This window comes from Drosophila subpulchrella, chromosome 2R (assembly GCF_014743375.2).
Source record: "Drosophila subpulchrella strain 33 F10 #4 breed RU33 chromosome 2R, RU_Dsub_v1.1 Primary Assembly, whole genome shotgun sequence".
NCBI classification, from domain to species: Eukaryota; Metazoa; Arthropoda; class Insecta; order Diptera; family Drosophilidae; genus Drosophila; species Drosophila subpulchrella.
The window spans coordinates 9,601,656-9,745,834 of NC_050611.1; the positions used below are offsets into that span (position 1 = coordinate 9,601,656).

At 36.9% G+C, this 144,179-nt stretch overlaps 4 protein-coding genes and 1 long non-coding RNA gene across 27 annotated transcripts in view; 3 read left to right on the top strand and 2 right to left on the bottom strand.

The window, feature by feature from the left end:
• Positions 1-447: 447 nt before the first annotated feature.
• Positions 448-60,632, bottom strand: LOC119552007 (broad-complex core protein isoforms 1/2/3/4/5). 4 transcript variants are annotated; one of them, XM_037861738.1, is made up of 11 exons: positions 59,960-60,631; positions 55,572-55,841; positions 55,346-55,510; positions 6,616-7,629; positions 6,297-6,435; positions 5,651-6,193; positions 4,897-5,091; positions 4,453-4,842; positions 3,464-3,566; positions 3,208-3,391; positions 448-2,485 (listed from the first exon to the last, which is right to left on the bottom strand). In XM_037861738.1, exons 2-11 carry the CDS (start codon positions 55,719-55,721, stop codon positions 2,165-2,167), a joined length of 3,204 nt encoding a protein of 1,067 aa, XP_037717666.1. In that variant the 5' UTR covers positions 55,722-55,841; positions 59,960-60,631; the 3' UTR covers positions 448-2,164. The 4 variants fall into 4 exon arrangements, with proteins under 4 accessions (XP_037717666.1, XP_037717664.1, XP_037717665.1 ...); XM_037861736.1 differs by having other exon boundaries at positions 4,453-5,091; positions 55,572-55,838; positions 59,960-60,632; XM_037861737.1 differs by having other exon boundaries at positions 448-2,470; positions 4,453-5,091; positions 59,960-60,632.
• Positions 60,633-67,624: 6,992 nt separating this feature from the next.
• Positions 67,625-69,414, top strand: LOC119550227 (angiopoietin-1-like). The gene is made up of 2 exons (XM_037858794.1): positions 67,625-69,104; positions 69,165-69,414. The coding sequence occupies exons 1-2, from the start codon at positions 68,038-68,040 to the stop codon at positions 69,304-69,306; spliced, it is 1,209 nt and encodes a 402-aa protein (XP_037714722.1). The 5' UTR covers positions 67,625-68,037; the 3' UTR covers positions 69,307-69,414.
• LOC119550229 lies at positions 68,977-77,006 on the bottom strand. The gene is made up of 3 exons (XR_005219443.1): positions 76,870-77,006; positions 69,163-69,302; positions 68,977-69,086 (listed from the first exon to the last, which is right to left on the bottom strand). It is a non-coding gene; the product is annotated as an uncharacterized LOC119550229 (long non-coding RNA).
• LOC119550228 (angiopoietin-1-like) lies at positions 70,897-72,033 on the top strand. Its single transcript, XM_037858795.1, has 2 exons — positions 70,897-71,749; positions 71,816-72,033. The coding sequence occupies exons 1-2, from the start codon at positions 71,034-71,036 to the stop codon at positions 71,955-71,957; spliced, it is 858 nt and encodes a 285-aa protein (XP_037714723.1). The 5' UTR covers positions 70,897-71,033; the 3' UTR covers positions 71,958-72,033.
• A 9,363-nt stretch (positions 77,007-86,369) lies between the features above and the next one.
• Positions 86,370-144,179, top strand: part of LOC119549274 (longitudinals lacking protein, isoforms F/I/K/T) — a 64,131-nt gene continuing 6,321 nt past the window's right edge. Inside the window, exons 1-7 of one of the 20 annotated variants that reach the window (XM_037857189.1) lie at positions 86,370-86,744; positions 97,144-97,591; positions 97,655-98,057; positions 98,248-98,976; positions 99,043-99,123; positions 122,095-122,451; positions 122,913-124,711. In XM_037857189.1, the coding sequence (XP_037713117.1) occupies positions 97,418-97,591; positions 97,655-98,057; positions 98,248-98,976; positions 99,043-99,123; positions 122,095-122,451; positions 122,913-124,138 (2,970 nt within the window). In that variant the 5' untranslated portion in view covers positions 86,370-86,744; positions 97,144-97,417 and the 3' untranslated portion in view covers positions 124,139-124,711. Of the gene's footprint in view, positions 86,745-88,342; positions 88,690-96,031; positions 96,222-97,143; positions 97,592-97,654; positions 98,058-98,247; positions 98,977-99,042; positions 99,124-104,800; positions 104,991-105,095; positions 105,608-106,317; positions 107,477-107,592; positions 108,390-109,309; positions 110,109-110,977; positions 112,018-116,172; positions 116,387-116,547; positions 120,652-121,221; positions 121,608-122,094; positions 122,452-122,912; positions 124,712-126,484; positions 129,621-130,028; positions 130,134-130,259; positions 132,239-134,474; positions 139,231-140,094; positions 141,501-141,696; positions 142,786-143,613; positions 144,009-144,179 lie in introns of those variants that run through there. The other 19 variants (XM_037857190.1, XM_037857186.1, XM_037857201.1 and 16 more) reach the window with 19 other exon arrangements.

Sequence of the window (144,179 nt, forward strand, 5' to 3'; positions counted from 1 at the left end):
GACAATTTTAACAAGGTTATAATGATATTTTTTGTTTTATTGTTGATTTAACTCTTGTAGATGCTACTTCGTATGCTTTTATTAATTTACAATGATATACAGTTTTGCTATAAAACATTAAAATGAATCCAACTAAAGATAATAGGAATAGAATTAAATTATGTTGAGTTTAAGGTAAGCATATTGCATTCAGTTCTACGGGTCTATAACGCTAAAATAAATTAATTTGCAACATTTGATTTTTGTAATTTTCAGATACCTGTTCCCCTAAGTCAACTAACAACTAAAGAAACTATTCAAATGTATTTACAAAGATTTCCAGGTGTTCTCCGCACACGTATAATTAGAATGAAACCAAAAATTGTTGAAGTTACTTCAGATGGGTGTTTACAGTATCCGTTTCTTCGATTCCTAAATATTTAGATACGCTAGTGGAAGCTATTATACATTTTTAAATTTATAATTCCAAATTTTAATATAATTTGTTTCTCCTTGTAGATTTTATTTCCGATTTTCGTTACAGATACAATTAGGTCTACTTCCTTTTGTGGGGTGAGGGGTGCAACCAAAGTCGCTTGAATAAGGGGTTCTTTAAAGAAGGAAAGGTTTATTATTACTATACTAAGACGTTTTACAGTTCACTTAGAGGTGTTTTTTGTATCCATATATATACGTGTGTATTTATTGGTTGATTTCTCTTACAAGCTTGCTATAAATCTTTGTTTTGAATGCGATTTCGAAAGGACATTATTTAGATTTAGAGCTTAACATTAACAACATTTGCAGTTTGATTCGGTAATTTCGGCTGCTTCTGTTTTTCTCTTTCTGGTTCTATCAAAAATACATTCCATGTGTTGTTTCCTTGCAATTACTTCATTACTATGTATTACAATGTATTGGCTATACTCTTAATTCAGTTGAAATCAAATTAATATTGGTTGATTCAGGGCGCCTCCAGTTAAATTCAAATAACTCTGGTTTTTTCCATCTTATCTGATCTGTTTTGTTTGCTGTTGTCATTACAAGCTAATGAGTTTAATTTCTAGGACCTTGATAATTTGGTTTAATTCTACATTAAGGTATTCTCCCCTTCGTTCTCTCCGTTCAAACAATATATGTTTATAAAGCATTTGATTCATGTATGGGTTGTGTGTTGTATGCGTGTGTTCACTATAGTTCTGGGCTTGGATTTCTACAGTTTTAGGCGCACTTTCAGTCTCACACTAAGCGAAAATTATAACAAAAACGCAGAAGGGGGGCACTATTAGTTCCTATTAGTTCAAGGTTCTCAGAAATGGTCACGAGTCCAATAAAATATATACGCGTGTCCATGTCCATTGATAACAAAGTGCTCTTAAAACCGCGAGCCCAAAACGAATCCATTTATCTTTCGAGTCTAGGCAAATCTAAAATTCATTTTTCTCTTACGATCTAAGTATGTGTTGTTTATCTTCTACTCTCTCTGCTTCAACTTACTTGGCTAGAACAAAGGACTTTTGCAAACCTAATACCTAATATAACTATGTTCCGTATAATGTAGATAAAGCATATTTCGTTATATATTTACATTTTATACACATCTCGGTTGTGTAATTAATGTCCATCTAGTTCAAAAGGGTTTTTTCTTTTTTGTTTTTACGTTTTTTTTTTTTTTTTGTGATTGCTTTGTCCTACACCCTTGGGAATTTTTTGTCTGCGGGTCATTTATAAATGTGGTATATCTTTCTAACTGACTGACTGACTACTGCTGTTTGGACAATAGCAAATGAAACTGCCGCAGCTTGCGCTTCCAGTGCTTGCAATTAAATCTAAACTTGATGTCCTCGGGCCTGGCCACTCCGGCGATTGTTTCCAAGCCATGTTGTGGCTGATCCTGCTCCTCCTGCTCTCAACGCTTTTGCTTGTTGGCTTTCTTGCGCTTGCTGGTGCCGCCGCTGACTGACGCCGACGAGCCACTGGCCGCCACCGGCGGTGGTGGTGGGGCACTAGACGGTCCGCTGACCAGCGCCGATATGCTGGCAAAGGGTGTGCTACTGGCCGCCGTGCTGCCACTAGAGCTGGCTCCTCCTCCTCCTCCAACTCCTACTCCTACTCCTGCTCCACCACCTCCTGTTCCTCCACCTCCGCCGGTGCTGCCCATTATTGCCGCAGCATGCAGTGATTCTCAACTACGCTCCGGCGTCCCGTGGTGCTGATAGATCTGCTGAAGCTGCTGCTGTTGCTGCTGCTGCTGCTGGCTGTGCACCACCTGACTGCTCGATGTGACCACATCCTGCTGCATGTGCTGCGGATGGTGGCCCGGATGGGGCGACTGCTGCTGCTGCTGTTGCTGTTGCTGTTGCATGTGTACTACGTGCTGCTGCATGTGCTGGGGCGTCGGCGGCCCCTGCTGCGGCGTACTGTGATGCTGCGGCGTGCTGTGGTGCTGCGGCGTTGGCGGATGCGGCGACGGGCTGTACGGGAACTGTTGCTGTAACATATGCAACTTTGCATAAATAAATTGATTATCTCGGTTAGTCAAAGCTGGCATTTGTGTAATGTTTGCGTGGGGGATTGAAAATGAAGTGTTTGGGTGGGGAATATAAACTCGATGGCGCAGTGGTTAATTGCATTAGCATCCTTTCGCTCTGAGGTTTTATAAACAACCCAAATGAAGGAGATTAAATAAGTTATTAATTAATTTATCGTACATAACTGATGAATTTAAATTGATTATAAATTTTAAATCATCTTTAAACCTTAAAACAGTATTTGTGGAATATTCAAACGGAAATAATCTTTTAATTTATAAAATAATATATTTTTACTATGCAACAATTTATTTATTTTGTTGAGAACCACATTTGAATAAAAGCTGTCTTTAAATATTTTTTTCGTGTACTACTTAACAAAAAAAAATTGCAGATATTAGCATAAACATATCATTGACCTAGGTGTTCGGTTATATGTGTAGTGGTTCCGTTTATAAAATTAAAAAAATATTAAATATGAATAAAATCTTTGACAATTATTTAACAAAAAATAGGTTTCCGAATATATACATTTTTAGTTACCTCCAAAAAAAACTTAAAATCATATAATTTAAGCAAGATAAACTGGATTTAGGCTCAGTTTAAATCTTAGTGCCTTTTGGAGACTTAAAGTTCTGAGTTGGTGGACTGGTTTAAAGCCGGCTTTTAGCTTCTCAACCGACACGTGGCTACGTACCGAATTCTCCTGACTGTGCTCGATAATCTCAATGCTGCCAGTGGTGTTGCCCGAGGTGTTGAGCAGCGCCACGCCACTCGTGTTGGCCACCACGTCGTATTTGCCCCGCTTGAAGCGGCCGTAGAGCGAGCTGTAGGGCAGGTTATAGTGAATGGCCGCCTGGTTGATGGACATTTGGCCAACGCTGTGGGGGATATACGTCGGAAATGGTGATTAGCGACTTAATTGACGCCACTAGTTCGTCGCACACACTCACCGCACTGAGTTCAGGGCCTCGTTCATGGCATCCTCGGACCAGGGCGTTGGATTCGAACGCGACAGCTCAATGCCCTCCCGTTTGCAGCGTCCGTAAAGTGTTCCTTTGAGGCGTTTGATGGAGTGGAAGAGTGGGATTAGTCACAGCAAAATCAGATCAGAAAGGGGAAAGAGGGAAAAGGGAACGGGACGAAGACAAGAGCACTTTTTTCAGAAGCTAAAGTGGCTAGGGGAAGTTCGAAAGTACTTTTTGAAGATTATTTTTCAGGTACAAAGGGGTTGAGCGTCTTTAAATTTGTTTCTGAACAAACAGATCATATAAAAGTAACAATAGTTCTTTATCCTATAAAATATTTGTTATGAAGTTTTTCAAGTACCAAGTATTTGAAGGAAATTTCAAAATATTTTATGAGATTGCTTTTCGGGTATAAAAGGTTCAAGGGTTTGTAGATTTATTTCAGAAGGAAAATATCAAAAAGAAGAAAACCCTAGTTGTCCATTATGTACGATATTTATTAATGTATTTTTCCAATACCGGGTACCTTCAAGGAATTTTAGGTATAAAAGGATTAAGGGTCTTTAAATTTATTTCTGAATAAATAGATCATACGAAAATAACAATATTTTATTTATCAATTCATTCAAATATCCGGCGCTCGGAATCTAAAAATATTTTGTGAGATTGAATTTTAGTTATAAAAGGATTGATGGTCATTCCATTTATTTCAGAAAGAATAGATGATGTAAAAGAAGCACTATTAATTAATTATGTAGGGTATTTATAAAAGTATTTTCCGAGTACCAAGTATTAAGAGATGTTTGAGAAAGAAAGGTTATTCATGAACGAAATATAAATTGGGCCCTTTGGAACTTCTGCTTTTTCCTATTATTATGTATTAGCTTTTCCCCCAATTTTCTCCTAACCATCTTTCGAGAATCGAAGTCAAAGCACCAAAACTCGATCTCCAACTGGATTCTCAGACAACTCACCTGTGGGTATGCCAAACTCAGCGCTGGCCTTCTGCACCGAAGTATTACCCGCCCGTATCGCCTCCAAGGCACGCTCCAGATCCTCGGGCGTCCATGTGGTTGGGGCGGCATTGAACGGCGCCGCAAGGCGGATGCCCTCGCGCCGGGCAATCTTGTAGAGCGTCGAGGAGGGGATGCCGAAGGCCTTTGATGCTTTGTTCGCGGATATCTGACCCGAACGTAGCGCCTCCAAGGCATTCTGCAGGGCATCCTCGTTCCACGACTTGGTGCCGCCCTCCTTCTTGGGCGTTTCGATGCCCAAACGATGAGCACGTTGCCACAGGGTGGTCGATGGGATGCCATAAATGGCGGACGCTTTCGTCAGGCTCATGTTTTGGTTCTTTAATGCATCTAAAGCTGAATTCATATCATCTTGTGTCCAAGCTTTGGGACCATTAAACTGACCTTTCTCGCCAGAGCCAGAGCCAGCCCCACCACTCATGCCCCCACCACCACCAGCACCTCCCGGCCCCGGGCCGCAAACGCTGCCACCCATACCGTGCTGCTGATCCAAATTCGTATAGTGCGGCTCCTTCTGATCGTGCGGCGAGCCATTGGCGATCATCATCGAATCCTCGCTCGTGTCCGAGTTGTACATGTCTGCAAATGGGCAAGAAATGGGTTATAAGTATATCTTCCTTTAATTAATCAATATAATTATAATAAAACTATGGGGTGCAAGTTTTTATAAAGGTTTATGAAGTTACAGAGTCATAGTTAATTTATATAGATATATTAATGGAACCCTAAACTAGTATAAAGGATTCAGATTTAGCTAGGTTCATTTTCTCATTCTAATAGTAAACTAAAGATAGGTTTTAAGCATAGAGGAGTTTTTATAATTTATAACCTACTTTCATTTTATATTGTCACAGGATTCTAGGTTTCGAAAAACATTAACAATTCGATTAATATGTTTTACTCAGTATGTTTAATATGATGAATAGGAGATTGATAAATTTAGACTGATCCAAAGTTATACAATGCCACTAAGGGTCTTTGAAAAAATAAAAGGATAGAATCAATCCATTTCTTATACGACATATGCGTCGTACTAAGTACGAATAAAGAAATCAAGTTACATAAAGCAAATCGAATATTCTTTGTTTTAAAACTTAAGTACTCCCTGATAATCCCAATTTTCTGGCCCACAACTCACCCATATGCCCCGAGGACATCATGTTGACAATCTCTGGCGTTATTATCATGCCCGGCTCGTGTTTAATCTGACTCGGATCAATCTCCATGACTGTGGCACCGCCGATATCGGCATGCGTCACATGTCCCCCATGCTGGCCATGCACACCAGCTGCTGCTGCTGCGGCTGCCTGTTGTTGCTGCTGGTGGTGTTGCTGCTGCTGTTGCTGCTGCAACTGACTCTGGGCCAACAGCTGCTGTGCATGGAGATGTTGATGTTGCTGCTGTTGTTGCTGCTGCTGTTGCTGCTGATGCTGTTGGTGTTGCTGCTGCTGCTGCTGTTGCTGGTGGGCCTGGTGATGGGCATGTTGCTGCTGGCTAAGTGCATGCTGCTGGGCAGCCGCCAGGTGCTTTGCCTCGATCACCTCGCTTTTGATGTGCTGCACCAGATTCGAGTTGCTCTCATCGCCGGTATGGTGATGCGATATCGAGTGCATGGGGGACTGATCGAGCCGATGGATCTGCTGAGCCAGATGATTGTCTATATCGAGCGGTTCGGTGGGATCTGTTTCGGGGAAAATAAAAAATATAAAACCATGTTAGTTTAGGGGCTTTAAAGGTATATGTACCGCGTATACCCGCTGGCTACACTACCGATAATAACTCACTTGATAGATCGCGCGTGTCCGTGCTGGGGTTGCAGGACAGATCGACGTGCTCCGTAACGGTGACTGGGGTGGCAGATGGTGCTGGTGGCTCGGGTGTGAAGTCCAGGAATCCCATGGGCACGCCCAACAGGCCGCCGTTCTGCAGGCAATCCAGGTTTTATTGGGGGTTGGGAGAGAGAGATAGGAATGTCAGGTTAGCAAAAATCATGTTCATTATACCCGTGGAGATACGATCTTCAATCAATCGATCTCTTGGCTAACTGAGAGAAAGCTGAGAGTGCTAACTTTAAACCAAAAACAAACTAGCTAACCAACTTACCATGCCCATGCCTAAACTAGTCATATTTTTTGTATCTTTTCCGTCGCGCGCTACTACAATTTGTGTGACGATGGCTTGGCCGGTGGAGGTCACGCCGCTCACGCCCGCTGCATTGTTCGAGCCGCTGGATGAATTGGACGCCGGCGAGGCCACCGACTGCTCGGTCTTGCAGATCTTATTCGGCTTACTCTCGTGGTCGTGGTCGTGACTGTGCTCGTGATCGTGATCGTGCTCGTGATCGTGGCCGTGACCGTGTCCTCCGTGCTGATGTCCTCCGTGGCCGTGTTCGTGCTCGTGATCGTGGTCGTGATCCTCGACGTCGGAATCGTCGCCAGTTGCCGACACTGGTATATAATTGCCGTCGGCCGTCTGCTGAAGGCTCACAATAGAGTTGGGATTCTGGCCCTGGATCAGGATGGTCTGCGGGTGGTGCTGGTGGTGGTGCGCCGGCTGCGGTTGCTGCTGCTGCGATGAGCTGCTACTTGAGCCACCACCAGAGCTTCCTGCTCCTCCTCCGCCCGGTGGCAGATCCGGAGATTTGGAGCGCTTTAGTCGAGACTTGCGCGGCGTGGGCTGCAAACCGGATGTTGGCGTCTGTGGAGCCTGCTGTCCGCCGGCTGAACTTCCGCTGCTGCCGCTGGCCGAGGAGCTAAGCAATTGCCCGGACAGGGATACACTTCCGCTGGCCACTCCGTGTTGCGTCAGCAGGGCAGCGTGGATTTGTTGCTGCTGCTGCTGTTGCTGCTGGGCATGCACCTGCTGCTGCTGTTGCTGCTGCTGATGCTGCTCCTGTGCCTGCTGTTGCTGGTGGTGTTGCTGCTGCTGCTGCTGTTCCAAGGAGGGCGATGGAGCTCCCGGAACTATGGTGGCGTTTACGATATTACCAACGACCGCCTGCTGAATGTTCTCAGAAACTGTGATCGTTGCTGTGGCCGCGTCGTTCAGGTCATCCGCATTCTCGGCGGTTTCGCAGAGACCTTTGATCTTTAGCTGCTCGGCGGTGCGCAAGAGGCCCTGTAAGAAAAAGTAGGGGAAAACGCAATTAGTCATAAGTTCAACACTATGGTTGGGAACATTTTCTGTATAGTTTCCATTTACAAATCGACTGTTCTTATGTCCTTGGCCCAAAAACAATAAATAAACCGATTTTATTATTAAATTTGCAAGTGTATAAAAGCTTTTTAGTGATTTCATTACATTGTTGATAATTATAAAGTATTAATACTAACTTCTTAGAGCATCAAATTATTTTGTAACATATCAAAATTGGTGTTTAAAACCTTGTAATATGTATGTATTTATTTTTCCATTGGTTTGGCATATTTTTTAATCAGTTCAACATTTTTGGTTCTAGAATTTATTACTATAACTGCAATGTTTATCCCTATTCTAAATTTTTAAAGTCCAAGTATTAAATGACTTTATTTTTAAAATTTTTCCTAATGCTGGTAAAATTATTTTTGGAGAAGAATCGACTATAATATCCCAACGAAAAACTAAGCCAAAAAAAATCAGAATGGGAAGAAAATAGTTTAGATGTGGAATTTAAAATGTTGAGGTACACATTGGGGTTTAGCTTTCCGTGGTCCTTATATTTTACAAATTTTGCTACCTGTTTCAAACTGTTTCCTGTTGCTAGTTATTTTGTAAGCCATAATAAGAAGAATTCCAACTCGACCCTTCTAAAAATCTTATTTTAACTGATATTATTATATCATAGTAAATCATCATTACCGAATATAATCTTTATGCGACTGAAGTAGTCATGTTTTAAAGTAATTCTTATAACAGCTCTTTTAAAAACCTTTGTTCCATAACCAATTCAAATTTGGGTTTTATACAGCTCATATGATATGGGTAGTATTTTTTTGCCGCGTGTTTCAAGGATATAATCGTATGCATCACCTCAGCTTTTTTATTCCCAAGGCTGAACAGAGTCTGTGTGTGTGCGTTTCTCTGGGCAATTTACACACATTGAATATGGAATGCGGTGATTTGATTGAAAAATAGCCTATATCGGATAGTTGAAAGAGTTCCAAAGTGCCGCGCCCATTCCGACAGAGAGACGGTCGCCCGGGGGAATACATAACAGAGCTTAGGTGATGGAAATTTGTTTCCATTTCTATTTTTTTTTCTACGTTTTGGGATGTTGGTTGGGGGGGTTGAGATGGAAATGGAGGTGGTGTCTCGTGTTTGTCCATGGAGCGCTGTGACAGTCATTACGGCGTCGCTTGTCTTGGCATGGTTGGTCACCAGTGTCCACAGCAGCAGCAGTGTCCGTTGCCCAACCCGTCCAACAACAAGAACAACACTTTCGCCATCGCCAACGACAACGCCCACACACCCAAAAACCCAAAACCCTATATCACCCACTGCCACCCTCATTTCCAAACCCCCTACTACCCCCCCTCACTTTCCAAACCAAATCCGCTGCAGTTGGCAGTCGCCGCAGCAATTGGACAGACAAATATTTACTTCAGAAGTTTTTCTTTTAAGCAGTGCGCAAAAGCCCCTCCCCTGCACTTCCTTACCCATCCTACCATTTTTATACATACATATATATATTTTTTTTCCATGCCTCGCATTTTAAATTAAAAATACGGAAAAAACACTACGGCTCACGCACACTCCGGCAGCGAAGAAAAAATTCTTATTACCGCCTTTTGCAAAGAGGTTGGAGTGAGGTAGGTAGGTAGGTTGAAGCTGGGGAGGATTTGGGAGGATGGTGGATGGTGGATGGCGGATGGATGGGTGTGGGTTCGGGTATGGGGGGCGGCTCCGGTGGCCCGAGGTCTCCTGGCGAAACAGAAAAGAAATTAAGGCAAAAATTGAGTAGGTTGAAATTTGTGTACCCGTTCTTTCGGTTCGCTCAAGCCGCAAAGAAATGCTGCCCAACCCGTCGACGTCGTCGTCGTCCAGTTTGTGTGTTTTTTTTTTTAAAAAGACGAAAAAATCTTTTCTTCTTCGACAGCAGAAAAAAAAGAAATCACAAAGAGATGGGTTGGTTTGGTGGTGGTGGTACTGGAGGAGATAAAGAATCCTTCGAATAAATGAAAGAATTTTTTCTTCTTTTTTTTTGCGAGCTGTAGATGCAAATGGCAGGCGCCGGAAACGGAACTACAGGCCAAGAGGATGGGGTGCAGCGGAAAGGAAAGGATGCATGATTGCTCGGCTATATATGAGGGGGGGTTGGGTCCAGGCGGCTGTGGTCGCTCTGCTCATCAACGCCAAGAAGACTCGAACCTCTACCCCCCCTATATTTATTTATTTAAAAAGAAAAAAAGTACATAACAAAATTTACGCAACTTTTTTCTTGAACCTTTTCTTCTACTTTTTTTTTGCTTTCTCTTCAGCGCACTTTATTAAAAACAACAAGTACAAAAGAAAAGGGCTGAAGAAATTAAGAAGGAGCGCAAAGAGAGTTCGGGCACAGAAAATTTAAATAAATTGCGGAAAAAAAGGGTTGGAAGGTGAGCCAAGAAACCGAAGACGACCCAGACCCAGACCCAATCCCAATCCCAAAGACCAATCCGCTGGCCACCTCCTTGGCCCCATTTTTTTCTCTCTGTGTGCAGAATTTTCCTTGTTTTTAATTACGACAACGACAGAGCACAGAGCTCTCTAATGGCCGTGAGGGCACACCCGGACTTTGGACTACGGACTACGGACCTCGGACTTCTCCGGACTGTCCGGGTCTTATGTAAAGCAATACACACCCATACACATACCCATGAAAAACCCTGGAAAAAAGGCTGCGTGGCAAAGAAGTCTTGGCAAGCAAGTTGAAGAAAAAATTGGCATTGGGCAGGTATATATATGTATGTATGTATCCAAGAGTTGCTATACCCCCCAAAAACAAAAAAAAATCGAAATCCTGAAAAAAAATCAAAGGAGAAGAGCAAAGAAAAATCACTGCCCCATCGCCTGGTTTTGATAATCTCCCACTGCAAATTCCAATTAAAAACTCTTCATGTGCTAAAGTCAAATCAAAGAGAGAGAGCTCCGAGAAAAAGGGAAGTTTTGCTTGGCTATATCTCTGCTATTCCTATTGAAATTCTAACGCAATTAGTGCATGAAAATAAAGCGCCAATGCTGCGTATGAGTGATATATAGCTTAAATGGCACAATGGCTAGTTGAGTTCGGTTCGCTTGAGCTCAGCAGCTCCCTGGAGTAAGAAAAAACTGGAGACCAGGACCAGTGGCTCATAATTGAAAAGCGAGACCGGCTGACAACCAGAGTAACAAGCACGTGAACTGCAAAAAAACACACACAAAAAAACAGTGCTTCAAATGGTTAGTGAACAAGAATCGCACAGGAAGGTAAGGTGGTTGGTTGGGTGGATGGGGGTGAAATGCAAAAACCTTGATCAAAGAAGCCAAATCTGTCTAAACCATAAATGGAGCACGTTCGAAGGGGCATCGATGCGGCCATGAATGCAAAGGAGAAGACACTTTCTGGTCGTTAATTAATAGCAGGATATTAAGATGTCCCCCTTTTCCCATTGAGAAGTTCACAAAGGAGTAATTTCACATTCTTTTAAGTTGAATACGGATGTATGTCTTGAATTAACTAGCACTAAAAAACACTCTTATGCAAATATAAATGAAATTATTACATCAAATAATATTATGTATGAATTGAAACGTTATCTACATTTACATATAATCATTAAATTGAAATAAATTGATTTTATTACATTAAATAATATTTTGTGTGCATTGTAACGTTTCCTACATTTAATTCTCATTACAATTTTGTGTAAGAAACTTAAGAACTTAATTTAAATATATAGAGAAATATATATCTTGCACATTCTAAGTCCTAAATTCTAAAGCTGTATATTTTTCAAGGTTTATTTAAATGACCGCTAAGTATTTAATAACAAGATAATAAAAATATACATGAAAAGTATTTTTATTTACTATTTAAATATTTAAAATGACAATTAATGAATGGGAGTATTATTATTTGTTATTAACATTTTTGGTTTGTTAAATAGTAATCATCATTTAGCTGGCTATTATTCCATTAAACAACCTTTGCATTTATACATAATTTCCTGTTCATATTTATCTAGTTCTACATTTTTTCCACCAAAAAAAGGAACCTTTTTGAAAGGTATTCCATTTACCCCCTTATATTCCTCAAACAATCTAGGAGTGCCTAAGCCCTTCCTGTCATTCGACATCAAGTACAGTACCCAACCAATGATCCTAGCTACAAACCCAAGCTGTGGAAAAATCGATAATTACTAATGTAACTAAATACAATTAAAAGCACAACCAAAAAAAAAAAAGAGATTACACATACACATAGAAAGGAGAAAATCGCGGGCATTTTCATGCAGAGACAAATGAGCGGAAGGAAGGGCAACAACAGCAGAGGCTGACAAAAAAAAATCGGGAAAAATGCGCTTACTTACAGCCCAGTTGGCAAATGGGCAACCCAGGATGCTACCCCCATCCCATACCATCCTATAGTATTTTTTTTTCCACACCCCATGGACCGCTTTCCCGGGTTTCCCGCCGACTATCAAAGACAATGGCGGGCCCATTCAAGGGTTTAAAATTTCACCATTTGCATTTTTTCTCCCTGGACTCCCAACACAGCCCTTTCCACATCCCATTTTGCTGTTCAGTAATTTCATTTCATTTACCATTTTTTTTATTTTTTTTATCATCCTTATCTTAGACTTGATTATTTCTTTTCTACATTTTCTTTATGGTCGCATGCATTTGTCATTGAAGTTTGGGTGGGTCGAATTCACAGCTTGATTAAATGCCCATTGAAGATGAATGAGAAATTACAAGGCGAAAAGGCATCAATATTGTAACTGAAACTGAAGTACATGTCACAATTTGTCTATATCCCCGATATTCCCGATGATATCCGCCCACCGCCCACGAGGGTTGAAGTTTTTCTTTCCAACGGAGAGAAGCAAAATAATTGCATGCAAATGAGCCACTGACGTGCGGCATGAAAATCTACATAATCTCACAGATGGTGGTGCTACATAGAGAAATCTCATCCATGGATTCAGATTTTAACACGCTTCCAATGAAGTCTTCGCTGCCCACAACAATGTAAAAGATAAAGTCATTAAAGACAGAATTATGGTTCTTAAATAATCAGGTATTTGAAAATTGGTTTAAAAAGTTTGGTTCTTGAAAAAAAAAATATTCAAAATGTTTACAGAAATATTGTATATATTGTCTTATCAACTTATGGGGATATAATAAATTTATTTAAAAAGTCGTGACAACCTCCTTTTTAGTTTAAAATTTTTAAAAAATTATTTCTATCTTTAGATCTTTTTTTTCTAGGTTATCATGACTTCTAAAATAAATCCACTTATTAGTCGAAATTTAAGTACATGTCGTAGGGACAATAGCATTTTTTTATTCACTTTGAAATCTTTTTAAAGGATGTTTTATGTCTTAAATAATATTTTGTTTTAAACACCCAGTCATTAAATTTATTTATGAAAGTAGCAATAAAACCAAAACTCCCCCTTGTTAATTTTCTTAACCCATGGTTAACCCTTTCTTGTTTTCTTTTCCATCAAAAATAAACACATAATAAATTCAGTGAACCACAAATCAATTTCTAATCTTAGGACCCCCACTGATTACTCTTTTGGCATTTTAATTTAAACACAGCTGAAAGATTAAAAAAAAACAGTGGGCACTCACTAACAAGTAATTTCTGATTGAGAGTCGTGGTATCGAATTGCCAATTTCTACACCGTTCAATATTTACCTGTAACGAGACAGAAGAAAAGAGAAAATTTGCAAATTAGTTAAAATGCATAATTAAGTTGGCAAAAATTTTAAATTTATATATAGTAGCAGGTGAATTAGCAAAATTGAGAAATTAATAATATTTTTGAGAATACCCCCTTGAAAAAAGAGGTGAATCGAGGGGGAATTTCAGACGATGAAGAAGTCAAGGAAGGGGAAACTTTTCGAAAGCGGAACCAAACCAGTTGCTCCGATGGTTGAGTTTTGCTTGATCATCAATAAGAAAACAAAATGGAGTCGAACCATCGCAACGTTAACAACACCAACTAATTGCCCAGTTAGCGATAGATACAAAGATACAAAGATACATAAGTATTTATTTACAACACTATGAACTATTGAGTACAAGCAATTATAGAAAATTGTTGTTGAAAAAATATACCACGATTAAAATAAAATATATATACTAAAACGATTTCTAAACTATATTTTAAGAGTCTCAGTTGTCTTTTTGAGAAATCGCTTAGTCTCATTAAAATACAAACTCAACTAGAATTGAGTTCACTTTTTTTACTTTGATTGCGAAGAACTTCATTCAGAGAAAATCCAGCAGATGGGGTAAAAGCAAATTGGTAAGCAAGTAAATTACAAAATTGCTGATTGAGATACACGTACCAATCCAAAGGTGTTCAAAAGAGACGGAAGACCAAAAAAAATATATGTATATATACTTTTAAAGAAAAGAAAAAGCAACAAAATCAAATATTCGCTAGCTGCAAAAGTTTATTGAACTTTTTTCGACGATTCGCTGGGCTCTTATTATGGCTCCATTATATTGTTGTTGCCCGACTTGGGTAAGGTGTACGCCAAAGTTATAAAACCGGCACACAACAACAACAATAAGCAACGCATATTAATGAGTTTTGCATGCGACGCGACTTTTGGTTTTCACTCAATGGTGTGTGTGCGCGTGCAAAAGGTATTTTCATAGCCAATTAACAAAGGTAAAAAATAAGACCTATGTACACATTATATAACCAATATTACATAGTATTTGTTTCATCTTTTGTAATTAGTCCCCATTTTTAAAAATGTTTTTTAAAGAAAACTGAGAAATTATTATTAAAATTATAATAGACCATCTCCGATCGAGTTTACCCACTAAATATATTCGATTTATATGTGATATACAGGTCACCAAAAACGAAAAGAAAAATTCCCTTCATAAATAAATTATATATTTATAAATATCTCTCATTAACTCATATAACTTATAAATGAGTTATTGATCAAGGGAATTTTTCTTTTCGTTTTTGGTGATCTGTAATATAACATATAAATCGAATATTTTTAGTGGGTAACTCATTTGTTAATGTTAAGAAATATTGTAATGTATTATCTTTAAAATTGGGTTCAGGTAATGTTAAAAACAGTATGAAATTTAAAATAAATAAATTTATTAAAAATATTATTTAAAACGAAGTATAATTGGGTAATCTCGGTAATATGAAACTACAGATCTGGAACACACTTTTTTGGAACATTTATATTTAATGGGATATTCCAAAAAGTTTCCTAAATTTCATAGTAAAACCCAGCAGTAGAAGTAGAGTATCTTTCAGGAAAGATAAGACAAAGCTAAAAGAGGAAAAATCAAGTCACTAGACGACCTTCAATCATAAAAAGAAAAGCAGAGGAAACCTTGAAAAGCGCCATAAAAATCAAATAAAACAAATGCGAGTGAAAAGGGGGGAAAATGCAATTTTAGGTTTTAACCCCTCTCGCAGACAAACACACACACACGCACACACACATACGCTCCGCGTAATAAAAAGCGTGAAAATGTATGAATGAACTTCTAGCCCTCTCTTTCTTTCCCCCCAACCCCACATCACTCCATCTCACTCGCGCCCAATGTGTGTGCTTAACTTTTGATATTGAAATGGAGGAACAAGGCAGCAAAAAGGAGAGGAAAAACAAAATAAACAAAAAAAAAACATAAATTGATAGACTCAGAACGAAAAGGGGGAAAAGCAAAGTAAATGCTAAATTTCACGAGCAAAACAAAGGAGCAAAGTAACAAAAAATAATCATAAAAATACTTAACACACACACACACAACCAGTCGAGGGCATAGAAGAAAAGATGAAGAAGGCAAATAAAGGAAAACAAAAAATAAGAAACACAAAAAACAAGAAACACAAAAAACAAAAAAAAAAGTAAAAGTTGAATTTTTCCAAAGAAACTGCAGAGCAAAACAGAGAATTACGCGAAAAATAATAATAATAAAAATACCAAAGCGAAAAGGAGAGACGCAAAGGCAGACACAAAACAAATAACGTGTGGGAGAGTAGAGTCAGTAAAATACATATATATATATATATATGATGAGGATGGTTGGGGAGGGGCTCTATAAGGGGGGGGACTCTATAGGATGGGGCGTAAGGTACGCGTCAGACAAACAGACGCAGCAGCAGCATTTTTATAGCCCTGTCTACGCGAAAAAAGAGAAAAAAACAAAAGGCAAGGAGATGGAAAATATAGAAAAACGTGGCACAATAAGACGCCGTCGTCGTCGTCTCAGACGGAAAAAGCTGGAAAAGCAGCCAAGTGGGGAGCAGGAAGTAGGGCCCTCAAGAAAAGGACCAAAAGAGGGGTTCCCCGAGCTTGAATAACATGTGAGCCAGCTCAAAGGGAATCTTGAGAGTGAAAACCGAATACACTTGCTTCTATAATTGACTACTAAATATAACATTTTATACAACAGACTTACAAAAAAGTCCATAATTCTAATAGTTTCATGTTTTTAGATCTTAAAAACATAATTATCCTATGAAGTATATAGGATTTTCATCTTATTCTTAACACAATTTCAGTATTTCTAGTACATATATCCTTCTCATTCATAAAAGTAAGTCAATCCTTCAGTACCTTATAAGTTACTTATGTATTATGTAAAATATATTCTTACCAGAATTCTAATTTACTATTTACTATAATACCTAAACCTTTAGAAAGTGTATTAAAATAAGATGCACAATTGCCGCTGGCTTACCAAACACACTCAGTCCTTAACCAGAGAATCAAAGGAAAGAGACCGCCATAGGGGTGGTGAAAGAGAGGGTTGTGTGGCATGCGAAAGAGACAGCACTAAGCATGTTAAGCAGCTGTTAAACGGACACCCAGCAGCTGCTACCATATGCACTTGTACTTTTGTATCCCCGTTGTGTGTGGGATACCCTTAAAAATCAGGTGGAATAACGGAACAACTCTCGACTGCAGCCCCAAAAATAACCTTGCATACATATATCGGTTTTATATTTGTGTACCACAAAGTAAACGATGGGGATATGTTGGGGATACCTTTGTTGGATGTAAAATTGGCAGACAGGAAGCGAAAAATCGAGGACAGATCAAGCAATCTTAACAGCTGGCAGTGAAACGAGTTTAAGTAATGGTAAATGAAATTCAATATATTTAATCTTTCTTACAGATTTAAAATCGGAAATACGAAATACTTTTTACTATAAGTTAGTATATGAAAGTAATATAGGACCATGTGGTATTTTTTGATTTCCAAATTATTTATCAACACTTTTTCCCATGTCCATTGAACCCACACTCAATTCGTAACCCCAATTGCAAAATGTAGAATTATCCAGATACAAATCGGCAAACTGCAAACAATAGCTTAAGCATAATGAGAGGACCAGCAGACAGCCATCCAAACAGGAAGTGTCGGTCAGAAAAAGGCATATTTATTGGCTTGGATAGAGGGGAAATAAGGCTTGCAGCTGAAATTGAAAACTTATAAAATCGAATCGAAGCGGACCTAAACTGAAATTGAACTCGTACTCGTACTCATTGGAAGGGGAAAAGGGCAATAAGCAGCAGCCATCTGGGATGGGGATTGAATGGTGGATGGGGATGGGATCGAGGATTTCGGATTGCGATGTCAGATAGGTTCCACCTTCTGGCTGACTCACACACACACACAGTGTACCCCGCATATACGGATATACCGGTGAGGCCAAAATACAAATACAAATCGTGAGGCTTAATATGCATGGCTGGATAAATTGCTGGCTGCCCCGAGTCGTCGCCAACGTTGCTTTTGCTGATTGAAGGCATTCGTCGTCGTCGCCGAGAGCTCAGCTCAGCTGAACTCTGGAAAAAAAAAGCCGGGGAAGGAACACCAGTGGGTTGCTGGGCGGTAGGGATCCAAAGGGGGGTCCCTTATTGAACACAACATGCCATTGGGGCGGCCTCAGACGACGGAGGAGACCACGACGATGACGATGACGACGACGACGACGACGCTGGCAGTCAGTCACTCAGCGAGTCTGCTTGATTGGACTTGGACGGACCTCGAAACGTGCCGATTCCCAGCTTGGATATATGCAGCCTAGGGTGGTCCGCCATTCAGAGAAATATTCCACAAAAAAAACATAGCTTTACTAAGAAAAAATATATGCCCTTTAAGAAAATACTAGCTAGCTGATAAAGTAATGCCTATAAAATACTATAAAAAATTGTGGTGCCAAGAAACTCTTCTTTTATTATAACCTATATAACCTATCATATCATATTGTTCAAAAACTGAAGGCACTAAACAGGGAAAACTAAAAAAAAACTGGTTTCAGAATATATAACTCATACGCATGAGCATCTTTATTACAAGCCCTATAAAATAGATAAGATTTCTAACCATTTTGTCAAGGAAATCATCAAACATGCTTTAAAGTTTTAATTGTAAGCCAAAGTACCACTAGCACGTTACATATTTAAATTTAAAGAACCCAACTGAATACTAGCAGTAAAAAAAAATTTTTTTTATTGTGGTGATAATGCTTATTTTTAAGGAATTTAAAACAAAAGATATATAGATTCCTAAAATAAAAATTAAAAATTATGTAACCTCTAAAAAAGGTACATGTACAATTTTTTTATTTGTTATATATTTTAAGGTCCACCCTAGAGCAAAAACATATATTTATATGTACATATGCTACAGCGGGCCAGAGTTTTGTTTGTGGCTTCTCTCGGGCAAAGGTTTCGCCAGCCCTTACACACACACACTCAAACACAACCTTACACCCAACACACACTGGCACACCACACACTCGCTGTGAAAATACACGGTTAATTTGCCATTTTTATGGTTTCATGCCTTTGGCCTGGACAGTCTAAACAGAAACAGAACAACATACCATGCATATGTATGTACACATTCGTATATAATCCCACAACTCAGTTCAAAGAAATTTCATAAAGCAAACTTAATACAGATTATGCATACACACAACGTAATACAAACATATATAGGAAGATATTTAACATATATATCCCGTCGGTCGACTGGTTATGCACAAATCAAAAACTTTGCCTTCTTCAGACGCAGAAAAAAAAAGAAATTACCAAAAATTTCAATTTCAAAACCCAAAGCCCAAGCTCATACTCAAACTCAAGTTCTCCCCTGGGCAGTAAGGGACGTCTGTATATCTCTATATCGTATGTACATACATATGTATGCAAAACTTGGGGAAAAAACTTGGGATGACGAAAGCCAAAAGAAGAAGCTTCAGCACTCCACGCAAAAATCATCATCATTTATGCAGATTTCAAGGCAGTGATAGCGACAGTTTTTCAGAGTGTGTGCGGCCTTTTTTTGGTTGAGCGGGGGATACATGCGATTTGTCTCCTAACTATGTAGGTATGTTTTTGTAAGGGGAACCCAGCTACAAAATACATATATATCTAGGAATATATTTGCTCTGGACCATACAGTACGTAGTTTTTAAACCCAAAACAGTGTAAGTAAAAGCTCAAAAACAAGGAATAAACATATGATATTGTAGATAACGTAACATTAATTTGCTTAGAAAATTATTCCAAATATTATTACTCCTTTTAGAATATAATAAGTTGTTATGATATTATTTATTATTATGAAAAATCTTTTTTTTTTCATTTGAAAATTTCGGTAATATAACAACTTTTTGGTTTCAAAATTAACCCAAGTGTTATTACCACTATTATAATGTATAAAAACTTCAACTTTTTATTATAATATGGTTGAATATACTGAAAATCTTTTTTAAAACTTTGAAATTAGTTTTATATTTTCCAAGCGCACTGTATCTCAACTTAGATATGCATAAAATGTAAAAAATAAATAACTGGACGCTATCAGGGCCAGAAAAAAACTTCCACTTCAAACCCCGATCTCACCCCCTCAACCACCTACCACCGCCCCTTTTTTTTTAGCTTTTTGCAATGCAAATTCGTATTTTTTTATAGCAAAAGCACATGCATAAATACATAAACAAACCCAGACATACATATCAATTTAAAGCCCTCTTTCGGCAAAAACTTTCTTCCTCTGGTGTTTTTTTGAAAGTAAAATAAAAATAAAAGTGATTGGAACTTTTTCCGAGTGATTTTACAAAAGCGATAACACCAGCCAAGCCAATGAAATATTTATGCATAAATGATGTGAACACATATATACAACATATAATATGTAGAGGAAACAAAGATATGAGGGTCTTTTCTTTTAGACCGCCGATATCTTTTGCTGGCAACTTATTCGCTTATCGTTTTCGCAGAGTTTCTCACAAGACAGCTGCAATTTGAGACCCTAGGAAAAAAAAAAACCAAATAGGAAACATGGGAACAAACCAACTACTAAACGAAATCAAACCAAACCGAACCAACGAAAAAAAAAATCTAAAGTGGCGAGCGAACCCTATAATCGAAATCGATTTCGCAATGAGGTATATGTATATATATATAAAAGAAGCGACACCTACAAAGGGGCCATCACCCCACCTCCCAAGACCGTTGAAATGGCACCCGACCAAAGACGATTTGCCAAATTTGCTAAACTTACAAACTGATGGCTATGTCGTGATGGGTATTCTGCTTTTTTTTCGGTACAAATTTACTATATATATATATATATATATGTGTGTGCGAACTGTTGTGTGTGTTTGCATGTCTTTGTAAGTAAATTATGTTAATTGTATTCTTTGACTGTCACCGTATCAAACAGCCAGGCAGGCCAGCAAACTCGAGCCCAACAGTCCCAGCTCCATTCCGAATCCGAATCGGAATCGGAGTCCCAATCCCAGACACATTCGTTTATAATACGGAAAAAAAAACAATGTAATCAGCCAAAGTATTGGCAAACCGAAATTTAAATACACTTGGGGAAGTACAGCCATTTAATCCAGTAATTTGTAACTGCCAGGGGAGTTAAGAACCCAAATTAAGAGACAGGAAATCTTAAGTCACTAAAATAAATGCAAAGTTAAGTTGGACCTTTTTAGTTGCCATATCAAAAAAACTAATTTGGTTCGTTTTTGTTGGAATCTTTTTACAGATTATTTTGAAATATTCTATATGATGATTATTAACTGAATGCAAATTTTGTATTCATATTTTATAGATATTTAATACATTTTGTATTCATATTTTATAGATATTTAATACAGTTTTTACTTATATTTTACAGATATTTAAAACATTTTAAAGATGTTTTATAAAATAAGTTTAACATATTTTTTAATTGAAGGTCATGCTTGGTTATAATTATTTCTATAACACAACGATAATAACAGATCTGTTATTTTTTATATTTAATTTTTTACTTAAAAGAACAATTTCTGTCAATTGATATAACAAATATAAATGTTTAATTTTGTTTTGATGAAAACCTTTTTACTTAAAGGGTAATCGAATGAAATTGAGATATACATAAGCATATGCTCTTTTGTACATACAAATACCCTTGTATACTTGTGGGTACCCCAAATATTAGGTTATGTACTGAACAAATATATCTTTATCTGTATCGGACCGAGCTGAATGTGTGCACATGCGGATCGAAATAAAACAAATTGAAATTCATTTCGTGTGCGAAATGCCGCACAGAGGGCCGCAGAGGGGTTAAGGCGAGAGAGCAGGAGCAAAAATCATCCACTTGGGCCATTTGGCTCACCAAATCATTTTCAGTGCCCACAAGAGTTATATTTATAAAAAAAAAAAACCAAAAACCAAAAAAGAAAAACACGCAGACATCCGTTTTCGAAAATCATTTTTCAAGTTCTTCGTCGTCGATACCAAAATATGATATCCCACTTGTGCAAGATTTTTCAATAGAGCTCTAACAAGCCGAGCGGAAGCATTTTGTGTGAGAAACAAAGGCAAAAAAAATACAAAAAAAAAAAAAACAGATGGAAAAAAAATAAAAACGTGCGAACCAAACTTACAAACGAGAAAATGCCGGCTCAAGTCGGACATGAGCTGAGAAACTTAATTTTTGGCTGAGTGACTGGCTGGTGAGACAAGAAACTGGTTTCCAATTGCCGGTAGGAAAACCGGGAGGAAAAGGGGCAGTTGGGGGGGAAGACGGTACGCATGACTTCAGCAGCAAACCACAAAAAAATACGAGAGAAAAAAAAAACAAGGAACACATACTTTGACGCGCCGTTTTCCCAGCTGTTTGTTGACCTCAAAGAGCCAAAGCCAAAGCTCGAAGCTCCAAGCTAAAGCCAAAGACGGGCCAAGTCATGGTTATGGCCAGGCCAAGTCGGACCGGGCCATAAAAGAAGAGCAGGCCGAGCAGCCGAGTTAATAATAGACAGCCAAGTAAGTAAGTAAACCCAAGACGACGAAAGAGACGCCGGCAGCAAGACGACCAGAACGATACTGGTTCTTCAAAGGGGCCAAAAGAGATGGGAAAGAGACGGGTGGTTCTGGGCCGAAAGAGAGCGAAGCTGAGTGTTGGCCTACACGAGGTTCCCTGGGCGGAAGGAAAAGGAACCATACGTCGGCGTTGGAAATATAATACTTCTGGTCTCCATCAAAATTAATATTAAATAAAAAAATATAATATCTAATTTATCATTTCTTAATATATGAATCCCCCCAAAACTATCTCGTACGCAATTTCTCAACATTTTGGAACATACCAAAGAACAAGAAACCCATCGCAATGGTAATATATTTTAGTCTAATTAGGTAATGATTTAAAACACAAACAAACATGATCTACCATATAAATCTAATCTATCTAATTTATCATTTCTTAATATATGAAATCAAATCCCACAAAAAATATTTCGTATTCAAATTCTCAACATTTTGGAACACACCAAAAAACAAGAAACCCATTTTGTATGAATCGCAATGATAATATTTCTTATCTAATTAGGTAATGATTTAAAAAACACAAACAAATATGATCTATCGAATCTATCTAAGTTATCGTTTCTTAATATATGAAATCAAATCCCCCCAAAAATATGTCGTAAGCAAATTCTCAACATTTTGGAACATACCAAAGAAAAAGAAACCCATTTTGTATGGATCCCAATGATATATCACCTTCTTATCTAATTAAGTAATGATTAAAAAACACAAACAAATATGATCTACCATATAAAAGGAGGATACTCCCTAAAAATGTAACCAAGTAAGTTCAATTTAACACACGTCAAAGGAATGCTTACTGTTTGTTTTTTTATTGAATATTTTTGAATTTTTATTTTAAAATGGGGGTTTTTGTTGAATCATTAAGAGTCCATAGAACATTCTAGAAAAAGTTTAAGGCTTGTTTCAAACAAGTTGTGATAAGAAAAAATTACCGTTAAATTTAAAATTGTATGGGGATTTTTCGAAGTTAAGTTCGGGTTCTTTATTTGAACTTTCAAAATAGAAACTAACTTGCAGAGATTTCAAAACTTTTATTTCACTTTAATATCTTTTTAAATACAAAATTTAATTTCTTTAATAATTTTGGTTGAATTATTATAGATAACTCTAAAAAAAGCTTAAGATCAAATAAGTTGTGATAAGAAAAAACTACCGAAAAATTGAAAACTGAATGGGAATTTTCAGATCTTAAGTTAAGGTTATAATATTAGATCCAGTACAATTCTTTATTTGAACTTTTAAAATAGAATCTAAATTACAGAGAGCCCAAAAGTATTATTTTACCGAAAAGGGTTTCTAAATTTAAAATGTAATACCTTTTTATTTGCCTGTATATGAAGAGATTTAAATTTTAAACCGAGTTTCAGATGGTATTATTATGCTAACCGCACTTGTACTTCCCAAAAGCCGGCGAACCGGCAAAGTAAAACCATCTTATAACATTTGTTGTTGAATTCTTTGGGCCACAATTGAGTAATCAAGCGTAAAGTAGGAGTGAATGAACACATAAGAGGGCAAAAAGCAAAGGATTTCCCCCCAAGAAGATGCAAAAAATAAAAATAAAACAAAATAAGCACAAGAAAATGAAGAAAACGAGCTAGGGAAACCCGGATAAACACACACACACACAGCAGTAGCAAGTGTCAAAAACGAGATGAAAAGCGCCAAAGTGACGACACAAAAACCTATAAAGACCAAGAAACGACACAAAAGCAGCAACAAAATATAAGACAAATCTTCAAGGACGTATGCCAAGGTAAACAGACACACATATGTAAGCCAAAGAAGGAGAAGAAGACAGTGGGGGGGGGCGAAGAGAGCGAGGCACAACAAAAAAATAAGTAAAAGTAGAAGAAGCAAGACGGCAAAAGAAAACGCGACCTGTTTGATGGCAATACACACACACACACACACAGCGAGAAAAGGAGATGTGAAAAGCAAGTGTAGGAAAAACTCGTTTCCAAAACGTTAAGGGTGGGGGGAAAACCCCCCAACAATCAGGAATAACTCGAGTAACAAAATGTAGGTAAGTTTTATACCATCGTCCGTTTCTTCGCCTGCTTCGTTTTCTTTTTTATAAAAAGGAGTGTGTGTAAGTGTGTGTGTGTGGGGGGGTGGGGAACATAAAATTTAATCAAAAGGCAAACGTTTGAAAATGTGCCAAAGAAGGAGTAAAAGGAGAAGGAGCAGAAGAAGGAGACGACGTGCGCGTAATGTGGAGTAAAAGCCAGTTTGATAACGGTCTATTTAGACTCTCCCTCACTCCCTCTCTTTCCTTAGCCCTCTCTTTATAACCCCTCATGTGTGTGTGTGCAATGTCTAGCCTAGATTTACGAACATAAATTATGCAAGAAATGGAGCAGACAGCGAAAAGGAGAAGAAAAAGGAAGAGCCGCCAGTGGAAAAAGGAAGAACCAAGCAGACTGACAAAGTCAAAGACAAGGTCAAGGTCTCTATTTCGCTCACTCCTCTCTACCTCTCTTCTTCTTTTTCGTCCTACTCTTTGAGAGATAATAATAATAAAAATAATACTAATAACAAGGAGCAGAGGGCCACCAAATAAGAAAACGTGTTCCATTAAACAGGTTCTTCCTTGGCCAAATCTAATGGTCTCCGGTTGCCCCGAAAGGGAAAATTTTTACCTGCTTTGCTACCTGTTGCAGTCCAAGAAATACGAAAAAAAAAACTGAAAGTCACTTCAAGGGGAACACAAAAGACTCTGACCCTAACTATCCAAAACTCAACCCTCATATACACCTGCACATAAGCAGATTGTAAAGTCAATGAGCTCAATTTATTTTGAGTCACCCCATGGTATTTATGGCCATAAGTAGGTGATGTAACCATAAAGGTATCCCAAAGAAACCATTAAAAAATAGGGATAATTGCTAAACCGAAATACCTGTCCATCTAAAAACTAAGAATAGGAGAGAGTTGCACTTAAATTTTAATCAGAAATAAAGATTTATTACAAGATCATAATACCAATAGGGATTTTCCTTAGAGGGATTTAAAAAATATGTATGAATCATAAATAATTGGTTGTTACTATCACTATGATGTGATTAATACATTATAATATTATCCATATGTAAGCACTATATAAAATCATAATTTTTTGAAAAAGACTTTTCTATACTACATAGCTAACCTCATATGGATGGATAATTTCTATATTTTCAAAAAAAAAACTCCCTTCTCCAAGAAACCACAAAAAACGCAATTCTTAATTGTCATGGGAGCGTAACACAAAACGTTCTCTTTCTAATTCACTTCCCGCTTTTTAAGGTTTTCGGTTCGGTTTGAAATTTTGGTTTCTTTTTTTTTTTGGTAATTAATTCTACGCACTTGCGCAACAATGTCGCCGCGTTCGCTATAATTTCTAGCCGAGTCCACGCACTGGATTTTCAAGGTCTAATGAGTTTGTTGCCACCAAGCGAGAAGCCATTGGCTATAATGAGCCTGGCCGAAGAAAAATTATAATCATCATTGAAATAAATGATTAAATTGCTATGCCAACAGTGCGTTTCATGAATATTAGGTGAAATATATGGTTCTTGAAAAGGGTAAGGTGAGAAAACTAATGATTATAAGGGAACCCATTTTGAAATCTGGAAAAAAACTTTTGATGAATTTTAGTATTAGTTTTACAAAAACTAATAGTTCACCAAAAACTTAGATAAAGTTGACATACTATGTTTATAAAGAAACCCCCCAAACATATTTTCTACTAATTTTCCATTATTAATTATTATTAATGCTCCTATACTTTCGTGAAGCACTGTAAACATAATCTTTCTTGGTTCATTATTATAATTGTAGTCGCTGTTTAGGCCTATAGCTTGGAACAATCAACTTCTTGACGATCTTTAACACATGGGGAGGGTGAAGAAGGAGGTTTCCCATCCGGTTAAACTTAAGTTCAAGGCCTTTGATAAAATTTCAAAGAAACTCGGCTTTAGTATTTGGCAAGTTTCTGCCGAGATTGATTTTCTGTTTGTCGTTTTTATATTTTTTTTTTCTTTTTGCAAGCTCTGTGTGATTAATTAGTGTTAATTACAATGTCGTCCAGGCGATCGTTTCGTAAGGCTTGCTTAAAACCTTATACAACCTTCCCCATCCGAGGCGAACGAAATCAACGAAAATCACAAATTGTAAAACGATTACATAAGCTTTTAATATGAATGAATTGGGACTGACTGAGGAGTCAGAGTCTGAGCTTCGTTTCGGTTTTTATTTCAGTCTTATTTTATACTTTCATTGGTTTATGGCTGCGGGATGAGCTCATTTTTGTATTGAGGCAAGACCGAAAAAAAATATGAATATTGAAATATAATATAGGGGCAAGTTCGCTTGGGGTGTCATCATTAAGTTTTCTTGGTCTACAAAGTTCTTTGAACTGAATTGCTTAATGGTTTGATGGCCAAGAGGAAAAGGTTTCGAAATTTGGTGGTGGAAAAGAGCAATGGGAGAATGAATAGAAATCGAAACATACTAAAAGGTTTATATATAACAAGATTGTTATAATGATGAGACTAAAGATTATACTTATTAAGAATCCTCTTGAGTTAGACCCACTTTTCCCTGTGTAATTAGCTTTCTAAAGATTTGAAATGGCTGAATCAATCACTTCAACTAGACAACAAAGTGGCCAACATATTGAACTGAAAGATCCAGTGGCATTAAGAGAGCAGCACATCTGTGGCAGAAGTGGCAAATGTGGCAGCAGCAGCAGCCAGTGCAGTTGTAGACCCCATTGAGAAATAGAATGTGAACACATAACAAGTGCGTGCGGGGCTAAACACACTCGAGGATATATATCTGCACTCGATTTCTTAATTGAATTTGGTCTAAAGGCACTAAGCCAGCCAAAACCGAAGCACGAACAAGACAAGACAAGACAAAAACGCATTAGGGGAGATGATGCTGGCGACTTTGCGCTAATAAGTTTATTATAAAATAATAATTACAAACCGAACTGAGACGGAGGGAAGTAAATAACGAGAAAGTCGCTTTTGCTGCTGCTGCTACTGCTGCTGCACGCTGATTAGCTTTGTGGCCACCGCCGTTTTGAGCCCCTGGATGCTGCATCTATATCTGTATATCTCTGTATATCTGTATATCCAATATATCCATGGCTATTGCTGCACCCGTGGATGGATGCTGATTAGGCATCAGTAGCAGTAGCAGCAGTAGTGGCAGCAAAGCGAAACCGAAATCAAACCAAGCACGTACACCAAAGTGTTAATTGCAAATGTACCAAGAAGTAACGTTGGGGTTGAAGCGGTCTTGCAGTGAAGTTGCAGAGGTGCCAATACATCGGGTATGTGGCGCATGGTACGCTGTTGCCAAATACAGTGAATGATCCCTTGGACGGACAGTCAGTGGTCATCCAGAGATTTGTTTTTACAATATTTGCAATTTACAATATTAAAATTGGGTACGAAAAAAAACCTTTAATCGAAAAAAGGTTTCGTCTGCGAAAAATGTTGTCCGTAAAAAGTTTGTCCGCGTTGATATTGCTTTGCGTGATTCCAATATTAGTTTTCGGATATTCTATTTAATCATCTAAGTTACAACATTGTCATAGTTTGGAAATATGAAGCAATTTCTGAAAAGAGTTCTGTACGCCTAAGACAATTGTCCGTTCAAGGGTTCTGTCCGCTCAAGAGATCTGTCCGCTAAAGAGAATTGTCCGCTAAAGGAATCAGTCCGCTTAAGGGTTCTGTCCGCTCAACAGATCTGTCCGCTCAAGAGAATTTTCCGTCCAAGTGATATGTCCTCTTAAGTTAATTGTCTGACAGAACAAACAATATTGGATCTCAGGGGTCACAAGCGCATGCGCAACTTGAGCTCTCCACAGTTAATGAGGAAACAACTAGGGTGGCTCTGTGACTCTTTTACATAAATCGATGATCGGCAATTGGATTATGGTGGAGGATTGTTGGTCACAGGGGACCCCAATTGGGCGCTGGGGGCGGGAGGTGGTCAGTGGGGGGCCACAAAAAGAGAGAGTGCCACACGCAGGCACAAAACAGAGGCGTCAACGAACCGGTTTGCAAAGGGTCGTCGTCGCGGCGAAGTCGCATACGCGTCAGCAATAATTAATCAATCAATAATTGAGGCAGCCCAGGCACAGAGACACACACACACTCGGACTTAAGCACACACACAGTGAGCAAGACACTCGCATACACTGACAGAAAGACAAATCCAGACATCGAGTGAGAGAAACGTTCAACTAATGACAGGGCATACAAAATGGCCGACACATAAGCCCATTAAGTCCGAACAAACATACATCCGGTGACCATCCAACGAGCAAGTGTTCAAAGGGAGGGGTCAGTCTATAGGCTAGGCTATAATATAACCTTTCTTTATCGTACAGTACATATACAAGTAGACCCCTGCAGAACCTTTCGAAATCGACCATAATCAATCCACAAGTCTCTGGCTATCCACTGCCGAATATAAAACCAATCAACTTACTTTCTTTGCTATCTTCTTTCGGTGCTGTAACTTTTGCTTTTCTTGAACACTGTTATTTCAGTATTTTTTGAAATATGGTATTTTTTGTTTTAGAATTCTTATAGAATTATACTCCTTTTATTGGTTAAATATTGTTTGTTGTTGTTTTCTTTTATGTATATAGTATTTTGGGGTAGGATTTGGATATTTGTGCCCTCTTTTTATACTTTCTTTTGGTTGGTATTTTTTCCAAAGATAGTATTTTTCTATTGCCACACTTTTTACTCGTATTTCGCGAGGTTTTGAAATTTTCTTTTTTTTTATTATTTGAAAATCGAAAACGGAACCCACATGTTTAGGCGGCGAAGACGAGACAAGACGAGCGAAACGAAGAGAAAACAAAAGCGTAGCGCACTGGTAAGGTAACGTTGCGACTGTGCATAAAAATCGAACTGAACTGAAACCAAAGAAGAGCAAGAAAAAAAATTCCAAAACCCAAGTTTTGACGCTGCTGCCGTCGCTGTCGCCGCCGCCGCTGCCGCTGCTGCTGCTGCTGTAGTTGTTGTATTTACTATAGTTGTTGTTGCTTTTGGCCCGCTTTACCTGTAGACCGCTCTGCTGAATATCCAGAGAAGACCGACAGACCGACCGACCAACCGAATACCGAAGACTTTCAACGTCGTTCGGTTTCTTTTCTGCGCTGCGCTGACGTCGACGTCGTGTGGTTAACGCCGCCGGCGGAGCGGCAACAACAACCAGAACGACAGCAGCAACAGCAACAACGACAGCAACAACAACAACAGCGGCTCAGCTTAGCGTGGCCCGTTCAGCTTGGCTTGACACACCGGCGCACAGGTGCGAGCGGGATAGCCGAATGCCGCCGCCGACGATCCTCTTTTCATTTAAGCACATGTATTAGTGTGATTTGTGCACAGGTAAGTGGATATAAACTGTATCTGTGTGAGCAGCAGTCCCTTAGGTAAGAAAAGAAAATGTGTCCAACTTCAGCGAACAGGTAGACCGCCGTCGCTCACATGCCGGTTGTTGTTGTTGCTGCTGCTGCTGGTGTTGCTGCTGTTAAATGCCGCTCATGTTGCCGCTGTAGTCTCATGTTGCTGCTGTTATTGTCGAATCTTCTGCTCAAGCTTCTGTTAGAGATGTTGCTGCTGTCAATGGGGCTAATGTTGCTGATGTACCCCTTTATATTGCTGGTGTTATTGTTGTTTAAGTTGCATGTGTTGCTACTGTTCATATTGATTCTATTGATGGTCTTTAAGGTGTTTTTACATATATATTGCTATTGGTAATGATGTTGCTGCTTCGGTTTTAATATCCATTATGTTGCTGCTAATTTTACTATTATTGCTGCTCTCAATGGGGCTAATGTTGCTGATGTACCCCTTCATATTGCTGCTGTTATTGTTGTTTAAGTTGCTTATGTTGCTACTGTTCATCTTGATTCTATTGATGGTCTTTGAGGTGTTTTTACATATATTGCTGTTGTAATTGTTTCTGTTTTTACTATTCCTTATGTTGCTGCTAATTTTACTATTATTGCTGCTGTCAAGTAGGCTAATGTTGCTGTTATGGTTTATCATGTTTCTGTCAGTACTGCTGTTGTATTTGTTGTTAATGTTGCTACTGTACATCTTGATTTATTAATGAATTTTTGGGTGTTTTTAACAATATTGTTGCTGTAATTATTGTTCATGTTGCTAATAGTACTGCTGGTGCTATTGTTGTTTAAGTTGGTACTGTTGATCTTGATTCCACTGATGCATTTTTGTATGTTGCTGCTGTTATTGCTGCATTTTATATTGTTGATGCTTATAGTGTTGATATTGCTTATGTCGCTGATCATTTTGCAAATGTTGCTGCTGTCAATGGGGCTATGGTTGCCGTTGTACCTCTTCATATTGAAGCTGTCTTTGATAATTCTAATACCGTAGTTTTTCTTAATAATGTTGCTGCTGCTAACACTGATAATGTTGCTGTTGTTACTGCTTATTTTAGACTATTTACCATTGTAGTTTCTTATATTACTTTTGTTTTAGCTTAATTTGTTGCTGTTGCTAATGTTATTGTTGCTATTTTTCCATATTTGTTGCTGTTGTTTGCCCTATAGTTGCTGCTGTTGCTGCTACCCTATCCCTATGTTGTTGTTGCTGCTACCTCTGCTGATTTTGCCGGCGGCAGAAGCGACCGAGCGGCGTCGGCGACTTCGTTTTTGCGGCTTAAATGCGCACACATCAGCACACAAACACACTTCGAGCGGAATACTACTACTACTCACACAGACAACTAAGCGAAAAGTCAGCGCATTAGGGTGCCTCACCTTATGGGAAATAAATTGACTTCTGGATAATACTCCACTCAAATAACAATGGAAAGTGTGGCAGCCATAAGCCGGGTTCACAATCCGTGTTAATGAAGTCAAAAGGAAATCCCTAAGAAATCCGAACATTCTTTTCAGAACTGAAGAGGATTAAGGATCTCGTGTGGGCCGAAATATTTCTTAATGATCATGAAATCAGAATTATAATAATTTTCCAAAAATATGCTCATACTACGTTGATTTTAGTGCTCATAAGGTGCATAACTATGATCTTAAATTAAATTTTAAGCTTTACCTACTAAGTAGGTTTTAAGAACATTTCAGTATATTACATAAGCCATATCCATATTTTGGTGACCCCAACCATTTGTTTTTCTTTTTTGGTATTTACATCATGGTTGCACCGACTTTTTGGATTATTAAACTGCAGGGTTTACGATTTTTGGTTAATAAGATGTGTAAAACGTTCAAAAACTTAGCAAAATAAGAAAAAAAAAAAAACTATTTTGGGGTCACCAATAACCAAGGAATCCTAATTATTCACCTTGAATCACCCTACTGCCCCTGCCCGCATACAGGTAACGTGAGGAAATAAAAACGAGCAGGCGTTTATGCATATGGAACGCAGACACATAAGCAGCAAGAAAGCATACGTCATACAGTGAAATTGTATGTGGAAAAATACGCGGCGACAGCAATAACAACAAACAATAACGAATGGCGATTTTTGCGCGTGAGTAATTTGTTGACTATGAGTGTTGTGTTGTATGTGGTATGTGGTGTTTTGAAAAGATGTGTGAGGAGGGGGGATATGGCATTTGTCCAGTTTTGTCTCTTGTGAGGCTTCTGCTGCAGGTATCCCACACGCACACACACTTGCATTGCCAAACACAGATACAAATCCAAGCCATACAGATACAAAAAAAAGATACTTTTGTATGGTGGTAATTATCGGTTTTCGATGCCATATGGCACAGACAGGGGGGAAAAAACGAAGAATACGAATCGAAACCGAAATCGAGCCGTGTGTAATGGCCCTTAATTTTTGCATTTTCTGTGCCGGTGTTATATTCCACCCAATGTTGCTAACTAGACACAATTTTAACCCGCCACGGATCGTTTCGAAACCCCCTCGAATATGTATCTATATGCGATTGTCTGTAGTTCTTTTTTTTTTGGCATCATGGATACTAACTCAATTAGCACATCGTGTAAACGTGATGTGGGAACAACCGGGCAAAAGTCTCCCAGAGGCGCCTGCTCTTGAGACCTTGCCACAGTTTTTGGGATTTCGGTTTCTTTTTTTGGTTGGTTAGTCGGCGGCTGACAAACAAACAGAACCAAGTACACATGTTCGGGAGCTAAAATGCAATCGCCCGGTTCCAGGAAAACGCCAAACTGATCATGCAAACAACAAATATCAAGTCACCGCAGACAAACACACTCACACACACACACACACTAAGGAAAATCCACCAAAAACAACTTTGGGGCAAGGGTTGGGGATACGACACGCCCATGAAGTGAATGCCTCGGATGTAGTCCAGCGTTCAACAGGTAAATCTCCACTGTACATATACTTATATACCTATATCTCCCATATAGGTTTGTACATCTGTGGTTTTTTGGGAGTGTATCGCAGACCTCAGCGGAGTTCGAGTGTCCAGCTGCTTTCGTTTTTATTTTTTACGTCTGCGATTTTTATTTTTGACACGATTTTCGGGTTTTATCAATGGAGATTTGGCAAATACTCTTCCCGAAATTGAACTAAATAAAAGTAAAACTTTTTCACGTTGAGTATCTAATCAATACAAATTATTAACACGTTTCCTAGACGGAAATTTGATTTATATCTCTTATAATTAGAGATCTGCTATCTTTCATATAGCTAGAAACTGTATATCTCTCATTAAGCGGGCATAGGGAATAGCTCTGCTTGTTCTCCGCCGCCACACAAACAGTGTACAAGGGATATCGGAATGCAGTTATCGATAACTCCGTTAAGACATATATTATCGATTAAACATCGTTAATATTTTGAGTGATTTTAAATCTATAGTTTGAAATAGATCTAGAGATCTAGAAATATGCAGAATTAAACAATATATCTAAGTTTAGACAAATTGGACTTGGCTTTTTTCCAAACCAAGAAATCTCTTAAGCTGGTTCGTTGAAAAAGTACCCCAAAATTAGAGTATTCCCACATCGACCTGAACTCAATTGAGAAACAATATCTCCGCTCGTTTGCTGCATTGTGATTCAGCTTGCATTTTTGCGCATTTATCGAAAATATTTGCTCTGGCTCAGCAGCTTGGCTCATATTGGATTCAATTTTAGTCGTATCCGCTGCTGGCCATCGATGAGTGAAACTTACAGTTCATTTGTTGGCTTTACTTTTATATTTTTTTGGTGTATTTTTGTATTTTTCGAATATTTGCTGGGCATTACATTGTCACGACTTGGCTTACCTGCAAAGAGAAAGATAGAGAGAGAAAATTGAGGTCATTAGTAAAAGGTTTTTCAGGTCTCGGGCTTACGAACTGCTTATGGCTAATTAGTGCAAATGTTTATAGATTTTAAATGAGTTTACAGTCCGAGCGAGAAGTAAATTTATTTAATTTCAACAGCACAGCCACTCAAAGGGAAAACCTTTGATGGGCATGCCAGGCAGTCGATAGCAAAAATCAAATAAACCCCCATAGCTATAATTTCACCCTCACAAAAGATATGGGGGGGGGGGGAAAAAAAACCATACCATAGAGAGAAACTAATTCTGAGTAAGAAATCCTGAAGCCTCAAAAGCAATTTTTAATTACAACAGAACAGAAAATTTATGTGCGAACTTGGCGCAGGGAAAAAAACGCTGAAAGAAAGCTGGGGAAAATTGAAGGAGAAGGAATACCTAGGGTGTTGTTCAGGACCTCTCGCCAGTCGATATGGGGAAAGGAAAAAATCTGTGCAAAGGAAATCGACATGCAGATTAAAAGGAAGTTGCACAAACCAAATGGACAGGCCAAAGGGCGTGGTGGTGCGATGCTGGTTGTAGATTGCGTAGAGAAGAGCCAAGCAAAGGCAGAAAAAATTCGATTATCTGCGAGAGGAAAACTGTAATTAAATCTATGGGGTTTTCCACACAGGACGCCAAAGGAAATGTGAGTTTGGGTAGGGGGCAGGGGGAAGGTGGAGAAAGTAGGAGAGTAGCAGAAAAAATGCAACGAAATCACGTAAAGCAAACTAATACCGCAACAAGGCGTGCAGATTGCACTGGAAGAACAAGAAATGCCAGGAATGGGTGGGTGGATGGTCCCATCCTATAAGGAGGGCTCCGAAAAATGGGCGGTGGGTGGCGGAAGGATACAGCTGAGCCTGCGCAGGAATTGCTTGGTCCTTGGGCTGGGGTTTTTGGGTCTTAGTCCGGGGCAGTGGTCTTTAGTGGCAGGGATTAACAGCGGAGCCAAATGGCATGAGCTTAGGCTCTCGGACGACCATTGAAACCATGATGATGGCACTGCCACACACACACACAACCTTTAAAATACAAAAAAAAAATGGAAAAAAGAACTGGGAACGCAAAGAAGAGGCTTCATTAGCATAGAGGATAGAGAGCCCGAGAGTGCGAAAAGAAAGCAGGCGACGGGGGAAATATCCAGGCGGAAATGCGAGTTCCAGACTTTAAGTTACCGTCAAAGATTAGAAAAGTTTCCTAGTTAAATAATATTGAGGTTTAAAAATACCCAGGATTTTTAAGAACAAGGATAGTAGTTAACCGGAGGTTGGTAAATACTTAAAGCTAACTACATGTTTCACCCATTTTATTTAAAAAGAAGAAAAGATGGTAAGGGATAATATATATATATATAATGCTAGGGTTAGCAAATACTGAAAGCTAACTACCTGTTTCACCCATTTTATTTACAAAGAAGATAAGATGGTAAGGGATAATAATTAACCTATAGATAACCATAAGTTATTGACCAGTCAAATTGAACTTTCACCCTATACATCCAGATTGTTTTATCGATATATTGTCGCTTGCCCACTCTACGTTTTTTTTCGACATGTCATATGTATGACTCCTCTCTACTAGCTGCAATATTGTCAGGGTATGGGTTTGGAAGAAAAAACAAAGCAATGTCGAAGTAGAGCGTTGCATGTGCGGCTTATGTACCCCAAACCCTGCTGGAACCCACCATGCCTCCTTGCAAAAACTCCTTCCATCCAATTGCCGCCTGGCTACAGTTGCGGCAAATGAACAAACGCCAAGAAGAATGCTCCTCACGCCGCTCCTGCTGCCTTCTAGTCCTGATGCTGGCATGCTGCAGGAAAAAAAAGGACATTGTGGAACTAGCAGGAAAAAAAAGCCGGAAAAGACAGGGAAAGGAGGGGTACAAGGAGGTTAAAGCATAGTGTATGCTCTGGGGGACGCAAGATGCCACTAACTCAAACTCAAAACTCGAGGCACCAAAACCTCACGAAAAAAAGCCACCTGAGCAACCGGCAACAACTTGCAGATACACAGAGAACTATTTGGACTATGCTTCATTTGATCAGTTGGTCACACTTAAAGTGGTGTGTGACCTTGCTAAATTCAGACATATATTTATGGCGCATGGATTTAAACTTAACCTTATTTAGTTTCTTTGTATAATTGGTCCTTATTAATGCAGTTAAACCTACAAACACAGTACAATCTGTATAAATGAAAAAGAGACTATTTTACTTAAATAAAAAAAGTTTAAAATAATTTTAAATTTCTTAAAAACCATTCAATTGATGTGATTAGAAACAACATTAATATTCATAGTCTCTACACAATTATAAAACCCAAATGACTGTTTTTTTTAGTGCAGGTGGAATGACGTGAGCTACGGTGGTTAGTTAGGGTGGTGCTGGGACAGAAATGAAGAGGAGTCCTGACGGGGACAGGACAGCACACCGAACGGGAAGGATTGGATTGGGGAGTTCCAGGCAGGACGCGCAGTTTGACTGCCGGAAATGAACATTGGAGTTGGGCCCTGGCTCTGTTTCGGTTTCTGGCTCGGATCAGGGGGATCTGGGAGCTGGGATCCTGGGTGGTTTCACTGGGACGACTCTACAACTACTACGGCGACGACGACGACGACGGAGCACAAAAGAAATTAATTTCATTTTTTTTCGCCCGCTCACTCTCTTTTTCGCCTTTCTTTCATTCTTTCCATTTCTATTGGTCTTCGTTTCGTTTTTTTTGTTTTGTGTTCTTCTTGTTGTGTTTGTCCTTGTTGCTTTGGCAATGTTTTGTTTTACCCTCAAGTTTGCTGCAACAAAAATTGCAAAGGAAAAATTTCTGCTAAACCAAACATTGATTGTCAGCTGGTGTGTGTGTAAAGATGAGCAACGACTGCACTGGGAAAAACGTATTCATTGACTTTAAAAGTTGTTCTTTTGAATACTTAAAATTCAGGCCTTCAATATAGGAAGTTATTTTCAGTTTTACAAAGGTCTGCAAGATGGCCCATGACTAATATCAAGAAGGTGTCTAAAAGTATGTTACGATTTTTTCTTCAAAGATTCTTGAAATAATTTCGTTTTTTTTTTCTTATAACAATATTTAAAATGGTTTTACACCACTTAAAACAAGTGACGCAAAAGTCTAATAGCTAGAAATTAATAAAATATGGTTTTGGTGATTATTAAGTATAAAAGTTCTCAAAAATCAGTATATTCCTCTTATGCCAATTATACTTGATTTTCTATTGTGAGATCAGAAATAGAAATACAAAATCCATTGTATTGATGACCAATTTCGTTTGAATTTTTCCTCTGTGCTGGGGAATAGAATGCAAGCTGGCCCAGCTGCCGCTTGTGCTGATGATGATGATGGCATTTCCCCAACTAAGGCCCAGAATAGTTAGCTTAGGGAGCGGGAAAATTGCACTTTGCATGCTGCCACTGCTGCGGGATACAAAAAAAAAAAAAAAAAAACTGGAAAAAATGGGAAAAACTAAAACAAAAAGCGGCGAAGGAGCAGCCGGAGAATGCTGCGGCGCGGAAGTAAATGAAGATTCGCTTGGGCTATAAACTGTCTCCACACACAGATACAAAGAAACATCCATATACACAGGGACACAGGGCAGCATTTGAGTTACGGAAATGAAATGTCAGGGGGGGATAGAAAAGGGAGTAAAAAAAAAAAAAAATAGGGAAAAAGGAAGACCAGCCCTGGGAGCCTGGAGAATTGTCCCTTATGGGGCCCCATGTTTGTGAATGATGTTGGCTTAAATGCCAGGGTCCAGCCTAGACTTTTTCCCTCTGTCTTCCCTGGTTTCCCCAATTTTTTTTTTAGTTTTTGGTTTCTTCCTCTAGTTGAGCTTCGTTTCCGTGGTGGACTTTTGCCTGCGTGAACTTCCGGTTACGTGCTTGGGCTTTCTACACACACACACATATATTTATACCTAGATACACCTCTATATTTCAGGTGTCCATATGTGCATATATCTTTCTTTCCTTCTTTCTTTTTTTTCTTCTGTCTCTATTTTTTGCAATTTACTAACTACTTTTACGCGCTCAGCTCTTGGCCAAAAACCACAGCATTTTCTCTCACCTTCCCCGTTTTTCCTTGCTTAGTTTACAAAATTACAACAGCAGCAGCAGCAACAACAACACGAAAGCTGCCTTGCATTTTAATTAAAAATTCTTCAAAATTCGCTTTGTGCTTGCTTCGTGAATTTTCCCCCATCCCCTTTCTCCTGCTTCATTTCTCTTTGGGTCTGTACATTTCTTCAGTTTTTTTTTTTTAGCTGCTACCAATAATAATACGCTTGTTGTTGGCCATTTTGGTGCTTCTGATGCTGCATGCCACCCAAAAGTAGACCACATATTTTTAATTTGACTGCAGCACAAGGATAAACGAGAAAATGTTGCGGTGGGAGCGAAAAAACCTGGATGTATCAAATGGTCAGACGCTCCTGAAACCTTGCATAATACTGAAAAATGTACGGCAGAAGCTGCAGGGTTTCCTAAAACAGTTTTCTGTTTATTAAAGTTAAGTCCCGTCTTTAGGGCTTATTAGAATATTTAATTGGTTTTAAAATTTTGGTAGGAAAAATAGCCTATGTTAACTTGTAAAATATTATTAAGATAATATATTGTGATAGAATAGTGCAATAGGAACAATGTCCTTAAGACAGAAAACTAAAATCCACTATTTTTTATTTTATATAGATTCTGTCCTTGAGCTAATCGCTTAATTTTATCATTTACATTTACTAGAGAGATTTTAAATACAAATCAAGATTATAATGTACCATAGGCACATTTTCAAAATTTTGAAATGTATGGCTTTATCTGAAGGGTAGATCCAAAGGGGGACTCTATTTAAGCGCCTTGATCATTTGCTTTTATCTTAGGTTAAAGGTTTATTAGTGTATTTCTGGCTGATTTTCTTGATATCCTTGTATATAGTACAGATTGATAGTCTTTCCTGGATTTCAGAGTTGGTAGTACATAGATACGTAAAGTTTTATTTCTAAACATCTGCAGGATTTCCCTATTCGACTGCCTTGTACAATAATAAATTAAATTCAAAATGTAAAAGCCCAATTTTTTGTCTTTTCTATAATATAGTACAATATATTAACACTGTTCAAAATTAATAGCTCTTGGCTTAACATTTTCCGGTAAGGAAGTAAAATGCTACAAAAGGAAGGAAAGTTAGCAAATAAAGTTGGAGTTAAATATAAAAATATATCTTAAAGAGGAAGATAAAAGATTTAGCTTTCTAACAAATCAATTTATAAACCTAAGCCTAAATATATGTTATTTCACACCTACAAAAATATAGAAAAGATGTTAAATTCATAAATTTAACTCAGGAACCTAACTTTAAAGCAAAATCATCTTTTTCCCGCCAGGGGAATGCCAGCTTAAAGAGTTTCCCTCCAATTTCCACACTTTAATAACTTGCAGTAAAAATGCGAGACGAGAAGAAAAGTTAGCATAGGTGAAGAAAGAAGACGTGAAAAGGGGAAAAAAAATCGCAGCTGTCAAGGAGTTGGTGTTTGGGGTAGTATTATCAAAATACATAATAAAAGCGGGGGAATAACGGCGGAAAGCAGACGGCGGAAAAACATATGAGAGCTTGCACGAGGTGCTCCAAAGTAAAGAAGACGAAGCAGCGGAACAGGCAAAAGAAGCAAGAGAGTAAAAGAAGTAACGGGACTCAGCAGCTGACTGACGAAAATAGTACGCGACGATAGAAAATCGCTCGTGTGTGTGTGTGTGTAGGGGGCGGAGGATAATAAAAGGGGGGAAAAGCAAAGAGATGAAGATGGCGGGATGCGGATAGAAGGAAACAGAAATCAGCCGCTTAAGGCAAAGCGGCCGGCATTTTTATTATTATTTTATGTTATGTTATGTGGCCTTGGTTCGCTTTTTCCGCTTTTTGTGTTTTTTTCCCTGCTTTTTTTTGCCTCTTTCACACTTTACTTTTATTTACATTGTGCGCAACGTCGCTATTTTATTACTCGGTCACATGAGGAGTTCTCCGCCGTCGTCTTTTCTTTTCTTCTCCTTCCCCTCTTTCCTCCTCTTTCTGTGCTTTCTATCTGACGGAATGTGAGTGTGTGTGTGTGAGTTTTTGATTTTCGCTCTTTTCGTGGCTTTTATTTTGATTCAACTACTTTGAAAACATTGCCGCAGGTCCAAGAAAAAACGCTTTCGTTTTTGTTTTTCACAATTTATGATTTTTATTCCAGCAAACATTTTCATTGCCTACTTTCAGGCGTTTAGAAGGGCGAATCCTTTTTCCTTCCATCTTTCTAAAACTAGGCGTGTTCGAAATGCAAATGAAGTGTCCTTTTTGAAAAAAACTACCACGCCCCCACATGCTGAAAAAACCAGGTAAGATTGATGGAAAAAAAACAGGAAAATGGACAAACGGCTCAAAGGATCACAGTACTTTACAACAAACTAAACGATTTAAAGGTTGTTTTAAGCCCCTTTTTTGTCTATATCCTATTTATCTTTGTTTATATCATAATAACTCTTATTTTTTTTAGGAAAAGGAATAGGAATATAAATACTACTCAGAGGTGGTGATTTGCAAAAGCTTAAAGACTTAACACCTTTTCCATTTTTCAAAGTAGTGCCTTTATATATTCAAATTTTTAGATATGTTACTAATTTGTTGTGTGACAAAATCTCGTTTAGAAGATTAAAATCCAACCAAATAGTACACAGAGAGAAATATCCAAGAACATTGTTCTTGAATTGAGAACATTCGATCTTAAAAATCGTGTCAGTACATTTTGGTATCAATGTTCTCAATATTAGAATGAAATGGTGAGAAGAGAAAAGTTAAATTGAGTTTACTTAACAACTTTTAAGTTTACACTACGGACTGAAATAATAGTTTATTTGTTGAGATATACAATCCACATACATAAATACCGCCAATATAACTTGATTCGAGCAAAATAAAAACCTTTTCAACTTAAAAATGTCGTTATATTTTTAAGAACATTTTCAACTCAGATGAGAACGTCAGAACTTTCTCTGTGTAGGCTTTAATCTTGCAAAGATCTGAGAAACTTAACTTTGAAACTCAAACAAAACTTTATAGATCAAGCGACAGATTTCTTGACAGGTTTTCAAATAAATGGACCCTAAAAATGACTATAAAAATGTATTACTCTCCGGATTAATTTAGATCTTTGTCCTCAACTATCAGTTATTGGTTTTAAATTTTATTGCATGCCCAAAGCTGAGGATTTTGTTCGATTCAAGGACCTCGCTCGATAAAGGGACCGAATTTTTTTAGGGGGTGGTCTCTTCTACATATATAACTGGATGGAACAAATTGGGAAGGAGGCTTGTCCAATGAAGCACGGCGAAAATGGGACGGTCGGCAAAAAAAAAAAACAAAAACAACAGCAAAACTTAAACCTTTTCTTTATATTATATGCCCCTAGACCGTCGGTCCACACAAACAAACAACTATATACCATTCCGAGACAACAACAATTGTAATCTATATCTTTTCAGTATAATAACAACAACAAGCCCAGTTTAAACGTGGCGAATGAAAAAAAAAATACTTCTATCGAGAAAGGGACGAAGACGAAGAGGTTCGGCAAAAAAAAAAAAAAGAAATATATACACTTTTGGGGAGGGAAAGGCATCACGAAATCACTGGGTGTGCCCGGTGGTTCGGTGTTCGAGGTGTGGGATTAGTTGAGAAATAAAAACCCGAAGCCAAGCCAAAAAAAAAAAGGAAAAACTGCTGATGAGTTGGAAACGTACCCGAAAAAAAATCGGTTACTTAGTAGTTGTGTGGGCGGCACTGGGCGAATATTTTTCTCCTTGCGGATTTTTCTGTTGTTTTGTTTCTTTCCTTCTTTTTTTGGGTGTGCTTCGAAAAAAATTTGAAAAAAAAGAGAAATTAAAACAAGGGACTTTTCCATTTGGCACCAATGAGAAGGAGAGTTCTTCCGTTTCCTTCTCCTGGGTGTTTTTTTTTAGTATTCACTTCTGCCAAGCAAGCTGCTGACTTTTATGTAATTATATAGCATTGTTCAATGAATGCTATAGGTGAGGGAAAATGGTAAAAAGTGGGGGCAGTGATTGGTGGTGATTCCCAGTGTATTTGGTAAAGAAAAAATAAATGCAATCGTTTGAAATTTGAATTCCAAGTGGGAATTGTATAATGCATGGGATATACATATAGTATTGTGGTGTTTGTAGGGGGAGACAGAGAAAGAATGGGCTAAATCGTCAACAAAGAAAATCAGAGGAAGTTTTTTGCAACATCCGATTGTCGGAAGGACACTTTAGATCTCAATGAAATTTAACACTTTTTTATTGCTTAGTTGTGTTTTTGAATTTGGTAAGTATACACCATATATAACATACAAGATATTTATTACAATGATAAAAAATATTCACTTAAGTATACGAGAAACCCATTAAAATGTATTGACGCTTATGTTTCTCTAAAAAAAATATTCTCTAAAGACTTAAAGGCATTCCTTTTCCATATTCCACAAACCAAATAAAAATTCCTTTCATTGGTAAATAAATTTCGAGTTTTCTTCACTTTCCACGCAGTTTTTCCCAGAAAAGATACATTTTCCACAGAGAGGAGGAAAAAAAAATGCAAACCATACCTGGAGGCAACATTTCGCTGAACTTTAAGCTGCTTGCCTTTGCCATAATTTCAGCTTAGAAGTTTATTTATTTCTATTATCTGATTTAACTGGAGGATTGCCCCGTGGCGAATCTTTTTCGGATATTTTTTCGCTGACCTGCCGCTGACTGTGATTGATGTTGTTGCTGTCGCACCGCCGCTCGCCAATCCGATCGATTAAAAAACGGGGTGGGGGGGACTTCTTTCGAGAAAAAAAAAAAGAAAAGCCATGGAGAAAGGAACCCAGTAGCACCCTTAAAAAAATGGTAAAGCAATGCCAACCAAGAACGCAACAAATAAAAGGAAAGCAATGAAATGAAAATGCCTGTCCAGTTGTTTTACATTTTCTTGTGATTTTCTTGAGTAAATTTTCGCCTTTTTCCACCGGGGGGTTGGTCGTCAATCCACCCGCTTTTCTTTTTTTTAACACCCACCCTCTCTCTCTGCCAGCGACTCATTTAAGCACTAAAAAGAAATTAAGAAGTAGCAAATGAATGCAGGGAAAAAATGTAAAAAACTTCCAGCAAGAAATGGGGAAAAAGCGAGTGGAATGGGGCAAAAAGAATACAAAAAAAAAAGGAAACAAATTGAAAAATATAAAAATCACAGCACGGAAATACCCTGATTACGCTATCTGTAACTGTGTGAGTGTGGCGCAACGAGAGGGGGGGCGGAGCAATAAGCCGCCTTACACCACCCCCTTCTTTACCCACTGCTATACCCCTTACTTACCCCCTACTATACCCCTTCATATCCCCTTCTTCTGCACCACCAGCACCATCCAACTACAGAAACAACAACCAGAGCCGCTCAATAGGCTTGTGATAAGCAAAAGCGATGCTTGAGCGAGTCTCAGCCTCCTACCTTCTCCCTTCTCCCCACCAAAAAGTACACCCACACCCAAAACCCCACATAGCAACGACTCGGACCCGACTTACACTCGAAAAATAGGTATATTATCTAGGTTAGTATCCCCAAAGTTTTGAGTACTCATAAAATAATAATGAAGAGTTATCTTTCTTAAAAAAAAATATTTCTCATAACTATGGTACCCATTATCATGATATATTCCATCCAGTAAGCAAGTCATGTCATGTACTCTTTCAAGTATTGATTATCATATTTATAAGTATATTCAAAACTATTTTAGCTTTCATATTTTATTCAATGGCTATGGTTCAAAGAGTAAAAACATATTACCTATGTACTTGTTTTAATTTGAAGATCCAGTTCCAATACATTAACTAAAGTTGGTACATGGACATTTTTAAGGTAAATGACATTATAATAAACCTAAGCTAACAGAAATTCGTATACTTTTTAATAAATACAAAGAAAGCGCCAGAGAAACGCAAGAAGCATAATTCCTATTTAAGTTTACGAGTTGTACGCCCATAATATCTTTATTAATAAGCATAGAGATCTTAAAGTGGTAAAGATAAAGCTCATATATTAACCTATAAGAATATGGGGTAACTCAAGGCACAGGATTTTCATAAAGTTCTTTAGGATTATTGGGATTTTTAGATATGAAAAGTATTTCAGAAGATATATGGTAATATCCATAGTGGTTTCAGTTTATTTGCAGTGCATGGAAAGGAGAGAAGGGAGCAGGGCTCAATGGTTGGGCCGCTGTTTGGACTTGATAACCCGCCATTGTATACAAGTGAGGCCAAGTCGGCGCATAATCGTCGCCGTCGTCGACGGTTGGGCCCTCAACCGATTCCTTCCTCATGGAAAGTCACGGGATGGGAACGGATAGGGGGTTATAGGGGGTTACATAGGGTAGGGTTGGGTTGGGTTGGATAGGGGCTTTTGGGGTCATAGTTTGCCAGGCCTGCTGGCTCTTCTCTTTTTTTCCCCGAGTGCACATCTGCTCATCCGACTCCGCCCAGAGTCGTCACAACTTGCACTTGCTTGGACTTTATCATTTCAAAGGCCTTTGTTCTTATATCATTCCCATCATGGTCATCGAGTTTTTTGTTCTTAAACTCTTTGCGATCATTTCCCCCCGTGATTGGCTTCTCTATAAACGTATATGTACTACATATATATAGAAAAGGTGCATAGTTTTGTTTTAACCACTTGGCGAACTTTGGCGCTGCTTGATGTGTGAACTTTTCTTTTTGCCGGACTGCAATCGATGGGAGCTGCTCATCGAGGCAACTTCGAGTAGTTTACTCGAGTGGAAATGTGTACTCCAAGTTCAGCAAACAACATCAAAGCAGAGCTATGCTGCAAAAACCTTGATTTCTTTTCTACGAGTAGGTTTAATTGCCGCCGAGTTTAGCAGGGAAGATGAAAAAAAAAACTAGACCTAGGGATCTTATTTCCATTATAAAGCACTTTAATTACAAAATAAAGTGGGATGATCATTTAAAAAATTGTTCTTAAAATGAAATTCCTTGAGAATGAAATCATGATCTCTATGGGTACAATAAATTTTTTTGAAATATCTCTTAGAACTCATTTTTTTTAAATCTATACTGAGTAAAGATATTCTATAAAGTACAATCAGAACTTTTTGTTGAATGAAAATATGAAAATGAAAGTGGGATTATACATTTTTTGAAATATCTCTTAGAACTCGTTTTTAAAAATGTGTATTGACCAAAGATATTCTATAAAGTACAATCAGAACTTTTTGTTGAATGAAAATGGGTATTATACATTTTTTTTAAATATTTCTTAGAACTCGTTTTTAAAAATGTATATTGACCAAAGATATTCTATAAAGTACAATCAGAACTTTTTGTTAAATGAAAATCAATAATTATTATTAATAAATTATATTTATGTTAATGTCATTTTAAAATTTTATAATCATATTATATCTTATTATAACATATTAATTATAAAATAAAATGCATTCTTTCTTTAAAAATATACATTAAATTCTACAATTTAGGTTCCTCACCAACTGAAAGCTTTGAGTACCTATTCTGGTAGACTAAAATTTCCAAAATGGATTTCAGTTTTAAAATATTTAAGTTTGCTGAATTGAGAATATTGGGAGTGATTGAACAAAATTCACAGAAAACATAGAAAAAGGATTTTTCTGTAATCACAGAATTCATAGAAATTCACAGAAAATATAGAAAAAGGATTTTTCTGTAATCTGTTTTAATAAAGTACTTTGTATTTGGTTTCATTTCTAAGGAATTTTCTTTTTTTTTGATTCAGCACACAGCTTCCCATTTCTGTAAATTTTCAAAGGTAACAATTTGTTTGCATATTTTATACTTATTTTCAAAAATGAATAATTGGATTTCCTGAGAATTCGTGGGTCGGTCCAATAACTTTGGGTCCTAATTGGTTATCGATAAGGGGGGACCCTTGGAAATAAAGTTAGACCAGGCAAAAGTCCATTTTGGGTGCGCCCAAGTGAAGGAATCCGTCGAAATTTCTACAAAAGTTATTTTTCCTTTCTTTATTTCTTGTTTTTGTAAGCTTTTGTTTCGTTATGTCTCAGTTTTGCCGTTATTCTGATGGTCGCTAATTGCGAGCGTATGTGTGGGTGTGTGTGTGCGTGCGAGGGTGTGTTTTTCATGCATTGTTGTATTAGTGAGCTTGGGGGGGAGGGGGTTAGGTATATCTAATTAATGGCATTATTTTATGTGGCCTAGCCCTAAAAAATACGAATATTCGAGTACAGGGGGGCAAAAAAAAACGCCCAAAAAGCAGGCAACGAAATTAAAAAGGTTAATTTATTTTTTTTTACCTTGATCGTAGGAGGAACGACTGTTTAATTATTCCAGAGGACCAAGCCTAGTAGATTTTTCGTTTTTTGTTTTTCTTTAGATTTAAAGTTGACAAATTGTAGTAGACGGCGTGACGGAATTAATTTCATACAAAAAACGGTATGTTTTACCCAAAATCAAATTAGAAAAAATTATAGATATTATCGTGTTAATTAATTAACTAATTAATGACAACAAAATGTAGTATATTTTTTTGATGTAGGACGCAATCGTTGCGATAAGTAGAAAGATTATGTGTGTTTGATGTTATATTCTCCTTTTTTTTATAATGTTTATCAACACGTGGCTTCTATTTGTTGTTGTTATTTCTTGTTTTATTTGTTGTTATTTGGCTAAAAAAGGAAACTGAAATCAATGAGAGAGGAGTAAACAAATAGAGCGCGAGAGCAAACACACGCGAATAAGGCGACCAAAGGCGAATGCACAAAAGAAAATCTTGTATTAAAATTTATAATCATAAATGCGAAAAACGCACATTGTTCGTTTGTTTGTTTGTGTGTTTGTGTGAGGGAATGCCATTTTACTACGTAATGCAAAACGTAAAGCTTTTTCGTATTCTTCTTTCTTTTTTTTTGTGAATTTTTTATGCAGCCGGCAGTTTGCAAAGAGAGAGAGAGTGATAGAGAGCGGGAGAGCGCGCGCGAGAGCAGGCTACACAAACTAACGGGATCAGGTGGGGAGAGAGTGAGAGAGAGACCGAGTTTTATTTTCAGCACATGTGAGTTTTTTTTTTAACTTTTGGTTTTAATTTGGCACTGGTTATAAAATGTTTTTTCAGAGGATTTCCTTTATTGTGCCCTAGGCTTTTCTTTTCTTTCGAGAGTTTTTCAAGAATATTTTCTGCTCGCTGTATTTTCGGTTATCGCGTTTTCAAGAACGTTTTAATTCCCCGATTGTCCGAGAGATCGAAAGCGCGAGACCCACCGACTACAAATACAAATGTTGTCTGATGGCTGGCGACGCAGCGCTTGGCAGAATTGACCGTCGTCGTCGCCGCTGCCGCCGCTGCAGAGAAGAAAGAAGCAGAAGAAAAGTAGAAGCAGGAGGAATATAAAAAAAAACATACAAAATAAAGCAGAAAAAAAAAAGTATCAGCAGCAGCAACAGCAACAACAACACAAGAAATCTCACTCAGATCTATCTCTCTCTCTCGCTCGCTCCCTCTCCGTTTGCATTACATACACATGTGCGACAGAACGATGAACGATGATGATGAACCGAATTACAAATAAAAAGAATGATGCCAAAAGACGACGACAACGCCAGCGATTAGCAAAAGCAAAAGCAAAGGAGCAAAAGCACTCGCACACACACACCTACCCACCCACACACACACACATATATAGCATACATAGCGGTGGCGAAAAAAAATCGGTCGCAATCGGAAAAAAATGCAAAGGCAGCGACAGCGGCGACGGCGGCGGCAGAACTCTCTCTGCTCTGCACATAAAAAAAAAGAAATAAGAGAAGACGAAAAAATAAAACATAAGCAAGCTCACACACACACACAAGCTCAGAAAAGTGCTCAAGCAGGCTGGAAAAAAATGAGAAGAAACTTTGAGCCTGAGCGCCAACTGACAACAACAACAAAGTCAAAAAAAAACTGCGGGCAAGAAAGCCGAGGAAAAAATTGCGGCACATCACGCGCACAGTGGGCGAAACCATGTTTGGCACAGCACAAAAATATTTGTTTTCTAAATGACCAAAACTTTATAAGAATGGTTGGTTTGTATAGAAACAAAAATACCAAATCACATGAAAATCAAACATTTTTCAAATGTCCACCAATTTTTGTTTTCTTCTTGTTAATACTATACTGCATTTATTTTAAGGTTTGTTTTATACAGTTTTAGTTTTTTGACCAAAATGTTTTAATAAACCTAAACCTAAAAAATGTACAAAAGCAGTTAACAATTTAGATATTTATATACCTTGGAACTTTTGTGCCTCACATGTGGAATCACCAGTGACTGCGGGTTGCACTTGCAAAAAAAAATCTCACTGAAAACAATTTGCATTATTGATGAGGAGAACACATTTCTTAACCAACTTGTTTGGGAAAGAAGAGAAAAAAAAGGAGGAAGTTGAAAAGAAAAAATTAAAAAAAAAAAACGAATGAGTGCAAATGATACATAGCGCAGCCCACAGTACATAGCACCCTTAGAAAAATGACCAGCACACTGACCATCTACAGAAGACCCCACCTCCCAAAAAAAAAAAAATACACCCAACACAGAAACCGACTCAAACTCAGACTTCCGACTCGCGACGCCCATTAACTGGAGATGAATTCCCATTCTCAGGACCCCATGATTTGTGTTTGGGTGTCGCGTAGACATTTCTCCCCATCTTCCCCAAGAACACCAAACTAGTAGCAAAAACAATGGGAACAGATGAGCAAGGAATAAAAAAAAAACAGAATTGTTCAGCAATTGATGGAAGAACGAACATGGTTGTTGTTGCTGTATTTTAGAATAGCCATAAGCGAGAACAAGCAACATGGATGTAAAAATGGGTGTGGACATTGCGCGGATGAATTGGAAATTCGAACTGGGTCCAATGCCGTCCTAATTGGAAGCCCTTTCTAGACCACGGTCAACCAAAGCCATCGCAAAGTCGGGAAATTGCACTCTTCTTTTAATACTTTATCTTTCCTAAGACTTGCATACGAAAGTAAGATTCATCCATTCGTCTTCGAAAATAAACCATCAATAGTTTATCAATAAATTTAATTTGTATTGTATTGCTATTGACTTTTTTTTAAATTTGAAAACAATTTGTCTCCTATTTTAATGTCTGACTAGCCCCAAATATATAATATCTTATAATAAAAAAATAGTTTTATCTTATTTACATATCATTTAAAAAATGAAATCGAGTCCCATCAAGTTATGAAGATTTGTAGGTCTTTGATAACTATTTTCAAAATCAGTTACTAAATCTCTCAACTCATCCCACTGTGCGGCAAAAACAATGCACGTTTCGTGAGCCGCAGAAAAAATTGCGCTCTCTGGCCGAAGCAACAACAACAACAACAACAAGGAGCTCCAAAAGCGAGAGGAGTGCGAGTAAGAAGAAGAGCGCCGAAGACAAGAAGCAGGACGAAAAGTTGAACAGGGAAAAAAATCCTGATGGAACTGGACAGACGCAGCGTCGTCCGCTAAAGGGGGTGGGCCATCGAGGGGGGTCACGGAGCTCTGGGGGGTTGACGCTACGACTTGGACTGAGAATGAAAGTGTATGGGGCAGTCTCCTTGTGTGCGAGTGTGTGTGTGTGTGAGCAGCGGCCATTGTTGGGGGCACTCACACAGACACACACACACCCATAAAGGCGGGCAAAAAAATTTTTTCTTTGCGCTTCACTCAATTTCGATTTTTTTTTTCTTTTGGTCCGTTTCCTTCGAAAAGTTCAAAGTTGCAAGCGCGCTCTCGCTCTTTCACTCAGCATAAAAAAAAAGTAATTCTGTTTGCAAGAAAGAACGAAAGAAAAAATCGGAAAAAATGCAAGCCAAGTGGTTCAGACAGAGGGAGAGGGAAAGGGAAAGGGAAAGAGAGAGAGAGACCCAGCGAATGCGAGTGCGGGTGGTGTTGGGCCACCCCATTAACTGATGTCCACCTTATTCCCCGTCTCTGTCTTGTAGTTGTCCGTGTGTTTGTGTCCGTTTCAGCTGCTCACATAGTTGGCTAAAGATAAAGGTGAAGGAGCGAGGGAGAAGGAGAGGAGTACACAGTGAGGAAAAAAAAGAGGTGGATTTGAGATGCACCTTATTCGTATTTAGAAATGTTTAGTTCTGGTAAAATCTATAATGAATTTTTTGATTAATTTTTCTTTTTTTAATTAAAGAGCTTATTCGTTTTTCTTATTGTTGCGTAGTTAAATAACCATATTTTGTATGTTGATTGTACATTGCATTTATGATAATAATATATAAAAAATGCAATGCAGCTGTGGGTTTCGAACTCGGCCTTCTAAGCTATTTCCTATTCTGAAAATCCGATTTTCTAATTGTAGCATTGATTAATAACCATATTTTGTAAGGTGATTGTACATTGCATTTTTTTAAAAATTGCATTGCAGCTGTGGGTCACGAACTCAGCCTTCTAAACTTTTTTCCGTTTCTGAAAACTTTCTTTAATGAAATTTGAGTATAGACAAATTGAATTAAATATTTTTCCCGTGTAACACACATGCAATGAGGCCAAAAGTGGGGAAGGCGGCGAGTGTGTGGGAGTGAGAGGCACGACGCATTGGGAAGACCCTCAAGTGTTGGCATGCAAAAAAACAAAAAAAAAATGCAGAAAAAAAAACAACAAAAAATACATAGCAATAAATATAACCAAAGCACATGGCGTGGCAGACACATGCATTTAAAAGTGGCGGCAGTGGGGGGTTAAGGGGTTTCTGAAGGGGGTTAAGGGGGCTAGGAGGGGCTAAGGCAACTGGCAACACTAAATCATCTGTGCATGTGTGCGTGTGCTGGCTGACCACGTTTGCTAAAAGCATTAAAGCAGCGCCAGCATTAATTAACGCTTAGCGAAAATCGAATCTGAGCTTAACCCCAAAAAGAAGAGAGGAAAATAAACCAAGAAAAAAAAGTATGGCAACGCTGGGGTCAACCGGCGTGTGGGAGCGAGCGAGATAGCCAGCATAGGAGCGTAAGAAACCGTTTTCTTCCTTTTTTTTGGGGTGAACCTTATTCACATCATGGGATTCGCACAACTAATTGTTTTTAAATGTTCCTGCAGAGCAATTATAAAAACCACAAACATTATCTAGGCATTACTGCATTTTTAGTGTGATCCAGGAAACAATTAAACCATTTCAAAGTCAAAAGTCAAACTAGGCCTTTTAATATATTTAAAAATAAACCTATTTTAATGAAATATAAAAACAAAATCAAGTGAATAATGTCTAGTAAGTAATTAGTTAATTTAAAAAAAATTAGAGTTTAGGAATTACAACTTCCTAAAACTTAAGCAGCCTACAATTAAACTTTTTACTAGCATGCTAATTTCCTTTAAATTAGAGTTTTTGTTTAAAGAAAAATCATAACAAAATCCTTTGGTACAACATTTTTATTTAAAAAATTAATTTTCATTGGTAGTTGCCTGTAGAAAGGTCCCATTAATATTTTAGCTAATTAAGCTGACTTTGTAATTCATTTTGGTAGTTAAAAAAGTTTGCCCAAGAACTCATATTCTTGGCCAGTCGCAACAACAATGAGTAAGTTTGGCAAAACAAAATTGTTTTATTTTTTTTCCTCCCCCCGTTTGGGAACACTCTACTTGCAGATTGTCCAAAAAGTACGAAAAGTTTTGGTTTCCCCCACATTTCCACTACGATTTTCCCTTCCCTTCTTGCCCATTGCCAAACTGAAGTCCATACAACAACATTTTTCAAGGCGAAATGGACGCGCCAAAAAAAAGGGGGCACCACACACACACTCACAGAGAAAGAAACTCGAGAGCAAAAAAAATGATATCCCCAAAAACACACACACACACATAGAGAATACGCACCAAGACGAAAGCTTCAGCAGCCCCAAGCACACACACAGTCAAACAGAAGTTGCGGTTGAAACATACAAAAGTACAAGGGCAAATACAATAACAACAAGAAGTAGCGGCGAATATAAAAATGGGCGAAAAAAACGAACGTAATACATACATAAAGTGAAGGAGAAGGAGAAGGAGGTGGAGGAAACTCCAAGAACATGTGCAGAAACAACGGCGACAAACGAAAGAGATACAAGCTGTAGTTGTAGTTGTAGTTGTAAAAGTCCCCACCGAAAAAAAAAGAAAAGTAAAAGAAAATAGAGGCGCAAAAAAATTCAGCAACTTGTGGAGGTTAAGGGGGGGGGGGGGGGCGGTTGTACAGATGGCCGGCAAAACTTTTGCAGCGAAAATATAAAAATGGAGCGCACGTCTGTGACAAAAACAACAAAAGTAAAAAAAAGTGGGTTGAAGAAGGGGGAGGTGGAGGTGGAGGGGGGAAAGAGAGCATGAATGGGAAGTCGACGTCTGCCAGTCGCCGCAAGAAGAAGAAGAAGCAGCGGCGGAAGGAGGACTTTTTATGTGTGTGTGTGTGAGTGGGAGAGAGAGAGCGGGTGGAAATGGACCACCGTTTGAGCTTATTTTTTTATTCATTTTTGCTGCCCCCCTTTTTAGCTTGAGTAATTTTTTATTTCTCAGCAGTGGCGGCGACTTGAGTGCGAAGCAAGTTGAGCGCTCAAGCAAACAACTCTGCTTGTCACACTGGCCGCCACTGTAATGCGGTTGCTGTCCCCGCTTAAGCGGTTGCTGTTTAAATAAGTTAATGTTAACACTTAACAGCGAAGCGGATTTCCGCTGTTGCAATTAACATGACACTTTTTTTAACATTTTGAATATTTAATTATATTAATTCCTTTTCTATTCCTTTCTAGATTTTTTAGTTTTTAATTCGTTCTCGATATTCTACATTAAAAAAAAGTATCAAGCAAACAAAATTTATTTGTGACTTGAAAACTAACCAAATATGCCTAAAACAAACAAATACGGTTGTAAATAATTTATTTTTTGTAATTGTTATCTTTGCACAAATAGTTATATTTTGATTTTAGTACTTGCTAATATATTAATTTTTTTATTAAAAAAAAGTTGTACTATAAAAAATCAATTATTATTAGAAAACACCATATGTCAACATTATTAAAAACTAATGTGAACCACTTCTTTATTTTGACATTATTTTTATTTATTTTATTTTAAATAAATATAAATATGGAATTATTGAGCATACAGTGATCCAGTAAATTCTTTGATTCTACAGTACCTTATAAAGGATCTTTTCTGGAAATAAAACTTGCTTTACTTAAAAAAATGAGCGAATTCTTTAGAAATCACCGGTGTACGCAACATTGCTACTTTTCAAAACATAATATTTCTAAAACGAATCCTAGAAAAGCTTTTCAAACTATAATTTTTCATTAAGATAAGGGAATATATATTAAGCACATATTAATCATATTTTTCACTGAAATAAAGTTAAGTTCAGTCCAATTTTAAAACAAATTTGCATTCCCAAATCGGTCAATCAATACTAATTTCCTTTTAAAAGAATAAATAACGTATAAGGACACCAAATGCTTTCGCTCACCGATCCAATTAGTTTCAGAATTGATTAGCCTAATTTAATTTTCCCACAGCCCTTTTGACCTGTCGACTTATTATGGCCAGAAATCGATATATTTGCAAAGCTCCGGTGCACAGGGCATGCAAATCAATATTAATTACCAGTTGCGGCAAAACAACTAACCTGAGGGCATTCCATATCGATGGGAAAACCAGCGACATTTCCCCGATAAATGCTCGGTGGTATAGTTTCTCTATAATATAGTGGAGAGTCTATGTGCCCTGGAGCAACATCGTCGGCAACAAGAATTAATGAAGCACACAAATGACAATTACAATGGGGCGTTGTCGTCGATTGCAAAAGCAACAATGCGAGGCATGTTGGTGCACCGGGAGAAAAGTATAGTTATTGAAAATCAATAATATATTAAATTATAAAATATCTAGGCTCAAGCTTTATTCAAGAAAGATTTCACTGTTTCAATATTACATACATTTTTACATTTCGATTTTGCAATAACGCCCGGTCTATAAACAAAGTGGGCGTTATTTCACTGGGCGTTATTGCATGCACCCCATCTTTAACAGTTTTTGTTTCTAAATTTTTAAGGAAAAAGATTGCCGAAAATGTTCTCAACTTTTTAAAAATATACTAAATATATTATATGATCTGTTAATTAAAAATGTTAGACAAATAAAGTACTTAAATATCATACTATCTAAATAATTTATTAAAATGTTATTTAGGTTATAAAACCTTTTACATTTTTGTAAATTGATAGGTTTTTAAATATAAAAATTTACTAGACAATAATGTTTTAAAAATTTGATTAAAGAAGGACAACAGTTGGTTGCAATTTCAGTTTGTTACTGAAGATATACGAACAATTGTTTGCAGTGTAGAAGCCTGGTTTCGGTGGGTGGCATTCAGATAAATATGGGAGAAAAAGGGTGACGTTGGGGAAAAGGGGTTTTCAGAGCTGGGGGAGCTGTGCCCAGATAACAACGACCCTGAAAGTAATTGTACTCGTACCGCTCTATACGCCTCTATATTTGTGCGTTCAATTTAAAAAAAGAACCACTTTTGTGGTTTGGCTAGCTCTATGTTTTGTTTGTTTGGCAAACCGATTAGGAGGTGGTAATTGTGGGTGCAGTGTATTTCATAAGTGATGGCCTGTGGAATTTAAGCGATTTGACATTCTAGATCAATCTAGTCCAGTCTAGTCTACAAATTTAACTTTAAGTGCTTAACCATAGGTTACTTTGTCTTTCAAATAATCTATTCTTGGTCTGGAATGGAAAACGTATATATTTAAGAGCCTATTAAATAAACCTAGCTATATATTTGTTATTATTACATTAATTTTCGAACAACAATATACAATAACAATTCAATACAACAACAATTCTAATAAACATAAAATCAGAAACAAAAAGGGTTAAAGCATATGTCAATAGGCGTCAAGCCTGATAAAATAATAATTTTATTGCTTATATTTTATTTTATTTCGGTTTCATTTGACAAAAAAGAGAAATATACGAGTAATTAGATAAGCAAGATCCTAAAAATAGTTTTCCACAATGATATCTTATCCACAGAACGAAACAATTCACATGTGGTACTTTTCTATTGTGAAGATTGTATAAATTTAGTCGGGTAAATAAAAAAACTATTTATACAGCCCCTTAATAAATGACGATATTCTATAAAAGGCCTTATAAAAATGTATGTAAAAGTAATCGGATATGAAAAGATATCTTAACCGCAAAACGGAAACATAAACATGGGCGGTTTTTAGAAAAGAATTATGAGTGTTTATTAACTTTGTTGTTGAATATTCTAAATATAGAAATACTGTTTGCTCCTATTACAGAAATTAAGATGAAATAAAGTATTGTATTATAAAAATTTGGTATATTATAAGTTCCTATTTTTTTATTTTAAATTTTGTTCTACTATATCTTATTTAAGTCCCTATACCATTAAAATCGGTTCTTTGTTGATTATCCTCATCATTTAACTAAGTATTACTAAATATAGTTACCTATTTTATTTATTTTTATTTTTATTTTGTTCTACTATATCACAATTAAATTTAAATTGTTTTGATATAAGCCTAAGTAGGCACATACTTTCTTAACACGCCTCACAAAAATGGTTCTTGTTTTCATATTGTACGTCATCTTAACCGAAAATCCCGAAATCAGTGGGTAGGTTAAACCACAATGGGGCACTTTACTATATCTGGCTATTTAAATTTACATTATAAAAGTCTCCCAAGTCTATCACAGCCGAGGATCCCTAATTCCGCAGTTAAATTTAAAAATAATCTTTAGTATTTGTTCTGTATATTAAGAACTGCTCTTTCCCAATAATCCCCATATTACAACTAAAGATTATTACTTGCTAAATGAACACCTAGCATCGACTCACCTGTAATTCCGATTCGGTGACGTCGATTTCCCCACGATAAACAAAATCAATGATGGTTTTCAGGTCGGTGAAGATGATGTCGGCGGGCAGGATGATGGTGGGATGTTTGCAAGGGTTCTCGAGGAGTAGTTTTTGGAAATACGTCGAGCAGGCGGACAAGACAACCTAAAAAAAAAAAACAAAATGAGTTTATTATGAAAAGATGGAATACTTTATAGATACTCACCTTGTGCGCCTTGAGGGATCCGTGTTCGCAGGATAGGGTTACGTCCACAAAGGACAGATCCTCGCGCAGCTGCTGGAACACTGACGTCATCGTATTCTGATAGTTATTCCAGCGCAGGCTGAAATACTGATGTCCTCGTACCGCTGCCATTTTAATGGTTTTTTTTTCCTTTCTTTCAGAAAGCTTCCCTGTTGAATTCCTGTTGTTGGCTTTTGTTTATGGTTTCTGGCGTGCTCAACACGTTGGGTATCCTTTATATCCTATATCCTGCTGGAAAAGAGAGTAAAGATTCAGTTTAATATGGTTTATTTAGAGCTGTTTTATGGGGAAAATCAATCAATACAATAAGGATAGCTGGCTGGATAGCTGACTGCATCCTCCGAATTGAGTTCTTGGCGAATTGCCGTTCCCGATGCAACTGAATCACCACCAACCACATGTTGAAGATGCTATAAAAAGGAGTCGCAGTCAGTTGGTCCATTGTGTTTGAGAGCTTTACAACGAGTTTCAGGGAATAACTTGGAATGTGGGTGGGGGCAGGGGGTCGGCGGGAGTGGGGTGGAGGAGGACAAACTATGCCGAAGACAGGTAGGAGAATTTAAGCTAGGTAAGTCCTGGTCGAACAGCTGATATCCTGTAGTATTAGGTTATCAGTTTTCTTATAGTCAACATTCCTAAGTACTTCCTTCTTATACTACATATTCCTTTTACAACCCAACAACTAATCTATATTTCAACAATCTATATTTTTGATAAGGGAACCCTTGTAACTGGAGACTTAACATTTATAATTATTTTAAACTGTCTTATAGAATCAAATTTTAATTGGAAAAGTCATAATAATATCATGATAATAATTATAATACTCTTAAGATTATAATACTAAAAGTTGGATACCATTAAAAGGGTTTTAACAGAAGTCTTAAGAGTATTATAATCATTATTATGATTTTATTATGATTTTTCTATTTAATATTTGATTATTGAGTCTGAAAGCCCTGAGAATAACTACCAACGGAAGATACTTTTATCTTAGCTTTTTAGAAAGCTTATCCTTAAAAGATCCATTTGACAATCCCTGTATTACAGATTTTAAACCTTAAATATATGTTTATTATAAATTACCACTATTATTAAATATATTTGGACTTGATAACAATGAGTTTTTATTTTTTACTGGATTCCCAAAGGGTTACTCATTATAAACTAAATTACTTTGTACCCACTTACTATAATTCTGCTGACTACATTTATTTTGTCTCCCAGATCATTTATCTCTACCTAAAGTTTAACCCGCGACAACCCATCGAATGGCAACTATTTTTACTTTATTTAGTGCTGGTCATGTCGCGTGGTTTTTAGCACTGCTGGAATGGTTTTGTTTTGCACATTTTCATGTAAAATGCAGGGCCAGACCCAAAGGAAGAAAACTGAAACTGAAACCAGTTTTTAGTGTAACTTTTTTTTAATGCCCTTGTAAGGGGTATAATATTGTGTTGATAAATTTGTAACGAATTAAAAAAGAGTTTTTAGACCTTCATATATTTCTATTAACTTATTAATTGGATTTAGCAATATTAGATTAAGATAAATAGGAGTCGAAGTTCGATAGAAACAAAACATAGAAACATCTATTTTAAAGAGGATTTGATATGTTTTTTAGAAAAACTGTCAAAATTATCAAAATTTAATCGAGATACATAAAGTTCTAATAAAATCGAACACCTATCCTAAAAATTATATTCGAACCACCTCCCCAAATGACTATTACATTTTTCTTATAAAAGATAGGGTATCCCAACTTCTGCTTTCCGAATAAAACTTCCTTTCTCGTTTTCAATGGCACGTATTGGTGCCTGCAAGTTGTTTTTGCTAGTTGGGGGCATTGTCAAAAAAAAAGGAATAGGTATAAAAAAAGAATAATAGGAATGCTGAAAGGATGAGGATGCTCGAAGAGGCAACTTGCCGTGCAAATAGAATGGGAGGCAATGCAGCGATGAAGAGTAGGAGGAGGAGGAGGAGGTGGGGGATGTGAAACCAACTTTTGCTTGCAATTTTCAATGAGGAGGTTAAAATGCAACCACAATTTTATGCCAAACAATAAGGGAGAATTTCATGGGATCTTTTATTACAAAGTCAAAACTACAGTGGAACTTCGATTTTAAATAAGGTTATGTTTACTTTATGCAATTTAAGAAAGAAATAATTAAAAGATAACTTTATTAAATTAAAAAAAAAATGTAGTTTGGTCTACAACAAATATTTATATTTTTTTATTTATTTTAAATTAATTTTTATTAGAAAATCTTAAATTAATAATTTAATTTGGGTTTTTAATGTTGTTACTCTCACTTATTTTGATTAATATTAGGGCCCACTGTATTTTCATTTAATTTTGTGAAGAAAATTCGCAATCAAAACAAAACGGCGGCAAGAAAAAAGGTGTGAAGGGAAAGAGGAAGAATAGGTGTTGCCACCCACTCACAAATCTGGCGCCTCTCCCGCTCTCTCCCTCTCTTTTTTATTGCTCCCAGAGAGGCTTATCATTAATCGCGCATTATGCGGTTCGTTCCCGTTGTTACGATTCTTCTTCTTTCTTTACTAGACCAATCCATGTTTTTTTTCTGCTATTGTTCGCCCCACTGTTGCTATCTCTTTCTTGCACACACATGCATCGGTTTTGCCGCCTTTTCCTTTTTGGAATCCGTTCTTTTGCATTCCCCTCTTTTCTTTTCTCTTCCCTTCCGCATGTGCATGTTTATTTGGCAAATGGATAATCTGTGTTCGTAGTCGTAGTTTTTATGTGTTTGTGCAATGGCTTTATCACTTTTTCTAGCTCTTTAATATTTATTTTCTGTACTTTATGATTATACACCGATTTAACGTATTAATTTTTATTTTATTTCATTTAATTGTATTTTATTTAGGGGAAAAACCCTATTAGTTATACCTTTTTTTTAATTTACTCAAAATATTTTTATCATAGATACGTTAGAAATACATAGTATTAACAGGTACCTGAAATAGTCACTATTTTAGAGTGTATTATTATACCCAATTTTCTATCTAAAAGTCATACAACAGATTAACATGGGGTATCTGTCATAGATATCGTGACAAAACTTCTATAAAAAAAAGTGAAATAAATGGTCAGGAAAATTTGTCAATTACTACAATGTTGCTTACTTGCTGATTTTTGCGATTAATTTTATAATTGAATTGGAAAAATATAATTGCAAGAGCATTTTAAAATTTCCCTATTATAACCACCTTGATGTAGATAAAAAAAAAATTTGTTAAGTTATGGAATTAACATACAAAACATTCGTATGAATTTAATGAAAACTTTCCAAAAACGCCTATCCAAAAAAAAATTTTCTAAAGTTTATTTAATAATTTCAACAACATAACAAATTAAAAAGTATTTATGTATCTGTTACAGTAATTTAAAGTTTTTGTTAAATTTAAATAAATAAAAAATTAATCTATTATAAAATATTTGCAAATATTTCGATTTTAACACTTTTTTGTTTAGTACTAAGTCGACGAAATAGAATAGTTTAAATAATATTTTTTACAATTACAGTAGCTACGTAGGTCAGTAAATGAAAAAAGTTGTTAAGTTTTTGTTAAATTTATATAAATAAAAAAAAATTTATTTTAAAATATTTGCTATTATTTGTATCTTAACACATTTTTGTTTAGTACTAATTCGACTAAACAGTTTGGTTTAAATAATATTGTTTAATAAATAATAAAATAAAAATAAATAAGTTGTTTTAGGGACAGTTCTTAAAATAAAGTTTCGCTCTTGTGTAGCCCACTGTACTTAGTTTGTCAATTATTTAACCCTTTTGGACCCATTGTCCACGGGGAAGGCAACTTCGTTTTCGTTGCTTCTCTTCTTTGCTTTTGCATGGTGTGCATGCGAGTGAGCGAGATAGCTGTAGTTGCGGGGGAGAGGAGGGAGGGGCAGCAACGAAGAAGAAGAAGGGGGAGGCAAGGGCGCAAGACAAATGACAGCGCGCTGCGAAATGAGTGAGTGGGTGAAGGAGAGGCGAAAAGAAAATGGATTTTAAACATTTTTGTTTTGATTATTATTGTTCTTGTTCGTCGCAAAACTTTGCAAAGCAAACGGGGCGAAGAGCGGGAAAGGGACAGGCGAGCGGAGAGGGAGAGAGCACGAGAGAGAGAGGGAGCGGGATGTAATGCAAATGTAATGCTGAACAATTGCATTTGCCAATTGAAACCAATTGAAAGGTTTGCAGTATTCCCCCCCCCCCCCCCCCCCCCCATTCTTCTTTCTTTTTTTATTGCACTCTGCAAACAACAAATATGTTCGCCTCTTATTTTTAGTTTAGTTTTGTGGGGCTGCTCTGTCTCTTTACCTTTTCGCTATTTATATTTGATTTTCGCTGCTGCTGCAATTTGCCGCCTGCCTTTTTGCATAATAATAGAGGAAATACGTCAAAGAGTTCCCGTTACGTTGCGTTTGGTTGTTTTTGTTGTTGCTGCTTCTTTTTTTTTTTGTACTGCATGCGTATTTACCGCCAGTTTTGTGTTGTTTTTGCTGCTGCTTCTCTTGTTTTTCTTCTCTTTTTTTCGCTTGTTCACCTCTTTTTCGTTTTTCTTTTTCTTTATTTTTTTTTATTAAATTTTGGTTCGCTTTTATTTTTATTTTCCACTGCGCCTTTTGCTTCTACGCTCGCTCACGCACACACGCGCGCACGCACCGCACGTACACACACACACACGCATTGCGATTGGTTTTTCATAATTCGCAAAGGCAGAAAACTAAAAATTTGTGATTCTATTTGATTTTCTAGGGGCTGGCACGCTGCTACATATTTTTAACCATTTGGCTGACCATTTCCATTGGCGCCGCACTTTGACCGCCTCATAATGCGTCAATAATTTGGCTTGCTTATTAACCAACCGCGCTTTTCCGCACTCTTTTTCGCGCACGCACCGAATTTCGCTGGCAAAACGGAATTTAAAATAATAATTATTTTTTCAGCTCGTCGTTCATCGCAGTGCTCGTGTTCGCCATTTTCGTGTGGCGCTGCCGGATCGCCGAAAGGTGCTCAAAGGTAGGAAAAGGTGTTAGAAGTTGGCAAGTTGCTTGCTTTATAATTAATACTGCTTTATTATTTGATTCAGAACTAGTTTATATTCTTTGTTTATTTTCTTTCATGGTAAAATCTTTATTTTTTTGTTATTTCTCTAAAGAGTGCAACTAGGTGGCATCCTCTTATCGGCCGTTCTTTGCCTAGCCACTTGCTCTAGCTAGTTGTCCCGCTCGCTCTGCTGCCATTTCATATATTGATTTTTTTCGCTGTGGACTTTGCTTTGGGCGCGAAAACAATCGCAATTTGAAAAATAAAAAAAAGATAAGCATAAAATTGTTAGATGTTGAAACTGACAATATTATAATCAATAATCGTTATTTTTGTTTTTATGTTCAAGACAAAAAAAATTTTTAAAAACAAATAAATTTTAAAAATAAATGATTAAAAAATAAATGCTTAATCAATAGGCCATTTAACTAAATATAAGACATATTTTTTACTTACTGTTCTGAATATAACTTTATAGTTTTGAAACCTAATATATATATTAATTTCACTAAAATTATTTGTATATATATTATATTTTAAATCTTATGACAGTTTTTAGTTAAACGATATTAATTGTAAAATATATCATCTCTGTATTAAAAATAAATGATTAAAAAATAAATGCATAATCAATAAGTCATTTAACTAAAAATAAGACATATTTTTTACTTACTGTTCTGAAAATAACTTTATAGTTCTGAAACCTATAAGATAAAATTAATTGTATTTTTATTATGGACAAAATCTTATGACAGTTTCTAGATAAACAATATTAATTGCAAAATATATCATCTCTATTATAAATAATAACAATTTTTAAAGGTGCTTAAAATATATATTTAAAAAACAAAATATCACCCAGAGTTGCCACCTAGTTAGACAGCAATCCAAGCAAAAGCTAGCTGTTATGTAACTACCGATAGTCCCCTACCCGTCTATCGATATTTTGGCGGCATATTTTTGCAAATTCAAATTTGTCAGCCCATTGAAACTCGATCATTACATTACATTTAGACAAGAAATTAGAAACCCGTTTAATGCTCGTGTGCTTGCAAGTCATGATTGCTACGATGCCGAAAATATTTATGTATTTATAATGAGCAAATAAATATTCGCAACGAACTACGCGGCGAAATTTGCATAATGAAGGCGAAACCATTCAAATGAGTTGCACTTTTTCCGCTGCCTCAATTTGTATAAATATGTGCGAGTGGGTGGGAGTCGCCTAGCCCCATAAAAAACCATAAAAAACGAAGCTAGCATACAAAACGACTGATTTGCAGCGCAGAAATATACAAATATATATAAAGTGTACACAGGGATTTGCATTTTGGATGCGTGGAGCCGCGGGTAAAAGCTAATAGCTAATGGAGAACTTACGTGCCAATTGACATTCATGAGTCCCAAGGTCGAATACATTAAAATAATTGCATGTTCTGGCTCCACAGGCAATAGAATAGCAAAAAAAAAACAAAAAAAAAATAACATAATTGTAGCATGATCAAGTCGGTAATTAATTGCCCTGGTTTTCCAACTTTCCAGCGCGGAAAAATCGATCGAATGTGGGGTTACAAAAGTGGGGTTGGAAGTGGAAATCCAGCGAGGTCGTTCCAGTAATTGCCGTGTGTGTTCGCCTATGTATTTACCCACCGAAAAATACACCTCTTGCTATGCTATGCACATGTATAAGTACACTGAAAAAAACGTAAAAAAAATGTGGATAGAAAATACGATGATAGATATATGTATAGATATAGATATAGGTATAGATATATATATAGATATATGGATAGATGATATAGAATACGATGATAGTCTTTTTATTAGATGGTAGATATATAGATATAGATATAGATATATAGATAGATGATATAGAATACGATGACAGTCTTTATATTAGATGATAGTTATATATATTTAGATATTGATATATAGATAGATGATATAGAATACGATGATAGTCGTTATATTAGATGATAGATATATAGACATAGATATAGATATAGATATTTAGATAGATGATATAGAATACGATAGCCTTTATATTAGATGATTGATATATAGATATAGATATAGATATATAGATAGATAATATAGAATACGATGATAGTCTTTATATTAAATGATAGATATATAGGTATAGATATAGATATAGATATACAGATAGATGATATAGAATACGATGATAGTCTTTTTATTATAGTCAGTATATTTACTTAAAACATTTTAGGACATTAAAAAATAATATATCTTAAAAATTATCTTTTTATGTATATTTAATCAATTAAAACTAGTAAAAACAGTGAAAAATATCAAAACTGAGTATGAAATCTTTGGAATTTCCACGGTTATTTCTTATCAGTGTACCTTATAATTATAGGCGCACATATTCCCCTCGGAAAACCCACAAACGCACCCTATACTCCATTCAAATAACCCCACACGTCAGCCACATAAACATATATCGTGTGCACAAGTATTTATTTTGGTACATGCACTACGGATTGAGTGGCGGGCGGAACTTTATCGTGTCACGAGGTTAAATCATTTAAGTAGGTGATATGACACCGGATCATATCTGTATAGAATAGCTATACATATTTATGATACAAAAAGATAGAGTCATAGAACAACTCAAGATCTTTTTACAGAGTCAAGGAGTTAAAGATATGTAATTACAAAATTTAAGAAGACTAAAATCTGTTTTATAAAATTAGCAAAGACAAGTTTTGGTTTCTTAACTATAAAAAGGTTGAACCATTATACAAATACATATAAAATTTTTGAAGATCGATGGGTTAGACTTAAGATCACTTAAATGTTTTCCAAAATTATAGAATGGAACCAACTAATTTACAGCTCTTTTTAAACTTTTTCCTAAGTCTTAAATTGTATTAACCCAAATAATTTAAATTTATTTAAGTAAACCCCATATTTACTTAATTTAATTTTCTTTACTATAAAAAGGTTGAACCATTGTACAAATACATATTCATTTTTTTAAGATGGGTTCGACTTAAGATCACTTAAATATTTTTCAAAATTAAAGAAAGAGGCCAATTAATTTACAGCTCTTTTCAACCTTTTTTGTAAGTTTTAAATTGTATTAACCCAAAAAATTTTAATTTACTTAAGTAAATTCCATATTTACTTAATTTAATTTTCTTTACTATAAAAAGGTTGAACCATTATGCAAATACATATAAATATTTTGAAGATCGATGGGTTAGACTTAAGATCACTTAAATATTTTTCAAAATTATAAGAAATCAACTAATTTACAGTTCGTCTTAACCTGTTGCCTTCGTTTTAAACTTTTTTAGCCCAAAAATATAAATTTAATTTAGTAAACCCCATTCTAACTTTATTTTGGATTTTGGAAAAACGGAAATTGGGTGTATACTTATAAGAATCATTTAAAAATATTTGAGAAATATAACAAACTGTCTTTCAAAATAAAGAACTCATTAAAAGTTTCGTTGCTTTGCTGGAATACATAGTCCTTATAAAGTGGGAACCCTCTTCACATAACCAAAACCCAAGTTAATCGTTATTGATTTAACAGTCCCCCAAATTCCAATTGGACTTTCCACTTCCATCTCTAAAACACACACATGCACACTCACATAAAATGAGAAGGACAAACAAACAAAACAAAAGATCCCCCACACCAACAAAAACAACAACAACAACAATTGGGATCGAAATGGAAATGGAAGCAGCGCGCTGCTCCAAAAAAAGCATAAAGCACGTAAATGGAAAATGGAAAGGGATGGGGCGAGGAAGAGGAAGGGGGCGTAGGGAGGGAAGAGAACAATTAGCCAGAAGAGAGAAAGGAGGCAAGAGAGAGAGAGAGAGACATGGGAGAGCCAGGAAAATGAGAGTGAGCGCTTTGGAATCGCTCTGCTGCAACAATTAATGCATATTAAGGTCAGCTTTTCTACTTTTCTACTTTTCTTCTTTTCTGCCCTTCTGCTCTGCTTTTCGAAAAATGCCAAGTGCGGCCCACAGGTGGCGCCAGCAGTTCTAAATCAAGCCAGGGAAATCTTCAAAAATATCAAAGCTTCAAAACCCAAAAAAAATAATATTTATATATTTTGGAAAATTAAATATTTTTAATGTGTCTTTAGATTTTGTTAATTAATCTTTGGCATGTACAATGTATACACATATGTGAATAATAAATCTGGAATGTAGTACATTTGACGTAGTAAGTAAATAAATTAGCTACTTTATCAAGAGTTTAATATATTTAAAACTAATAAATTTCAATACAAAAATACAGCATCGTATTTTGTTAAATATTATATTGTACTAATTTTAATTAGTTAGGATATAATAATACAGGTTAATAAAATGCCATTATTAGTTCAAAAAATCCAAGTTAGGATTAAAAGGGCTTTGTTTTTTCTGTTTTCCAACATATAACTAGGAAATTTAAACTATAAATAAAAATATTTTTTTTGTAATGAATTAAATTATAAGGGCATTTATTTTCAGGAGACTTTGAGTTACAAATATCATAGCACAGGTGAGTGTAATGCAATAAATTGTATTTTTATATTATTTCAAAAATAAAACTTAGTATTTAAATTGTATACATGTAATTCTAGAGTTTCGCAACATTTGACTATGGGAAATTAGAAGCTAGGGAAAGATCGATGAAATGAACTTACATAAATAGCGCTGATTTCACAGTGGATGCTTAATAAACTGGGTATCCAAAAATGTTACCGTAAAATAACTTAAATTACTTTCATATCTATACATATTAAGGAAACTGAATGTCAAATTTATGAAATATTTATTGAGAATTTATGTTATAAGAATTATTATTCACAGTGGATGATTAATAAACTGGGTTCCGAAAAAATAATTTAAGATATTTTCATATCCTTACATATTGAGGAAACTTTAAGTCAATTTTATTGAATATTACTAATTGAGAATGTATATTATAAGAAATATTATAAGGGTAAATTAAATGAAATCAGTTCTTCTAAAAATCAAAGTTAAGTATTAAATAGTATTCATTTCTAGAGTTTTGCCACATTTGACTATGGGAAATTAGGAGCTAGGTAAAGATCGATGGAACGAACTTACATAAATAGCGCTGATTTCACAGTGGATGATCAATAAACTGGGTTCCGAAAAATGTTAAAGTTAAATAACTTAAGTCATTTTCATATCTATACATATTGGGGAAACTTGAAGTCAAAGTTATTAAATATTTATAAGGAATTTATAAATATAAGAATTATTATAAGGGTTATTATTATTATTATAATAATTCTATTAAAAATCAAAGTTAAGTCTTAAATAGAATTCATTTCTAGAGTTTTGCAACATTTGATTAGGGAAAATGGGAGCTGGCGAAAGATCGATGGAGCGAAAATTCATAAATAGCGCTGATTTCACAGTCGATGATCCACAAACTGGGTTCCCAAAAATGCCAATGAGCATACACACACACACACACACACACACACACACAACCCACTCGAAAAGCCGAAAAACTTCTGTTTTTGGCATGGAAAGGCAACAAAAACAACAATAACAACAGCAACCAGTTAACAAAAGCCACAATTTACAGAGCGATTGACGTCATTTGGAAGGTTTATACATTATTTGTTGTTGTTGTTTTTGTTGTTGGTTTTTTTTCTATGGAAAAGTTTATGTAAGTCTGTGGGCTGAAAATGTGTTTTTGCGTGTGTGTTAGTGCGCGTGTTGGGCGACAAGTGCAATGCATTTCTTGAATGGTGCGCATGCACTCACCCCCCGCCACCCACCAAGAAGAGAGCGAGAGAGAGAGAGAGAGGGCGGAGAGAGGGTGGGGAGAGGGAGTCGCAAAGCTTTTATGAGTGTGTGCAAAGCAATCTCATGTCATAAGTGCATAAAAATTGCAAGGCCCTGAAAAGCGGTTCGCTTCACATGACAAACATTAGATTTATCAGTCGGGCTCTCTCTATCTCTTTCTCTTCCCCCCTCTCTCTCTCTCTTTGGTATCCCTATCTCTTTCGCGGCCTCTCCACCGCTCATTATCTAATGTTCACTTTAGAGGTTTTTGCAAAAAAAAAGAAATAAGAGTAAAAACTATAACCTGCCCTAGAACTTTTTTACATACCAACTTATGCACACACGCGTTGATATAAAGTTCGTGTGTAAGCACAGTGGCGGCCAAAAGCATAGCACCCTGTAGCTGTAACCTCACTAATTTTAAAGCTTACCTACCAAAATTTTTTTTTTAATTGAAATAATTTTTTTTTATGGTAATCCTAATATAGTTCCGTTTGTCCGGAAATTTAAAGATTTGGAGCCCAAAGCGATAAGTTCTATAGAATTCAATATATAAATTCCAAATTACTAAAGAAAAAGATTTATTTTATCATATATTTGTAGGTTTTATAGAATACAATTTCCAAATTATAAATTATATAATTTCCAAACTACTAAAGAACAAATTTTTTTATCATATAATTTTATATGGTTATCATAATATAGTTCCTTTTGTCCGGAAATGTAAAGATTTGGAGCCCAAAGCGATAAGTCCCATAGAATTCTATAAATAAATTCCAAATTACTAAAGAAAAAGATTTATTTTATCATATAATTGTAGGTTTTATAGAATTCTATATAAAAATTCCAAATTACTAAAGAAAAAAGTTTTTTTATCATATAACTGTAGGTTTTAGTAAATAAAATCCTTCTTTTTAAGCAACAAAAAATGTTTACAAATTAATGAGTTGTTCATTACCTATTTACATCAATATATATTATTTTAACTGCCTTTTTAGTTATGAAATTGTATAGAATTTGTTGATTATTTTTCTAATTTTATGAACTATATATTATGAGCTTCATGAAACTTAAGTTTAAAAAAACCATTAACATTTGCTTAATCCTAAGTAAATGTTCTAATAAAAATTTTTCAGAAATAGTGGAGGTGGGGCGTAATCGACCTCCTTAAGCTTAAAACCGCTTTGTTTAACAAGTTCTCAAATGTTGCATACTTTTGAGTGCAAAACATTGAGAAAAACGCAATTTTTTTGATACGTTTTTGTTTTAAATAAAAAAAAATAAGTTTCTTAGTAGACTCTGACTAATTCCTTACACTAATCAGTACCTAAAACCAATTCCATATTTTAGATATATTTAGACTTAAAATAATGAGTAATTATCTATTTTTTTATAATGAGTAAGACTTTTTTTGAATTTTTGTTTTTTAATATTTTTTGGATAAAGCATTAAATGTGTTTCCTTTTATCAGGCGAATGCCGGCTATAAATTCTGGGTATATTTATGCCAAAGTTCAGTAAAGTTTAGATCAGAGTGGACAGAGGTTAAAAATAATGAAGTGGACTTTTATAATTTTTCTGTCAGTTTTGCTTTTCAAGCTGATATTATTTGGCGGTGCAGATGCAGACGAAGTCACAAATTTAACGGAGACTGGAACTGAAGAAGATGACTCTTTTGATTATGAAAAGTTTAAGCAAGCGTCCCTTATTACAACAGAAGCTATTCATAACTTGCTAAGTAATATCAAAGTTCTAGAAGAATTAATAAGGGATAGAGAAAATACCATAAATATTATGAGTGAACAAATGAAGGAGAAACAAGAAGAACTAAGAATTGCTCAAGACCAAATTGAAAATAAAGATGCCAAAATCAGTGATCAAAATAAACAATTAAATGATCAATTGATGAATATTGTGAACCAAAAACAAATTCTCGAGAATACAGAGGTCGAGGTAAATAAAATGAACGAAACTATTCAGGCTTTACTTAATCAAATTAATGACAATAATAATTTTAACAATGCCAGAAAAAAAGAAATTGAGAGTCAAAATGTATTAAATCAAGCGCAAGCTAAAAAAATAAACACATTGACAAAAAATATTCAAGAGTTGAAAGACATAATCGAAATCCAAAATTCCGAAATAAATGCCAAGCGTAAAGAAATCGAAAGTCTGAAAAAACGTATATCGGATTTGATGGAAGAAAATGAAGCTGAAAATGACGAAAAAACTTGGATTACTATTCAAAAACGCTTTGACGGCTCCGAAAACTTCGACCGAAACTGGACAGATTATAAAAAGGGTTTCGGCGATGCAAAGGGAGAATTTTTCATTGGTCTAGATATAATTCATGCCATGACTCACTCACGACAACATGAACTTTTGATTAAACTGAAGACGAAAAATGGGACTACTTACTATGCTCATTACGATAATTTCCAAATTGGCAACGAAGAACAATCTTATGAGCTGAAATCTCTTGGAAAATACTCAGGCACAGCCGGTGATTCATTTTCTCTAACAGGACCATTGCCACTTAAGTTCAGCACAAGCGACAAGAATAACAAAAGATGCTCTAAAACTCACGGTGGTGGATGGTGGTACTATAAATGTTCAAATAAGTAAGTACTTTGTTTAATAAAATATTTTACAACTTTTTATAAAATTACTCAAACTTACAGTATGCTCAACGGAAAGTTCTATAAGAGTGGACGACGCAGTTTAGGAGAGGTCTACGGAATTCATTGGGGAACGCTTCAAAATCATGACTGGTTGATCTCATTGCCGTTTTCTGAAATGATGATTAGGCCTAAAGGAGCCTAGAATACAAGCATTACAGCTTTGAATTTGCAATATAATGCAATTTGTAATGTTATCAGTCCCGAAATATGTTTTAATTATATTAAGGAATGGCATAACAATATGTTTCTTTCATAGCTTTGCATCCTAAAAACCGAAATAGAATTGAACTATATATAATTGAATAAAATATATCAGAAACTTTAAAATTTGTTGTTGATATTTTTGATGATATTAATTAGAATCTAATAACAACAAGGAAGAACGCTATAGTCGAGTACCTCGACTATCAGATACCCGTTACTCAGCTAAAGGGACCAAAGAGAAATGGAGACATGCAAGCAGCATAGCGAGATTTAAATGCGCCACCTTCCGGCGGAAGACAGATTTAAGCGTTATGGGCGTTAGAGTGGGCGTGGCAAACTTTTTTTTTTGTATCAATCGATAGGTATTGATAAGAACAATACATTTCAGTTAAAATTTTTTATCAAGCATGAACATTGTGGTCGCCACAGGCTTGGGCGGTTTGTGGGCGTTAGAGTGGGCGTGGCATATTCGCGTAACAAACTTGCGCTGCGTACAAGTCTACAGAATCTAAATCTGAGATCCCAATTCTCTATCTTTGATAGTTTCCGAGATATCCACGTTCATATTTTCGATTTTTTGAAGTTTGTGGGCGTTAAAGTGGGCGTGGCAAACGTTTTTTTAAGTCAATCGATAGGTATTGATGAGAACAATACATTTTAGTTAAAATTTTTACTCTAGCATCAAAACTGTAAGAGCCACAGTTTTGGGCGGTTTGAGGGCGTGGCTCGCTGCTGAAACAAACTTGCGCTGCGTAAGAAGCTCAGGAATCTGCACGCCAAATCTCAATAGCCTAGCTCTTATAGTTTCCGAGATCTCAGCGTTCATCCGGACAGACGGACAAACGGACAGACGGACATGGCTAGATCGACTCGGCTAGTGATCCTGATCAAGAATATATATACTTTATGGGGTCGGAAACGCTTCCTTCTGCCTGTTACATACTTTCCGACGAATCTAGTATACCCTTTAACTCTACGAGTAACGGGTATAAAAATGAAAAAAACTCCATTTTTTGATACGTTTTTGTTTTAAATATAAAAAAAAGTTTCTTAGTAGACTCTGACTAATTACTGGCACTAATCAGTACATGAAGCGAAATACTTTTTAAAAATATTTTTTGACTTAAAATAATGAGTTATTATTTTTTTTTTATAATAAATAAGACTTTTTTTTAATGTATGTTTTTTAAAATTTTTTGGATAAAGCATTAAATGTGTTTCCTTTTATCAGGCGAATGCCGGCTATAAATTCTGGGTATATTTATGCCCAAAGTTCAGTAAAGTTTCGATCAGAGTGGACAGAGGTTAAAAATAATGAAGTGGACTTTTATAATTTTTCTGTCAGTTTTGCTTTTCAAGCTGATATTTTTTGGCGGTGCAGATGCAGCTGAAGTCACAAATTCAACGGAGACTGGAGCCCAGGAAAATGGTTCTTTTGATTATGAAAAGTTGAAGCAAGCGTCCCTTTTTACAACAGAAGGTATTCATAACTTGCTAAGATTTATGAAAGATGAAGAAGAATTAATAAGGGATAAAGAAAATACCATAAATATTTTGAGTGAACAACTCAAGGGGAAACAAGAAGAACTAAGAATTGCTCAAGATAAAATTGAAAATAAAGATGCCAAAATCAGTGATCAAAATAAACAATTAAATGATCAATTGATGAATATTGTGAACCAAAAACAAATTCTCGAGAATACAGAGGTCGAGGTAAATAAAATGAACGAAACTATTCAGGCTTTACTTAATCAAATTAATGACAATAATAATTTTAACAATGCCAGAAAAAAAGAAATTGAGAGTCAAAATGTATTAAATCAAGCGCAAGCTAAAAAAATAAACACATTGACAAAAAATATTCAAGAGTTGAAAGACATAATCGAAATCCAAAATTCCGAAATAAATGCCAAGCGTAAAGAAATCGAAAGTCTGAAAAAACGTATATCGGATTTGATGGAAGAAAATGAAGCTGAAAATGACGAAAAAACTTGGATTACTATTCAAAAACGCTTTGACGGCTCCGAAAACTTCGACCGAAACTGGACAGATTATAAAAAGGGATTCGGCGATGCAAAGGGAGAATTTTTCATTGGTCTAGATATAATTCATGCCATGACTCACTCGCGACGACATGAACTTTTGGTTAAACTGAAGACGAAAAATGGAACTACTTACTATGCTCATTACGATAATTTCCAAATTGGCAACGAAGAACAATCTTATGAGCTGAAATCTCTTGGAAAATACTCAGGCACAGCCGGTGATTCATTTTCTCTAACAGGACCATTGCCACTTGAGTTCAGCACAAGCGACAAGAATAATAAAAGATGCTCTAAAACTCACGGTGGTGGATGGTGGTACTATAACTGTTCAGACTGGTAAGTATAATATAATAATATAAAAAAATATTTTGAAACTTTTTATAAATTTACTCAAACCTACAGTATGCTCAACGGAAAGTTCTATACGAGTGGACGACGCAGTTTAGGAGAGGTCTACGGAATTCATTGGGGAACGATTCAAAATCATGACTGGTCGATCTCATTGCCGTTTTCTGAAATGATGGTTAGGCCTAAAAGAGCCTAGAATTCAAGCATTACGTCTTTGAATTTGCAATTTAATGCAATTTGTAAATGGTAAAATTTTTTCTGATCTGTTGGCTTAAAAAAATTGTATCTCTTAAATGAAAACCAAACCCAACTATTTTTTAACAACACATATTCAATATTTAATAAACACCTTTCGTCTTTGAATTGAAATATATTTTTACTACGTAGTTGTTATTAGTCCCGAAATCTGTTTTAATTATATTAAGGAATGGCATAACAATATAGTTTTCGATATTTTCGATGATATTTATTAGAATCTATGTGTTATTAGAATCTAATAACAAAAATACAGGAAACATAAATCAAACATATGCCAAATATATTTATTTATTTCCTTTAAATTTATTTGAAAAAGGAATTCTAATTTAAAAAATGAATATTAGGAATTAGAAATATTTCTAACACATTAATTTATTTAGTTTTACCTAATTAAAATTATGATTAGGTCATCCGAAGGGTAGTAATCAAGCAATACCTTATTGAGACTTCAGGTTTTTAAGGGGCTGTCTCAGGGCCTATAAATGTCACCACTGTTGTTAGCTTTTACTGACATTAGCTATCTCAATTCTGGTTGCAGTTTTTGTTGACGTGTTTTATTTTCGCAGCGAAGCCCTTCAATGGATGCCCACACACAACCGCACACCACCTGAAAACTAACTCAAAGGTAGAGAGCTAGCCTCTAGAATTATCCACGTGCATATGTGCATACTATATGTATGTAGGTCTAAGTACATAGCTATAGCGACAGGTGTTGCATTTTATTTTCCATTTTTTGCAAACTGCACCGCCCTTTAACGTGTCATAAAATGCATTGACATTCAGCTAAAGCAGCTGCTTATATCTATGATCCCCAATCGATCCATTAATAAGTAATTGAAGCACTTGAAACTCAATGCAGATAGTTCGGATATTATAAGCTTTTCCATATGTAATGCTCTTTAAAAAGTAAAGCTCATTCGTTGAGGAAGGCACTCCTACAAAATCGACATCTTAATTAATTATTTATTCAATGCTGTGTTGGTTGAAAATCTAATAATACCATTTTTGTTTACTACCATAACTGATGCGAAATGCGTAAATAAAGTATATTATTACCTTAAAACAAAATAAATAAAAATAGGATCCTTATTTCAAGATCAACTTTAATTTAGTTTTTTTATCTTCTACCTTCCTTAAAACATTTATTAAATGACTAAGAAACAGCCAACAAGCTTAATGCATTATAAAAAGTACTATAAAACATAGGTACAAATTAAAAACCATAAATTCCAAGGTTACAATCCGTAGGATGTGTCATGGTTAACCGTTCCCCTTTTCATGACACACTTTTTTTACCTTGGCTATGACATAATGCTTAAACTTAGTTAAAGAGTTGCCCAAAAGCTTACACTTTAAATTTAATTGACAGTTCAATTTAATTGCAACTACAAATTAGCTGTGCTTAAAAGTTAGTTTATGAGGAAGATGAAAGTCTCCTTTTTACCTGTGTTTGCTTCAAACAGTAATGGTCACAGTAATAGCATTTAGATTTGGTTTTAAATATAGTAAATGATATTTATCAAATATACAAGGCTCTTAGAAGATCACATTTTTATATGTCCTTACCGTATTATCAAAGTTTTTATTTTAATAAAAATGTATTATCATGCTTTTAAAAATTATTTTTAGTTATACACTTTTTTTCAGTATCATTATACATTATATTGAGTTTTAAATATAAGTAAGTGATATTTATCAAATATACAAGGTTTTAAATAGATCATTTTCATGCATTTAAAAATGATTTTTTATTATATACTTATTTTCAGAATCATTTTACATTACATTAGGTTTTAAATATTAGTAAGTGATATTTATCAAATATACAAGGTTTTTGAAAGATCACATTTTTATATATCCTTACAGTATTATCAAAGTTTTTATTTTAATAATTATTTATTATCATACTTTATCATATTAAATACTTTGTTTTCAGTATCATTTTACATTAACTAACTCAAAAACATATTTTTACATTAAATATATAAAATATATTATAGCACAACCTAAATTGTTAAATTGAAAATAGGGGAAAGTCACTAAAACAAATTTTAGTATATACATAAATTGATCAAAGTAATGGGTTTCTAAATAAAAATACTAAAATTATTTAACTTTTTAGCTTGTTAAAGTTGTAGTTCTTAAATAAATTAGGTGAAATCAAATGTAACTTATAATAATTGGCAGGTAATTGGTCCTACCAATTGCTAACTTTAGGTTATGAGCTAATGCTAATTCCCATCCCGCTTTTCCTCTCTCATCACTTCACCTTCATCATTATTTTCTTGGCTCTCCTCCTTCAAGGAAAAGCTCGCTTGGCAACACAAGTGGAAAGTAAAGACAAGACAAAGCAGAAGGTGAAAATGAGAGGGAAAACTGAAGCATACTTCGTGGCGCTTTTGCGTGGACTGGCTCTCTTTTGTTCGTCAGGTCTCTCTCTCTGACTCTCCGGTGCTCTCTTTTTAACCCCCTTGAGTGCTTTTTCTCTCTCTCACCTCTCCGCTCTGGCACGATTTTGGCTCGTGTGGATCTCGTGCTCTCTCCCACTCCCCCCGAAAAAGAGAGGCGGAGGAGTGAGAGAGGGAGGGAGCATGAAAGAGAGCGAGCTCGCTCGCACCCTTCGATCTGGGGCTCACTTTTTGTTGTTGCCTGGAATAGGTGTAATAACGGTATTGCGTACGCCTCTCATTTAACATTATTTTTAGGGTAGTTTTCTGCACTTTGTCCCTGAAGCTCTATTTACCTCAATCGATGTTCCCTCCCACCCTCTGGAAAAAAAAGAAAATCCCCCGCCTCAAAATGCCCACTTTTTGGGGTGGAAATTGTTTCGGCTTCGGGGATCAACATCATCATCATCATCATCGTCGCATTGTAACGAACCGAAATAAACTTAGTTTTTTTTTTCTGTTTAGGGTTTCACCATTTTGCTGTTCCTATATCTCTTTGCTGTTGTTGCTGTCGTTGGTTTTGTGGGCCGACATGACAACGTGAAATTTACTTTATTGTCTGTCCGTGTATTCCATTTCAAAGCATTACTTTTTCGCTGATGCGCCCTCGGGGCCAAAATCGGTGAAGCGCCCACACCCATCTCCATAAACGTACAAAAACACCCAGCACACACTCTCATTTCCAGACGACAGTCGAACTCCCCTAACCAAAACTCCCTAAGATCCAAACATCTACTTTGTAATCTTTATTATCCATGAAAAAAAAACATATTCAAGTATATTCCCCACAGATAGAGGTATATGAAAATTATCAGTTTTTTTCCAGTTCTTTAATTTTAAAATTAAAAATAATATTTTAAGCAGAAAAATTATAATAAAAAAATCGTTGTGTCAAAAAAATTTATTTTCAAAATACCGAGTGTTTTGGAATATGATCTTTCACAATTTTAACTTTTGCAATATACCATTTTGTTTAGGAAAAATATTTTATATAGCAATCCTAAAAACAAAAAGGGAATAACTATTATTTCTAGAAAAATAAACCATTAACTTACAAATCTTAGAGTTTTTCCAGACTTATACAAGTTCAGGTTATCTAATCTCCACAGTATATGTACATATGTTTGTGTACCGTACCGCATCACGGGATCGTCAAAAGCTCAACATCAAAATGATTTTTAAACATTGTCTTTCTTTTTGTTTTTTGCATGCAACTTTCTATGTGTGTATAAATCTTTTTTATATGTAATTAACTTTTATTCGCGTTTTTTTTTTGTTTTGTTTGCTGTTTCTTTGTTGCCATAACAATTGCTAAAACTTGATTTTCAGCGTGTACGAAAATAAGTGCTTACGATAACTGTGTTTCATCAAATAACCGCAGCCGCAACAGTCATAATTTGGAAACTATAATTGCGCATCTTAAAATTCTGCACATTATTAACAGCCCGAAGAAATCTGAGTTTTTAATAATTAGCAGACATCAAAATTGCACGGGCAAAAATGATTCCTTTGTGATGATGATATCTTTAAACATTTAATGTTGATGTCATTTCATATTATAAACATTTGAAGGATGTAATCAATTTTAGTGGGTGTTCAGGACTTTTTCTCCACTCAAGTCCAACTTTTTTTATAAGTAATATGACTTTAAATATCTGTAAGTATTCTATGATCAACAACTTATATTAAATGATATGATATGATATAACATGATATGATATGATATGATATTATATGATTTTTATATGATATAATATGATATGATATAATATGATATGATTTGAGATGATATGATATGATATGATATGATATATGTATAACCATTATATGATCAACAGCTAGTACTTTTGTTAGCCTACGAATATTGGCTTTTCTACTCTAAAGAATGTGAAGAAAATATTAGCTGAGATTATGGAAATATGAAGATGGTGCTTAAGCTAAAGATCTAAAAACCCATAAACTTGTTTGGCTTTGGATTTCTGTTGTTTTTTTTTTTGGCCCACATTTTTTTTCCATTACTGAAGCTGTGGTAAAGTGAAAATTTGGGCCGCACCTCAATCACCTCAAAGGCAAAGTTGTTAAATGCCGAAAAAAAATTGGGAGATCTACAGATCTTCAGCCAGATAATTATTAACCCTAGATGAAAGATTAAAGTTTTACATGGCATATTATATTTTATAAACAGCAATCCTTATTAATATACTTTATATTTTAGTTTTACAAGATGTTTTAATGAAGATATTTTGGTATATAAAATATAAATAGGGTAACTTTTTGTGTACAAATCGAAAAGGGTTAAAAACCAATTAACTTGATTTCCCTAAACGCTTTTATCGAATTAACCAAGTTAAAATGCAGATATGTGAGTCACTGATTGAGTGCATGGGTATGTTGGGTTTTTACCTTGTTTTTCCACCTCCTTCTTCTCTTTTTCTTGTTTTTACCCCTCCACTTCGCTTCCACAGAATGGCGAATACAGCTGTTCCATAAAAATTCCTTTTTTCGCGTTTAATTTTAGCCACTAAATTGCACGGGGAAAACAAAAAGTGCAAGAAGAAAAAATGTTTATTTTCGTATTGTGCTCGAAACTCATTTACATGCACAACACACACACACACTCCTGCGAAATCCGACGAAGAAAATGCGAAAGGAAGTGAGCAAAATGCGTGGGAAGCCAACTCTACACCCTGGGTCACAGAACTAGGGCTAACCTTGAAGGAGTAGCGTTTCCAAGATCTCCAGCATTTACCATCTTCATAGGGTATATCAGTCAAAAGAAGAATCTACGGATTTCGGTGTAAATCATTTGTAGAACAATAAAAAGACTGTCAACTTCAATCGTCAGTTTCCATTTGCTAAATCTTTTAACCTATTATGCAAAACCCTAATTGAATGATCTTTCATGTGTGGGATTAAATTACCATTTTTTATAACATTTCAATAATACTGGTTGTTTATAGGGTTTAGTTTACAGAAAAAACTCCATTCGGCGAGGTTTATATCTTCGAGCTACATTTTAGAAACTTTGAGTTATTGACGATTTTTTTTTAGTGTTAACTTCAGAGATTTTTTTTTAGTGACCTTACCCTACTAGAAATATGAATTTTAACAAGTTCAAAATTTGACACTAAATCCTTATTTACCAAATTAAGGGGAATACTTTTTTCAGTGTATTTTCAAAAGTTTTATCATATATATGGGAAAAGGATTAGCTGATTGAGCCTTGTTTAAAGGATATTTAATCCATTATCATCCTGTTTAGTTAAGGAATACATACAAACATAAGTATATCTCTAACAAAGGTTTTTACCTCTGAAAAGTACTTAAAAGTTACTTACTTTTTACCTCTAAAAAGTATTTCAAAGATACTCAGTTTAGATCCTTAAAATGTTAAGCCATTTTTCCGACCTATTTTTTAGGAAGACTTTGGAAATGTATTTATCGAAGCGTACTTGAAAATATCATGATGTTGTATCAAGTTATACCTTTCATATACTTTCTAAAGTAAAAATACATAATTTTATTAATAAAAACCACTTTTTAATACAGTTTTTGGAAATTAAAAGAAATAGATCAATACATTTTGAACAGTAAATATGAGTATCTCCAAATAAATATAATGATATATAATGATATAGTGATATTCTGATAATTATTTTTTAAAATACAGGTAGACTGTAGAAAACCGAAAACAAAACTGTAAATATTTCAAAAAGAACAAAAGTTCCTGATAGGATTATCAGTAAATTTCATTTCATTGTTTAGAATTTCCAAAAATTGCATAACGGACCTTTTGCAATTGGATATTAAAGGTATCTCGCAATCGATCAATGTTGGGATCAGATTCGTCTGGTTTTCCCCCCTACACAGAGTATTTGCTGCTGTATGTTTTCTCTCCCCCTGATAAAATTCACATGCGAATGCAAATTGTAAATGCAAAGGCAGTGGCAACATGGCCACAATTTGTGTATAGTATAGAACCGAAACCCACAAGACCATATCCATATAGTAGACCCAACCGAGAACCGTCCATCGAGAACCGAGAAACCGAGAGCATTTTTATAGCCGACAAGAGCAGATGTGCGGCGTTTTGGGTCCCGCTGCCCCGCAACACCGATCCAAACCAACCTCCCCCCGAAAGTACCTTGAATTTTCCCATTTTATGCGCCCCTACCCATTGTGTTCAGTTCCTCCATTAATCTGTTTTTCGTGTATGGTATGGTATACTATGTGGTACTGAGTAGAGTATGTGGCACATGCATTTGTTTTTTGTGTTTTTTTTTTTGTTTTTTCTTTTTTGCATGCTCATGTTCATTTCCTTTTGTCAATTGAATTTAATGGAGTTGAGTGGCGACCCCATTGCCTCGGTATGGGTGAGTATCTGTGTGTTCGTGTGGCCAAGGGTGGAATAGAATTGATCGATCAAGTTGATCAGGGAAGCGTGCAACGATCGTGTGCATAATGTCCATATATAGTATACATAGGGGTGGTTTCTCCCCGATCCTGATCCCGGCAGCTGTTGGGTTTTTTTTTTTAGTTCTGTGGGGAGGGCGGGAAAATCCCCGAGTGCAACCCTTGGGGGAACTGGATCCTACAGCTGGATCCATTGCACCCGGTTTTTGAGCTAAGGGGGAGAAAAAAGAGAGTTCAAAAACCTATTCGAATACCCAACCACATGTGTTTTCATTTTCCTCCATTGAACACCAAATGTAGGAACCTTTAAATGAGCATGTGTTTATAAACATGTGGATAAATATTTAAATAAACAGCTTTACATTATTTTTATTTACTAATCATTAAAAAATTTAGAAAATTTAAGAGACTTTGCAGTTACTCAGGTAGTAAAGCTTAAACCGCTTATATTATAGTAGGGGTATTTGAAAAAAGGTGAAACATAAAACTTTGAAAAAAACTTAAGAAACTATGTTAATTTTCCTTATAAAGTAAATTTTAAGTACCTTATTTTGTAAAAACAATTAATAATTTAAAGTTAAAAATAAGGCTTACCATATAAATTAAAAAATTTACATTCCTAACAAAAAAGACTGACCAGATCATTGTATAAAATAACAAACTATCTGGTCACATTATTTTATGGGTTTTATGCCTGTTACCAGATAATTATATTAAAAATCTTCTTTTTAAGTACTTTATCACTACATGTTTTTATAGATCTTATAAAAACGCCCTGTAAAACGGGCGGATGTTAATTATACCCCAGAAAATAACAAAAACATAAAATAACAAACTATCTGGGCACATTATTTAATGAGTTCTATGGCTGTTACCGGATAATTATATTGAACAACTTTTTTTTAAGTACTTTATAACTACACGTTATTATAAATCTTATTAAAAACACCCTATAAACAGGTTAATGTTAATTATACCCCAGAAAATAAAATATATCTAACCCTAGGATATCAACTATTAAAGTGCGAAGCTAATTATATTTTACATTTTCGATTTCTTTGTGCTTATTGTTGATATTTTTCCAAGCTGTAGGATAAACATTTTAATCCTGCGCATTAGACGCAGTTGTAGCATTTTCCTCGATTTCAAGGACATTTTTAATTCCCTGTGTAGGGGATGAATGCAACTCTTTTTTTGTTGCCCAGTGCCAAGTGCCAGGTCCCCTGTAAGATCGCAGCTGACGTTCAGTTCAGTTCGGTTCGGTTTTTGCAATATGGCAATAAAAAGGGGGGACGATGCCAACGGATGGGACCACCAACCCCTGGCGACAGGATCTGTTTTGGTGTGTTCGCATTTCCACCCCATGAAAGAGGACGCGGTGACCACCCTCGCACCCTCCCGAATTTCGATACCGACCACCCGCCGACCGTCTGCTCGTGATCTGACTGTCTCGTTCGCCCCCTTTTCGGGGTTTTAGGGGTTGGTTTTTGGTCCTTGACGGCGGCAGAACAAACTACAAAAAAAAAAAAAAGCTCTTTGCTCCGAGCAACCCCCCAAAGGAAATGGGCAAAAAAGAGGAGGGGGCGGAAGGGAAGAAGCGGCAACATCCGCTGGAAGGGATGCAGAGGGCCTTAGGGTTGCAACTGTGGTCAGAGGGGATCATGCTTGGCTGCCGCTCGATTTCTGGGCGATGTAACGCCTGTCGCTGCCAGACACCCGACCAATGGTCCACCCCCCACCCACCGCCCATGGCAACCAACTCCCCCAACCCCCCGGGGCATCCTCCCACCCCTGCGAACGCGAGGACTCAGGGGGTATTAGTGCCTTTCCCAGGATTTGGCTATTTTCGGGACTATTATGGGTGTAGCGAATTTTTGTTTGCTATGCCCTGCCAAAACAGTTTGTCCACATATTACTCATATACATATTTTCTGAACTTTTGTAGTCTTAATATCATAAGCCTTATAGCAGAACATCAGTGCCTCTACAAACGACATCAATTGTAAGCTGAATATCAACTTTCATATGGTATGGTATGGTATACTATACTGAATATCAACTTTCCTATACAGTATCACACCCAACAATATATTCTAATAATTTTTACACAATCTTAGTTAATGGCGATTTTTTGTTAAATTTTAAATCAAAATGTATTATTAAATTTACTTAAAAAATTATTTTTTATCATATTAAACCCTTTTTTAGCTTATAGCAACCGCTCCTCTACTCAGAATTTTAATTATAATTTAAATATAATTACATACATCTTCACAAAAACTTTAGTAAATCCATTTTTTTTAAATGGTTTCGTTGAAATATGATTAATTATTTCTAGAAAATGTAAGATAACCCTAAAACCCTTATTCGTATCTGCATGTCATATTTTTATGTAAACTTCCAGTCATTTGGGTCATTTAACTTACAAAATAGGTACATATGTAGGCTTAAATATTATAATATATGTATTTATAATGATCATGAAATTACATAATATATATCAAAATAAAATCATAATAGAGTACTTCAGAAAAGATAAGGTAACCCCAAAAAAGCTTCGTCTTATCTGTAAGTAAACAGTCCATTTAAAATAAATCGTTTTATGGTTCATGTAAGATAACCCTGAAAAACCTATTTCTTATCTGTGGGTTATAATATTCCAAAACTAACCAGTCAAGTTAAAAAAAATAGTTTTCTGATTAGAAACTCTATATATATTTATGTAACTATGATCATGATATATATATCTCAAATTATAGAATAATCTTCTTCTGAAAACCAACCCAACCAATATTTCATTTCACAAGCCACAGTGTTATATTTCCCAGCATAATCCCCTATATTTATCAGCATCATCCGTTCGCATAGTACATACAAATGTATCTGCAAAATATCATAGAAACATCAGTTGACAGGGGTATTGAAAGCTCCGTTCCACTCTGGTTCTCTAATGGGTTTTTGTGTAGGGTTGGAAAATCGATAATCTTGGGCGGATCGGGAATGGAAATGTGCGCAGTTGGCAATCAGAAAATGATGATGATGATGTTGGATATTTTCATGGGGGGAGTTTGGCTTCCTTTCACTCGGATTAACTCGCTATTGTTACTTATTCCCTCTCTCTCCCTCTCTCTCCCTCTATTTATCTCTTTCTCTCTCTGCTTCTTTTGATGTGACCCAAAAAGTAATGAGCATAAGAAGAAAAGAATTTAAATTTGCAAGCGAAAGAAAACCAGAAAGTTCCATTAACAACAAAATATTTTTGGCAGCCTCAATTTTAGTGTTCTCTTCAGTTTTTTTTCGGGAGCGGGAAGCTGACCAAGGGGGTCTATGGGGTTTTTTCCCCGATTGCGAGCGAGCATTCTTTCAAAAGCACAGGCCATCCATCAACGATACACTCAAAACAAATCGGGATCGGAAAAATGATTCTCAATTTTCTTATTTTAACTTTAAATAAAAAGTAAACCATCTTAAAAACAGTGAGTTTTCCAACTAAAGATATTTTTTAAAACATTTTTGATTTACATCACACTGGTTATTTTTAAGAAAATAAATGGTTCTAAGCTAAAAAAAATGTCACCTCTTACCTAGAACAAGTTAAATATCAATCTTTTTTTAATAAAAAGGGTACAATGTATCATATGGCGCTTGACAACATGTAATGTTATTTTAGGACAAATCTTAGTTTCTAAAATTCCAGTGGTATATTTCTGTACAAAAATTTTATACATAGGTTTTGTAACGCTTATTTGATAAATGACAATACTACAGGTTTTCAGTTTTATAATATTTTTCTGTGAAGATCTAATATGGTAACCTACTTTTTTTAGTAAATTCTAAAATGATCTAGATTACTCTAAATGTAATAGGTTATGTAATACTTATCTAATTAATACTTTTAAATAAAATACCTAAATGACAATACTAAAGATTTCTAGTTTTATAAAAATGTTCTACGAAGATCTATTATGTTTAACCAAATTTTTATTAGTAAAGTCTAAGTTGATCAAGATAATTCAAAGTATAGAACACATAATCTCGAATTGTTTCCAATTAATAATTTTAATGAAGCCTAAATGACAATACTAAAGATTTCTAGTTTTATAATACCTTTACTACGAAGATCTATTAGGTTTAACCAAACTTTTTTAGTAAAGTCCAAGTTGATCAAGATAATTCTAAGTATAGAACACATAATCTTGAATTGTTTCTAATTAATACTTTTAGTGAAGCCTAAATGACCCTACTAAAGTTTTCTAATTTTATAATAACTTTACTACGAAGATCTATTATGTTTAACCAAATTTTTTAGTAAAGTCTAAGTTGATCAAGATAATTCTAAGTACTTTAAGTGAAGCCTAAATGACAATACTGAAGATTTCCAGATTTATAATAATTTTTTTACGAAGATCTATTAGGTTTAACCAAATTTTTTTAGTAATGTCCAAGTTGATCAAAATAATTCTAAGTATAGAACACATAATCTCGAATTGTTTTCCTCTGTGCGAAAATCGCTCGAAAGAGAGTAAGCGAGAGCGGTAGAAAAAGAGATGCAGTGCTAATTCCGATTCGAGTTCGAAATGAAAACGAAGCGAAGCTCAAAAACCCGAATCGGATTTGGAATTGGAATTGGGAATTGGAATTGGGAGCTGTGAAAAGAGCGGCGCGAAATCATAATGGAAATCAAAAATAGCAACCAAACTCGCACACACACACATACATACATAGACAGGCAAACGAAGTATGTGGAAAGAAAAGCCACAAAAATGTGTTCGACGAAAATTGTTGAGCAAAAGAAACGGCGGAAAAAATTCAATTACATATTGACTTTTGTTTATTTGTTGGCGGCTTTGAAATGGATTGGAATTTTGGTCTGTTGTGTGAAATCACGGACTCCAACTTTTTTCGTTTACTTTTTGTTTTGTTTTGTATTTTTTTCGAGCGGGGTGCGGCATAAATTTTCACTTTGCCCAGGTGGAATAACAACAACAACAACAGTGAAAAAGGCAGCGTAGAAGTGTTGCCAAAAATACAAAAGCACACACACACACACACACACTGGAATTTCGAATGCCAAACGAGTTTTGGAACTCTGGTTCCTCGGCGAATATTTTCTTCGTCATTCGAGCCAAAAAAAAAAATCATAAAAAATAAACAAAAAGCGTTGAAAAAAATTTCCAACTTTTATTGTTAATTTCTTTGAGCGCAGCTTTTTTAAGCTGCTGCGCGGGCGACAGAAGTACACTGTAAGAAACTACTTGAAGTTGATCCTTTATAATATTTTTCAAATTCTTCTAATATTTTTCCTATTTATACATTAATTTTCCCACTTAAATTAATTGATAAAAGTTTAAGTGAAGGTTTGGAAATTTTAAAAAGCTTTTTAAAGAAAAAAAATTTTAATATTCCTGAAAATCATAATAAACTCGTTTTAAGCATATTTCTACACATTTTTAAAACCTATGGTTTTGATATGATATGATGATATTAAGAAAAAGGATCGATAATAGTTCAAACTATTACTAAAACCCTTGATATTTCAGTTCTTATGATTTATCCTTTGTATATATTTATGTAAAAAGTAAAACAAAATAATATATACATACATACAACAATTCTTACTTTTATTTAAGTATAGATTCAGAATATTCATATAGATACCTCAAACTATTACTTAAACCCTTGTTATTTCAGTTCCTAGGATTTATCCTTTGTAATTATTTACGTAAAAACTTAAATAAAATAATATTTACAACAATTCTAACTTTTATTAAAGTACAGATCCATAATATCGATGTAGATACCTCAAATTATTACCTAAACCTTTGATATTTCAGTTTTAATGATTTAACCTTTGTAAATATTTCAGTAAAATGTAAAATAAAATAATATATACAAAAATTCTTACTTTAATTTAAGTATAGATCCAGAATCTTCATATTTCTCAAAGTGCATTAGCATTATTGTTGTTCCTGCTTTTCTGTGTAATTATGGTCTTGTGCTGACTTTTTTCATACACATATTTGCTCAAATCAAGTAATCATTTATATTTAAGCATCAAAATCAAGTTTTGGCAATTGCTAATGCAAGACGGGGAAAAAATGGGCAAAGTTTTATATGAATGTGCGCCGTGTGCTCGCAGGTATGCTTGTACATTGACGATTTTATTAGAAAGTAGCAATTGGCAAAACAAACAGATATGCAAAATGGCAAAATGCAAAAATAAAAAAAAAAAGAGTGGAACCATAAATTGAAAGTTTAATCTCTTCTTGACACCTTTCTACTTCCCTCAGCCGGGAATTTTAATTGCCTTGCTAAAAATAATGGCAGGTGGCTGGTGAATTATGTTCTTCAGCCTTAATTACATTTCTTTTACTTGTAGTAATATTACCTACATTAGCTGTTAATTTATTTAAATTTTATTTCGCAAATGCATGATGAGATCATTTTATTTTGGGTACTTTTTTCTGTTAAAAACCACTTTGAAAGGAAAGTTTGAGACGATTAAATTGAGCTATTATTAATTTATTAATAAAGGTGTGATTAATTTTGGTTACTTAAGAATTTGTTGATAAAAAAATATGATAGAACCTCAGAATTAAAATTCCGTAGGTAGACAATAATTATGGTAGTTATGGTCAAATATTGGTATTAGATATTATCCAACATATTTTTTACTATTTTTCTGAAGAAGTAAACGAATAATAACTTGTAAATTAAAATGAATGTAGTGCCATGGATTAAGAGATAAAATAAATATCATACTTGATCACAAAAAAAATAATATGTGTTACAATGGAAATCTATTTTTATATAATACCACTCCATCATGGTTTATAAAAGACATTTTAAATCTATAAACTGCTTATAAAGGTGTCCTATAAAGTTTAACGACACTGTGACATTTTGTAAACGTTGTACAGGTTTTGGCGATCTATGGTATGGTTTTTGGGTTTTTGTTAAAACATTTTGTAATATACATACTCGTTAAAATGATGAATATCCTTTTTAAGTTATTATCAAAGTAGTAAAAACCCTTACTGATTAAGGTTAACATGCTGAAAATTAAACTACCCTTTGGCATTCCACACATTTCACCTTATTTTTGCGATCAACAAAGCTTTTATTACATAGAACTCCATATACCATATTTTCCTATGTACAAGGTGCCAACCGAAAAAAAACAACATTTTCTTTGCCTTTTCATTTAGCGCGACTTCCTTTTGCCACAACCCCTTCTTCTTCTTTCTCCTGCTTTACCCCTCCCCCCTTTTCCAAGCAGACAGTCGCAAAAAGCAATCAACTGTATCGTCGAACACTTCCCTCTCGCTCGCACTCACTTGTTCTAGCGCACGAACGATCTTCGGATTTTCGAATGCAGCAGAAAGAACAACAAAAGCAGAAACTTCGTGCTCACAAACACACACACATGCAAAGCCTATTTCTTTTTTCGACTTTTATTCGAACTTTTTTGCAGCGATTTTTCATTAACAAACGGCAACTCTCAGGAATAAAATCGTCGTCGCTCCGCTCGTTAAATTTTCGTTTCCCATCCACATCGAACAAAAATAAAATGTTAGTAACTTACAAAGCTACAAGCATTACATAAATTTTCCAGTGGAATATCGAAAAAAAAAGCTAAAACCCTCAAAAAAAAAAACCAGAGTGATGTAAAATACATTTTCGTGTCGAGTGCATAACTATAATTTATTATAATTAGAGTTCAACTGCAATTAAAAAAGAGACAAAATAGATAAGAATACATTGGTGTTTGTGAGTGTTTGCCGCCCCTCGTGAGAGAGAGAGAGGGAGAGGGAAGAGAGCGAGAACGTGACCGAGTTGCAATGGAAACTCCAATGGAAATTCAGGTGAGCGATTGTCAAGCGACGTGATGTTATGCGGGGATTATCATTTCTATAGCCAAAGTTCCAAATGATCTGTAGAATTTAGTCTCCACTCCTCGTATCAATTAGCATATGTATGTGTGTGTGCGTTGTAGAATTTCGCACAGGAATGTTAATTTTCCAGTCGAAAATCGAAATAAAACCGTTAAAAATTAAGGTACATATTTAGGTACACATAATTTGTACACAACAAAAATTAGAGAGTGAGAAAACGGCTAGGTGATGAAGTCATGCTGGAAGCCAAAAATAAATCAACGCCGATCATAAAAACGTTTGGAGAGTGCACAAAATATAATTTGCGCTTTTTAGTAGGAAATGCATTGCACTGCTGCTCTGCTCACACACACATGGAAACTATCCACCATCCCCCTCGCGCACACACTTAAGCAAATGCAACGAGTGAGAGAGAGAGGAAGAGAAAGAGAGAGCTTGCTCGGCAACGGTAATTTTTACCATTTCGAACATTATGGCTTCGCTTTGGCCGCAAAAACAAAAACAATAAAAACAGAGCAAACAAAAGCTCAAAGCAACAACAAAATCCCGCCCCTCGATGGGAAACAATAACAATTGCGAATGATATTTTCGAACTTCGCCACATAGGACCCAGAGTTGCCACCCCCTTGCGTTGACATTTGATGGGGTTCTATTAATCCAATGAACCAATAAATAAGGATTAGTTTATCAAATGGCAAACCTTACAAGTCATTAAAACTTGCATTGCAATGGCGCAAGTATATTAAAAAATTACCCTGGTTTTTATACACATACAACCTTGTTTATAATATTTAAATCTTAAGGCTTATGTTTTTATTGCATTCTACAAGAATGGTAATAATGTGATGAGGGACAATAGAAGAATAGATCTTTTAACTAATCTAAAAAAAGTATAAGAACATTGTTGATCTATTCACACTTTGTAGCGACATAATGTTGTTAAACTATTTTGTTTTGTTTTGTCCAGAAGAGTTGTATTTTAAATAGGCAGGCTAAAACATATGTATGTATGTCCAATGTACATTGTACATGTCTTGTCGGGAATTTAGATTATAAGCGTATCAAGTGCTTAAGATTATTATGCTATGTTCTTGCCCTTCATTGACTTTATCTTTTACCAATCCGGATTGGCAACTCAACTTTGTCTTGAACCCTAATTGGGTGGCAACTCTGATTTACCAATTGTAATGGATCAAGTTCGTAAAAAATCTATGAAACAGGTAATACTGATACAAGCAGTGCAAATACATTACAAACATGTATGTATGTACATATGTCACTTGACCTTCTAAAGTGGCGTTAGCTTTTCTTGTCTACGATCTGTTCCTGTGAGTTGGCAACTCTGCGCGGCGAGCATACAAAAAAGCACACAGAGGAAGAGGGTGGGAAAGGGGGAGACAAACAGACGACGGCGACGTCAACTCAAGTTTTCGAACTCGCACTCGCACTCTTCGGGTTTCGGTTTCGTTTCTAACTCTCTCTCTCGCTCTCTCACTCACTGTCGGCTCTCTTCGGCGCCTCTGCTTTGGGCAGTTTTTGGTTTTTTCGTGCGCCAGCGGAAAGTCGCGTCGTCAGTCGTCAGTTTTTCTTCAGTGGCTTCGCGCGTCCGCAATTTTCAGTGTGTGGTGCGTTGTTGCTGCTGCCTACTCTTTTTCTTTCTGCTCTCCACGGGCAGCGGGAAAGGAAAATATACATACACATGCATACAGGGCCCCATCACAATCACATACAGTAAAAATAAATTCAACTTTATTGCTTTTCCCCCCGTCGCGTTATCGTGCGTGTGTGTGTGTGTGTCTCTGTATTATATACATATATATATTTTATTATATATGTATGGCTTGGAAAAGCAACACCAAAATTTGATATGTGCAAAGTTTATTGACGACTACGTGCTGCCTGTGATTCTATTTCGGTGTGTATAAAAAAAAATTGATAAATATTAATATATATATTATTAACTAATGTACAGTTAAGAACTTGCATTTGAACTGTACTTGGCAATTATCTGCTCGAGTGTGTGTGTCTGTGTTTTTGCATATCGAATCGATACTTCCAGTGGTGTTTCTATCGATTTTTCCCTATGCTCGCCAAACGGGAGAAAGCTTTTCTTTCTCCCAGCGAAAGGAAAGTAAAGAAAGAGCGGGAGAGCTTTCCCGCAAAATGCAACGCTGAAGTAAATGACGGGCGATTTTCATTAATTTTCACACACGCACACACAGCCAGTGGCTCACTTTCCATGCAAATGAGGTCAAGTGTTGCAGTGGGAAATGTTTTCTACACACAAGTACACATGTGTATGTGTGTTGCAAAGTTATATAAGCTTTTTATTGCAAATTTAAGGGGGGGATGAGAGAAGAAAAGAAAAGCTTGTAATTAGTAAACAAGGCACTCGGCTGAAGTGCAATAAAAAAGAAATGCTGATTTGTGAAACTCCTAGAAAAAAGCACGTTTTTCATTTCGATAGATTCCCAAAGTCTCGCTGGCCGCCATCTTGGTTTTTCCCCCACACATAAATTATTTTTTCAATGCTAGGCGCTCTCTCTCTCTCGCTCTTTTGGCTCCCCCCTTTTCTTTCTCTCCCGCTCTTTTCGCCTTACTCCCTCGTTCGCTTTTATGTTTGTTCGCAAGACAACAACAAAAAAGTACAAAAACAAGCGTGAAATTTTCTCTCTGCACTTTTCACACACACACTTGGGAATATGGGAGAGAGACAGAAAGACAGTGGGTGAGTGTGAGAGAGGGGGGAGTGGGAAAGGGAAAGGGAAGGAGAGAGCAGCGGTCGCCACATATTTTTGTTTCCACTTTGTGCTACACTTCTGCTACGCCGCTTTTGTTGTTTTCTTTTCGACACGTTTACACATTTCCATTTTTCATATTTTCGTGTCGCCTAATCTTTTATAGGATTTCTGCGACGTTGCCAAATCTCACCTGCGACTTTTGCAAAAGTTTCATTTGTTTACATTCTACGCACATGTGCAGAATAATAACAAAAATAAATGAGATATAAAAGAAGCTTTTGCGCAACAAGTGTAGGAAATCAAAAACTGTATTTTTTTTCCACCCGGTTTCTTGCCTTAATTCTTTGTTTACCATTTATATGTATTTCTTTCGAGTCATCAGTATTTTTCCCCCCCGTTTTTGAAAAACCAATGACCTTGCATTGAATTTCTGACCTACACACGCACGTGCCAAAAAATACAGTTCGCACTTTTCTTCTCTATTCTCCACTATTCGCAATGTTCTTGTTATTACAGTAAACAACAACTAATATAGAAAAAATAAAACGAAGGAGGGAAAATAATGAGCAGCCGTTATCGGCGACTGCTCTTTGGCCGACTTTTATTTTTGTTAGTTTTTATTTACTTATTCGCTTTGGCCATTAGCAAAAAAGTTCATTGAACTTTTTGTGCGTTTTATTTCGCTGTTCATTGTTGATTATTTTGGCTTATGTAGTTTTTTTCACTTTCACTTGGAATGGCCTACCAATTAAATAATTAATTTTAGACGGAAATAACCAAGATGCCAAAATATAATGAGCCAATATCTTTAAACAAGGATGTGGAGTTTTTATCAACAATATATATATTTTTATTTATTTTACAAATAATATCCGAAAGAATAGAATAGTAATTTTAACGGCCTTAAACAAACTTAAAACTTCCAAGATAAATACTATACAGTTGTAAAAACAGAGCAAATAAATTGAATCGCATTTTAATAGTATGGCAATATTAAACGTTAAACAAACTTTAAACTTTCAAGATAAATACTATAAAATTGAAAAAACAAAGGAAATAAATTGAATCTCATTTTTATAGTACGGCTACATTGAAAAATCGATCTACTTTTCGATCGTTAGCTACCATAAATGGCAGCCCTGCAAATGCCCTTCAAAAGCAAGCGGAAAACCCACAAATAGTCTGCCCAAAAACGTTATAAAAAAAACAAAACGATAAAGCAACACCATCAGCAGGGCAAATCTCCACTGGACCCCAAGACAGATGTAGATAACATCACCGAAACCCAAGCCAAACCGCCACTTCCTCCGCTCCCACTCAAATAAAATTCTCGCAGTCGCAGATACATTTACAAATACAGATACATTCGCGCATAACAAGCCCTTAACATTCACTTTAAATAGCTTTTCGAGAAAACAAGTTTTGTGGTTGACGTTTTTTTTTTTAATACATTTTTCGCTGCTTTAATGGCAAAACGACATTTTCTGCGGCTGAACAGAACCGAGCGAAGCGGAAAAGGAAAGGAAAAAGAAGCATGGAAATGAGGGAAAACGATATGTTCCAACAGACTTTTAGGAATTTACAAATTCCTGATATGATACGTTTTAAAAGTCTTTATATAAACAGACACAAAATATCTATTTCTATATGAAACTTCATATTATGAAGTCTTTTTTCTGTTTGATCTTTTTATAAAGTTACAAACTCATTCAATTTTTTATTCTATATATAAGAACAAATGCAATAACCATATTTCCATCTAATCTTGTTGGGATAAAGACGAAGTCAACTATATCTTAAAAATACAAATATTTTCGAGGATTCCAAAGAAATCAGGAACTTTCAGGAGTGAAAATTTCTTATAAGATCTATACATATTATTAAATAATATGATTAAGGTTAGTTAAATAGAAAAACTTTCCAGTTGGATTATCTATTGATTACTAAAAACTTGTACCATTCATATGAGAATGTCATTCGCAAATTGCTTGGAAAAAACGTTGATCTCTTCTGAGAAATTATAATACTAATCATATTTTGGGTAGTTTACCCGGACGATCCCATGTTGACTCAGATTGTTGGCATATTTTCACCTGATCCCCTCCATTCGCACTTGATTCAGCTTTTCTCAATCTTCGGTTGTAGCCTGTTTTCAGCTTCTACATGTGCAAAGCAAAAAAATATAAAAAAAATCGACGGGCAGAAAGGGTGTAAAAATAAATAAATGAGCGACAGACGCCTACGTGGGTTTTCAGAGGTGTTTTTTCCCCCCGGTTTTTTGTTTTTCTGTTTTTTGGGCTTCGAAGCGAGAGAGTTCCATTGGTATGTGTGCTGCTGCTGCTGCTGCTATTCAGCAACATTTTCAGCTGCCAGAAATTAAATTATTGAAAGTCAGTGCGAGAGTCAGTCGACGAGTCGAGTTTATTTTTACGTCGTAAATATACAAATTTTATGTCTCGCAATGTGTGTTCGCATGTATGCGTTTCGGTTCGAGCAGAAAAAGATTCCACTTTATGCAAATCTTGTGGGGGAAGTTTTATATATTTTGTTCTTGGCCTCCAACACAAACACACAGTCTTTTTCATTTTTCTCTTTCCCTCTTTCTCAATTTTAAGTTATTTCCATTTTAAATTTGTTTTTCTGGTGTGTCATGGCGATTTTTCTGGCTGCGATGTGAAATGAAATGAGTTTCTTAAACTGGTTTTTCTGCCAACCGATTGGATCGGATCCGATCGGATCTCTCGGATCTTGGATCTCTAAACCAACAAACAAGACTCGACTTGCCAACTGCCGAGAATGGCGACCACACCACCCGCTCCTCCGTTTCGTTTTTCGAAATGGCACAGTTCTTGTATGTTCTGAAGAACCGGTTTTTCTTTTGACTTTTGCACAGACCCACACGCAGAACACACAACTCTTGAAAACCAGACGACACAGCCCCCCATTAATATTCCCAAGTTTAAAGCTCTCTTTCGCTCTTTCGATGACCAAGAATTTTCATTACTTTAAAGGAAAGAGGGGCTCCAGACTTTGGCGGCACTTCCTGTGTGCCAAGAGAAGGTAGTAAATGAAAAGGACGACAGTTGTGATCCAACATCTGCCGACAGGACGATGGAAAATGGAGGGAGAATACACATATACACATAATACTATACCAAAGAACCTGGAGAGGGGGGATCGGCTTATTTTACTTCGGGGTTGATTGCAACCCCAAAAAACCCGGGTCGTCCGACAGGACCCTCTCCCTCATCCTCCTACTTTCCCGTAAACCGGTTCTCCCGAGGTTTTTACCTTTTACCGTCTGGCGCGTGCTTAGAAAACGGGGACCGACATCCGTCCACGTCCTTTATATATTATCCCGCTCCCCATCCCACCATAGCATCCCATTTTCATTTCCATCTGGCACTCGAAAAGTCTGTTGGCATTGAACCCCCGGAATTAATTAAATAGCTGATTTCCAAAACAAGTTTATAACAAAAGGATAAGGACGTTTATAATGTGTAGCAGTTTTCGTATTTTAAACCGATCTATAAGCTTAAAAATGAAATTATACCATGGTATTTCAGTTTCATATTCCAAACAATTTCCATCCTTCATTGATCTTAAGTACTTATTCGAGAGTATATGCAACCCAATCAAAATGCGAAAAATCCACCATCTGATTTTCGTACTACAGCGGTTGCAATAATAAACCAAAAGTTGAGTTTTTCGCTAACAACGTTTCGTAAAATGAAAATTTTGAACGTAGTTTGATAGTAGATCTCAACACAAAATAATATTAAGAAATGGACAATTCCTTTGATAGATCGCAGCCACTACTTATGAAAAGTATGAAAATTAATTTAATTTTTGATACAACCCAGGAGTTGTTTAATCAAACTTAAGATGAGTTTTTCGCTAACAACGTTTCGTAAAATATAATATTTTGAACGTAGTTTGATAGTAGATCTCATCACAATATAAATGTTTATTTCAAGGGATTACATTTTCCATAGATAATGGTAGGCAGCTCGCTTAAGAAAAGTATGGAAAATGCATTACAATATTTTCCACACATTCCTGCGGTTGCTAAACTAAAATCCAGTTGAGTTTTTCGCTAACAACGTTTCGTAAATTGATTAATTTGAACGTAGTTTGATAGTAGATCTCAACACAATATCAGTTTCTTTTGGGGTTTTTAGTTTTGACCTGATTAAAGCAATTGCTTTTAAGAAGTATGAAAAACATTTCATTTTTCATACAATCCCTGCAATTGCTAAAACAAAGTTCCAGTTGAGTTTTTTGCTAACAACGTCTCGTAAAATACAACATTTGAGCGTAGTTTGATAGTAGATCTCAACACAGATTCAGTTTCTTTTGGGGATATTAATAATTAAATGATCGAAGCAATTTGCCTTTAAGAAGTATGAAAAGTACCCTGAATTTTCCATACAATCCCTGCAATTGCTATAATAAAGTTCCAGTTGAGTTTTTCGCTAACAACGTCTCGTAAAATACAACATTTGAGCGTAGTTTGATAGTAGATCTCAACACAGTTTCAGTTTCTTTTGGGGATATAACTTATTACTGATCGGAGCAATTTGCCTTTAACAAGTATGAGAAGTACTCTACATTTCTCTTACAATCCCTGCAATTGCTATAACAAAGTTTCAGTTGAGTTTTTCGCTAACAACGTCTCGTAAAAACAATATTTGAGCGTAGTTTGATAGTAGATCTCAACACAATATTACTATTTATTATAAGTAATATGATATAATATATTATATCCATGAAGATGACAGATTACTTTAGTTAGTGATCATTATTTAGGGATACAATTGAGAGAAGGATCCTAGCTTAAGCTGCATTTCCACATCTATAACATTCATTACTCCATTGGCAACAGCCCTTATATAGTGTATTGGATTTATTTTTGCCAAAACATTTCCTAATGCAGTTGCCAGATGAAAACCCAGTTGAGATTTTCGCTAACAATGCTCCGTAAAATAGAATTCTGGACATGGTTTGATAGTAGACCTCAACACAGTCGCGCTCTCTCGGTCTCCAATTACCGATTGCTCATTACTCCACCCCCACATTTTATGTAGTTCATCTTTTGTGGGTTCTCGTGGGAAAACCGAACCCCAAAGAAGTGCGAGCCTTTGGGCCCAACTGTACTTTTTCCGCACACGCACACAAACTCACTAGCCCATATAGCAGCACAGCCTTCTCTCGCTCTTTTCGGTCACAGGATCCCAATTCATAATCCTCCACCATCTGCGCAAAAATAAAACCTTGCAATGTGCAAAGAGCGCGCGTCATTCGTTTCCCAAAAGGAAGAGAGAGTGAGAGAGAGGGAGAACGAGAGAGATCCTTTTTCGCCTCCCTGCAGTTTTTACTACCTACTTCTCTTTGTGCCGACTTATGTACGCCTTTGTGTGCTGGTGTGCGTTTTGTGGAAAACCCCTCCAATGCATCATCATTGGGGTAAAACGTGATGTTGTTGTTTTCGCCGCTTCTCTTTAGTGATTTATGCAGGGAAAAAAGCAGGTCAAACGAGATTTTCACTCTTCATATTTAAAAGAAGTAACATTTAATGTTTTAATCGCATTTTCTTTATATTTTTAACATTAATTAGTTGACTAATTGAAATTGATCATTATTAGTTTTTTTGCCGTGTACTTTGTGCGCATGCCTTGCACCTTCCTTCCATGTGGACCATGTGTTTGGGTGTGTATAACAGAATCTCGAAAAACTGATCCCTCCGCCTAACGGTACTTGGCTTGGGTCGCCCTGGGGGTGATTCTCTCCCTCTTGCTCCCTCCTTTTTCCTTCTCTCTCATTTTCTCCCTTTCTAGTTTTTTTTGCGCCTGGATCTGGCGAAAAGTGAAAAACACAAAGGGGAGTGAAAAAGGGAGCCTCTAGTCACGTAGACATTCGCCTATGGCCATCTCCCTCACTCTCTGCCGCGGAGAACAGTTAATTTTCAGTTTTCTAGGTTTTCGGGGGGAAACGAAAACGGTTCTAACTCCATTTATAGTTTGTAGACATACTCTTTCTAAAACCATCATTTAACTAGCAAAAATCATTAAAATAAGGCGAAAATCAATGCATAAACGTTTATTCCAGCCAATTTTCGCTACCTGTATGTGTGTTGGCCAGTGTGTATTTCCCGTTATTTCGCTTTGGCACGATTATTGCCGCTGCAGTTCTCCCTTTTCCTTTGGGCTCCTTTTTCCGCTGCCGACGTCGCTGCCGCAGCCTACCTGCCTCTCTCTCGTTTTCTCGCTCGCTCTCTCCTTTTGCCTACTTGGCAATTTCATAACGTGCCCCCAAACGGGAGAGGGAGAAACAGAGAACGACGCTCAACTCTCAACTCGCCCCCTCTCGCTCGTGCAGCAACTTCGCCCCGCAGCGCGGCCATTGGCGTGAGCGAGAGAGCGAGCACGCGCTCTCCCTCGAGCGGCGGAGCAGAGCCAGAGCAGCAAGGCGTCGTTTTCGAGGGTCGCTCAGTTGCCGTCACATTTGCGTCGTTTCATTCGGTTTTGTGCGCTCGGAGCTTTTGTTTGGTTCTCTGCATTGTGCGGCAGATCGCGAGGCAACGCGTGCGGTTTGCTGGCTAAATTTTACTTTACATACACACACTCACTCAACTCGACGGCCGAAGCGGAGGAGCTAGAATAGAAAACCCAACCTTTGCAGTGCTAATTATTTACAACACACAACAGTAAGTGTTTTTCGTGTGTGTGTGGAAGTGGAGCATAATCGCGAGCGAGAGAGATTGTGAAATAGCGCCCCCATATCTATATGATGATGGGTGCCTTTGTGTTTGCCCTAGTGTGTGTGCGTGTGCTTGTGCTTCTAATGAAAAACGTTCTATTTTTAAATGCGCCGCACACCATAAAAAATAAACTGAAACGATTGCTCCACACTTCAACTTTAAAAATTATCAGTCAGCGAGCGAGTACATATATTTGTGTGTGTGCTGATGATGGGGGGAAAATGAAAATCACCATAAATATTTGTATGCGTGCGTGTGTGTGCGCGTCTACTTGTGAAATTTTCCACAACGGAGAAAACGGACACACGAAAAAAAAACCCCAGACACAAATATGTATATGTATGTTTGCGCTGCAGCGACGCCGACTGCGAAACTTCCCCTCTTTATGTTTCATGCTTCGTTTTTGTTTTTTTCGTTCCTTAATTTTTCGGTCGTCACGAAGTCTCTTCGGCTTTTATCGTGTCCATCGATCTCCAACACCAACACACTCGCAGTCGGGAAGCAGAAGCAGCAGCAACTGTAACACAAGTCCGTTAGCCCTCTCTCTTTTGGCGAGAGCCGCTTGTGTGTTGGAAAAGAGCAAAGTTGAAAAATTAACAAGAAGCAGAAACTCGCTCGAAAATAATAATAATAAAAAAACTGCATTTCGCTGTGCAAAATTTGCATACAAGTATGTCGCTGTGTGTGTGTGTTTGTGTGAATGCAAAACAACAATAATAATCTAGCTGAAATTTCAAGCGAGCAAAAGAGATGAAAGATATTGTTATTGCTGCGCTGAAATTAAACATGAACTTGACCTTGGGCCGCATTATTGCGAGTTTTTTTCGCGTTACTAATTTCGTTTTTTATTTCCTCTCTCTCTTTGCAGCATAACTGCTGACACACAAAACAAAAGAACATAAAGAAGAACCGAAGGCGAAAGCAGTTTTATTTTGTTTAGCCACCCCACCCACACTTTTGTTGTACCCCTAAGTTTGGCCCATTGTTAATCAGCAAACGAGTGGCGAAAAAAACGCAAATCAGGGAGAGAGCTCAACGTTCGGCCCCAAGGAAGTGGGCCCAAATCCCCCAGGGATCCCATTCCGAAGGAAACCCATCCAACACCATCCCCCCAAATATCATCCAGGACCCAAGAAACCAAAATGGATGACGATCAGCAGTTTTGTTTGCGGTGGAACAACCACCAGAGCACACTGATCAGCGTGTTCGACACGTTGCTGGAGAACGAGACTCTAGTCGATTGCACGCTAGCCGCCGAGGGCAAATTTCTCAAGGCCCACAAGGTGGTGCTGTCAGCATGCAGTCCCTACTTTGCTGTAAGTTCAAGAAAACCAATAAAAATTATTGCATTTTACTAAAGAAAAATACCATCTCTACAGACCTTACTACAAGAACAGTACGACAAGCATCCCATTTTCATACTCAAGGATGTCAAGTACCAAGAGCTGCGCGCCATGATGGACTACATGTATCGCGGCGAGGTCAACATTTCGCAGGATCAGCTGGCCGCCCTGCTCAAGGCCGCCGAGTCGCTGCAAATCAAGGGTCTGTCGGACAATCGCACTGGCGGCGGAGCAGCCCCCAAGCCAGAGTCCTCCGGACAGCAGCAGCATCATCGCGGCGGCAAGCTGAGCGGTGCCTACACACTGGAGCAGACGAAGCGGGCCCGCCTGGCCACCGGCGGTGCGATGGACACGTCCGGCGATGTGTCCGGTTCGCGTGAGGGCTCCTCGAGTCCGTCGCGTCGGCGTCGAAAAGTCAGACGTCGCAGCATGGAGAATGGTGAGTTGTCAAGCGATTAAGATTATCTTTTATTCGGCTATATAGAAACCGAAACACCACGAAGACGACGAGAATATTCTAAAGATGGAACTTAGGTTTCATTTTTAGAATTTTTTGCATTAACACCCGTCTTCTCTTGTATAGTACCATTTAATTAATAATATTCCCCTTTAATTTTTTTTTTTTGCAGATGCCCACGACAACTCCAACTCGTCCGTGTTACAAGCCGCCGCCTCGAATCAGTCAATCCTCCAGCAAACAGGCGCCGGTCTGGCCGTCTCCGCTTTGGTCAGCACCCAGTTGGCCAGCGGACCGGCAGCCGGAACCAGCAGCAGCCAAGCGTCGTCGACCCAGCAACAACAGCAGCCATTGACCAGCACCAACGTTACCAAAAAGACTGAAAGCGCTAAACTAACATCCTCGACAGCCGCCCCAGCGAGCGGAGCATCTGCGTCAGCGGCCGCCGTACAACAGGCTCATCTGCAGCAGCAGCACCAGCAGGCGCAGACCACAAGCGATGCCATCAACACCGAGAATGTACAAGCCCAGAGCCAAGGTGGCGCCCAAGGCGTCCAGGGCGATGACGAGGACATGGACGAGGGTAGTGCCATTGGCGGAGCAAGCGCCGCCAGTGGACCCAATCCCGCCTCCGCCTCTGCATCTGCCGTCCATGCCGGCGTTGTGGTCAAGCAGCTGGCCAGCGTTGTGGACAAATCGTCGTCGAATCACAAGCAGAAGATCAAAGACAACAGCGTGTCATCGGTGGGCTCCGAGATGGTTATTGAACCCAAGGCCGAATACGATGACGATGCGCACGATGAGAACGTTGAGGATTTGACACTGGACGAGGAGGACATGACAATGGAGGAGCTGGACCAGACGGCCGGCACCAGCCAGGGTGGCGAAGGATCTAGTCAAAGTGAGTTTTCATCACACTTTCTCTTGTTTTCTTGAAACTAATGTGATATTTCCCCTTCTCCAATAGCATATGCAACATGGCAGCACGACAGATCTCAGGATGAACTTGGTATATTGGGACAGGATGCACAGCAACGGGATCCTCAAGGTGAGTGTTTGTTGCCTCTGAACTCGAGATTATATGAGCTACGAACAAATGAAAAAGCAAAAAGTACAGCTTAGCCTAGAAGTTTTATTAGACGAGATGTTTTTTCGAACCAGCGAGCACGACAAACAACAAGCTTAAATTCAAATGCAAATGCAGATTAAACGATTGAAATCGAAAACCAACTTTTCAAGGTCACAACTTCATTTTTATCACACAAACATTTAAATATACAACAACCACATTATTTTTTACAATTTTAAAGTACACTACAAAAGTCGTGCTCCGAAAAAAGCTCTTAAAAGTTGAACAAGAAACAAAAAAGTAGAATTTTTTCAAATATAATTTTCAACAAGATAGCGCAGACGAAAAAAAGCAAGCAACAAGAAAAAGTACAAATACAAACAATACCAAAAATAACAAGATTTGTGAGCGAGTGTTTTTGGCGCAGATAAAAAGAAAAGAATATAAAAAACAGTGCAAAATTAATGTTGAGGAGCGAGAATTTACGACTCTGATTTGCGTTCTTTTGTATTCGAGAATATGAGAAATGCTTGTTTTGATTATTTTTTTTTCATTTTGCCTGCGCCGCTCACTTTGTCACAGATAAATTAACCCGAAACAAGAATAATTTGTGCAAGTTGAAAGTATTACTTAAAAACTCTTTCTTTACTTAATATGATTTTTTACAAAACTAATAATTTTTTAATTATGACACACATAATTCGTATAACTAGTAATCTTTTTTTTTTGTACATATCTATTTATTATGATTAATTTTTAACACACACACACACTTTTGAAAAGAAAATGAGAAACATTTACCACTCACACACCACAAACATATATAATTGCTATATACCACAAAACCCTACAACCCTACCACCCAACCAACCACCCCCTAACATTCTCATTATACCATTATCTATATATATATGTATGATTCTATGTATGATCATTTGTTGTTGAATTTTCGTAATACGTTTCTTTACAATTGGTGTTTGATTAACTCTTAATTTTGCCTTATTTACTGTATATATATATAAATCGCATATTTCGACATACCCAACATTTTTTTATTTGCTCGCCCTCTCACTATCTTTCTTCCTCCCCCTCTGTACTCCTCTCTCTCTATCTATCTCTTTCCAACATTAAGCCGTTAGCTGCAGAGAAAATGCATTCCATAATAATTCATGGTCACACTGACTCACCCACAAACACACACACACTTCACCCACACTGCAGCTTCAACTTAGGCAGAAAAATCAAAGAATTTCCCTTATCATTTAAGTTAGTGTTTAAAAATTTACGTATCAACAGTGTTCTATGTGTGTGCGTTTTGATCTCTCTCGCTCGCTCGCTCTCTCTCCCCCCCTCTCTAAGCTGCTGTTTGTGTGCGTGTGCCATTGTGTGTGTGTGTATAGTGCGTGTGTGTGAGTGTGCAGGGCTCTGACCACATGTATTTCCCCCCTCCCCCCACAAAGAAAGCTCTCTCAGTACAGTCGCGTCAAAAGTTTGCAAAGTTTGGCCACACTTCCAGCAATTCTAGCAAAACTCGATTATGTTTGTTCGCCTTAACCTTGTTTGCATTTTTTAAGCATACCACACAACCACACCCACGAACATATTCGCAAACAAAACAAACACGCTCAAACTTTCATTTGTCATTCTATACTTTTGTGCCATTCCATTTTGATTGTCCTCCTCTTTAGAACTCTCAGCGCGTGCTAATGTTTTTTACACAGTTCTTTTATATTTTATACATATTATTATTACAAAAAATACGCATGCAGTTTTAAATTGTATTTTAGTACTATCTCTATATATACATATATATTTTGCTTTATTTTGGTTGACGGGACTTTTTTTTTGTTGTTTATTTTCCTTATGAATTTGTTTTTAGTTTTAAAGCTAGTTTGTAAGTATTTCCGATCAAAGTAACGCGCGCGCATCCACTCTTTTTACGCGATTACGTCTATTAGGTTGGGGGAAACTTTTTCCCCACAACCAAAAGAGATGTACGTACGTTGTTGCTTAAACCCTTTAAAAAGTCAAGTGAAAAGTTTTGATGACCTGATGACCGAGAAGAAAGAACCGAGGGATCGTCGCATTTGGAGGAGGATCAGCTGCCGATGGTCTCAAGTCGTGGCCGAAAACAAAGCTCGTAGCCATCCTAGATGGTGAGGTACATTCGCTGCTTTGGGCCATTCGACGAGATCCAACTGTAACACCCGGAAAGCATCCAACTTCAGCGCGGAAATCTCAGGTGCGTGTTCAGGTGAGTATGCTCCGCTCGACGGTATCGGTTGGGCGGAGTGCAATACAAAAATGAAGTAAATTTTTTATTTTAAGTTCATTTTTGTTTGACCCCCGATATAATACCCGATCCTAAAACCCCCCATCCTTATATCCCCCCTGTATCACCAAATATTTCCCCTCCCCAAATCAACAATCATTCCTCATCCGAAAGAAAAGAGAACATTTATTTTACAGCGATTCCAGGTAAAGTGTAAAATGAAAAAAAATCTACAAGAACTCTCTTTCTCCTGAAAGGAGTGGACGGGCTCAAGGGTAAGCTATAGTGTAACTCCCAGTTTCCACTCTTCTTCCGATTTATTTCTAAGTGTACACCTTAAATTTATATTGTATATATATTTTACTTAAAATTTCATTTTGCGTTTGGCGTTTGTTTCTCGAAATTGCTTGAAGCGTTGCCAAACAAACACCAAACACCGAAAAACACGTTCTCTTACGAAACTCAACCGATCCCCCGATCTACTTGAACATACATATACATATCCATATAGACAACTCTGCGATACGGTTTTTATAAATTTGAAATGTTGGCAGAGAGTCTAAGAACAAATTAAAGAGAAACTTGATTTCTTTTGATTGTTTGATATTTTTGTTTAAAACGCTATAGTTAATGGGAAAAATTAATTTTCCCTATTGGTCTTTCATCTTAAATATAGGGGACCGAAATAAATGGATCGTTTGATGTTTTTGGTTGCAAGATATATAGGTTTTCTAGACTATTTCTGTTATCAATCGTTTTGCCTCTTTATATTGACAGTTACATTATGATTTTCCCTTGAGGATGCCGTAGAATCATTTATAAGAAATAACTTCTCTATTTGTAACTAATGTTTTATCAAGTAAACATTATTGTGTATTATTATTCCTAAAGCTGTTCAAAGAGGAATATTTATTTGATAGTTGCGCTGCAAAAGTACAAGGCGGTTTTTCCCCAATTCTTAAAGGTCTATTATCGCAAGTAATTCTATAAAGCTTTGAAAGCTCATTTTATTTGCTTTGTTTTTCATATATGTTTTTGTTCTCTACCCCTTTTACTGTGACAATCTTGTTTGCCCAATTATTTTATAAAGGCTTTGTTTTGCTCGTTAGCAAGGTGAGGTATCTAAAAAAAAAAAGTATCTTGTTCTAATATCCATGAAACTCTGGTTGATCTCTCGTCTAACCACCCTCTTTCGACGGTTCTCGCTTTCTATGCCTGTTTTGTTAATTGTTAATCAGCAGAAAACAAAAACAAATGCTGCAATAATGCCCGAGGCATTCGTTCAAGTTCAAGGTCGGCTAAATTATAATGTGTTTCTATGTGTGAGATTGTGAGTTTTATTTTTTTTCCTCTTTAATCAGCATTGTTCCCATGAGTGTGGGGGGTGGTGAAGAGGGCAATAATATTAATGTTCATATCTCTGTGAATGTATCTCGTTGGCTTGAGTTTTTGTTTGTTTTTTCGCCGTTTTCTTCTCATTGGCTATTTTTAAAGATTCGTGCTGCATCCGTGTAAAGTCAATGATGATACGATGATGATGATGATTCTGCTGGGACAATTAAACCTAATGGTTGCATAAAGAATCAAGTTTGGGAATTTTTCGTTGGGAATTTCTTCGAACGCAGAAAGTCGCCTAACTGGAAGTGTGAGATATAAGTAGGGGGGTTTAAAGAGCCACTTTTAAATTGCCATACTTTGGCTAGAGTGCTTCATTGTGGGGGAACTTTATAATCTAGCATGACTTGAGCTTATATAACCAAGAGTTTGCGTTGGTAGAGAGCCATTTGGTTGTTTGGATAACACTTGATTTAGTGCTGACAATTGCAATTTATCGTTTGAAGGCCAAGTATTGCAGAATTTTTTAATTATTCATTTTGGAGTGAGCTCTTTTCATGGGTCCGTCCTGCTGATTCGGTAACGAAAAGCTTGCTTAAACGGGCAGTTATATCCGTTGGTTGGATTTTAATTGGAATAACAGCATTACAAATTATAAATGTAATAAGAAAAATTATTTCTGGCCTTCTAAAGGCTTATATCAGGGGTTGGCAGCTTAAAATTGAGCATAGCTCTGCCAGTTCTCTGTCGCCACACACACAGCGTAAAACAGCTGTTGGCACATCAACATTGATAAGTTGCTCCATGGAAATTTCTGGTTTATATCACAAGACTTTAAAATTTAAGGGCTGTATGTTATATGGGTAAAATTACAACAGTATTAGGTAAAATGAAATCCTTTATTCCATAAATCCGTTCCTGTTTCGTACAATTTTTTCCCTACTGTACCCAAAATTAGCTGCAATATAAGATATCGTTTTCAATTTCGAATGGCGAATACTACCTCCCTATTTCTGGTTTTGGCCCAGTTGAAAGCTGTTTGCATGGCCTTGACCCAATTTACACAGGCACATCGTCGCATACACACACAAACAGGCACAGTAGCAAGATAATTTTTTTTTTTGGTTTTTGTTATTTTTTGTGTAACATGCAATGAGTCCAAAGCTTTTATCACATCACGCCAACCGCAAGCTCAAAAAAAAATGTTTGTACTTGCAGTCCTTGTTTATTTGTTTGTTTATTTATGTGGTGTGTGAATGTTTGTGCAAAAGTTAAATATTTAAAATATATATATCGCCTCCAGCTTTTTATGTAGTTGATATGTAAAAAGTTGTTTCACCTTAAGTAATTTGTAGTTGGTATGTGTTTTTCTGGACTTTTTGCCTCTTGCGCTGCCTTTCACTTTCCCTTTTCAATTTTCAACTTGCATTTAGATTGTATATTTTGGAATTTAAGGCTGAGGAATAAAAAAAGAGCTTTTTCTACAACCTTAAAGGTTTAGAAATGAACAAGGAATAGGTTTGAATGCATAAAGCACTTTCAAGATTATTAATTCTTGAAATAATAAAATAACGTAATCTTAAAATTTGAAATACATTTTCATTTTTTTTAATCCAGCACTTGCATTTGACAGATTGTATTTTTGTACGGTTGTGTATTTGTTTGTTGTTGCTTATGCATTGGTCTGTTGATGTTGGATTACCAAATAGCTAAATTTATGAACTATTTTCTGCTTTTCAATCGGATTAATATATGGATTGTTTCTGAAATTTTGTACTTTAATGAGTTAAAATTTAAAGTAAATACCTATTATGTCAGTCAATTTCGTGAACATTTGCTTGGATAGGAATTCCTTTTAGGCTCAATAGAAATCTAAAGCATTCCAAGAGCATAAGTCGCCGGTTAGCAAGAGCATTTAGCTAGGCCAGTTTGTTATTTCATTTGTTTCTGCTTTTTGGAGCCCTTTCTATGTGTGTCTCAATTTCAAACTCTCTTTCCGTCCCCAATTCCACCTTTGAATGATTGGTCCATGGTCGATGTGGTTCGCAGACACCATGGTTGTGCCCAGAATCACCTCGGTGCGTGGTGGCTCAAAGCGACTGGCCAGAAGAATGGCCAACATAGCCATTGCCACGGCGATTGCCACGTCTGCATCTGCATCTGCATCTGCCACTGCAACGCACACAATGTCCAGGCGCAAGCGCAAGGTGATGCCGACCACCACCTCCTCATCGCGCAGGTAAATTTTGCTGGTGATCTTGGCGGTTGGTTAGCTTCTCTACGATGATGTTTGATGATGATGATCAAAACCCTGTTCTCCCTCCCGCTTTTCCGTTTTCTCTAGAAATGCCATCAGCGGTGGAGATGGTCCCTCCACATCCTCCGCCTCGGCAACCACCGCATCCACAACGAAATCGAATTCCAAATCCAAGTCGGCGGATGCGGCGAGTGCTCCTTATGTGTGCCAGACGTGCGGACGTCGCTACCAGGTCCTGGGCACCTTGACGCGCCACATGCGCAAAGAGTGCAACCAGCCGAAGAAGTACGTGTGCCGCATGTGCGGCCGTCGTTTCCACTATAATTTCAAGCTGCAAGATCACTACTACTATGTGCACAAGGGCGTCCAGAAGAGGGAATAGTTTCAGTAGGATATAAGTGTAATCGATGTAAAACACCCTTACCTTCTTACACTCTATATCATATCATCACACAACACGCCACCCCCAACAACATGATAACTACAATAAACTTGGGTTCGAAATTCAACGTATGATTCTTCTCTAACTCGGATCTAGTGAAAAGGGTGAAGTTGAGGATGTGAACAGGTGGAGTGGCTTAGAGTTGATTGGATTGAGTAATTGAGTGGAAATCAGTGTTGCCAACAAACTATATAATATAATAGTATAGAAATTCTTTTGTCCAGATAGAAACAAATTTTTTTTGTTGTCTTTTCTTAACCTTGCTTGAAGTAGGCATGCTTTCTCTTAGGCTTGTATCTATCTATCTAACTTCCAAGAGTATATTTAATCACTTGTTACTCATACAACAAATTTTAGTATTTTATAGAAGGGGGATTACCCTATGTGTACCATTTAAAATTGTTTGAAGTAGTAGACTAATAATATAATTTTTATATAACTAGCTTTTTTTTCAAGCATTGGAATATTTTTCAGCACTTGTACTTCCATTGATCTATGTTATGAATTTATGACTTACATTCAAACCATCAGTATATTAAATTTCATGATATACCTACTTACTTTTATATAAATACCCAATTTTATTCTTATCTTAAATTTCGAAAAGTTTTTTTCTCATTGTATTTAATCTTCAATACGATTTTTAGGATTCAGAATAGAAAATAAATACAGGCAGTTGGACTAGATTCTAGATCTTGTCATAGCTAGTTGGCAACACTGTATGGTTTTTGAAGTTGTGTGCTTGAAATATAAAGCTTTGTGTCTGTCGATTGCTCGCTTTTTCTCCGATTCTCGGTTTCTCTGACTTGATGACTCTCTGTGTGTTTCGTTTCTCTATCTGCTCTTTGCTCAAACATTTAATTGCAGGTCTGCTCGAGTTGAGCTTGAATCAAATGTTTTACTATGACAGCGAAATGCCGCCGCCACCGATACCGCCGCCCGTCGCCGTTGAATCTCCGCCAGAATCGCCACCATCACCACTTGCAGTGGTCACACCGATGGTGCAGCTGCGTCGTGGAAAGCTGCGATCGCGGAGGAGGAAGGCGGCAAACAGTAGTAGTGGGAGCAACACCACCACCACCGCCACCACCAAGAAGAGCATTCCACCGCCGACGGTGCGGAGCAGTTCGGCGGCGTATCTGGCAAGAAATGCGGATATGCGGGACGATGGCAAGCTGCAGTGTCCGCAGTGTCCAAATGCATACACGAGGTTATCCGCGCTGAAGCGGCACCTGGAGTTCGAGTGCGGAATGCTGGAGAACTTCCGGTGCCAGGTTTGCGATGCGGGATTCAAGCGGAAGGACTCGCTGAATCGGCATTGCAAGGTCAAGAAGCACAATACCAAATATTTGTTTTAGACTGATTCGAAAAGAGCCATTAAAATACGTTACCCATAACGATGCCAATATTATATGTATTACCTATCTACCCTGGGAAACCCACTTTCTTCTATGTTGTTTCGAGTTGCATTTCGCGTGTGTCCCAAGATCAACCACCATATAAAGCCAAAATGATATCTATGTTATATTTTTGCTTGCCCGAAAAACAGATATACCTCTCAAACACTCACATTTCATTAAGCTCTCTATACATGCATCATATACATCCTGACCAAAACAACACAAACAAAGGGATATATCTTTCTCGTCTCGAGGCTTCCGTCTTCTCTGTCAATCCTCCTACTTGTCTATTTTTTTTTCTCCTACGATTAACCTTTAACCTAACGCCCGCTCCTCCCCTACTATTTTTTTTTGCCATGCTGCTGTGCTGCAATTTCTACCCTTTATATATGCCTGTTTGAAATTTGTTTTTGTTTAATGCAAACCAGAAATTAATTTATTAATTTACCACAAAACGAAAATATTAATGCTTTCGAAACTAATCTGGCATTTTGAAAAAAAAACTCCAAATAACAAATTGCTTGTTTTGCCTTGAAAAAATAAAACAACTAAAAAACAAATCAAACCAAACTTAACACTCAATAATGATAATGAAGTAATGAAAAAAAGCATGATATACCAAAAATTAACGTTTAACGTTTTGAGAACAGAATATAATTCGCAAAAGGAAAATTATAGAAAACTGAATTCGAAACTGAGAAAAATCTGAAAATACCAAACGAAAAACAAAAACAAATTTCAGGCCTGCAGCTGATGATAGACGACTCCTCATCCAGTCAGCAGAATCATCTGAACGGCGGGAGCAAGTTGGAACTGATGGATGGCAGCAGCGATGACTATCACCAGGGAACGGGAACGGGATCGGGATCATCCATGCATCACTTTCAGGCGCCACAATTTGATCACTTTCATGGTTTACTATCCGGCGGAAATGGTGTAGGAGGAGCAGGAGTTGGAGGAGGAGGTGGAGGTAGTCTGGAGGAGAGCTTTACTTGCCCGCAATGCTTTAGGACATATCGAAGACATGGCACCTTGCGGCGCCATTTGCGTCAGGAGTGCGGCAAGGGCAAGAGCATGGTGTGCTCCGTTTGTGGGCATCGCACGAAGCGAGCGGATCATCTGCGCCAGCATGTACGCAAGAAGCATCCGGAAATAGCCATGAGATCGATGTTCAAGCGCCAGCAGAGAGCAGCAGCTGCGGCAGCCTCATCCGTGGAGGGCACCGAGGAGGAGGAGCACAAGACGGAAACGGAAATAGTCGATTTGGTGGACATGCTGGACGAGGCATCGGTGGCCGCCGTCGATGAGGATGATCAGCAAGCCTATCTAGTCGAGGATGACGATGAGGATGAACTGCAGCAGCAGCAGCAGCAGCAGCCGTCAAATTTAATGGAGGAGAGCTCCACCAGTAGCTACTATCGCCATCAACTCAGACAGCAGGCCCTGCTGCAGCAGGCTCTTCAGCAGGTGGCCGCTGCGGCAGCGGTGGTGGCCAGCGGCTCCTCCTCCACCACATCCTCTTAAGGGGGAGGGATTGTAAGAGGGGGGTAGATAGCCATTTGAACTGAGGGGGGCGGGTCCTCCTTACTCTCTCCCTGCCCTCTCTACCTCCATTTCGAGAAAAAGACGCGCCCACAACGCTATCCTATAGCCTCCTCTGTCCACAGAGTAATCTCTACCTACCTACTAATCGAATTAACCAAAGAGCAGCGGTTGAACTTTGACCTTTTGGCTTGCAAACCATCCTTTATTTTTCCTGCATTTACATATATATATATATTTTATATAATTTTATTTGGTTGTCACACAACCGAATTAAATGAGTATTTCTTTTTCCAGCGCTAAATCAAAAAGTTGAGAACTAATCTAATAATATTAAAACGAAAGTATATATATTTTGTATAAATTGAAAAAAAAAAACAAAGGAGAAAGCTATAAACTAAAAATAAATGCCACGTTTTTTATAAACCAAACCACAACAAATGCGTTTTTCAATTGATGCATGAATCGAAGAAAAGAAACATTGAAACTGAGTTTCAAAATTAATTTAATTACTTGATTATATTTTTTGGTAAATAACATTTTCTCAAACATTTTGTTGGTGCCAAAGTTGATTATTTTTGTGTTTACCTTTAAGTTTAACTTAAGTTTTAACTGCGGCGAGAGATGTATATCCATGTAATGGCGGCGTCGGTTAACCTAATCCACATTATATATTGCATAATACAAGAATAATAGCTATAAGCCAAACCAAACACACTGTATAAAATGAAACCAAAACAAAAAGAGAAACAGCGAAGACACAACACGAACATGAAACCCCACACACAACACACACCACCCGCCATTAAACTATTTCTCCACTCTACTTTCTTTGACTCTTTCTCTGTACTCTCTGTAAGAAATCGTTAAACAGTCTCAGCAAATCTTAGACAAAAACCCAATCACAATTCTTACAGATTTAAGGACGCTTTACTGTAATTATGCCACGGCAGTTATAGCAGCGGCCAGTGCGGCCAGCAAGAAGCCGGCGGAGCATCAGACCACAACCGCAGCCACAACAACAGCAGCAAACCATCAGAACCATTTGCTGCCACATCACAGCAACAACAATAGCAATAGTAGTGGCCATGCTGCTGAGATTTGTGAGCCGGAAGTAACGATACGCAGAATGTACAAATGTGGAAACTCTGGCCAGGCGGAGGCCATTGTTAACCACTTGCAAACGACGACGACAACGACCGGCGGCCAACAGCAGCTCCATTGTAACGCCAGCAACTGCAGTGGTTGTCACATGTCCGCGGCAGCAGCCTCCTTTCAGTTGGCCAATTTGCTGAACAGCAGCATACGTCCATCATCGACCAATAAACCGCAACGCAATCACATTTCTGCCACTGGCAACACGAGCAGCAGCAGCAGCAGTAACAACATCAACAACAGCAGCTCATCCTTGGCGGCCAAAAAGACCAGTGTACAGTTCCATTGCGAGTTCTGCAACTTTAGCTGCTCGTGGCGCTACGATCTGAAACTCCATCTGCGGCAAAAGCACGGCATTCATCAGCTGAAGAAAGTCTAGATATTAAATGGAATGTGATTCCAAGTTCTCGAGATCAAAACTGGCTGTTATACATCTACATAATAGAACATCCCTTTATATAGTTAAGAAACGTTGTTCAATCTCGCTCTATAAATTGTTCTGTGTCTGTCTGCTAAGTCAATAATTGAAGTTAAATATATGTGTACGAATATTTATTGAAATGAAAGTTGATTTTTTTATCGCCTATGATATATATGTTTTGAATAATGTATTTTTAGAGTCAGTGATGCCAGAAATCCTTTGGAGACACCAACCTCAAAGCCTCTGAAAAAACTACTGTGTCCAACACAAAACCTGAAAAGAAAATATATAAAACGGAAACGTTTGACGAAAATCCAATTGTATAATTTTAAACAAAATTTTTATTTAACTTATAATTACAATTTTTGTTTACAACTTCTAACAATTACTTAATAGGTATTTTGATATTTGTTATTCAATAGTTTCTTAACTTATTTTTTGTATTTCTGTTAGAGAAACGTATTTAAAATGTATTTACTTAAATTATTGTTTTCCTCGATAATTGTTTAGCGTAGCCTCTTCAGTAGTTTTTGTTGAAAATGAATTTGTATCATTATGTAAACTTGACTTAGACATTGGAATTGTATAATTTGTATTAGTTTTCCTTCAACTTCTCAAAACGAAACAAAATGAAAATTGACGATTAAGTTTAGTTTTAAGTTAAGTTCCATAAACAACATTGAAAGCAAAGATTTGAGTATTGTTTATGCGCCCAATTACCATTAAGCCTAATTCTGGACCTTGTGTTTATGATTTTTCACACATGTTTCTTTTTATTTTCTTTTCATTTTCATTTCATACAAACCCCACAAAAACATCAAAATCAAAAACCAATCAAACCAAATCAAATCAAATCAAATCGAATCGAATCGACTCTAATCTTCCCAAATCACCAATAACAATCAACCCACCAAAAACCACATAAATCTCCATACAACACACCATAATTACATCACACCACACCACTAACCACCGATTATCGGGATTCGATTTGGTTCGAACCCACCAGACCTGAAGTACGACTACAAGCACAGCGTTTTCGGCAGCGACGATGCGGATCCGGATCAGTACAAGGAGCGATTCCACTGCGCCGTCTGCAACAAGAGTTACCTGCGCAAGCGCCACCTGCAGCGGCACATGCGCGACGAGTGCATTGGCATTCCGCCGCGTTTCAATTGCGAGTTTTGCAGCTCTCGATTCCGTCGCAAGTACCACATGGTGCGCCATTTGGTCTCCAAGCACGGCATTCCGCCGGCAATTGCCCAGATGACAACGGGCAGTGGATCGCGGACCTCGATTGGCGGCTCGCTGGACCTCAAGTCTGGCGGAGGTCTGGCTGGTCTGCAGCAGATGGGAGGTGGCGGCGGCGGCGGAGGCTCCAGCGCTGATTGTGGGGCTAGTGTGGGAAGCGCTGGATCCCACAATGGCTGCGAGAGTCCCATACCGGAGAACCTGTCGCTGCGCAAGGAGAACTACGAGAACGAGAATCTGCCGGGCTCGCGATGCACATCACCACTGCCACCGCACATTATGCCGATACCCACGTATGGGTTGACAGGTGCCATCACAGCGATTTCTGCAGCAGCAGCCGTGGTCGAGGAGCAGGCAGCAGCGGCTGCCGCAGCTGCAGCAGCAGCAGCCGCCGCCGTTGCAGAGGCCCAGGCCAAGAACAACAACGAATCGGGAGGAGGACGACCCTTGGACGCTGACGAGGAGGAGGCACTGGCCGCACAAGCCGAGGCTGCTGCAGCTCTCGGCATCAAGCCGGAACCGGTGACGCCCAGCAAGGTGCAGCACCTGATGAACGAGGAGTGGAACATGAAGCTGGGCCTACAGATTATATCAAATTCATTGCTCAAGGAGCGATTGATGAACACGATGCCATTTGCTTATAACAATAACTAAGCAGCTCTCTCGACTCTAGTTATAGATATACATATATGTATCTTATTTATTGAAACTCGAAGAATCTCTCATTTTATTTTGTCAAGAGCGTAAGCTCTACGTATTTGCTTAACTGTATTCATACGTTTTCCTTCCTTACGCCCCCAAACCCTCATTTTACTATATGTATTTGCCCTGTACGAGAATCTCAAACGTAGACATTCCATTTTGAAAGATAATTTTAATTATGTATTTTTGTGAGTCGCTCCTAGACAAAATGTGTCTTAAAATTTGTCAATATTACAATGTTGAATCAACCCACAAAACTTTCCTAAATCCAACGATAACTATCACGAACCGTCACGAATTTGTAATCTTATAAGCATGACAGGGATGGGATTACTTTACCCTAAAGAGTGTCCAGGACCCTAAACTATTTGTTAGTCATTTAAGATGAAACCAAAAAGAAAAAAAAAGTCAAGAGAGAATATCAAATCTTTTACTACAAGTTGAGTAATTTCAATTTGATTTAATCCAAAAAATACAAAATACTCAACTAGCCACCTAACTCGCCTCTCGCAAACAGAGGAAGTCATGGAGGTAGATTTCTAATTGTAATGCACTTATTCCAAATGATATGCCACCAAATTGTACGACTTAGTTAAGTTATTATACTATACATTTCTAGCATGTATACCTAATATTAAAACCTAATTTATCCAAAGTCCAAACGAAACAAAAATGAGAAAATTATATTTTTTAATGAATAAATTACGAAAAAACACCAAATACAAGAAATATACTATATTTATGATGTATTCACTTGCAGCAATCGAAAGTTTTATTATTTATAGCCTTTACTCATTCCCCACCCACCCATTATTTATCATCGCCATCGATCCTTGCATCTTTTGTTCATATCCCCATGATTCATCATCCATCATTGTTTTCGTTTTCGTGTTTGTTTTTTGTTCTCCATTTTTTCACTCGTTCAGTTTTGCCATATTTTTTTTTTTTGCGGAAATTGTGCGAATTTTTCACTAACCTATTTTTATTACTAAATTTCTTTTAGATGTCTCTACAAACAAAACTGTTGTACTACCCCACTACTCCATCCACCACTACTACTCCAATATCTACTACCTACTATCACATACTACTATCTATGAGGCCGACCGTATCTTGTCCTGGAAAACTCGACTGTCTGCCGCAGCGCAACGATCCGCAAAAAAGTCTGTCACTTACAGTATTATATACCATACTTATTTCTTTATATATATATATTCTATGATATATATCTTTGTTCTGTGTAAACTCTCGCCTCGAATTGTTTTTGTCTGGGTTTCAACTTGATCTACACGTACATACAGAGTGCGATATAGTGTGTGTTTCGGGATTGCATTAAAGTAAAATATGATACTTGGATTTAAGATCAAAGAACCAAAGTTGTATTTCTTTTGAGCCTTGCCTTTAAGATCCGTTGCGCACTATATCGCCCTATAAGCATGATCTCAACATAATTCGTGTCTATTTTTCACTTTCTTGCTTGGGTTCTCTCATGTGTCTGCTTTTTGTGTCCCAAATGCGTGTGCGCTTTGTGGCGAGTGTATGAGCGCGTGTGTCCTTTCAGCTTTTTGTGTGCCTTTCCAATTCCTAGTCTTAATCTTTTTCTCTATTTGATAATATATTTGTGTGTGTCTCTTTCTATGAAATATTTGCAAAACCAAAATAAATTACTTAACACTTGATGTTTTTTCTTACACAGACGTTTTTTCTAGTATTTAAGGCGGTTCCACTTGGGTTTATTACAAATATACATATAATATGGGCTGAATTTTTCTTATACTAAGAGATCTCGATGTTTTATATATATATATTTTTTTTATTTTCCCGTCAATAGTTTAAATATATTTTCGTTTTTGGAATGCTTGACATGTTTTTAAGTCGTTTAATATTTATGAATTTTATTTTAATATTTACTATATGATTTTTTCTTGATTTTTTGTAGCTTAGCAAACTTGACTTGCTCAAATAACAAAAGAAATTGAAATGTGTAAAGCAGAAACTAAGATATACAGTCAGTCATACACGATCAGGAAACGAATCATTGTAAACCAACTATCAGCTATCAACTATCAACTATCAACCAATTCAACTCGATCACTTTCACCCACTCACTTACCCATCCGTCTTCGTGTGCCCCTTTCTCCGTACCGCACCCACATCTACATTGCAGATTTCGTACTAACCTGGTATCAGCACGCCTGCGATCAGTGCGGCAAATCCTACAAGACCCGCAAGAGTTTAAGCCGCCATCGACGGTTCGAGTGCCGCTTCACCACCGAAAGACCCATCTTCCAGTGCCCCAGCTGCAATTATGCGGCCAAGAGGAGCGATAACCTGACCAAGCACATCAAGACCCATTTTGCCAAAATGAAAAAGGACTTCCTGCCGCTGGCCTTTCAGATGCAGGCCTCCACGGGAATAGCCACCAAATGGGAGGCCACCGCATAGGGAGGGTCCCTAAAAACGATATTATATTATCATTCATCTTAAATCCAGTCCAAGAAGTTTAGTTTTTATATACATATGTATTCAGTTCTTAATCAAAAAAAAGAAACGCCAACAACCAGTAAGGACAGACTGCAATGATCTACTGAGCCAGCGCGCAGGAGCTATCTATCGAAAAGCCAAAGAAAAACAAATTCCGGCTTTCACTTTGTATTATGTATGGTAAACGCGATTTGCATAAATTTGGTTAATTTTCATGTAAATGGTATACAAACGCGACCAGAGCAAAACAACCAACCAACCAACCTGCCTGCCTGCTTAAAATTCCAATCATTGCAGTCGACCGTCTCTCGGTTCTCATTTAAAATTCGTATTTTAGACTTAAGTTAAACGCAACAAAAACAAAATTTTCGCAATCATAACTTATGCTTCAGCTAGTCTGACTTTTTCCTAAGTTAATTTAAGTTTCTATATTGGTAGCATTTAGTTTATAGTCCAGTAAGCCAAAAAGTCCAAAGAGAAAATGTGAACGAAACTAAGTCAGGGAGGGTGGAGAAGAGGGGGTTAAACTACTGAGAGTAGTTCTTCGGGGTCGTGAACCCACAAAACTTTGCATTCCTAAGAAAAACCAAAACAAAACCAAAATACCAAAAGACAAAAAAGTGAAACATTTTTCGATATAGTCTAGTCTCTAGTTTGTAGTTAAGAGAAGGCCATGCCAAAACAGCGAAATTCCAAAAAAGAAACCAACTAACACTAAAACTTTTGTGGATTAAGTTCGTAAAATCTAAGTTCCTTTTGCTAGCTAGGATTATGACTAACTGATAGACAAGGATCTCAAATGAATACAAATGAAATGCAACCAACAGTACAAGTACAACAAAAACACTTAACTAAAACTAAACAGCCGCAAATACATAGTTCAAATATAAAACAAGCATATATATTTACAGAGCAGCCAAAGAAGTAAAAAGTAAATCTAAATCTAAATCCCAAGTCTTAAGCCAGTTACTAAATATATTTTGTGAAACGAATTTTGTGAACACACGAGTATAACAAGCGAAAATGATATTTAGCTAGCCATCTAAGTCAAAACGTATATATTTATAACCCATAAATCAACTATTTTTATATGTCAGAGCCATAACTAAGTATTTTTTATATGCATATATATGAATATTTTTGTAACTCGAATAAAATTGTATTGATCAAGAAACCGTTTGTATAACTAGTAGTGGGTCGAACTCAACCATTGTCTTTCTGCCGTGTCCAGTTTACTAAACATGTTTCATTGCAGACCCATATCAAGCATCACCATCACCATCAAATGCATCATCTTCAGTCAAGCTCAGTCATCATCCCACAGAAAAAAAAAAAATAATAAAATTTTAAAAAAGCAAACCCAGCCAATCTGCAACTACTGCTGCTAGCTCTGCTCACGCTTCACCATGCCACGCCCACACAAAATACAAAAAATATCTAAAATCAAGCAAAAAAAACACCCCGCAACACACACTAACTGTAAATATCACCAATTTATTACTATTACTATTTTTAATTTATAATACTCAAAGCAAAAAAAAAAAAAAATTAACTTTACAAAATTCTTTCTAAAAAATTGTTTACAAACTTTCAAAAATGTGTTTTTTTTTTGTATACTGAAATCTTGTTACTTTTTCAAAACGAAATATATGCTCTAGATGTGTAAGATGTTGGTTAAACCGAATGGAACAACCCGAGACTCATGATATGTATACCTCTTTCTCTTTCTACTCCTTTTCTATACGAAAACAACCCATAAATTTGTAGCTCCAAGCAGCTATGCCTCCAACTCGAGCCAAACTCCGCCGCCCACTGGGGGCACATCGGCCAGTTCGGCGCAATCCCTGATCCGCGACTACTGGTACGAGCTTAAGTTCTCCGATCTGTTCAAGTTCATCAATCCGGATGGACGTTACCAGTGCCCGAGATTCAATTGCCTGAAGAGCTACAAGGACGCCAGCTCGCTGCAACGACATATCAGGTGAGTTTTTGTATATCCATATATACACACAGTAGTTATAACTCGATCTCGCTGGTCGGTCTGTCTGATGATGATGATGATATTGTGTGATACTGATACCTGTCTATTATCTCCCTCTCTCTACATATATATATCTCAATCCCCGATGTTGTATCCCGCAGATATGAATGTGGTGGACAGAAAAAATTTCGCTGTCTGATGTGCGGCAAAGCATTTTCACAAAGCTCCCACCTAAAACGACACCTTGAGAGCGGTGTCTGTGTCAAATATTACTTATGAGATAATGTTTTCTTTAAAATCAAATAGAATAAGCGTTATCCCAATAGGCAGAAGATCAACTGATCAACTGATCTGATCAAAGTGAACAACATGAACATGATTATATACACGTATGTTACACAACACAGCAAACACAACAAACAAACAAACAAACAAAACAAGAAGAACAAATGATATATAGAACAATTAGATAAAACCAAGAACAATTACAAATAACAAACAACAAAACGAATTTATTGGATGCCACATCATTTATAAAGAAAATGGATAAAAAAAGAAAGGGAAAACCAACCAATCTATATATATGTAGTATATATGATGAGAATTATTGTTGAAACTGAGCATTAATGAAACAAACGGAATACTTAGTTAAAGTGCAAGTGAAAAACGAAATATTTAACAAGCTAGAACAACAATATATACACATACATATATATTAAATGCAGTCAGTGAACATTTTATAGGATTTTAGTAAAATGTAAAACCAGATTAACAAAAAAAAAACCTAAGAAAACCAACAAAAAAATAAGAAACTAAACTAAGGAATAGAACAGAGAGGCAAAACAAACAAACAAACAAACAAGTGTTAAAGAAACAAAACATAAAAAGTAAATATAAAAACAAAACAGAAAACATACACGCAAGGAAGCTAAGAGCAAAACAATTTTAGTCAAACTAACCAAAACTACGTAATTTTAGTTAAAATATATAAATAATATAGAAACTAAACCAAGCAAAACTTAGTGAAATTAACAAATGAGAGAAATGCATATATAACAACCGACAGAAACAGAAAGAAAAAAACCGAAATGCATATAACAAAACGTACTGTGTTTATTTGTTGCCAAATATATATCTATTATATATATATTTCTAATATATAATATAATTAATACGATTCTTGTTATGCCACACAACCACGAAATTAACTAAACCTGAAATGCGAGAGTGGATGACATCAAAAACAATAAGAACAGAGCAAGAAAATCATCAAAAAATGAGGAACTATATGGTTATTGTTTAAGTTGTTATTATGCCAGGTACACACAGACACACCAACACACACACACAATCTGCCTATGTACAGTGAAGCCTCTGGACTGTCCAGTTGGAGGCCTCACTGTACGTATCCAGTAGATAGTACACTTGAAGTCTCATAGAGTCATCGCGAATGTTTAGCAGAGGCAGATGGATAAAAAAAAGAAGGGATTGCAGGAAGATTTGTTACATGGTTCCAAGAACAAAAATAGTAAAAAGAGTTTATATACATATATACAAAACATATACATATGAGGAAACAACCACATCTACATAAAAATATACACATATAGAACTATATATATAATGCTATATTAGCAAAAATGTTGTCTGTTGAACCAAAAGGATATTAAGGAAAAGGAAATTGTTAAGAAAAAGAAAGTCAGTTAAGATGATATGATGTTGGTTAAAATATACTCACATCGCCAAATATAATTGTATATGTATGAGTGTGTGTGTGCGTGTGTGTCCGGGTGTGTGTGTGTAGCCTTGTGCGTGTGAGTGTGCCAATCGGTTAAAAAGATTTTGTACCAGAACAAAAAAAAAATGTAAAAACAAGAAATAGAACATTTTGTGCCATTAGAAATTCTCCACCAAAACTGAAAATAAAAAATTCAATGCTTTAGAGAAGACGAAGCCATAGATGAGATCGAACAATATACTCACGTATAGATATATATATATATATATGATGTAAACCAATATGATTTGTTGTTGCATTCGAAGACGATAAACGATTCTGTTGACAAGTGTAATTTATAGTACATTTTCGTTGTTAGTTCAAAGATTGATTTTAGTGAAATTTTTGACGGCAAAAGTGACAACTAAATGCTATGAGAGTGCCATTATCAAACAAATTTTTAATATATACATATATATATATTAAATGATAAATTATTGAAATTATACGAGAAAATATATATAGTTATATAACCTAAGCAGGAGGCAACTAAACATAATTTCTAGTTAGGAACGCAGTTAGAAGGAAGTTGGAGCGCAGGATGATATATATTGTTTGTTGCTTGTTGATTGTTAATCTTTTGGTTGCAGATAATAAACCTACGCATATATGCAAAATACATACATGTATATGACAGTACAATAAACAAATATTATATAAAAATACAGAATACAGAAAACCAACAGCAATAGAATACTGTATGAACTCGAATGATCTAGACAATTATACACAGTATAAAGGAAGATAAAAACGAATGAAAATCAATTATAGTGAAGTACTAACTGCGCTTTAAGACCGTATTGACACTAATCCAAATCTCCGAAAACGACTGAATTGGCGTATAAAATTCAGCTAGTGATATATGAAAAATAAAATTCGTTACCTTAGGCAACTATCGTTTTTGACCCAATTTGCAGCCTTTTCAGTCGACGGGAATTTGATTTTAGTGTCAATCATCGGTATTAGCACATGTTCACCTCCTCTCCCCCCCGTAACTAACCAAATACCAAAGGCAAATTTTTGATTGATTTACTTCAATTTGGTTACAAAATTCTGCCACAAGTGCAATGCTTCAAAAGTTTGTTGACAATTTGTCTTGTGCGGCTATTTGCCAAAGTCAATTTTTGAAATGAATAGTCTAAAGATAAACCCCCCCTCCAAAAAAAAACCAATTCACTACCAAGCGAACAAGACAAATTGTGGGACTCTTTGAAGAAATAGGGAAAATATTACTTTCAAATTAGTTGAAATTTATTTGAGAATTATTCGCTATACCCGTATGATTTATGTTTTTTGTTAAACTAATTTACTAAGAACCTTGTTGCGCGTAGCTAAATTATTATTATTATTTTTTGCTGTTAAAGTTTAGAGATAAAGGGAAAAAGAAACATGGAATGTTTCGAAATAACTTTTTTGTTAAATCGTTTTTCTTTAAATTAGTTGTAACACTGTTTTAATATTATTACACATACAAATATATATATATCGTTTCACATTAATTTAACCAAGAGAACTCTTTATGTTTTAACTTTTGTTATATTGTTAATTAATATTTATCGACTAAGAGCAGAAAATTGTTGCGAAAAAAAGATGAAAAAAAAAGAATAGAGTTAACTATGTAAGTTACAACATAATGAACAAAATATACTCCAAAGAAACCAACCAAAAATATATATATATACACACATATATACAAGGACATATACATATACCAATATATATATATTTTAGACGAAAACTGAACAAAGCAAAAAAACAGCAACCAGACAAGAAAAAGTTTTAGTAAAAGTGTATTTGGAACAAAGAAATTGCCATAACAGTCTAAAAGGATTAACGGATATATATATTATATATATATACATTATATATATAATCAAACCAAAAACAATAATTACCAGAACAACAAGAACAACCAAGAACAACAAGCCGTAAGGAAAGTTTAATTGTAACGAAAGTTGTTTATTTTTTGTAGCGTAATATTTAACAACAATGAAACCGAGTAAATTGATAAATGATATATACATATATTTATTGTTAACGAAACCACGGAAAAGGCGAAATTATGAAACAAATTTATACAAGAATAATAAATGAAAAATAAACAGAGTAAAAGCAAGAAAAACTTTCATTGACGAAGAAGCTGATATTGTTAGTACCTTAAAAAAAAGAAATAAAATAAAAACCAATTAATAATTATTAATAATTGTAATAACAAGCGGTAGGATTAAACAATGAACAAACAAAAAAAAACAAAAACAAGATTTGATGTAACCAAAAAAACCAAGCTAAGACCATTTGGGATTATGTTTTAATTTTTCGAGAAACCATTTAACCCCAAAAATTGTTATTTTTGCGAAAACTGAACAAATGGCATTATATATGGAATCGTTTATATACACATTGTTTGAAGAAAGTGGTAACAGAAAAAAAAAACAAACAAACAACAAGAATAATAAAGATTGATATTGAAATGTTGAAACCCCAAAAACAAAACCAAGGCCATTAATTATTATTTTCGGGGCATTTTGTTGGGGGTCGCCAGGTTGTGTTTGTCTGAATTAATCAGTTTCCCTACTTACAGATCAACATAGACGAAGGGTCAAGAGTCAGGTCAATGGTTTGTCATATAACAATCATAAACCATTGCTACCGTTACGCCATAGTAGACGGTACTACCTGCAACTGTGGGCCAAATTCTTGCCTCAAAAAAAAAACAAGTTTCTACCATATTTTTTTTTAAGTTTAAACAAATTTGTATAACAGTGTTTTTGGAATGGTAAGATTTTTTCAAATTGTTTTTTGACTTTTTTGGTTTAGTTTTAGATTGTAACCCTTAGAGCTACCGATGTAACTTTCTGCTACAAAACTATCTATCGCTGTGCAATTGAACTGGTAGTTGGTTATACAAAAACATGCATACATATATCATACATATAGCATACCCCACATCAGACCCCATTTTTATTTTTTTGTTATGATTTCGATACCATGATAGAAATACATTTTGTTAATTACAAATTCTCTAACCTATTTCGTTTCTTTCTCGCAACTCTTTTAGAAAATGCCTGGACGATATCCGTGAAATCGGTCACCTCGCTAAACAATGTCTCCCCGTCGAACAACTCGCACATTTGTCCACGCTGTGAGAAGGCCTACACGTACAAGAAGAACCTGTCGAGGCACCTGCGCTACGAGTGTGGTCACCTGCCCACGGAGAAGTGTCGCCATTGCTCCTATGTGGCGCGTTACAAGCATAGTCTCAATATGCACCTAAAGACCCAGCATCCGGAGCACTTTAGTGATACATCAACGGGTTCTTTGGGCTCCAGCGAGGGTCCCCGGGATAGACGGGGAGTTTCCAGAGTTTTGGGCCGTTCCCTAGCCCGTGGTCTCTTTGATTCGTCGTCTCAGGGGGGCAAAGTTCCTTGATTAACTTAATTTCTTAGTTCTTAATCCGATCTCGGTCAGGTGAGTTTATCCATCGAGGGGGAATGAATAAAGAGAACCGCCTTCTAATGTTAATAAAAAATACCTTTTTGTAACCAAAATTGAAACGTGTCATTATTGAATTCTTCTATAGTCCTTAAGTTAGTTAAGCTTTTTTATTAGGGGCACGGTTTTTATTCCTTTTTTTGGCTGTGGTATATTTTGTTTGTCCTTGGTTCTCATTTAATTGTGCTGTACAGCAAACACAACCCACCAACACACACTTTATTTTTAAGAATATATTTTAAGAACTAAAAACGGAAACCGAAAAAATATTGTTTGCTTGTTTTTACCGAGTTAAGATGCAACTGAAATAATAATAAAACAATAAAAAGAGTTCAAAAGGATTACTATTAGTGACAGGAGCTGAGCTTAACTACTTCCACTAAGCGGTAAATTTGTAAAACACCAACTTTTACTAACCTCCAATCATTCGCCTCTGCAGCATCCAAGCAGGACAAGGGCGAGCAGACCGAGGGAACCCAGGATGAGTTCGAGCTGGACGATTGTTTGCTGGAGAGCAATGACATAGTGATCACCCAGAACAAGGATGGATTCGTGCTGCATGTGAAGAAGTTGGGCAACATAACGGCCGCCAAGCTGGAGGAGAATCAGCAGGCGGCAGCGGCACAACAACAACAACAGCAGGTCCAAGCGGCGGTCACCGTCACCGGTCCAGCTGGCCAGCCCACGCCGACAATCACGGAACTCTTGAACGCCGCCGCCGCCTCTCATTCGGACTCCAAGCCCACGCTCACCACTCTGACCAGCACGCCCATCAAGTTGCCTTCCTCGGAATGCGGTAAGTCCAAAACTTGACTAGCTTTTAACCATAAATGTAATGAATGAGAAAGGCTAGTGAGATGTCAAATGAAATAACCAGAGTATCTAAGAGATACTTATATAATTTATACTTATATTTATTTCTTAGATATTTTCTTTCAAGTTATAACTTATTTTATTATATGACTAATAACTTGAAAAGAAATATATTTAGTCCTTGCCCTAAACAATTAAATGATCAAAAACTAGTTTATATTTAAATCCTTAGGAAAAAAAGAAATCTTTCATAAAAACTTAGAAAATATAACTTTTTTGCCTTAAAAACATTTCTTAAAACAGAAAAATAAGTAGAACAATATATAATAAAGAGTTTAGAGTTTTCGCTTCTATAAAAATTTAGTGAGCGGAGGTCTTACATAAATATTTTATTAAACTTGCATTTTGCTAATAAATCTCTTTTATATTCTCCCCCAATTGCAGAGCTTATCAACATTAAGAAAATTATACCGGCAACCACAACAATTGCCACCCATCATGCGCACACAAGCTCAACCATCATACATCCGCATCATATCATTCAGCATGTGTCCCAGGAGCCGCATCACCAGGAGCACCATCAGCAGCACCAGACGATTCACATCGAGGAGGTGCCGCAGACATCGCAACAGCACCATCAGCAACAGCAACAGCAGCATCACCATCAGCTTCAGACGGCCCAACCGACCCACACCCAAGTACAAAGCATAATCACCACCCATCCGGGTCAGACTATCAACCTGGTGGGTCTGCGTAATGTGCAGCTGGCCGACTCGAAGCCCATTGCCTCGCGGATACGGTATTCGCGTGGCAAGATCATTGGCCCCACGGTGCAGAATCTGCAGATCGTGGAGACGCACGAGGCCATCCAGCATCAGCATCACGAGCTGTCCGATGGCACCAAGTATGAGATTAGCGAGATCGATCTAAACAACCCGAATGCATCGGCTGCGATCATTAGTGATCTAGTGAAATACGCCGAGATCGATGATATAGAGCTGCCGGACGGCACCAAGATCGGCATTGGCTTTGCGCCCTCGGAGATCACCGAGCACATGCAGACCTCGGGCGGAGAAACGCACATAACCACCATCGAGCACGAGCCGCAGGAGCTGCAGACAGTGCATCAGCACGAGCAGACACAGCAGACGCATCACATCCACACGGGCCAGCTGCAGACGCACCACATCCAGACGGTGGTGCAGTCCAGCAGTAGCCAGCAGCAGCACGATCAGCAGCAGCATCATCATCACCAGAGCACCATTGAGCTGCATGAACAGGACGACGATGGTGTGGAGACGATCTTGCCCGAGGAGTTGGGCATGCACGATTCGAGCAAGAGCTACACCATTCTCACCACGCGGCCCATGAAGGAGGAGTCGGAGCACGATCCGACGGGCATGACCTATGAACTGTCGCTGAGCGACTCTTCTTTGGGTCCTTGTGATGATCCCGAATCGCGGTACGTGTGCCGCCATTGCGGCAAGAAATATCGCTGGAAGTCAACGCTGCGCCGCCACGAGAATGTCGAGTGCGGCGGCAAGGAGCCGTGTCATCCGTGCCCGTACTGCAGCTACAAGGCCAAGCAGCGGGGCAACCTGGGAGTCCATGTGCGCAAACATCATCCGGAGAAGCCGCAGCTGGAGAGCAAACGAGGCCGCAAGATCTAAGCGAATGTTGTAAACAAATGCACCGGTGGTGTGAGTACACAACAATTGTTGAGTGTAAACAATTAACCATTTTCGAGGTTTAGACCAGTTTCATTATTATTATTAAAATCTATTCTGTATCATTTTTTATAAACGTGTACACTCTATTTAATCTTAAAGTTCTTATTTGTTGATTATTTTTATTAAGTTTATAAGTCGATTTCCCACGGTTCTCAAAATCAACCTATACATTTCGAAAAAAAAAAGCAGAAACTCCGTACTGTGTGCACTCAATTTAATTTCACTAGGCTTTAACATTTATGTCTTCACATTTAGTATAATTGGTTATGTATATCGTTTGATTTATCGTAATTTTCAAAATTACAAAAAAAAAAACAAAGCCCCAAAAAACAGTCGACAAAATTGAAACAAGAACTTTAATCAATGTGCAAGTATTTTCATGGAAATAACACAAAGAATATAGCAGCAACTATATTAATGAAAAATAGATTAACATTAAGTATAATTAACAACTTTATTCTGTATGTTTGTGTGCGTGCTCTCAAAAAAATAAAACAAAACAAAAAAAACTGAGTTATTTAGGACAATCTTACATAACTGATGAAACACCCTGGAAATTAATTTTACTGCAATTCAACGTTTTCGGAGAAAAGTGCACAGAAATTTCATTTTTTAAAATCAGTAAATAGTTAATATAACCTACTTAAGAAAAGAAAAAACTAACCGACAAAGGATAAATTGGAGAGAAATGTAAAGTTATCTAAATTGGAGGCTTACAAAATTCACTTTGTAGAAATTTGTTTTCAATACTTTATATATAAAATATATGGAAAAAATCATAAAAATATGTGAAAGATAGGAAGTTATACTACTGTATATTACAAACCCTAAACACTTTACTCGAACTTAGTAAAATTGAATGTACATCTGAATATCTGAGTAAAACTTTGAAACATATTTTCGCAGATAAAGTTAAATACAAAATACAAACAAATTCTAAACATATGTATTAGAACAATATATATATAAATATAAATACGTCTTTTTGCAGTTTTTGTGTGTAAATCAATTAATTGATTGAAATTAAACATTTATTATGAATACTTATCTATAGAAATTATATTTTGAAAAATAGTTTGTAAAAACAGAAGGTCAAAATAAAATTATATAAAAACGACAAAACCAAATTCGAAGCTTTGATGTTTGTGTTAGGAACAATAAATTTTTGCAAAGAGCCCATACTAACATATTTCTCTTTCCAGGTGACCGATGAGACTTCAACCAGATATTGGCACTCAGAGTTAGCTAGCCAGCACTTCTAATCTAATCTAATCTAATATTTTCCGAGCATACCTAATATATTTCTCTTTTCTTTTAGATTGACCCTGGGACCGGAACTTGGATTGGGAGCCCTGAGTCCTGCCAACCATCCGAATTGAGCTAAACTTAAGTAAAAACAAGCCAAAACAATTGTAAAGGGAACAATTACCATAATATTCCTATACTCTATTATGTCTAAGAGCCCGAAATTTAAACGTTCGTTTCTGTATGCCACTAAAAAGTAACCAGACCCGAATCGAACCTGAACCTGAACCACCACCTGAATCCATATTCCCAGCCGTGTTTATCGATGTGTTCAAGCAAAATCAATGAAAAAAAACAGCAACTGCCAAAAAACCCACCCCAAGCAGCACTCTCCAGCCTACAGTTCAATTAATTTAGTTATCTTCTTTTTTAGTTTTTTAAATTTATTTTTAAAATAAATATGTTTACACCCTGCACTAATTGGCCTTAATTTGCTCAACGTTTTATTGAAGAGAGTTTTCTTTTTATCTTACCTGTTTAACTGTATATATGTTTATTATTTTGTACTCTAATTTTGAATCATGCCACGACTTCCTAATGCTTTTTATCCTCACCATATATATATATATATATATTATATATTCACCTCCTAAATGCTTTGACTAATTATTTTTGCTTTGCATCATCCAGATTATCATCATCCCAGACAAATCCTCCACTCTCATTTCTGTGTGTGTCTCTCTGTGTTGGTTACCCACCCAGCTTGATCTAACAGCCAAATCCAAAACCCTAAGTGTTAAGTCTGTTTTTTGACTTGTATTTTTTTTTTCTTGATTTACATGAGTATCTCTTGCAGTTGTCCTGTGTCCAGTCAAAAGTAATTCTATTTATTTTTCGTTCTTCTTTTCTTTTGTTTTTCTTTTCTTGTTTTTATTTTCATATGTTGTGCGCGCTGCAAACCCCCCACAAACAAAAACATAAACTAAACAATCAACAAACTACAAATACCATAAAAAAAAACACCTGAACTTGATAACCTAGATCTGAGTATTACGCGCATAGCCGGACTCACCTGGAACGAGTGGAACGCCCGCCTGGCCATGCCCCTGGTGACCCTGCGCGAAGGAGCCCAGCCCCTGGTCTTTCCCACCGATCTCTCGGTGGACAAACAGCAGGCAGCGGCAGCAGGAGGATTGACTGCCAAGGATTCGTTGAGCTCCAGTGGCCGAAAGACGCCCACGGATGTGGCTTGCAAAAGTGAGCCAAGGGCTGCCTCAACGCCGGCCAGAATCCACAGCAGCAGCAATCACAGCAGTAATGGCAAGCCCACGAAAACCAGTAGCGGTGGCAAATTGAAGCACCTAAGCGAGGAGGAGGCCACCGCATTAATGCTCAAAGCCGTGGCCGAGAAACAGGCAGCCGCTGCTGCCGGCACTGAGCTGAGTTTTGGCGAGGATCAGGGCAGTTCGGGCAATGGCGGCAATAGCAGCGACTATCCGGCCACACTGAGTGGAGCCGTGACCTTTGCGGATGTTGGCGGCCCAGCTGGACTATGCCACATCAACATCCTGAACAGCATCAGCGCCATGAATAATCTGATTAGTGGCAGCACGGCGGCGGGCGTGGGCATGTCCACGGGATCGGTATCTGGATCGGGATCGGGTCAATCGCCCTCGAACAACAGCGGCGGCGGTGGCAACAGCATGCTGGGCGGAGCGGACAACGGTGCTGGACACCCGTGCCCCGTCTGCGGGCGGGTCTACAAGCTCAAGTCCTCGCTGCGCAATCACCAGAAGTGGGAGTGCGGCAAGGAGCCGCAGTTCCAGTGCCCGTTCTGCGTCTACCGGGCCAAGCAGAAGATGCACATTGGCCGGCACATGGAGCGCATGCACAAGGAGAAGTTCAAGCTGGAGGATGTGAAGAGTTATGCCGGTTCCGGCGGTTTGGATGGCGACAGCAGTGGAGCCACCGCGGCAGCGCTTTCCGTGGCAGCGGCTGCATCTGCTCTGGCCAGCGGAGTGGAACTGCATCCTCACTTCTCGTAGAGAAAAGCTCTACTTTAATAGAAGTCTTGTACAAACAAAAGTTAACGTTGATCAGTTATTAATGTTGAGAAAGGCGACCAACTAAAAAAAATCAGAATCAGGGATATTAAAAACGAAAGGAAATTACATAAGAAGTAAAAAAACAGAAAGAAATAATCACACACCAAGCTCTCGGGAAAACGGAATCAGTGTGCCAAATTAAGCTTAAACAAAAGAAAAAACATATGAGAAAAAACAAAATGAGATAGTTTTGTAAGATGCCTGGATGTTTCGAAAATGAGAAAAACGTGTTCGAATGGACCGCAAAACAATTTGTTGCAAAGCACAAAAATTTACGCCATTTCACATAAAATAATTTTTTGTTATTGTTATTAATTGTTTACACGAGACCGATTTGAAAATCTATAATTTTTTATTATTTCATGCAAAACAGCAAAGTGATCAGTAAAATGATTTTACACAAAAACAATTTTAGATATTGCAACATTCCACACAAAACGTAAAAAATGAAAGACAAAAATTATACAATGAAACGGTTAAGAATTATTCAATAATAGCATAGGTATATATATTATTAATATATATAAAAATATATATGTACTAATATATAATTTAGGAACAGTAGCAGTAGCAAACTCAGTGGATAAAAAGGAAAACTCAGACCATATTAAGATATTACTCGCTAAGAGAAACCAATCAATCAATTAAACCAGAAGGGTTCTTTTTCAAGTACAACCAGGAAATAGGAGAGACTTCGGCTTGATAGTCAAATTCCCAGTGGGGTTTTGTGAAGAGAGTTAAAAATGTAAGCTTAAGTCGAAGTTTTCCCTATAGAGGTGCTGGTAGAACCCAATGGGAGATATTCAGTACAGAGTGCCAAACAGATTCAATTTAGGTTCCCATACAGCCAGTCAGTCAGTAACCAGCCTCTTCAAACAACATTTTACCTCAAGTGGAAATATTTTGCTATTATAACGATGTCTTAGGCTAGAGGAGAAAAACATTCACTAAGCTTAGCAACTTTTTTAATAGAATTTAATGTGTAGGCGAGGCGAGACGTTTGATAGTCAACGGAGAAAGTGCCTTGAAAAATTAATGGAAAAACATAAGCAATTTGCAAACATTTTATTTAAAAAAATCTATGATAAATCAATATTCGTAATTGTTTAAAGCCATATGAAGTAGGTTAAGGCAGGAATTTAAGTGAAAAGTCAACCAACCTGGAGGAGGTCGGGATTTAAATGGTTTATTTTATTAGACATTTAAACTCAGGTACTTAGTGAGGGCAAGACCCAAATTCCAAAACGATAAGAAAACAAAAAAGAATACCACAAAAATTCAGTAGCTGAGCTACCACAATAGCAACCACAGAAAAATCAACAACCAACAGAACACCGCCACAAAATACGTCACATGCACTTTATTTATTATTTTTTTGATAACTTATGAATATATGGTATGAATGTGTGTGTTTTTTTATTTTATACTTTTATGCTGCACATTTATAAGTAGTCAAGTGTAATTTATTTTTATTTTCTTGCTTTCCACTACAACGAAATACATTCCATAGATGATTTTATTAAGCTTTAATTAAAAAACGACGACAAACTACAAACATTCACAAGAGCAGATAAAAACTAAACCCAAACAGAAATGTGCGGCCAGTAAAACTGTGCAACAAAAAACAATTATTTTTAGATCTATAATAATTTAATACTTTATTAAAGACATAGAACCAGAGGAGGAAGACGAAAAATCTCGAATGCTTACGTATAAAACATAATTTCTTTAAGAAACTAAAGTTCTTAAAACAAAAAAATAAACATTGGTTATATAATTGCGGTGTTGGGCTAAGTTTAGCGACTCTTTATACAATGAAGAATAAACGAAACAATTTCTAAAATTCCAAAATCGAAACATTATGGCAAAAGTGGAAAATTTCAAATTTTCTAATAACAATATTGTTGAACAATAGGAAAACGCAAAACTATATAAATAGAGGATAATTTTATATAAAATAAAAACACTTAATAAGACAAAAAATACTCATTAAACAAACAGAATTAGCATACCCTTATATATATAATATATATATTTAATTTTTCTATGAATTGTTTGTAAAACTTTTTTGTAAATTGATAAAAAAAAACCCAAATTCAATGTGAAAAATATACAAATTCCATGTAATAAAACGCAAAAGAAACGAAAGTTGTTTGCAATAGTGAGTTGATAATTAATTTATTTACGTCTAAGCTGATTACGTCTTATTTTTTACACACAGATTTTAGTAGCGTTTTATTTACTGCTTGTAAGTATTGATTTTATTTTTTATATATAATAATACACAAAGTTTTATTTCATTTTTTCAAACATTTTATTTCCAAAACACACAAATTACTAAAGAAAACAAAAATGGTTAGGGCATCATTTCAAGGATAGGCACACATCAAAAAAAAGTTATTTTAAAAAGTTTAATACTACTTTTGTTCTAAATATATATGATTACTAATGTAAAATATTCTGTTACTTGACATTTACAGATGAAAGTGGCCAAGTCGAAGGTGGCGAGTCCAGGATTCGAGTGCGTAACTGGCTTATGCTGGCCGACAAGTCCATCATCGATAAGTCCGCTGACGAACCCTCAGGTATTTGACCGCACTGACTGCATTCCTCTTATTTTACATATATGATTTTGATTAAGTTTTTTATATACAAATTGTGATTTCTTTGTATTTTTGAACTTTTCCAATAACTTTGTTTTCTTTTTACAGTCTTACATTTTGTTTTGTTGCTGAGCACACACAGACACATCATACGTTTTTTATGTATTTTCTTACGATTTTATACATTTCTCATACATTGGCAAAATGAACTAACTTTAAACATTCCGAATTTCTATTTCATGACTAACCAAAATCAAAATCAAAATGAAAAAAAAAAAAAAATCGTCAATAAAACTAACTATCAGACAAACTAACTCAGTCCAAAAAGTCACCCACAAACGATGCTAAAACCACTAACAACAAGTCATCGACGCCGATCCGGCCCAGAAATCCAACGACGAGCACCACATCCACATCCACGTCCACGGCGGCAGCGGCAGCAGCAACAATTGCAGCCAAGCAGCAGGCGGCAGCGGCCATTGCCAGCAGCAACATCAATAACAACAACAGCAGCAGCAGCAACAGCTTGACCCAGACGCTGACCCAAACGGTGACCCGTATCGGTAGCATTGGACGCACAACCATTGCCTGCATCACGCCGGCAAATAATGGCAACAAGAATGGCTCCTCGAGCAACTGCAATGTAGATGCCGCATCGGCCGCTGCTCTGGCGGCTGCTGGCGTGGAACTGGACAGCATCGATGACACCATGACCGAGGTGATCGTGAAGATCGAGAATCCGGAGAGTATGTTGCCGATCCATGAGGATGACGAGGAGGACGAGGCCGTTTGTAATGAGGCCCTGGAAGATGAGAATACCTTTGACTATGACCTGAAGCTGGGCAGTCCTTTGTCGTGGACGTATGATGCGGTCAAGATCGAGAACGAGGAGTTCGAGGATAGTTATCTAATGGACAACGATGATGACGATGATGACCTGCTAACCACGGCGGCGGCCACCCAAAAGCATGCCAAGCAATCTAGTGACAAGCAAATGGCTGGTTCTCTGGCCACTGGAGGAGGTGGTGGTGGTGTGAAAAAGATCGTTTTGAGTGCTCAGCAGCAGCAGCAATTGCTCGAACAGCAGCAACATCTGCAGCATTTACAACTCCAGCCCACCAGTCAATCGCTGCAGATCAAGTTGCCCGCCATACCAGCCACCATAACGACGATTTCGGCGGCGCCCAAGCAAATGATGTCGGCGGCGGGAACCAGTGGTGGTACTCTTACCGCGGCCAACTGCACGCTGATGAGCAGCAGCAACAAGCTGGGACTGGGAGCCATGAAGGGCCAGAATCTTGACCTGCACTGGTCGCACTCGGACGACAATCGCTATCGCGTCCTTGTCCAGAATAAGCGCACACGCAAGGAGTCTTTGGAGCACTCCGCCGACATGATCTACAATGCGGACATCGAGAAGCCGTGGGTGTGCCGCAACTGCAATCGCACCTACAAGTGGAAGAACAGTCTCAAGTGTCATTTGAAGAACGAGTGCGGTCTGCCGCCTCGCTATTTCTGCAGCAAGATGTGTGGTTATGCCACCAATGTCCATAGCAATCTGAAGCGTCACCTGAACACCAAGTGTCGGGATCGCGAGAAGGATGCCGAGGAGGAGAAGAAACCGATGCCAGGTGGCAATATGCCAGTGGTCATGGGTGTGGGCAATGGATCCGTCGTTCCCGTCAGCAACAGCAGTAACAACAACAACGGCGGCAGCAGCACCACCAGTAGCACCTATACCTTGGTGTTCCAGAATGACAGTGCTTAAGGAGAGACTTGGACTTGTACAAAATGCAGGCCGCGGCTGAAGAACGGCTTTTGGAAACGAATCTTCTGCTAGTGCAAATCTTGGTTACTCCTTCACGTTGACTTTGGGGGGACCTCCCGGATCTCTGGACCCCACGGATCCCTGGACCCCGTTTACAATTTCTTTATTTTCGTTGAACGAAGCCGGTGATGCCGTGGACACTAGGAGTAGTTTGCAATACATTGAACAAAAAAGACATGCAAGAACAAAAAATATTGTATTGCTTTAGCAAATTCTCACAAAAACAAAAACCAAAAACTAAATTTAAACTTCATATAAATATGTGTAAATTTTTTCCCAGAAAAAAACAAGTGAAAAATGAAAAAAACAAAACCAAAACCAAAGCAAAAAGAAAATTATATAAACTAGTCATCAGCTAAAATTGTTTTAAGTGTGCTACAAAAAAAAAACACAAGAACAAGCAAAAGAAAAGGGAAACTTTTGTAATAATTATTTAAATAAAAGAAACCCTAAACTATATGCATGGCATGAACATAAAGCAAATGCCCCTCCAAAGATACTTAATAATGATAATGATACAATTTTTGATTTCGTATTATGTTTGCATACGCAATAATTTTTTTAATTTGTTAGAAACATTTTTAAAGAATTTATTTCTGGTCATTAAGTTATGCTTATATAATAATACTATAATTATTAACTAAAAACGATTATCTAGTCAAAACGAAACGATAATGAGATATAATATTTTCAATTTTAGACAAAAATTAAACCTAATTGATAATGACGAATGTTTATAAAGTTTAATTCGAAATATCATCAGCGCATGTATGCTTTGAAAATTGTTAGATTTAATGAACAGAATCACGACGAATCAGATCCGGCACTGAAATCCGAGAGTTGTACCCTCAAATTACCTTACCAAATTGTAATGTAAACGAAAAAAAGAATGACAAATACCTCTATAAAGTTGAAAGAGAGAATACCATTATATTAATTGAGTACGATTATAACTATGTATTTCCCATAAACTGATGAATCGTAATTATTGCCGGCTAAATGTATTTAAAACCAAGACACACAACCCCCAAAAGAAAATTCGAAATACAATTAAAAGCAAATGTCAAAAACAAAATACCAAAACCCCATGTTGTACTTATTTTATGAAAACATTTCCACATTCCACATCATACAGGTAGAACTCGATCGCCATTCCATATCCACCACATCCTCTCCCCTTCCTCCATCCGAAAATTCTTAGGCAATTCGATCCTTTGCTTAGAATCTATACTAATCAGATCTATATTTCAGGTGGATGGATTGATGTGATGTTGATGATGAAGAAGATGATGATGATGATGTTGGTCTTGACTGATGAACGCCAGCCAAACAACGCGATTCATGGTGTTGCCTCTTCCCTCTCTTATTGTTGTTTGCATGCTTAACTACTACAACCTATATGAAAACTATTTATACAATATAGATATGCATAACTATGTATCCTTCTACTTAGAACTTATATATACTATACATATGTATTTGTTAGATGAAGTAACTATAATTTACATAACTATGTATGAGACCTATTAGATTTGTAGTTTGATCTTTTTTTGTTATACTCCATTCGTTTGTATTGCCGAAGGTTTAACTTTAAGTTTCTTTTACCAATCTATCTATCTGTCTTCTTCTTAGCGATTGTGAAGCGTATAAAACTGATTACTATACATAGCATTACATTTATTTAAAAATTAAAACATGAAAATGAAACAAAAGAAAAACTTAGTTTGTATAGAATTATTTTTTACAACTATTCATTACTTCTACCGAGAACTTATAAGTTTACTTGACTATTGTATTATGATTTCCCTTACATTTAAATATTGCATGCGTATTTCTGTAAAGTGATAAAGCGAGCAGAGAACACTTTGTGAACTGGAATCCGGGATGAGATTTCCAAGTTCTTCGAGTAATACCATCCTCCCCTTCCCTAGTATTATTAAGTGTTTTTTGTCACTAACCACCCAACACATAATTCCCAAAAATAATTATTCAAAAAACGATGTTTTTGAAGCCATTTATCACTTGTAACTTGAACAAAAAGTTGTTGTTTATTTTTGCTTAGCTCTCTCAAAATGTTTTACTCAACATTTTCGATGTACTCATTGTGTTTTTAATTTAATATTTAATAAAAATTTACTTTTGCAGCCTACTTACACAAGCTCACAAGAACACACACACACATGCACACAGAAACACTGACATCTACACAGAACACACACACACCAATCCAGTTCACTCCACTCCATATAGCACCATGTCCTCACTAAAGCAACATACCTAACTCAAAAACAAGAAAACAAAAGACTCTAAACAACTACGGTAAAACTTCATATTTTATTTATTTCCAGTTAGTAATAGGTCTTTTTTATGATTTCTATCCAATTCAATAAAGAAAAAAAACTCAAATCTTATAAAAAATCTATAAAACTAGATGGAAAATACTATAAACTAAAATGATATTTCTTCTATTTTCATATTTGAACCACTCTTCCCAGATTATGGCCGATTGTCGCCCAAACGTAGCGGCTACAGCTACATCAAGACGAGTCCCTACACCAGTCCCATTGGCACGCCGATCATCAAGTTTGAGCCGGGCAGCGGTCTGGAGGATCACAATGAGCATGAAAGTGGCCGTGCCACGCCAACCACCACCATCACCCACTGCCCGAGTAACCTGCTGATGCCCAAGTCCCAGCCGCGTCATGGTAATGGCGACAACGACGACGACAGCAACGACGAGGACAGCATGGAGCCCTGCGATCTGCGCATTGGCCTGGCCAAAGCCCTGTTGGCTGCTGCCCAAGGCGGTGCCACCGCCGCCACCCTGCCCCTGGGCCACCATCATCATCATCATCAGGGCCATCATCCGCACGGGCGAGCCCTGTCGCAAATGTATCCGGCTGTGCCGGTGAAGGTGCCACGCCCCGATACGCCGACCCGTCGCTACAGCAGTAGCAGTGGTCCTGGCCAGGATCCAGCGAGCAGTGTGGCTGTGCAATTTGTGGCCGCTGCAGCAGCTGTAGGATTGGCGGCCAATAATACAAGTGCCTCAGCTGCCGGGGGAGCAGGAGGAGGAGCTTCAACATCGGCGGCGGCAGCTGCAGCAGCAGCAGCGGCGGCGGCAGCAGCAGCTTCTGGAGGATCAGCGATAGGAAATTGGAGCACTGTCTCTGGCAGCGGTGGCACTGGAGGAGGAGGAAGTGGCGGCGGAGGAGGAGGCAGTGGTGGTGGCGGAGCCTATGCCTGCGATCGATGTGGAAACACCTACGCCCGGCCGCATAGCCTTAACAGGCATGTGCGTTTCGAGTGCGGGGTGGAGCCCAAGTTCGAGTGCCCCATTTGTCACAAGAAGTCCAAGCACAAACACAATCTCGTGCTGCACATGCGCACCCACCAACATCGATGATACAACAAATGCTGCAACGGCATCCGATGACGCCAGGCTCTCAAACAACTAGTGGCTGTCGGGACGTATACGGATCCGGATACGGTTCCGGGATCGGTATCGGTAACGGGGATCTAGAAAAGAGCAGGTTCTATCATTGGTTTTTGGGTCCTTAGTGCCGGGTCAGTGCTTCAGTCAGAGTCCCAAGTCCTAATCATCACACACACACAGTTCAGTCCAGTCCAGAGCGCGGTTTTATGTAATTTTCCAAATGATCTTGAAACATATAGTCGTTTTTACAGATATATATCTATCTACATAAATATATATACATATATATATATATAACTAACTCGTAACTATGTATATACTGAAAGAATATTAACAAATTCTAATTCTTAGACCATTTTTAATTAATTTTTTTTTCTGTTCACTTTTAACTTGGTAGTTTTTCGTCAGTAACAGAGCAGTGTTTTTTTTAATTTGTAATTACTTTCGGTTTTCAATTGGCGTTTAATTTGAGGGGCGCGCGAGAGTGCAGGCGCCGCCGCATGTTGCATGATGTGTGTAAATCCTTAGGAAAACTCAATGATCTCATGAACTTTTTCTTGATTGTGTTAAAAATACGGAAAATGGGGAAAATTATGCATTTTATTGTGTAGCAGAAGAAGAAAACGCAAACAACAACAAAAATATATAACATTCACATTAATTATAGTGTAATTTCTAGTGCAGGGCACTCTCGCGCGTCTTTCATGATTATAATGATATAACAAGTATAGTAAACATAGGGAGACACGGAAAACACAGTCAGAGACAGAGTCAAAACGTAGAGCTTAAGTTAGACCCCAAGAGAAGGCGTTTCCAAATCTGATTCGACTAGATCATGTGCAATACGAAACGGGCACCAAAAAAAAAAAAACACTGAATGAAAAGCAGTCGTCGTTCTTTACCTTTTCACATTTTTTGTTTGTTTATATATTCACAAACTCACATCAACGAAAAAAAATGTTTGAAGTTTGCTTAGGTACGCGTACGCACCCCAAAGGCCACAGGAATGCATGATACAATATATTACGCATATATATATATAACAAATTATAGCTAGTAGTTAAAACTCAACGATCTCTATCTACTCTTTTTCTAAAAAAAAAAAACAAACAAAGCAAACAATTTATTAATTTATCTTGTGCTCATTCCATAAACGTTTTTTAAATTATGATTTAATTATGAACCACGATATGTGATAGCGGGAATTTTAATTTGACCAAAAAGAAAAAGAAACAAATCAAAATTAACGTGGCTTTGGGTCTAGGCGCCTCTACACAAAGCAAACCGTTTTCAAAGGCAAACTAAAACAGTTATTAATTATTTTTAAATAACATTAATATAAACATAAACGAAAGCAGCATGTACACGAGTGTGAAAAAGGAGGTAGAAATTGGCAATGTAAACGGGTTGGGGGAACTCGCATCGAGTCACAGTCAGAAATATAAATTGGTATGTGATATAATGAATATAGTCCTCATTGTAATTAATAGTAATAATAATTGTATATTTTTCCTTGTTAAAAATAATTTACTTTTGTCAAAATTTGAAGAGAAACCTGAAATATTGCAGTGCGGTCTTGTTATAACACACGATAATACGAGCGTTTGTTTCACACATTCATCCACAAAAAAAAAACACTAATTAACGTTTTGATAATTGTTGATATACAAACAAAGAGCTTAAATGTATAACAAACTCGCTTAGGTACTTCATAAACAAAATATTGAAAAAAAAAGAAATAAAAACTAAAAAACACACATAGAGGGCGCATACCATAATTTGTTGTCAGTTTTAAAGTTTGTGCCACACAAAAAATGTGATAAAGAAGTAAATTAAACAACAGACAACAAATTGGCACAAATCAACACAAAAAAAAAATATTTACGAATATTAAACGAAATTGTTTACATTGTTAAAACAAAAACGAAAAAAAAAAACAAAATTCTTATCGGTCAGTATTCGAATTAGGTGAGGAAATTCTAAATTTAGTCCGTTATACATTTTTAAAACAAATTTGGTTATCTGCTTTGATTCATACATTATAATTATGTATACTTTTTTAGTCGCTTTCTTGCGCTAGTCAGTTTCTAGACAGTTTTGCTTATCATTTTGTTAGATTTACGAATAATAATGTGCACTACACGAACTTCACTATTTGTATCCGTTTTGTATAATCAATAATCTAAAAAGCGATTTATTTAAATTTTTTCTAAGGTTGTGGTTCTTATTTATCTATAAAGCATAATAATTTTAATTACATTTAATTTTTTTGTTACAACAAGAGCAAGGAGTAGAGTATGGATTCATCTACTATGCCTATTTTATAATTTATCAACAGCGCATGTGATGGACTCGAAATGAACCAAATATAAAAGATTGTAAGAAAATTCAAGACAGACGAGACCATGCAAACAATTTTGGTCCCGAGTGGCAAAACTTTCGAGTCGTATAGTTAAAAAGTAAAGAAAAGCATGTGATAAATTTCAATATAATTTGATTAACAAACAATTTACTAACACAAAATCCCCAAAAACACACCCCGAAAAACAAAAAACGCAGACCGTTCGCATATGTACAAACACCAAATGGCGATTAAATCAGGTTTAAAAACGAATTAAGATAGCCGTTTCTTTGAGTGTATGTATGCTGGCGAATACCATAAGATGTGAAATATTTTTCGAGAAATTGTACTAACCCAGATAACTCTATTTCTACTAATATGTATCTTTATTAATTCTGTTAAATAAACAATATCAAAGATTTATAAACACCCAAAACACACCCCAAAACACACAAAAAATACACGTTTAAAAAAAGTTGTAAACAAGGAGCTGTGAATGTAAAATTATATGTAAAGCAAAATATATCTATAAATAGATACAAACAAACAATACAAACATATAAAGGAATCGATGTGATTAATTGTGATTGAAATGAAACGAAGCATAGATATCAGATCGGATCTGATGAGATGAGATATGAGATGAGATGAGAGAAGAGCAGAGCGGAGTGGGTGGGCAATAGGTTGAGTTATGGACATGAGAAAGGCTTTCTTTTCAAACACATACACACACACACAATACACAAACAACACACATACATAATAGATAAAAGAAGTATGTTCTAAGAAAATCTGATATTTTGTTTATTTCTACTAAGCTACATTTTCTGTTTGATTTTTGTTCTAATATTATTTCAAAAAAAAAAAAAGAAAACTAATAATACAAAATGGGGAATTAAATACATAGCACACGCATACACAATAAATCAAGTAAATCGTAGCCTTAAGTTAACAAAAAAGAAGAAAGTGAGAATTGAATGTTGATTGCTGTTAACGCACGCTTCACGAATAGTAAATGTTGACAATGAATGCAAAGCGCCGAAGAAATTTAGGAAAAAGTGTCCATATAACGAAATACAAACCGATTCGATTTGGAACATTTGTTTAATAGCTAAGGTTGCGCCAACAAATAAATTTACAACAAATTTATATACAATACGAGAAAAAATCACATTGCTTTTTGCACTGCAATTTAGATTAACAAATTGAAAATAGAAAACAATATATTTATGAAAAACGATATCTAACTAAACAAACGACATTCAAAATGCCAGTTAGACTATGAAAAAGTGTGCTTAAACCATATTTCAATGTAACGAAGAAATGTTTGAACGAATTCAGAGTAAATTTAATTATGTAATTGTGTATAAAGCCGAGAAAACGCCTTAAACAAAATTTGTAAAACTATTTTAAATGTTAAACGAGTAAAACGATTTAATTGTTATAAGTAAACAGGCAAAAACAAAACAAGAAATAAAAACTAAATTTAAATATATATTGAAAAAAATAGAAAAACAACAAACACCTTTAAATGCAGTTTGAAATTTCTCTCTTTACAGCTGTAACCATAAAACCGAATGCAGTAAATTAATCGGAAAAACTAAAAAACCTCGAACTAATAGTACTTTTCTCTTTTTCTAGGTTTACTGGAATATCAGAGGTGCGGAAAAATCAGACGAAGACCGAGGAAATCTCGAATGGGGCCCCCACATGCTTATCAATCTTATTATAATGAAAGTGAACTGAGCTTAGTTATACTGACAAAACCAAATATATGATAAACATATGTAATTTAATTTGCTGTATTGTTGTAGTTTTGAAAATCACACCAACAACAACAACAACAACAACACACCAACACCAACATTTGATTTGTGATTTCTTGTCTATTACCTTATTGTTTTTTGTACATATGTTCCGAAGCTTTTGTTTAGAGAAATGCTTGAGTGGCTTTTTGTATATGTGGTGCATACGTGTAACTCTTCTGGGGATTGTGTCATGCATCCATCATCATCGCATCTTCATCATAAAAACATCATCAACCGCCTCCCAAAAGCCGCTAAAACTTCATCATCAACAAGAACCAAAAACGAAACTCAACAACAACTCAACAACTCACCATTCAACAACATTCACCAATCAGCGTCTCTTGGGTAGTAGCCAAAACAAAATACACTAAGTTCTCAATATTATTTAACTATATTATTTAACTAATTTAAGTTGATGTGTGCTCAGTTATTGGCCCACTATTAATTTGCCTTTGGTTTGTTCTCCTTTTATTTTGTTCCGACACCTTCATGCTGTATGTGTGTATACCGTATCCATGTGTGTTGACCAGCAGACATCTATCCAATACTGGGCAGCCTCCTGGGCGTGGACACCTCGACGAGTGCCAATCCGGGCTCCAGTGCCAATGCCAGCGATGAGTTCTATGGCTATCATCTCAACAACAATAACACCAACACCACCAGTAGCAGCACCACCATCACCCATGTGAAAACCACCTCGGGCAGTGCTGCAAATTCAAGTGGCGGTGGCGGAGGAGGAGGATTATCTCGGGAGTCCTTTACGCAATGCAAGCACTGCAATCGGTACTACAAGTCGCACCAGAAGCTGCAGGAGCATGTGCGAAAGTACTGCCTCAAGCAGAAGAAGTACAAGTGCATGTCCTGCGAGTATCGATCGCGGCGCAAGGATCATGTCCTGCGGCATGCCAAGCGCAAACACTGCATGCTCTATGAGCAGTCCAGGGACAACGAGGAGAGCCTGTATGTGATACGCAACGAGGATGATCTGAGCAACGACGAGGAGGCCGGCGATGGTGATGATGGCGATCTTGAGGATGGTGATCCCGGTGGCATGGACAGCGATGTGGCAGCCGCCCTCTGCGAGATCAATTTCGATTTCGCTGGAAGGGATCTCACCATCACGGCGGTGCCGGCGTTGCAGGAAAGCGAGGAGGATGACGAGGACTACGATGAGGATGGCTAAATAAGAGGGAGTTTTTAAAAACATCCCGAGAGCAGCCGCTCGAGAGGCGTAATGTGAAATGTTTACCAAATGAATAATGACAATACATAGTTGCTTGTCCAAGTAGTAGCTACCTCCAAACTCCAAACTCCAACCTCCAAAACCATAACCATAACCAACCTACCGAACCCAATTGTTGTGGCATTGCTGGTCCACATTCCTGCACAAATTACTTAATGAACTTTTAACATTTTTTTTATACCGATTTCTCTGAGCGCATTCCGTTTTTTTAACTTTTCGTTTCATTCTTTTTTTAACTGTCTTTATGTTTGAGTTATCCCTAAGTTAGCCGCAAAAGGGTCAAAGACCATTTTATTTATACACACATATGATACGTACAAGATACAGATATACCTACTATACATATATATATGGAAAGCGTAAATGTTTAGTTCTACTGTGGTTGGTGTTCTCAAAACTCAAATATTCTTGCCAGCAATTAGGGCTTTCGCATGCAAAGCAATCAAAGACTTAAAGCGCCATTAGTTTGCCACGTTTATTCAAACACACACATACTATATTCCTCAGTTATACATTTAAAAATTCGATATACCTACTTTATATATATATGAAACGCCTGTAATTATAGTTCTTGGTGTTCTATGAAGCAAAGCAAACGTAAAGCAAGAATTTGTACATTTAAAAAAAAATATATTGTAAATGCAAGCAATTAAGAATAAAGCATACGAATTATATATGCGTGAAAGCAAAACCTAAACAAGCCCAAGTTTATAATCCCTCCACCGAACATACACTCTCCAACAAAATCCAAAAAAAATTAACTTAAATTGGACGGCCTTGCAGCTCACACACTTGTTAATGCTTACAAGTAATTATAGAACCGATTGTTGAGTTAATCATCCGGCGGATGACTAAGAAAAGTCTTTCTTTTTCCCTTGGCTTCTTGCAGATGGCTACTGGACCATTCTGGAGACGGTGCCCTATTCGATTGCCAGTGCGGCTCCCAATCAAACCCTCAGCACGGCCACCACTTTGAGCAACGGTGGATCGGGTTTGCTTACCGGAGCCACCGTGGTGGTGGAGCTGCCTCCCGATGACCTGGGCAATCCGGTGGGCAATATCCAGTATACCATACCGGCTCTAACCAAAAATGCCACAACGAATACGACTACCACCAGTTTGCTGCACAAGCCACAGGCCACCACCATACAGATTGTGAAGCAGCAACATCAGCAGCAGCAGCAACAACAGCAACACCAGCAACATCAGCAGCAACACCGACAGCATGTGACCATCCAGCAACCGCAGGTGCATGCGCATGCGCGACAGGAGTACATCAAAATAGACACCTCCAGGCTGGAGGACAAGATGCTGCTCCGCGACGTGATGCAATATGGGTCCACCAGCATTGCCATGGCACCGCAGAGTGCCACCACCACCACTGTGGTGTCCACGCACGAGTCCGCTTTGCTGCTGACCGATGCCGATGAGGCTGAACGTGAGCTGGAACTGGAGGCCATGAAGGTGGATCAGCACAATGAGGATCACCTGCTCGATGACGAGGGTTATGTGGTGGAGAAAATTCACGGCGATCACGAGGAGCAGGTTCACCAGCAGCAGGAGAAGCTTTATATGAATGGAATATCGAATACCATTCATACGGCTACCACGATGACATTGCAGCAGGTGGATTATCCGCTGGATGACTGCAAGTATGCATGCAATGTGTGTGGCAAGACCTACAAGATCAAGGGATCCCTGAAGCGGCACAAGAACTACGAGTGCGGCGTGGAGCCGAATCTCAAGTGTCCCCACTGTCCGCACAAGTGCAAGTATAGGTCTGATCTGCGCAAGCATATGAACCAGAAGCATGCCGATTCCGGGGAGGCAATCTTGGGCACCTAAATCGATTATCACTAAGATGTATTAGCATTTGTAGTCTCTGTTTAGCACTTGTTGTTGTGAGTTACCATAATGTGTGATGAATTCTAACACTAACCTTATGAATTTACTTGGGTCGTAGAGTTTTTGGAGATTTATAAAATAGCTTAAATATAAATTCAATTTTTCATTATTAGTTTAATATTTAAATCCAAATATCTGTTGATATTTCCTTTCCTGTTTCTTTGTATATAGTGATTTGGAATTCACCTTGGATTTTTTAAATCTCCAAAAATTTGTATGAACCCCCCATAGTCAGTAAAATGTTTGTAATATAGCCAAAGTTATGATCTCAAACTGTAATCTTAAATACGTTAAGCTAGTTGGACTGAGTATCAAAACGCGCCGTCAAGTGAAGTTCAAGTTGTATTGCTCAATCTGTAGAATCAAATTTTCGAATCAGCTCAAAGTCAAGTGTAGAATTAAGTATTTTAAACTCGAACATTATACCCTAGATAACGTTTTAAAAACATAATCCCCAATCACTGCGTATTTACCATGTATATGAAGTACCAATAAATAAATGTTTACAATCGAATCGAGAAGAGAATCATTTAATCACTTGCTATAACCAGTTTGCAAACCAGCACTAATATGATTCTCTTTTCTCTAGGATAAACCCATGGATGGAGGTATCGAGACTGGAGGCAACTGGATGGCATTGGCATGACTGGCACAAGCAAAAAAGGTCTATAATTTATCTATAATTGACTCGCATATTACTTAAGTAGACCAATCATTTATCAGCCAATAAAAATGTCGAACTAAAATCAAATTTGTTGTATTCATCACCACGATCACCACAAAAAACTAGCCTGAATCGAAACCCCTGTAAAAAAAAAAAAATATATGTGACTAGCTTAGCTGTATGGAAAGGCCTAAACAATCGCATTCCTATTTTTTCGTTTCTACCGTCTAATTGCAGATTCGGTTCGCACGGGTCGCCATTCGAAGAACCAACTGTTGTGCCAATGTGGTCGATACTACAACACCCTCAACCGACTGACCCTGCATCAGCGCGAGGAGTGCCAGGACTTCAAGCGGTTCCAGTGCGACTTCTGCCTGAAGTGGTTCAAACGACGATCCCACCTCAATCGCCACAAGAAGCTCCACGATGCCGAACTGTTCCTGGAGCCGCTGATCAAGCAAAAGCCAAAGGCCAAGGTCACCAACCAGCTGTTGGATGACACCATAGCGGATGACCAGGTGGCCGCCGTAACTGCAGCAGCAGCCACCGATGAGGAAACCGACTATCCCTATACGTCTGAAATTAAAATAGAGAACGAATCTATGGAATTCATTTAAGTTTTGTTACACAAATTATTATTATATACCTATTACTAGAACCGTTCTCGTTGATGCCAAAAAAAAACCAAAAAAGAAATACTGATTTTGTAAATAAATAGTGGAAGACAAGCGAATGTCTTGTACTGTCGAAATCCAAGTCTCTTTTATATTAGCTTACCTATAATAATATTTCCTTTCTATTGT

Excerpts from the sequence above, each read along its gene's own strand:
- LOC119552007 (XM_037861736.1), bottom strand. The coding sequence starts at position 55,721 with ATGGCAGCGGTACGAGGACATCAGTATTTCAGCCTGCGCTGGAATAAC. Across the intron at positions 55,511-55,571 it reads GATCCCTCAAGGCGCACAAG|GTTGTCTTGTCCGCCTGCTC; the intron begins GTGAGTATCTAT and ends TTTTTTTTTTAG. Across the intron at positions 7,630-55,345 it reads TCACCGAATCGGAATTACAG|GGCCTCTTGCGCACCGCCGA; the intron begins GTGAGTCGATGC and ends TTTTTCTTACAG.
- LOC119550227 (XM_037858794.1), top strand. The coding sequence starts at position 68,038 with ATGAAGTGGACTTTTATAATTTTTCTGTCAGTTTTGCTTTTCAAGCTG. Across the intron at positions 69,105-69,164 it reads TACTATAAATGTTCAAATAA|TATGCTCAACGGAAAGTTCT; the intron begins GTAAGTACTTTG and ends TCAAACTTACAG.
- LOC119550228 (XM_037858795.1), top strand. The coding sequence starts at position 71,034 with ATGAATATTGTGAACCAAAAACAAATTCTCGAGAATACAGAGGTCGAG. Across the intron at positions 71,750-71,815 it reads TACTATAACTGTTCAGACTG|TATGCTCAACGGAAAGTTCT; the intron begins GTAAGTATAATA and ends TCAAACCTACAG.